This window comes from Phoxinus phoxinus (assembly GCF_949152265.1).
Source record: "Phoxinus phoxinus genome assembly, chromosome: 6".
Classification (NCBI taxonomy): Eukaryota; Metazoa; Chordata; class Actinopteri; order Cypriniformes; family Leuciscidae; genus Phoxinus; species Phoxinus phoxinus.
The window spans coordinates 33,072,794-33,203,704 of NC_136881.1; the positions used below are offsets into that span (position 1 = coordinate 33,072,794).

At 37.7% G+C, this 130,911-nt stretch overlaps 7 protein-coding genes across 13 annotated transcripts; 5 read left to right on the plus strand and 2 right to left on the minus strand.

The window, feature by feature from the left end:
* Nucleotides 1-3,353: 3,353 nt before the first annotated feature.
* serhl (serine hydrolase like) lies at nt 3,354-11,236 on the minus strand. 2 transcript variants are annotated; one of them, XM_079615209.1, is made up of 13 exons: nt 10,603-11,236; nt 10,266-10,353; nt 9,709-9,852; nt 9,458-9,571; nt 8,994-9,035; nt 7,010-7,029; nt 6,590-6,664; nt 6,379-6,488; nt 5,709-5,788; nt 5,573-5,607; nt 5,218-5,294; nt 4,020-4,101; nt 3,354-3,927 (listed from the first exon to the last, which is right to left on the minus strand). In XM_079615209.1, exons 2-13 carry the CDS (start codon nt 10,321-10,323, stop codon nt 3,781-3,783), a joined length of 984 nt encoding a protein of 327 aa, XP_079471335.1. In that variant the 5' UTR covers nt 10,324-10,353; nt 10,603-11,236; the 3' UTR covers nt 3,354-3,780. The 2 variants fall into 2 exon arrangements, with proteins under 2 accessions (XP_079471335.1, XP_079471336.1); XM_079615210.1 differs by having other exon boundaries at nt 10,266-10,372; nt 10,603-10,669.
* A 56-nt stretch (nt 11,237-11,292) lies between these two features.
* On the plus strand, nt 11,293-15,117 carry trappc5 (trafficking protein particle complex subunit 5; the record flags this gene model as incomplete). The annotated part of the gene is made up of 3 exons (XM_079615211.1): nt 11,293-11,562; nt 12,912-13,477; nt 14,335-15,117. The coding sequence occupies 2 exons, from the start codon at nt 11,293-11,295 to the stop codon at nt 13,206-13,208; spliced, it is 567 nt and encodes a 188-aa protein (XP_079471337.1). The 3' UTR covers nt 13,209-13,477; nt 14,335-15,117.
* Nucleotides 15,118-16,491: 1,374 nt separating this feature from the next.
* Nucleotides 16,492-35,542, plus strand: mcoln1a (mucolipin TRP cation channel 1a). Of its 2 annotated transcripts, XM_079616417.1 has the most exons (16): nt 16,492-16,685; nt 16,794-16,861; nt 24,267-24,508; nt 26,137-26,301; nt 26,504-26,660; nt 27,004-27,085; nt 27,174-27,270; nt 28,009-28,108; nt 28,227-28,333; nt 28,417-28,566; nt 28,707-28,808; nt 29,208-29,330; nt 30,622-30,738; nt 30,818-30,907; nt 31,211-31,341; nt 32,636-35,542. In XM_079616417.1, exons 2-16 carry the CDS (start codon nt 16,822-16,824, stop codon nt 32,670-32,672), a joined length of 1,740 nt encoding a protein of 579 aa, XP_079472543.1. In that variant the 5' UTR covers nt 16,492-16,685; nt 16,794-16,821; the 3' UTR covers nt 32,673-35,542. The 2 variants fall into 2 exon arrangements, with proteins under 2 accessions (XP_079472543.1, XP_079472542.1); XM_079616416.1 differs by having other exon boundaries at nt 16,581-16,861.
* Nucleotides 35,543-35,636: 94 nt separating this feature from the next.
* On the plus strand, nt 35,637-57,580 carry prr36a (proline rich 36a; the record flags this gene model as incomplete). The annotated part of the gene is made up of 6 exons (XM_079617343.1): nt 35,637-35,967; nt 44,810-45,526; nt 45,804-45,891; nt 51,654-51,811; nt 51,912-54,536; nt 56,556-57,580. Exons 2-6 carry the CDS (start codon nt 44,923-44,925, stop codon nt 57,578-57,580), a joined length of 4,500 nt encoding a protein of 1,499 aa, XP_079473469.1. The 5' UTR covers nt 35,637-35,967; nt 44,810-44,922.
* Nucleotides 57,581-57,656: 76 nt separating this feature from the next.
* Nucleotides 57,657-62,649, minus strand: cUnh19orf67 (chromosome Un C19orf67 homolog). 2 transcript variants are annotated; one of them, XM_079617345.1, is made up of 7 exons: nt 62,479-62,649; nt 62,195-62,378; nt 61,797-61,941; nt 61,612-61,712; nt 61,197-61,376; nt 60,564-60,725; nt 57,657-60,327 (listed from the first exon to the last, which is right to left on the minus strand). In XM_079617345.1, exons 1-7 carry the CDS (start codon nt 62,582-62,584, stop codon nt 60,183-60,185), a joined length of 1,023 nt encoding a protein of 340 aa, XP_079473471.1. In that variant the 5' UTR covers nt 62,585-62,649; the 3' UTR covers nt 57,657-60,182. The 2 variants fall into 2 exon arrangements, with proteins under 2 accessions (XP_079473471.1, XP_079473470.1); XM_079617344.1 differs by having other exon boundaries at nt 62,195-62,381; nt 62,479-62,646.
* Nucleotides 62,650-63,719: 1,070 nt separating this feature from the next.
* pkn1a (protein kinase N1a) lies at nt 63,720-104,199 on the plus strand. Of its 3 annotated transcripts, none has more exons than XM_079614724.1 (22): nt 63,720-64,485; nt 88,850-89,150; nt 89,603-89,751; nt 90,809-90,929; nt 93,429-93,574; nt 94,260-94,473; nt 94,586-94,780; nt 95,382-95,491; nt 96,452-96,595; nt 96,760-96,835; nt 97,041-97,170; nt 98,073-98,160; nt 98,248-98,324; nt 98,438-98,513; nt 98,608-98,699; nt 99,226-99,402; nt 100,065-100,127; nt 100,232-100,308; nt 100,430-100,572; nt 100,646-100,753; nt 100,873-100,953; nt 101,777-104,199. In XM_079614724.1, the coding sequence occupies exons 1-22, from the start codon at nt 64,465-64,467 to the stop codon at nt 101,978-101,980; spliced, it is 2,793 nt and encodes a 930-aa protein (XP_079470850.1). In that variant the 5' UTR covers nt 63,720-64,464; the 3' UTR covers nt 101,981-104,199. The 3 variants fall into 3 exon arrangements, with proteins under 3 accessions (XP_079470850.1, XP_079470848.1, XP_079470849.1); XM_079614722.1 differs by lacking the exon at nt 63,720-64,485 and adding an exon at nt 81,831-82,141; XM_079614723.1 differs by lacking the exon at nt 63,720-64,485 and adding an exon at nt 86,141-86,262.
* Nucleotides 104,200-106,513: 2,314 nt separating this feature from the next.
* On the plus strand, nt 106,514-119,997 carry map2k7 (mitogen-activated protein kinase kinase 7). 2 transcript variants are annotated; one of them, XM_079616060.1, is made up of 12 exons: nt 106,588-106,738; nt 109,286-109,333; nt 112,320-112,464; nt 113,669-113,735; nt 113,827-113,940; nt 115,086-115,205; nt 116,978-117,085; nt 117,209-117,388; nt 117,638-117,718; nt 118,302-118,444; nt 118,527-118,572; nt 118,680-119,997. In XM_079616060.1, exons 1-12 carry the CDS (start codon nt 106,615-106,617, stop codon nt 118,818-118,820), a joined length of 1,317 nt encoding a protein of 438 aa, XP_079472186.1. In that variant the 5' UTR covers nt 106,588-106,614; the 3' UTR covers nt 118,821-119,997. The 2 variants fall into 2 exon arrangements, with proteins under 2 accessions (XP_079472187.1, XP_079472186.1); XM_079616061.1 differs by lacking the exon at nt 109,286-109,333 and having other exon boundaries at nt 106,514-106,738.
* The last annotated feature ends 10,914 nt before the right edge of the window (nt 119,998-130,911 follow it).

Consider the following 130,911-nt stretch of genomic DNA (forward strand, 5'->3'; position numbering starts at 1 on the left):
AGTCCAGAAACATCCAAGACATTGTGTAGTCTCAAAAGTATAGAACGAGAGAAATGGATAAAATGAAAACACACCTGTGCACTGCAGTGAAACATTGCATGATCCACATGGAAATATGACAGTATCGTCACTCATTTTTCTCTGCAGTATGAAGTACATGAAGTAGCCTACACTAATAAGTACAGCATGCTATGAAACATCACCTCTACAGCACATTTGCATGTGTCTCCACATACCTGCAGTCTTTCTTTGATCGTCTGTGAACTGGCACTGTAGTTTGGGGTTTAAATTGTTAAACCCAGGCTGAGCGGATAGAATCGTCTCAGTAAAAATGCTGAATAATAAAGCCAAATGATGGCTGATGCCACTACATGGACGAATATATTAGTATTTAATTCGATGCTATGGCATGAGGGTTTCTCGCACCCTTGCTTTCGTGCTCTCCTTGTCAAAGCTGTGCCATCCAGTTGGGAAAGGGGGAGGGTAACCATGGAGACGTCTCTGACGAGGAAAGGGTCAGAGCAGAAGTTACATAATTTTTTTTTGTAACCCTTTCTTTTCAATCCTGATCTCCCGTTACTGGTCATTTCAGGGTCAAACTGGAACATGGCAGATTTTAGAGGAAGTCAGAGGTTTTAGGGAGGACGTTGTGTTGTATAAATGTTCTCAAATCCCTGAAAGGGTTCAAAATAACCCACAGCATCATTCGTCCTGCATTACTCACTCTCACGTTGTTTTAAACCCGTATGGCTTTTCCTCCGTGGAACACAAAAGGAGAAATTCAACAAAATGTTCATGCTGCTCTTTTCCATACAATGAATGGTGACCTGGTACATTACAACCGAAGCTGTAAAAATAACAAAAAAAATCATAAAAGCGGTTCATATGATGTACTATTACAGAATATATGCTATATATACACTAAAGCTCTCAAATTTCAGTTATGAGATTACAGTCATGATCTGTAATGAGACCATTCACATTCACAAGTCATACAGGTTTGGAATGATATGAGTAAATCATTTATGAATTTTCATTTTTAGTTTTTGGTCTATCCCTTAGAACATCTCCTTTATTTGGTAAGAAAATCATACAGATTTTAAGGGGAAATGATTACAGAATAAAAAATTTTGGGGGGTTAACTAATTAACATGAATGACAGTTCCCAGACTACTGTTCCTAATGTAATCCCGGTATTTCTTGTGCGCACACACACCCACGCATATGCACACACACACGTACACACACACACCTGGGAGCTGCTTCGTTACTCTTTAAGTCTAAATAGCTTGAGGTAAGCAATGCTTGGCTGAATAAACATAAAGCAGATTCTTAAACACAAGCACACACAACTATAATCTCAGCACAATAACGCCCATTACACAGTTGTTGGCTTTCAGAGTATCATGCAATTGATAGTCTCAAATGTAAGGCAAAACTGAGCAGTGTTGACCTATATATGAGCACAAGGCAAACGCAAGATGTGCAGCTTTCAGTAAAGCCTGAGGGAAATCAAACTCACATACATTTACAATAATCTGCACATTCACAATTACAACTGATGCAAACACAACAGCAGTGGCCCAAGAAAGTATATATGGACACTTAAAAATGTCACATCTAAAAGTGCCTGAATTTCAGAGACGATAAAATGTCAAACCAAGTGGCAGAATAATTTTTGTGTGTGTGTGAACTATCCCTTTAACACAGGCGTAGATCGTCAGATTTACTCACCGCAACAATGTTTGACAATAAATTCATTTTGTCTTAATTTAAAACAACAACAATCTTCTAGCGTATAATATATTTCTTAAGATTATTTTTTAAAGAAATGAATACGTATTTATCAAGGAAGCATTAAATTAAGCAAATACATTTATAACTTTCTAGTAATCAAAGAATCCTGAAAAAATTATGTATCATGGTTTTCATAAAAATAGGGCACCTATTATGGAATTTTGAAATTTACCTTTCATGTAGTGTGTAACATAGATCTAAGTGAACAAAAACATCCTGCAAACTTTGAAATATGAAAGTGCACCGTATATAAAGTTATTGTCTTTCAAAAGTAAGAGTCGACTCGGAGTCATTTTTATGAATCGTTAGAAGACCGAAGCTTTTTCTCTGACAAGATGACGTCAACTTGTCAAGTTATTTGAATACGATACGCCCACTTATTGCGCTCCAAGGCCAGGGAAAATATCATGGCGACGAGACGCTGTGTTCTGAAGTGCGGCTCAAAAGCAAACTTTTTTCAGCTGCCCAAGGAGGAGCATTTGAAGACTAAGTGGCTACAATTCATATAACTATACCACAGAAGTATAGTCCGAGCCTTCTGCTTTGTTCGCGCCATTTTGAAGACGATTGCTTTTTAAATGCAATCAAACTTGGATTCGCGAGCCGGCTGATATTGAAGGAAGGTTCACTTCTAAGTGTATTTGCATCAGCTTCCTCCTCCGTATCACAACCTGTAAGTGTTATTAATAATTGTTGCTTTTATGTTTTATGTAGCATGCTTAATAATTATTTTGTTTGTTGTGTAAGCACCGTTTAGCTTCTAGGTCTTCAATGACAATTGTATTGAGATATGCGAAGTGTTTGTCGTTGTTTTCGGAGTTGTCTTAAAGAATAGAGTAATACCTCGTAGTAACGTAAGTGCATTTTTTTTTTTTTTTGTAAAAACGTTATGTTTATGCATCGGGCTAATGCAAACAAAGACTGATTGTACTTTTACAATGTGAACTCTGGGCTATGCTCGCTAACATTAAATTCTTTATCTTATTTTTAGTTTTTTACTACAAACTACAAAGCAGTGGACTATAATCATTATTATAACACGATTTAATTGATAAAAGCATCATTGTACTCCGTGTTAAACAATAAGTATTATGTATGTAAACACTGCTGGGTCGTCTGACCAATCAACGCAGATTAGCGTCGCGCAAAGGAGGGGTTTGGAAAAACGAGTCGTTGAACGAATCATTTGGGAGTCGGTGATCAAATCATGTAAAAATAAATGCATATTATACGAAAACAAAAGTGTTTTTTGACATTGTATGCACGTAAAACTGTTGTTGGGGACTCCCTCAACAACATTAGGAACATTTTAAATGTCATAATAGGTGCCCTTTAAGCAAGAACAACTGTTTTCAAAATTGATAATAGTAATTGTTTCTTGAGCACCAAATCAGCATGTTACAATGATTTTTTGAAGGACACTGAATGCAGAACAGACTTCTACACTATTTCTATAGTAGAGCTTTGCTATGTCCCGCGCATTCACAGACAAATTTATTGTGTTAGACATATAAATATAATTAAGTCAGAATAATGGCACATAGTCAAACTAAACACTTTGTTTCCAGCTCAGCAGCTTTAATCTTTCATTTAATTTTAATGTCCACAACATACAGAAAGTCATTGATACCCTTAGTATTCATACCCTTAACCAACACCATAAAACCCTGGCCTTTATGGGAATGGGAAGGCCAAAACATTTAGCCAAAATTCAAAGCAATGCATTTTGCAAAATGAATTCTGTGAATCCGCACCTCAAAAAGCACCGTGAGGTGAGAACTGGAAGACGAATGGATGAATGGAGTGCAAAATACTGCAAATGTTCAGAAGGCTTTCTAATAAAACACCTTTTGTGATACGAGAAAATAAATCTTAAGTTTGTTCTGCTTTTAAAAAAGTATCATATTATAACACAAAATAACGAGAACTGGTTAATGATGTGAAACTTTGAATGATGTCTATACTTCATTATTTGAATCTGTGTTATAATTTCGATGTTTGGTTGTTGTCAAATTCACTTTGTGTTTTGTCAGGACGGTGTGACTGAAGAAAATCAGTGATTATGGAGGCCACAGACTCAGGTTTGTTGAGGTGAATGTGATGGTCTCCTTCTATGTCAAGAATGGTGGCCTGTAGAGGAGCGAGAAAGATGTATTTGTACATACTGCTATTCCAGACATACATTTTGCATTCATTTTGGTGTGTATGTGTATGCGTCTCACTTTTTGATCAGTCCAGCTCTTCCGAATCAAATCACTATATCCATTAGGTAGAGTATACGTTTTGAACAGACCCTCATTTGCCCTGAAGAAAGAAACAAATGCAGTCTGATAGTGTATGTATATCTGATTGTGTGTGGATAAACAGTATTTTTTAACAGTAGTCCCAGATGCTAAAAGCCTCACTAAAAGCCCGCACATTTATACATCAGCTGTTCACAGATGCCACTTGGTAGAGCCGCACGGTTCTGGAAAAATTGACAATCACAATTTTTTTTTGTTTAAAACAGAGATCACGATTCTCCCACAATTCTGAACAGACAACTAAACAAAATAACGTGTAATTTACTAGAGGTTCTGACAAAATATTTACTGCTGCAGTCTATTTAAAATGTTTAATTAATTTCAATGAGTCATAAAAAAATATATTTATACTGGTTTCAATACTGGATGAATCTGCGTTTTTTAATGAATCTCTTGAATGACTGATTCAATGACAAATAAAACCAATTTAACAGTCACTTGTCGCCACCTACTAGTGTAACTATGTAATCGATACTATCGTTATTTGAAGTGCCAAGTTACTTTTTAAAAGGTGATTCGCTCTATTTCGCTTCCATAGAGAGTTAATATCCAAACTATTTGAATATTTGCAAGATTTGCAGACTTGAATGTTACATTGTGATTTTGTCAAAGGATCAATAGATACGGGCGAATCGTTTTCATTTAGGAATGAGATTGTGTGGGTGTTTGAATCGAGATTGCGATTTTTTTAATGATTGATCGTGCAGCTCTACCACTTGGTTTAAATATCTCATTATTTAGTACAGTGACATTCAGGCACTTTGTTTGTAACTTAACTGTCTGAATACTTTTTGGGGCCACTATATTTCAAATAGCAAAATATTATTCATATTTTACATTATAATTTTGTGAGGCCTAAATTGACCTGTAGCATTTAAAATTACTTTTATTTTGAATTCACGTACACATAATAGTAAATCATTTAACATCTGCAAATTATTGGTTTCTGGCCATAACATGAAAATAATTATTATCCTATCAGTAATGGACAGAAATTTAATAGTAATGGTGCATCCCTAATTTTGAGCATTGTGCATAAATGCGTACAGTATTTCTCATGAATACTATGAAAACGTGTGCGTGTGTGTGTGTGTCTGTGTGTGTGTATTGTACTCACAGCAGTAGCATCACTCTGGCTTTAACTAGTGACAGCATGTAGAGGCACTGTGGCATATTATAATTTACAATGTTTTTCTAAAAGACAAAACCAAATATCCCCAGAAAAAGTTAGATCACATTAATCATGATGTGTATAGTGTATATTTTTTTACACATTTCTTCATAAACAAGACATCTGTACAGCAGAAAACATGATGAAAAGGTAATAAACTCTATGATAATGAGAGGTTTGAGCAGCTCTGTCACAGATAAATGTGGGTTAAACAGTAGAACAAAATCTGAAATCTTGTTTTCTGGAATACACAAACAACTGAAATTGTAAATGAACAAGTAAATATATTGAAATGGCTCACCAGGTTGATCCTGAAGTCTCTGGTAAATATAAATCCTTCAAGAGAAAGGAAGTCATTTAGAGAGCTTGATATAATAAACTGTTTTGTCTGAGCAAAATCTGTGAAAAGGTCTCGGAGTGAGTGTTGCATGTCTTACCTCCCTCAACCTCTCTGACGGCTCGCTCCAACAGGACATCTGCAGACTGATCGGACAGGGAGGGGTTTGCAACCTTCAACCTGAAAGAGAATAATAATAACTTATATAATGTATATAAATAGAATACATTAGAATTTGCTTGGGGTCAGTACAACTTTAAAAAAGGAAATACTTTTATTCGGCAAGGATGCATTAAATTGATCAAAAGTGACAGTAAAAACATTTCAAATGTTGGTATGTTACAAAAGATTAAAATTTCTATTTCAAATTCTATTTCAATTTATCAAAGAATACTGAAAAGATTTCTGAAGGATCATGTGACACTGAAGACTAGAGTGACGACGCTCAAAATTCAGCTTCGTATCACAGGAAAAATTTACATTTTAAAATATATTAAAATAGAAAACAGTTATTTTAAATTGTAATAATATTAGACAATATTACTGTACTTTGATCAAATACGTGCAGCCTTGGTGAGCGTAAGAGACTTTAATATATATCAATATGAGGTGGACAAGACAAAACTAAACTTAAAATGGCAAAAAATTAGCTAAAGAGGAATGAGAATAAGACCTTAAAAATGTGGCAAAGCTTATGTTGAACAAGAACATTCATGTTTACAATAGTTACAGACACACATATATATCACATGACATCAGGCATTCCTCACCTTTCTTTGGCTTTCTCGTACGTGTACACCTTCTCTTTCCTTTCACCCATCTTGTTGTCATAGTGGATTTGATCATTTATCCCCTTTCTCATATTTTTAAACATGTCAGTCTAGGGAAGGACAAATAAACATTTATGTGGCATGCATGTTGAACAAGGAGTCTTCTCTATGTTTACAGACAGCGACTCTAACATGCTCCATTTATTGTTACCACTTCTGTCGGGAGAAATCCATAAGTATCCAAGAGAACTACGTCTTCAACCATCTCTGGGTACAACGCGGTAAACTGGAAAACCAGAGGAAACTCATTACATTTACACAGCACAGTGACTGTCCTAATACACTGGTTCTCAACGGTTGCAAAAAACTCAAATGTATCCGTTCAAAGGCAGCCGGGAAAAGCCTTATAGTCATCATCAATGACCTCAAACTGTTAATAAATGTTAATAATATTATTACAGCTCATAGTAATATTAACACATGTAAAGACAAAATAAAATGCACATTTTTTTTTTTTACATCTCAATCTTTTACATTTTAAATGTAAAATCTGGGTCATGAAGCAAGTTGAGAACTGCTCTACTAAACAACTCATTTACATAAATAGAAAAGCACTATGATGGATACTCACTAGTCCTGCCACATTACCACCTGTTAAAGAAACAATTTAAATTAAATAGAACATCAAATTATGGTAAATGAACAAATACTTAATCCAGATAAAAAAATTTTTTTTTTGAATATCATAAATATGTGTTACTTACAAGTTATTTGTGTATGATGATAGAGCTTTACTGCTTTTTTTATAATTTAATTTAAATTTCAGTGTTATCCAGTAATCAAGATTATTAATGTGGTTATATATTTATAGGTTTGTGAATGTATTCACTCTGACTCTATTAACCCTCATGTTGTGTTGAGCCGGAAAAGATTTTCTTTTTCCAGAAAAGACTAGTTAATGTTATTGCATTGGACAGAAACTTTGTGACTTTGTTCTACTTCCCAAATGTTTTTTGATCATTTTCGTACTTTGTGGTGTGAACGAGTCTAAATATAAAAGAACAGCAGAGTCCACACCACAACTATAACGATAATGACACAATGAAACAATATTGTTGCAATCGTTTTCAGAACCATTTTTTTTCCAGCTGATGAATGATAAAAACAATAACAACAGCCAATCAGAATCCATCCTGCTCGAGCATTTAAAGTGACAGACGACAAAACTACAGGACATGCTTAGAAATAAACACAACGATGTCGTCCACTGGTGTGTCAGTATTTTGCTTGTCATGTTGTGTTTTGGCCTCTAGAGGTCCTCATGGTGCCCTCATGCCCAGCTTACTCAGCTTGTAATTAATGTTATTTCACACCGTCTCGTTCTGCTGTGTGACTCTGGCTCATAGCTTCTTTGCTTGGTGTTTAGTTGTTCTGAAGCCAGTTGCCTGAGTAAGTGCTCTCTATCTCTGACACATTGTATTGTCTTTTGCCTGTGGATTATTCCCTTCACAGTTTTATTTTTTGTGGACTTTCTCGCTTTAAGATTTTTTTGTATCTTTGGAATATCTTTTGGAATGCCCTTTAGGACTGGTTTTGTTTTTTGAGTACTACCTTTTGCTGTTTTTGCTCCAGCTGTAGACTATTGCTTGAACTTTTACTAAACCACTTTCTGCATCTCAAGTTCTCCTAAGTGCATCTTACTATTGGGTTCACCATCCTCCTGTGGCTCAAGGATTGAGAGTCTGAGACCCTGTCCCAAATGGCACCCTAAGCACTCGCGGTCTTCCTCTGAGTCCGCACTTTGGTGACGTCTGCTGCGGAGTGCGCATCAGTGCGGGCTCTGAAAAAGTGCGCATCGAGGGCGCAAATCAACCGCAGAGCGAGCGCCCTTCTGAGAGCTAAAATGGGACACCCTACGGTTTCACGGACTTACCAGGCACGTGGTAGCCATTGTAAGTCCACAAGACCGAAAGTGCATAAGAAGTGTGTAATTCGGGACAGGGCCTGACTCTCACACCGGAGACCAGCGTTCAAGTCGCGGTTCTGACAGGTGTGGATGCTAATACAGTTATCGTTCTTGGTGTGAACGGACCTGTAAATGTATTGAGCTGCTTCACTACTTAATGTTATGTAGGTAATGTTAATGATTTAAAATGAACAAACTCTCTGTTGTCCTATATCTTCCCCCATGTTTGACCCTTTACATTATTCAAAGTTTGCACTCAAAACAGACACACTTGTTTAGAATCTTACAATCTTAAAATATTTCTGGATTAATTTAAGCTCAATTTCTGGGAACTAATATGGCAGGAACTCAACAACATGGATCATCCTCTGGCATGAATAAGGATGACGTTTAGAGCACCAGCAGGGATGCTATAAATAAGTACTGTAGTGTGGCAATACGAAATCAGACTTTTGGCATTCATCCCACAGTGTCCTTAATGCCCTCTCACTGATCTACGACAATATAGTTATATCATAGAAGAGGATATAACAGCTACACAATAATGTTACTAATTTACAGTTTACATAGACCCTCCGACCTTTCACACACCAAAGAGAACTTTGACCTCTGTCAGTAGATGAAGACCGCAGTGAAAGAGTTGACTCACCCATACTATGTCCAATTATAGAGAACCTCTTCCACTGAAGAGCTATGAACAAATGGAGAAAAAATACAAATATAGTTAATTCGTATTTTCCCTTGTTTTCCAGTACAAATAACTAAGAATTCTAAGAACAAGATACATTTACTTTAGATATTAAGACTTGTTTTCATAGGTTGTATCTTGAATGCAAATGTATTGTCTTCCTGTAATAACAGTATTGATAAAATTGCTAATAATGGGTAAAAAAAGAAAAAAAAATATGCCAGTTTAGAAAGAATATACACTCTCACAATTCAGGACATCTTCTCTGAAAACAAGTTTTGCTTCTCAATTACATTTATTTTGTTTACAATGATTTTTCGATATTTTAACTGGAAAATAAGGCAAAAATACTCATTACGTTATTCTTTTTGTATTGAAGATGATTAATTAACGGTTTGTAACAAAGTTGCCAAGTAGCTTCAAACCTTCTACAACTCGCCGAACATCTGCCACATACAAAGGGAAGGTGTAAAAGCATCCATCAGGCCTATGGGACGAGAAGCCATGACCTGGAAAATCAATGGCTACGAATCTCCAGTCTGAGAGAGATGTGGAGAAAAAGTAAAACCGAGAGAATGAGAACCACTGTCACTTCATTGACGCTTGTAAATGAAGTATGTAAGAATGAATTTATTAATGTGGATCTTCATAATGTTCATGAATCCAATACTAATACCTTTAGGAAGCAATGGAATCAGTGTATTGAACGATCCGCTGTTGTCAGCCCAACCGTGCAAACACAGCACGGGACGACCATGAGAAGGACCCCAAACCTGACCTCTCATCTCTCCCCATGGGACAGTCATTCTGAACTCAGACGCTGTGTGTCACAGTAAAGAAGAGTCATAATCAGTTAAATCATAACCATGCACATTAGTGAACACATGCTCCTTAAATGTATTTAAAGGTTTATAATTATATGCAATTAACCCTGAACCTAACCCTATAGTAAGTACATGTAACATTACTCTGTACTTAAATATATAATTACACTGTAACAATGACACCTTCAAATAAAGTGTAACCCTGTATTTCAAGGCGATGTACTTACATTGTACTTACTCAAATAAGTACTACAGAGTAATGTAATTAACTACATGTACTTATAGTTACAGTTAGGGCTAGTTACTTGTAATAATGCCTAATTTACTGTTAATAAGTACGTGTAGTAACGTGTAAGTTAGTACTTCACCTTAAAATAAAGTGTTACCGTAAAAAAAGTCTGTTTCTTACCTGCTCTCCTCATCGTAGTTGTGCCAAAGTGTCTGAGACTCGTGAACGCAGGAATCATTCTCACACCTTGCAGTGCAGTTTAAACCCCCTTACATGAGAGGGAGAAGCTGATGTTTATTCGAAAAATACATTTTTTAAATGTTTGAAAGGTAACCTATATTACACCTTATTCATTTGAACATGACATGCATAAAGAAAAAAAAGTTTTCGGATGAAGAGAAAAATAATATTACATGTCTGAATAACTAATGTACCATATAAATTAGAATAAAAATACATGTATATAAAACACATTTTAATTGTAAAGTCCTGTTTTCCAAATGAATTGAAAACTTACGTCGAGAGATATAAATCGGCTGTTCTTGAAGTTTACTATTAAACACATCACGCACTGTGAGCAAAGCATCACGCACATCCTGGCCAGTGACCTTAGAGTCGTGATTTCAAAATAAAAGTCGTTTCCACTGAACGACAATTCGTGAAAAAATGCCCTAAATAAAAAATTAAATAAAAAAACGAACAATGTAACGTGTAATTGTAACGTTTTTACCACTACAAAACGCTGAGCTATATCTCGGAAATTCATTACTATTTCCCGTCCTACTTTTATTTTGAAAATATCCGGTACCAATGACATTTTTACTAATCGTGGCTTCACGCATCCGGAACTGAAACAAAACATCAGGTAAACGCTACTGAGGAACGAAATACGCTGTATTTGTTATACCTGCTTATCATTTCATATAATTTATGTACTGGCGGTGCTATGTTCTGCGTTGTACATTCAGCACCCATATAATCAGGAAAACCCATAATGTAACCAGAGGCAAACGACTAACTGTTAACGTTACATGACCAGAGCAACAATGAATGACATTCTGACAGTTCAACTCTTTCTATGCTTTCGTATACGTTACATTTACAAATTACAATGTGCTGATTTATAACACAAACTGTCATTGTATTCCAGGGCTCAGGCACTTTCATTCTTTAATTTAGATTGCAATTCAAATTCGGTGTGGACGGAATGGAGGTCCGCTTCACGCGAGGCAAATCTGCGATCCTCGAGCGCTCGATCACGCGTCCTAAAACGGAGGTGAGCGTGAGTGCGTTCGCGCTGCTGTTCTCCGAGATGGTGCAGTACTGCCAGAGCCGCGTGTACTCGGTGTCTGAGCTCCAGGCCCGGCTGGCTGACATGGGTCAAGGTGTGGGAGCCAGTCTTCTCGATGTTCTTGTGATGAGGGAGAAAAATGGGAAAAGAGAAACCAAAGTATTAAACATACTTCTCTTTATTAAGGTATTACTTTTATGTTGTTTACATATTGCAGATCATTTTGGTTTAAGTTTAGATCTATAGGGTTAAATGGATAGTTAACCCGTCATTGAAAATTCTGTTATTATTAGTTACGCACTCTCATGCCCTTTCATTCATCTTTGAAACACAAACTAACAAGTTTCTGTCCATCCGTTGAAAGTCTATTCACCCAAAACGGTCGCTTTTAAAATGAACGTAAAATAAATCCGTATGAATCCAAGTCTTCTGAAGAAAAACGATCACTTTATATGATTAACAGATTTAATTTAAGCTTTTATTCAAACATTGATCAGCAAACATACACGGAGACAGAGCCTGACATTAACTTTTTTGTTCACCAGTCACTGTGGCTAGCCACTCAGCATTTTCACTGGCCACAATTTTGACATCAATACCATGGGGGGAAAATGCCATGTATACATTTTGAATATTATCTTATAATTTGGCAGCAGGTATATTAGGCTGCTGTCACTTTAAGACCTGACGCACGGATCCACTATACTATTACACACTCGTTATCTTTCTCATCTGTTAACGTTTACTTAAAACATAACTGACTGTTTACGTGAATACTCGCCAAGACCGGCATTATTTTGTGTATATTTGACTTTAAGCACAATAAGCCGCGAAAACTAACTTAATGTAGTACTGAGGGGCGGCTTTATGTGTGCGCCCTTATGTGGAAATGAGTAAAATGATGTGCAATCCCATGGTGAAATTCAACCCCATTAACACCAACAATATTCAGAGCAAATTAAATAAGTAAGTGAGGGGAGGCGGGTTTAAACGTGTGTCAACTCACTGGCGAAGAAATGAGAGAGCGAGAAAGCGCAGCTGGTATTCTGTGGAAAATTTGTATTTGAAAAGTTTCAGATATGTATCTACATTACATTGCACTTAATATATTATTCCAGATGCCTTTTTAAAAGTTGAAAAATCTAAATAAATAAAATTCACCCCGCTAAAGTGGCTAGTAGGAGTGTCAGCGTTACACGCCACCGCTGAAATCCGTTAATGTCACTCCCTGCATAGAGCACTCAAATATGGTAAGCGTAAGCTCAAGTGTATACTTGCCTGACCCGTATGAACAAACCTCATTGGTACTGGCATGACTGGTACTGAGCTTCCGTTTACCAAATGTAAGTGCTCTATGCATGTTCGCTGACCCGTGTTTATATGTAAATTCACGGTTTCTTAATTTGTGTTCTGAAGATGAACGAAAGTTCTGGTTTTAGAACGACACAAGGGTGAGTACGGTAATTGATGAGGGACTTTTTTTTTTTTGGTTGAACCAACCCTTCAACTTTCTTTCTTTCTTTCTTTTCTCCTAGGTAAATGTGTGGAAATCTTTGTTTGGCAAGGAGGCAGACAAACTGGAACAAGCCAACGACGATGACAAAACATACTACATCATTGAAAAGGAGCCTTTGATCAATGCCTACATATCAGTACCTAAAGAGAATAGCACTTTAAACTGTGCGGCCTTCACTGGTGGCATTGTGGAGGCTATCTTAACCCACAGTGGCTTCCCAGCCAAAGTCACTGTCCACTGGCATAAGGGGACCACACTGATGATCAAGTTTGATGAGGCAGTCATTGCTCGGGATAAAGCTCTTGATGGCAGATAGCAGATTGCTTAGCACATCAGAATCAAGTTTTACCCTTGAGTCTCAATAGGATTTAAGTTGAATTGATTTATTCATTCATTTGTATATCTTTGCTAACAAATTCACTGCATCTTGCACCCATCTTAAATAACTTCAAGCCTGTATCTGGCTGTCTTGCTTTATTAATGATGTTACAGAATATAGATAAGGACAAACCACATCAGTAATCACCTCACTTGTCCAATCCAGTGAAAAAAATAACGTCTTTACTGATACATTAATGCATAAATGTATGCATGCATGCGTGCGTGCGTGCGTGCGTACTCTGTACATAAATACACACACACATATATTTACAAACTTGTGTTAGATGTGATTAATCGCAATTAATCGATTTGATTCATTGCCATTAATTACATCGAACATACAAGTTTGTAAATATATAATATGTGTCTGTAATATATGTGTGTGTATATATATATATATATATATATATATATATATATATATATATATATATACATACACACACACACACAGACACACACACACCCACACTGTACTTAAATAGACACACACATATATATTTACACATTTTTATGTTATATACAATTAATTGATTTGACAGAATTTGAATAAGAATATATGTCAAGTGTAATTTATGTTTAATCAGTTAGCAGACGCTTTTACCCAAAGTGACGTACAAATAAAGAGAACGGAGTAATTTATTGTACAGAAAGATCCACAAACACACTTTGCTATCTAAACATTTTACGCAAAGGTGTTTGTTGGGTTTGAAATGCTAGGAAAGTTCTCTGCAGAAAACTTCTACATTTGAGGTGTCAAACCCTTAATTGTAATTCAACGGCAGAACGTTGACGAGCTATCTGCACTTTTCCAGCCTGGAAGATTAAAAGATGGAGATTTGATTATTTTTATTCTAATTAGGGAGCCGGTTATAAATGTCTCTCCTGGATGAGAAGAGAAAAGGTGTGTGTTTATCAGCGAGGGATGGCTGTGATCCTGAAGGTGTTTCATTTAGCAAATGTCCTTGAAATGGAAGCAGAAGTAGTTTTGAGGATTGATGATAATATTTTCCTATTATTGTGCTCAGATGAAAAAGAAGTCTGTTGATACATTAATGCAGTGAGGGGTTATACAGTTCTCTGTATGAAGATCTTAATCTTTGGATGTCTATTTTGCATATGTACTAAAACAAAGCATGAATAAATTGTAATAAATAATCAATTAAATCAGAATTGAATAGGTTGTTAGGTTTGGATCTCATTGAGTTGTTGAGTATGAAATGTGCCGGACAGCACATTACTGCACAGATATTGTGTGGGAAAAAAAAGTCAAATGACACTTTTAACCGTTTAGTTTTCCAAAATTTTGCTTACAATGTACATATGACAAAAATGAAAAAATGTATACCTGTATGAAGTTTTATTTACAGCATAAATTACATTTGGACTTCTTGATCGTTTTTGTATTATAGAGGATTGATCTATGTATGTGTATGTTTCATTTGTTCACATGTTCTTGTCCTACAATATAATAAATTGCAAGAAGAGATCGGGAAACACTGTCCCTTGCATACATTTTCCATAATAACAACAGTTTGTGTCTAAACACTGTATATAGTTGCAATAGTTAATTGCATATTGAATTGCATGTTAATACCTCAACATGATAAATTATTATTATTATTAATACAACAGTAACATTTTTTCTGTTTGTATGTTGATGATGACTGGTGGCTAACACTAGTTACAGCAGTTTTTTTACAGTAGCAATAACTAGTAAATGGTAGTTTTTGTCAGGACCTGTCCTGGATTTAGCAGTTGTGTGTAATCATGGCCTTCGGCACTAGCTTGTGACTTGATTTCTTGTAAATGGTGTCATGTTGTAAAAATTATTGTGAACTATTCTCAATTGAGTCATATGTTTTGCCTCACATTAATGCGTGATTACTGGGACAACACTGAAAAATAACACGAATCTTTCAACCATCTTTAGAGGTATTTAAGCTATGTGTGGGTGCAGCCTCCTGCGTGCTTCAATGTTCTCAAAAACAACACAAATCCACCCACCAGTCACTCAGTATGGGTCAAATTTTTTTTATATATATACACACACACAGGTGAAACTCGAAAAATTTGAATATCGTGCAAAGTTAATTTATTTCAGTAATTCAACTAACAGGTGAAACTAATAAACTAAATAGACTCATTACATGCAAAGTGAGATATTTCAAGCCTTTATTTGTTGTAATTTTGATTATGGCTTACAGCTTATGAAAACCTTTTCACAATATTCTAATTTTGAAGCTGTAAGCTGTAATCATCAAAATTATAACTATGTAGTTAATTATAACTATGTAATAATATAGTTATAATATAATTATATTATAACTATATAATTGTGAGAGAGCCCCACTCCCTTGAATGAAAAGCAACCCCACATGTTCTCAGGATGCTTCGCTGTTGGCATGACACAGGACTCACGGTAGCATTCACCTTTCTTCTCCAGACAAAGAAGAAGTGTTTTTTTTTTTCTGGCCTTCTTGACACCAGGCCATTGTCCAAATGTCTTTGCTTCACTGTGCGTGCAGATGCATCACATCCACCTGCTGCCAATATTGAGCAAGCCCTGCACTAGCGGTGACACGATTCCAGAGCTGAGTCTTCAGGAGGAGACTGTCCTGGAGCTCGCTGGACACTCGGTTTATATCCTAGAGCCTTCTTCACTCCAGTTGAACCTCTCGCCTTGAAGAAAAAATATTCATGCAGCAATTCCCTTGCATGTGAGTCCATTTTGAAGCAACGATGGATGCATTTCTTTGGAGGTAACCATTGCTAAAACAAGAAAACAATGACCGGAAGCTATTTTACCTGACTAGTATTTGTTCACACTTTCCTAAGTGCTAAAAGATGATTACTGGAATATTGTTAGCTAGTCATTTTGCGACCAGGGTCAAAAAAATGTAAAACGTTTTTTATTTGTGAAACAAGTTAAATTTTTGTCCCATGAAACTTTTTGCAATTATTTGAACTGCATATGATCATTCTGCACAATAGTCTAGGAACGTGAATCAACACCACAACAATTGAAGTAGCAAAACACAACATTTATGTCACTGCCAATTATTTTGGTGTGTATAGCCTACATAACATTAACATATCTTGTTTAAAATAAGTTGAGAAAGAGATTCCAAACAATTGTTAAATTTTTTGTGACAGAGTTAAAATAATAAGAAGCTCAGAACTTATAAAACATAAGACATCTATACACACACACACACACACACACACACACACACACACACACACACACACACACACACACACACACACAGAGAAATTTTTATGGCACCTCAGCACAGCCATGAGCACAGCAGCGTCAGATTGTCACATGATGTTGTCACATGACCTCAAGCATCGGAAGTTCAGTGCTGCTCGCGAATCGCGCGAGTGTATGCTTGCTTGTAAACATGAGGTAACCGGAGAAGAACCCGTCAATTAATTACAGAGGAACAAAAAACGCTGTTGAACATATTCAGATCCTATTGTGCTGTGAATTAAACTGGGATTTTAATGCCGACAGACTCCGCACGTGATTTTAAAGCGCTGACATGGCCGCAGTGGACGCGAATAAAGTCAACATTTCCTCCGGTGAGTGATCGGCTGTATAATGCATGCGATGTTTCAGTGCGTGAGTGAGGTGTTATTACAGCAAGAATGGATCTAGCCCTGCATTTTTAGGGAAGCCCTGAAGTGGAGTACAAAATAGTGATTTTATTATATGTATTTGTATTGTACTGTTCATGTGTAATGTATATTCTTTGCACAGAAGTACTCAAGATGCTCAAAAAGTACTTAAGATGCACAAGAATATCAAATGTCAAAGAAACAGGAGTTTGTTTATCACCGGTCACGAGCGCAGGATGACACTGCTAGTACTGTTTTTTTGGAATATTTTGTGGTTTGGATGATTCACAAGGTCGGATAGACTGCTGTGTTAGTGGATAATTAATGTATGCGATGTATTTTCCACTTGCTTGTTTTCTTATTTTGTTCCTCATTCGTGTTTCATTATTTCTGTAGCTAGCTATTACACCATAATACAGAGGCATGATGTTGGGTTTATGGGGTCAAAAATCTACATTTGCCACCTGTTTTCATTTTCATTTCACTCACTAATGACCATAAAAATCATCTGATCTGCTCAAGACTTGTCTTGGGAGTTGTAGATTTGAGGCTTATAGATTTGAAACTATGTTTTTCGAGGGCGTAGGTTTGATTTTGAGATTGGTGGGGGGACATCAGCAGAAGCGAAGCAATCAGGAAATTAATAGGATAATGTATTAAGGTTTTTAGTCTATATTGCTCTTAACAATATGTTAATTCATTAATTCTGTAATGTTACAGGTAACTAATAAAGACAAGGAGGCAGTTAAACAGAGACTTAACTTTACTTCTTTCATAGTGCAGTGCAATAGTGCAATACTGTCTTGTTCTTTGCTTTTTGAAGAAACAAATAATTTACTTGTTTCAATCCTGTATGAATTTCTTTCTTCTGTTGAACACAATAGATGATATTTTGAAGAATGTCGGTAACCAGACAGTTGATGGACCCCATTGACTTCCATAGAAGGAAAAATGTTTTATATGGAAGTCCGTATGAAATCAACTACCATGGCTACCATCAACTGTCTGGTTACCGACATTCTTCAAAATATCTTCTTTTGTGTTCAGCAGACGAAAGAAACTGGTTTGAAACAACTTGAGAGTGAGTAATGATGACAGAATTTTTAACTACCAGTGAACTATCCCTTTAACAGAAATTAATTCTTGGCATATTTATTTCACATCGATACTGTCCAGTTTGTCTTGTTGGACGTGGTACACAGCAATACTGTCAAGTGTCACTTGTGACCATTGCTCTGAGCCATGTTTTCAGTGTCCTAAGAGAGCACTGAAACTTCTTTCAGTCCAGCTGATGCGACTGGGATGATTTGATCAAACAGGACTCTCATTTCAACAAGCCTTCAACACACCAAGCAATGTTATTTTTTCGTGTTTTATGGGGACTTTCCATAGACCTAATGATTTTTATACTGTACAAACTGTGTATTCTATATTCTACCCCCCTAGACTAACCTTACCTATCACAAAAAAACTTTCTGCATTTTTACATTTTCAAAACAACATCAGTCTGGTTTATAAGCTGTTTTCCCCGACAACAACAAAATCCCCACAAGGACAAGGATATAGCCATCTCTGTGGGGACATATTGTTCCTATAATGTAGGGTTGCTCACAATCTCTCTGTGTTGTAAACTGATCCGCAGGGTGTAGTAGCGCTCTCTCTCTCTCTCTCTCTCTCTCTCTCTCTCTCTCTCTCTCTCTCTCTCTCTCTCTCTCTCTCTCTCTCTCTCTCTCTCTCTCTCTCTCTCTCTCTCTCTCTCTCTCTCTCTCTCTCTCTCTCTCTCACACGATTATGTGTGCCACTTATCCCGCGATGGTCATATAGTAGACTATATTGTAAAAACGGTTTTGTAAAAAAGATTTGCCCGTATTCTTGAGAAACTGTTGATTTCTCCCTCGCTTACCGCATTTAGGTTTCTTTCGGATGAGTTTTGATAGGGACAAATCAGTGTCACTGGATTTTGGTAGAGACACTTCCCTACTAAATTCTACGCCCCTGATGTTTTTATACCACAGCATTGTGGAGTTCTTCATTTTGATGGGCTGACAGACGATCCAGGGTCATATTGCAAATTTTTTATCTATTAGGTATCAAACATTCTGCCACAGTATTGGTTGGCAACCAAAATTTCAGGGCCAAGAAGTAGCCTAGTTCAAGGTTTGTTGACCAAAATACTGTTCCATGTCACTTTCCAGACTAATAAAAACAGTAAATTTAAATGTTCTTACGCAAGCATAAAACCAACATTTCCATGAATTTGCTTTTATCTTCTTAATGTTCCTATTCTTGTGAAAGAGTCATCTGTGCATGTTATTCCGAAGTATTTTCTGTTGTTGTAACCATTCATTATTTATTATAGAAACTTTAAATTTAGTCTAAGTCTGTTCTGCAATGTAACACCCACTTTTCAACATCCAATCAATTCACAATGGATTAAAGCAGTTTTCCCCCCGCCAATTATGGTTTTACTCAAAATACAAAAGCAAAATTGGTTGCTATGCTAACATCAATTCACATTGACTACAATATTTATAATCAGTTGCAGAAGGGTCTGTTCACACAGATCACCTTTTTGCATCCAAACCTACTGCTTGTTCATTGTAAAACTTGAGCTAGACGGAGAAGTATGTTTTTTTTATTCCAATTCACTGCATGTTGCATTTTTCCAACACAAAAGTGCAGTCTTTGTAAATGTTCTACACACAAGAGACATATATTTTATAATTTATTGATGTTTTTTTCTAGTGATGCATTCATTTATTGTCAACTCCAAAACCGAAATGCAACGAGTCGTCTCACGATTTTTTTCTGCCAAACAAATTGAAATATTGCTATTCTAGCATAATTTTTGGTCACAGTGTCCAGACATAGCTTTTCCAAAAGTTGCTCGTCCACACTGAAACTGAAATTATCTTACTGCGCATGCGTAAAACATAATCAAAGCTCACTGAGGTGATACCGAGAGACATAATAAACAACACACTTTTTTTTTTTTTATAACAAATAGGGGTGTAACAATATATCGTGCCACAATATATCGCAATACAAAAATGCAACAATACGTATCGTGGATAGTGACAATATGTATCGTGGATAGTTCACCCAAAATAGAAATTACTGTATAAAAAAAAAATCATGTTTTCAGAGTTTTAGTGTCAGTACTACATTAAACTACTATATAATGTTGATTAAAATGTATAATAATGCAATGGTCAGCTTCAGAATCATGAATACTTTTATTCTGGTGTCACCATTGTCCTTGAATTACAAGCACCAAGTCCAAACCTGTTCATTTAAACCCACAATGTAATATCAAAGTTAGCATTTTAATCAACAGTACATTTTTTGTTAACCTTTTATCATATGTCTTGGGAGTATCGCAATAATATCGTATCGTGAGTTCAGTATCGTGATATATATCGAATCGTGAAATGAAGGTATCGTTACACCCCTAATAACAAAATATTCCACTACTTACTGGCGCGTCTAGGTCGCAATCAATCGCTTTTCCATTTATGGTCTAAAACGCAATTTCCATCATGCTTTGCCTCAGGACAGCAATTGCAAGTACATTTTCTGTCATATTTGCAGGAATTTAATATGAAGATTGTTCTGTGAAAGTGAATAGCACACATGCTGGACTAACCATAGATATCTATACAGTGTGCGACTAAACATACATCTTTGTTTTCAGATACCTCCGTTTTCACAGTCCACACTACGACACAAAAACAACCATTTTAAATGTATCCACTTCAAGGAGAATCTTCAAAATGCTCAGTTTTCTCAGGACAAAAACGCAGTTTTAGTGGACTGATGGATTCATGAATGCCTTCAATGTCACGGTTTCAATCAATGATTTCGGCCCTTCAAAACCATTAATTTCTTTTTCTGTTTTTGCCAAATATTTCCGGTTGCTGAAATTTTGCATGACTAGTTTTTTTTCATAATATTTACCATTTTTTCGATTGTGTGTTGTTGTTTAACTTCGACATATAGATATTTTATTTGGTTGCTTTGTTTTTGTGTGTAGGCACGGGTGGCCAAGGCAGAATGAAAAAAGTGTGAAAGGGTTTATTCTAACATGCTGATATTTATACTTATGACAGCAAGAGCGTGTCATTGCCACACGAGGAGCCATTGTACACGTTCTTAGAAAACATGCTGCAAAACCGGACGGATGAGATTTTTCTGTTTATTTTTCGCATTTGATTGACTCTATCGCTATTAGACAAACACCAGTGCTCGCGAGTGGCTTCAGACACTCGTGAGTGTCGCAATTTTGCTGTCACGATTCTTATCACGCCAATAGACTGCATCTAAAATCTTCCTGTTATACAGTAACAAAAATGTGATAAGACAGGATTCCAGTGACTCGGCTCCGAGAGACGCACCGACACACAGATCTGCTGCTAGATGAAGAGTTGCATAAATACTAGTCTCTCTCCATTTTTTGCTTAATCATGCAGTGATCTGCAGGTCAGATGTTCAAGAGAGTAAAGAAATAGGGAAATCTCAGTTGCTCAATGTGGATGTTACAGGAACTTGGAAATTAGAGAAATATTATGCGTGCATTTAGTCTACCTATCTGTATTTTTCTGCTATGCCGTAATAAAACGGAGCTGTATGAAATTTCCCATTTGTCAGCACTGACACGCTGCGATCACTAATCTCATTTGAGTGGCTGACCCAGTTACTTTTGTATTTCACTTTCCCTTCAGTCTAGATTAGGTGTTTTCACTCTGGATTGTGATTTATGTGGTATTTATGAGGCATGAAAAAAGGTGTTCCACCAAATTTCCGTTGCATAAATGTGTGTAGTACTGAATAAATCCGAAACTAAATAAAATAGAAATCGCATTCGCAGTACGGTGCTAAAAATTTATCAAAATTTGCTGTCAAAATTAACACTGTTGATGCACTGTAAACTTTTTTTTGGTCAAAATAGCTGTGTTTTAGTTAAACAAATATATCAACACATTTTAGAGCAAAGCAAAAGCAGCTCATAATGCTCAATGCTGAAACCGGCTGAATATTTAAGTTTTCCTTGCATTGTTTTTGCCAAAATTAAATCACTTTGGTTTGATGTTTGAAAATGAAGAAATTAAGATAGCCATAAATATTACCATTGTAATTTTACAGTTGTATTGTAAAATAAAAATGATTAGTAGATTAGTAGGAGAGCTACTGTGGAAATAACACAGGACTGAATGAATCACTTAGTATATGAATGAAATTGACAGAATTGCTCTGGAAAGTACATGCTTATATTTAAGCCACCATTTCAAAAAGTCTGTAGTTTCACACATAAAAATGCTTTTGGGAAGTGCTTAGTCAGTGATTTTTAAAAAGTGATGTGGAAAAAGAAAGAAAGGAAGGAGCAAAGCATAGACTATGTTTACAGAACAGCAGTACAGGAAGTGCATCAGCAAGATTGACATTATTGACACTTTTTCATTGTGAGAAATGAAGATAAAAAGATTTGAGGCCACACACAGAGACAAAATCCAACATTCATTCACAAACCAGCAGCCAGGCTAAAGATGTGTCCTTGACAAGCTACCTAAGCTAGCCAGCCTTAAGGCCTTTCACATGATTTGTTGCATGGGGTGAAACATGGAGATTTGCTGCCTGCAAGTCAAACGGTGTAATGCGAAGTTCTGATAAATTCAACAATTCACTTCATTACAAGGGCAGTGCACACAAGTCATAGAATAAAGTCAAGTCATACAGAAAGTAAGTTTTGGTGTTTGCTATTTTTAGTGTTTGTGTTCCCCTTTCACTTCCCTGCTACCTGGCAACCACATAAATCCTATCCATGATATTATGTGAAACGCTTTTCATATAGATGTCAAAGCAGTGCATGACGCTTGCATTGAGTGCTACGATGAAGCCTTAACACTAGTGTAGTCTGTTGTCTCAGATCAAATTCACGCCAACACAAGTCTTTGACAAACCACCCGACCACCCACCCAAGTGTTCACACGTCACTTTGAAGAAGAGAACGCGTGAGGCGTCAGATATCAAGTTTCGGATTGTGCGTGTATATGTGATCTCACACATTGAATTTGGGTCTCAAGAAGTTGCGTTATTTGTATAGACAGTATATTATTTGTTGTCTGCATGTGTGCACTAGTGATAGGTGTTAATGTGAGTATTGCAGGGAATGAAGCTGCATTTTCTAAATTCTGAGTGGCAGTTGAGAGTTTGAGGGTTACCATGACGACTGTGGCTCATCCTCAAACAACACAGAGCTTGAATAATAACACCTAACTCGAGTGTTTCTATCTTATTTAAAGCTAAAGGGTTAGTAAAAAATTATTGAGTTTCAGAGGAAAAAAACTGTTACTCAAATGCTTTTAACTTGAAATAAATGCTTTATTTCAAGTGAATGTTCATTTTATTAATGATTTTAGTATAGTTATGTCATCGAGAAGTCCGTTAGTGTATCATTTACCTGAGATACCTAACGTTACCTGAGATCAAAATGTATATTCATAAATTTATTCATAGTTAAGAATACTGTATTTTCTTCATTGTTTTTTGAATACTAATTTTAAATAGACAACACAGAGGACCAGTTGAAAAACACAGAACTCTTGTCTCTCTCACTCTCATTTAATATTAAAAGACAATTCTCATCTGTTGAGTGGACCTGCAACTTATAGGCTGTCTCTGACTTACTGAAGTAACGTTAGACTGATGTTCACGTCAAGGCTCTAGTTGAGGCCATCTTCTCTTTCAATTGTCTTTTATATTTCTCTTACTATGAATAAAGTTCACTAGTCACCACTGTGTCCTGTTGATCCAAGTACTAACTTTGATTCAAATTCAGTTAACAAGTTATTTTTTATTCACTGTATTTTTACGCAAGACACTTTTGTTCACGAAGGCTGCATTTATTTATGTTATCTAATACAATTTAAAATAAATGTTTTCTATTTGAATGTTTAATTTTTATTTATTTATTCCTTTAATGCAAAGCTGAGTTCAGTACTCCAGTTTTCAGTCACATGATCCTTCAGAAATCATTAATTTCGTATTATTATCACAGTTGAAAATAGTTGTGCGGCTTTATTTTAATTTTGTGCAAACCGTGATAAATTTCATTCAGGATTTATTTGAAATAGAAATCTTTAGTATCATTATAAATGTGTTTACGATCACTTTTGATCAATTTAATGCAGACTTGCTGCTGAAAGTATGAATTTTTATTTTTTATAATCGTATTGACCCCAAACTGTTGAGGGTCGGTAGTGTGTGTAACGTTAAATGTAATAGAAAGAATAACAGTGGTTTCAAGCAAAAAAGACCATTTACTTTGTGATTTGTCCAACTAATGCTGTCTGTCTCTCTCTTTCTTTTTCAGAAGAGGATAGGCCAATGTTTCCGGTGACTCACTGTAGTTCGAACGACTGCATGCATGAGTGTAGTAACCCCAGGCCGACTCCGCTAACAGATGGCTGGATAGGTGCTGGTGAAGAAGAGGAAGCGTTGTGCAGGAAGTTAAAATATTTCTTTATGAGTCCTTGTGAAAAGTACCAAGCCAAAGGCAGAAAACCTTTTAAACTGGTTCTGCAAATGCTGAAGGTTCTTATAGTAACTATACAGGTATTTATTTATTCTTAGATTTTCTTTCTAGTGTTGTTTTCTTTCTACAGTGTTGTAGCTCAAAGTCTCAGTTTTACCCCCAAATTATTCTTTAACCACTGTGACATTCCCTAATTAACCTTTGGGTTAATTTAAAAAGATTTAAGCCACACTTTAAAGCAGGGCTATGCAGTTTCGGGAATTTCTTCGCTGTATTCTCGCTTTTTGCTCGCACGTTTCTCTATAGAGCTCCCCCTACAGCTTCGGAATAGATATTTGACAACACAGTCGAAAAACTTGTTGGCGACTCTCAGATACCAGAGGCTATAGATCAACGACATCAAAGCAGACGGGACATTCTTTAAAACATCTTCTCTATTCGGCTTCGAACAGCGTGAGGGAGCGCAATAATTCCATAATTTTAGCAGATTTTTTTTGACGTAAAGCAATTCGTTGGCCCGCCGGCCCAAAATTGCAAGGGTGGTTTTTCCTCTCACAGGCGATAGGGGGTGCGAGACGACCACCATTCAACCCGAAAAAAGTAATATAACCATTCCAATGACTCCGAAGCTGTTCAGTTAAAGGGGTCATGACATGAGAAACCAAATTTGCCTTGATCTTTTGGTATATATGAGGTCTTTGTACCATTAAAACGTCCTGCAAGTTTCATAGCTTAAGACTTCCTCCCCATTATAAACGAATCATTTATTTAATCGAGCTCTAATTACAGCTCGTTCTGGATCCATGGTAAGAAGTGACGTCACGGGACGAAGTGACGTACCAGTGTTTGCATATGACCGCCTCCAGCGCAAGGCAACTACGCTTTAAGCGCAAGGCAACTACGCTCATTATAGCAAATGTTCTGGCTGGGGGCGTTAATAATTGCTGCATAGGCACTGACGTTAGCCAATCATAACAGGGGGCGTTAACACTAAACTCTTAAAGGGGAAACACCCCCAAAACAGACTGTTTGAATCAGAGGATGAGAAACAGGGTGGGAAAAGGTCATAAATCACTACATTTTAAAAGTTTTTTGTAAAAAAAACTATAGTAATACTATATTTGCACCTAAGGGAACATAATAATAAAATAAAAAAAACATGTCATGACCCCTTTAAGGTAAAAAAACCCTGCATAGTTCACCTTTAAAACCAAGATCTCGCCCGCTCAATGAGCATTAAGTGATATGTTGAGAAAATTTGGCCCACACATATGTGTGTGTATATATATAAAATATATATGTATATATATATATATATATACAGCTGAAACTCGAAAAATTTGAATATCGTGCTAAAGTTATCATTTTGATGATTATGGCTTACAGCTAATGAAAACAACTAATTCAAAATCTCAGAAAATTTGAATATTACATGAAATCAATAAAAAAAAGGATTTTAAATACAGAAATGTTGGCCCTCTGAAAAGTATAATCATGCATATGTACTTGGTTTGGGCCCCTTATGCATTAATAACTGCCTCAGTGCGGCAAAATAAATAAACTTTTGCATGATATTAAAATTTTTCGAGGTTTCATCTATATGTATACACACACACACGCACACACATACTATTTTTACTCACATTTGGCATTTAGCAATTGTTACTTTATACAAATTCTTCCTTTTTTGCTTTGTCATGATCTCCAGCTGGTACTTTTTGGCTTAAGCAACGAGATGGCGGTGACGTTTAAAGAGGAAAACACAGCCTCGTTTAAACACCTCTTTCTCAAAGACTACGCTGACTCAGATGACGTGCTTGCTGTTTACACACAGAGTGATGTTTATGATCATATGCATTACACAATAGAACAGGTAATGTATAATTTCGACAATGACACATACACTAACTCTCATTCATACGGTGCCTTTTTCACTGTAATTATCTCGTAATCATCATTACTATGAAACTAATGAATATATTTTGAGGGGATATATTTGGGCAGCGAGCCCAGTGAATGGTCATGTTTATTTGAAACGCCTTATTTAACGGCCTTTCTTTTCACTTGTCTTTCAGTACCTGGCTTTGCCGGAGACGACAGTGGGCCGCTATGCGTATGTGTACAATGTTGGCGTGAACGGGAGTGCTCTTTCTCTGTGTCAGCAGTATTATAAAAAAGGCCAGATTGACCCAGCTAACGACACCTTCAACATCGATCCGCATGTGGTCACAGGTGACACGTTTTCGGCCTCTTTTTTCCTCAATTGTTCAATCATTGTTTAATCTGAGAAATATACCTGTCCAGGTGTGTATAGGATCAAGGCAGATACTTAATAAACTTGCAATATTAGTTATTAGTATAACAAGCAACACTTATGGTTTGTTTATTAGTACTGATTAAAACTAAAAGACCATGTCATTTCCTCTTTTGCACATTGTTGTTACTTGCAGTTCCTTGTTACTGAGTGCACCACAGGAATCACTTTCTCATGTATTCTAAAAGAAATCATCGGATGACCCTGTCGGCCACTGAGGCTGGTTTAGGTGGTAAAGGATTTCTCTCTTCCTCTCTGTAGACTGTATCGGCGTAAACCCTTTGGCCACTCCCACAGCAGGTCTGGGCCGCGATTACAGGAACTTCACCCTTAAGTTTCACAAGTAAGTTAAAGTTAAAGTTTTTTTCTACTCAGAAATTTCTATTAATGAATGATCTAAAACTGGAATATCAACACACACTCTCTCCCAGGCTCATCAATGTCACCATACAGTTCCAGCTAAAGGCTATAAATCTTCAGACCATCATCCACAATGAAATTCCCGACTGTTACACTTTCTTGATCACAGTGAGTTTGCACATGAAATGTAATATATACTCTATGCAAGGGATAATGTATAGCGAGGCGGTTGTTATAGCGAATACAACCCCGACAGGCTGATTATGAGCCCGACGCAAAGCGGAGGGGTCTTGAATCAGCCTGAAGGGAGTTGTATTCGCTATAACAACCAACTCGCTATACATTATCCCGCTTATTACATGGCTACCTACCAAATAAATAAATCATTTGACACAAAATATTGATTTTAAAAGGAATTTATTGATTTAAAAACGATTTATATGGCTTCCGCTAAAGAAAATAGTCCGTTCCGTCTCTACGGTTAGAATCCTGCGTCCATGGCAACGCTCTGTTTTTCATGGCAACGGTCTGTTATATTTAGGATTAGCTAAGGATAACACACCGTTGCCATGAAAAACAGAGCGTTGCCATGGACACAGTGTTCATTAGCGGAAGGAATACAATCGTTTTTAAATCAATAAACTCCTTTTAAATCAATATTTTGTGTAAAATGATTGATTTATTTGGTAGGTAGCCATGTAATAAGCGGGATAATGTTATAGCGAATACAACCCCTTCAGGCTCCGCTTCGTGTCAAGGTCCTGATCAGCCTGTCGGGGTTGTATTCGCTATAACAACCGCCTCGCTCTACATTATCCCTTACACAACTAACTAATAACAAAGCTACGTTCCTATATATAGGCCTAGTTGTATTTACTGTATATAATGTTATTATTTTATGCTCAGATTCTGCTGGATAACAAAGCCCACAGTGGTAAAGTTAAGATCAGTCTTGATAATCAGGCCTCCATAAAGGAATGTAGAGACCCAAGTGTGTCTGGACACGGTACGATTCAACTACCTCATTCACTTCACTTTTCAGATCAATTTTTGGGGATTTTAATTGTTTTTTACATTGTGGATAATCACTATTATGCTTGTTCTCATGCTATCTCTGTCTCCAGCTGATAGCTATGCTCGTGTGTGGTTTGATGTGGCGGTTGCAGTGGTGTGTATTCTCTCTCTGGTCCTCTGTGGTCGCTCTATCATCAGAGGAATCATTCTTCAAAATGTAAGATATTGCATCAAACAAATCCACATTAATATGCCAAAGATCACTTTGTGTTCAATCCTGTTCTAACTTTCTCTCTTCAGGAGTTTGTAAAGTACTTTAGGAATTATCTGAAGCGTGATGTCTGTTGGGGAGACCGAATGGAGTTTATTAATGGATGGTATATTCTGCTCATCATTAGCGACATGCTCACGATCACAGGCTCCATGATTAAGATCGGCATTGAGCTAAAGGTCAGTCAGAGCTGATGAGCATCAGCTTCAGAAAACGGATATTCGGAAACCTTTATGTACATTGATGTGAACAAAGAACCATTGCATTAGGTCTCCACAATCAGCACAGATACTTCATGATACTTTGTTTCAACCCTCAGAACCTCTCATCGTACGATGAGTGTGGGATCCTTTTGGGCACCTCGACGTTATTGGTTTGGGTTGGAGTTATTCGCTACCTCACCTTCTTTCAGAAGTACAATGTGAGAGACACACACACACACACACACACACACCAATGTACATGCAGTTTACACTTAAAATGTACCTTGATGTTTACAGTAAAAAGACTATTATTTTAATATATATATATATATATCATTTATTAAATTATTTTAACAAGGTTGCTGACATATTTGGTTGAACTCTATACAATTCTGGAATAAATGCACCAGTTTTTATTTATTTAAATATATACTCCAGTTTATTCCAATATTTTTTTTTACTTTTTTTTTGTGTGTGCATTTAATGAACCCGTTTGATTCATTAAATACACCTGAAATTTATTTGACCACATCTCTTGAGAAGATGTGGTTGTGAAACAATTGAGATGTTTCTTAGGATGTGGAATTTGTTTACTATATAGTGTTTTCCTTTCTCAGATTCTCATTGTGACATTACGAGCTGCATTCCCTAATGTGATCCGTTTCTGTTGCTGTGTGGCGGTGATCTACCTCGGGTATTGCTTCTGTGGGTGGATTGTACTGGGACCCTATCATGTTAAGGTAATACAACTAAAGTCTGACAGTCTGTGATTGACACAAGCTAACTAAGCATAATTCATTCAAAATAATTGAATGTGGTATTACATGGAACATGTTCAGAAAGATGACATATTCACACATATATGTGTGTATTTTTTTATTTTGCAACAATCAGTAGTTTTGACCTTTTTGACATTATTATTTTGTTTAGTAATATGACAATTGTTTTGATTTAATTTATGCTGTAATGTTATAAAAGTCCAAAAGAAACAATGTTTTTCAGAAACCGTAAAAAGGTTTATAATGCACGCACTGTTCAAAAGTTTAGAGTCGCTGTGCGTTCACACTGCCGCTGTGCCAAAGTCGCCGTAGAAAGATTCGTGGACGCTCTGATGTAGATCGAATGCTTGGTCTTTTTTAAAACTTTATTTAAAGGGGCCACAAAGCAAACAAGCATGTTGATCGTTATTTCTGCAGACTGACCAAGTAGGGTATAAGTTAACCTCATGTGTGGCTTTTGGGTTTATGGTTAAGTGCTAATCTAATTTGCATTCCCGCTGAAAAGAAGCGTTCTAGCACAAAAATGTTGCCTATAAATAGTGTTGTGCGCCTTCTTATCAAATTCACATGATCAACCATTTTGCTTGGGAACTAATGTGGCCGGAACCAAAGTTTACAGGACTGCGTTCTCTGGAATCCTCTCAAGCGGGGGACTTCTACATTCTGATTGGTTGCCGCCGTACCGCATCATAGCTCATTATCATAAAGTTGACCTGACTTCGCCACCGGCTCACATTTAAAATGAATGACCGGCCACTTTGACACTCTCCCTGGCAGCGGTGTGAACAGTAACAGTCAGTAAAAAATGTTTGTTTGTTTTTTTATATATATATTTTTATTAATATTTTTATTCTAAGAATCCTGAAAAAATGTCACGGTTTCCACAAAAAATATTAAGCAGCACAATGTTTTCAACATTAATAATAATAATAAGTTTCTTTAGCATCAAATCAGCATATTAGAACGATTTCTGAAGGATCATGTGACACTGAAGACACTGAAAATTCAGCTTTGCATCACAAGAAGAAATTACAGTTAAAACATTAAAATTGAAAACAAACATTTAAAATTGTAAGAAAATTTCACAATATTATTGTTTTTACTGTATTTTTTATCAAATAAATGCATCGTAAGGGGAAGAAACTTTTGAATGGTAATGTATGGTGTACGTACATTAGGAAATGTACACGTGTCATCTCTCTCATTTATCTATGATATGTGGTGTTTATAGTTTTTTGTTTTGTATCCTCAGTTCCGCTCTCTCTCGCTGGTGTCAGAGTGTCTTTTCTCTCTGATTAATGGAGATGACATGTTTGTGACCTTCAGTGGCATGCAAGAGAGCAGTTTGCTAGTCTGGGTCTTCAGTCAGGTGAGTTTAATCCTCACACAAGTACATGCATTACAAATGCTACAGAATTCAGAGCACTAAAGACACTGTTCTCTTGCAGGTTTACCTTTACACATTCATCTCTCTGTTCATTTACATGGTGCTCTCTCTCTTCATCGCTCTCATCACTGGAGCTTACGAGACCATCAAGGTAAGAGTGAGAGATGAGGTTGATCAAGAGATATAAATAACTTGTTTTTGTTCCTGATATCCTCACAACACGCACATGCACAAACATGAATATCTTTTTTGGGAAACTCTCATTTTAAAACTTAGAATTCAATACGTTTCTTTTTAATCTTATATTAAATTTTTAGTTGGTTTTTAATCATATTAAAGTGTCATTTTTGACTTATCTTTCTTGTAAATTATCGTTTTTTTCCTAATTAAGGTGACACTGACAGTTATGTATGGCTTGATTATGGTAATGTGATATCCTGTCATTTCCATTCAGCATCAAACTCAGGAGCCGGTCCATATCACTGACCTGCACGCGTTCATCGCCGAGTGCACCGACACAGCCTGCTCTGGAAAGTTCCGCGGGATCGAGACCTCACCCTGCACGTTCTTCTGCTGCTGTGACAGGTGTGTCACTGTAGAAACAAAGAAAATTAAGTCTTTTCTTCCCTATTCTGACGTATATCCAAGTGAAAATGTGTGTCCATTGGGAATCGATCGGATGGTTGTGGTTAGCTATTGGTGGGTCTCATGTGAGTGACAGGTTGTCCCGCCCTCGTGCCAGTAAACATGTCATCAGAGAAGAGATGTCACTGCAAGTTATTTTAATTAAAGGGAGGATTACGAGGGCACATGAATTAAAAAAAGATATGACGTGCATGAATAAATCATTTGTAACAAATAAGGCAATATTTCATAGAAAAACAAGAATTTGTCCATTTTTATTTCATGGTTACTTTAATATCAGAAATCACGAAGTAGTGCCACTGATTATCTCAAACTGTTACATTCAAAATAATTAGAATACTGTAGAGAAGGGCAGAAATAATTACAGTTGCACACACAAATAGATTGATGCTTAAAAGAGATACTAATTCTTAAAGGTAATGTTTATAATTTCCACTTTTGTTGTTGACTGCCCCCTTTGTGGACCTGGTAATCTGTCCAACATGTTACAAAAATGATGGCTTAACTCGCAGATGCACTATGGTACAAGGTTTAAGGTTTACTTACAGGAGGTTTACCAATACACAGTGCAATCCGTATTTACACTGATGACTATTTAAAAAGGAAAAAAAAGAAAACCCGCCACCAAGTAACAAAAACTTGAAAAAAAATAAAATAATAATTTGTACAAATTTTCTTCATAATGTTTAATCGATGTCATAATTACTGGATTGTCCTGTGAAAACGACTGATGATGTATGCAGGAGTCCTCCAATCATTTAGCCAATTAAACCAGTGGATCTCAACCCGTTTGACTTCATATCCACAACATTTCTACCATATATTTAGAGCTTGGCATAACAAGAAAGCTGTATAGGCTATTCATTATAAAAAACAACCAAATGCCAAGTAGTATCTTGATTTATATATATATATATAGTTATTTTAGCTTATTTTAATTCTTGTTTTGTCTTTATTTAAACCATTTTATTTTTAAGGCATCTTGAGGCCCCCTAGTTAAGAGCCTCCACTTTTGAGTGCAACAGCCGATGCAAAGAACTGCATTTTTGCTTTTTAACAACTTGGATGTACGTCACAATATAGAAGAAAAGTTGAGTTTTATCATGACTTTACACTGGGGTATTAGATTTTATCTAAAAAAAATCTATAAGATATTTCAACCAAAAAAAATGACATGCCTCACTTTTTAATATAACTGAATGCTGTAATTGTGTCTGTTGGTGCAACCCTGCAGAACCACCACATATGAGGACGTCCTCCTTGTGAACTAGTGAAGTGACGGGTCTTGAGCCCTGACTGCACCTCCCTCTGCTGGTCAGACTGCGCTAGAGCAACAGCACACAAGCCAGTAAAAAGCTCCAGACAAAACACTCAAGTCACAGTCGCTTCACTTTGGACCCGAAGTGGAGAAGAGCATATATGATTTCTACTGAAGAATCGCTTCAGTCTGAATGAACTGTAGTTTTACCTCACCTTGTTTTTAGTTTTAACTTAATTCTGGAGGTTGCCAAATGCAGCCAAAGTACCCCTCTTAGTCTATGCTGATTAAAACGCTCAGAAGGTTTGAATCGAAAGACTATTAGACGTGCACGTGCGGGCGATATGTACAGTAATCACTCCCACATGTTGGTTCAGTGCACGTGCTGTGGTGTGCAAGTGGGTCACCAGTCGCCAATACTGAGAGACATAGTGGCGTGTGTGACGGCGGTCAATGATTCATAACTATTGAGTGATTCATATAACCTCTAGTCACGTGTAAAGTCTGCATCAGAAGATGTTTCTAAAGGAGACTGAACTGGCAGGCACGAGCGTTTAGCAGATGTTAACCCCACAAGATGAGCAGACCATGAGATTAAACATAATCAAGCTTTGGTAAAGTTGGCTCTTATTCCGCACTTAGAGCAGAAACGGCACTCTCTGGTGCTTAAAGTCACCCATGACAAAAACACATGCTCAGAATGCCTCAAAAACCTCGGCCTTAACACTCTCCTGATGTGTATAGACGGCTATAATACCTCATTATCGGATGAGATGTTGAATAGGACGATTCATTCGCTTTTTTGAATTTGAATCAGACTGAATCAGATCACTCCGTTTGCAAGTGAAATTATATTAGACAGCCTTACCCTTGCTGATCTAGTATTTTATAGAGAAAGACGGACTTTTACAGCTCCCCTCCATCAGCTTTGTTTTAAATCAGAGGCCTTCAAGAAGATATCTGTCGAGGACACAGTGTCCTGTTACCATGGCGACATATTAAAACAACATAACCCTTCCAAAATGCCCTTTTTACCTTCTCCATTATACTTTACTTATTAGAGAAGGAAGTATAAATATTTAAATTCTTGGGCCTGTGCAAGCCATTTACTCAAGTACACAATAAGTGGGACCAGTCATATGATTTTGACTTTTTGGTCATTCTACATGTTTTCCTTTTTCATGTTAATTATCCTGTATGATTTTATTTGGTAATTCAATCAATTGTGTTGGCGCTGTTGCCTTTCTGTTTTAAATTATTTTAAAGCGCACAATCTGCAAACAGAGCACACTTTCTATTACTAACATGTGAAGCTGCACCAAGTGGTGATGTTGTAGATGTGTATCTGAAGTATTTCATATTTAATTTTATCCTGCTTATTGTTTGATTATTATTATGATTTTTTTGTGATGGTTTGGAATGGACAACTTGTGCAAATACTTTGCCATTTTGCTGTCAAAAACATGCATTTTAGATACAATGATGTAGAAGAATCTACTGACCGTCAAACTGGAGGAGTTTCATTTCCTGTTTTTCAAACACTTGTATAAGTGTCATTGCACATTTTTTCCCTGAACTTTGTTCTTGACAGGGTTATACGTGTTATTTTAATGTTCATATGTATATGTTCAATACAGAGATTTTCTAAAGTCTGTTTAATATAGTCACCTTTTTCCTTTTTGTTGTTCTACATTAACTATCTAAACATCATGTATTGCTATACCACATGACCACCACTAGATGGTATAATGAGAGCATTTTCCCCCCACAAATCTGAACGCTTTCAAATTTAAGATAGTGTCTGTGGCACTTAAATTGCTCAAGTAAAATATGAGTTACTTGGGGCATGTTTAAATAGCTGGACTAAACAGGTGCATTAGCCAGTGTACATTGTTTGAGATGGCTATCTGAAACCACAGAAAGAGATTACATACACACTGTTCAAACAGAGCAAACTCCATCAGATGCTGATCTCAGACCTGTGGCCATCGACAACAAGAGAACCGTTGCTTTTTCTTTTCTGTGAATATGAGCCACACCCAGCTATTCAAACACAATGACTTAACAGGAAGAGATTTCATTTAGCCACATCAGTAAGTCCATTGTGATGATGTACAGGCAGGTCTTGCAGCAGTATAACAAGAAAGATAATCTTCTGAGACTTAAACTTAATTCGTCTAATCCAAAATCATTTCCGTGATGCTTAATGCACTCAGATGTTCACAATATCCACGTTCTCGGTTAACCGTAGGGGTGAGGATAGCAATTGCCAGACTTACACAGCAAAAACACTGTTAGGAGGTTCAGTGATGATGGTGCTATATGATTGGCTTCACCCATAGATTCAGATCAGCGGATCCTAAATAAAACCAGTTTAGACAAGAAGAGCAATGTACAGTGCACAGCTGCAGGCCTGTGAGAAGCACTCTTTTACAAAGCTTCCTTTTGGGATGCACACTATTCACACTAAAATGTGTTAGTACATTTTTTTCTCCCTTTTATGTACGTACACAAAAATCAAGTGTTGCTTGTCCATCAATGAACCTCTCTGCCTGAATGCAAATTTTTAGGCCATGAATACGCCTTTTGTTTGTAAAGAAAAATACAATTTCATAAGGGTGTGAAATTACCCGAAGGACACTTGTGCACACATTTTTAAATCTTTAATCAAACTTTAAACTACTTTATTTTTATTTATTTTTACACTTGAACAGAGATTAGAGCAAAAACAGGCTATATTAATGTTGTTCTGATTTCTGATAATTAACCCTTAAATGTTTTTGTACATATCTTGTATGTATTTTTTCCACAAACTATGAAATTGCAAATAAAAACAATATATATTTTTGTGTTGGAAAATATCAATACATTCATTTTCTCAGGTACTTGTGTTGTATGTGTTGAGTTGCTAGTCCTCAGTCATGCTGGATGCTAGATGGGCGGGGCCATAGTTTGTAAAGTGACATCACTGCCCTTTGAAGTGAATTTCGGTACTTGACCCCATTGGATGAAAACCGGGAGTCCGATGGGCTTTTTGGTAGCTTGTTCCTTTTTTGTTTCTTAATTGCCACGTTAGTAGTTGATTAACTTCCTTCACACTGGTTTCAGCTCAAGGTGAAACGCGAGAGTAAAGCAGCGGGCTGAGATAAAGGTTGTTTTTTTTTGCACGTTTGTGTATTTTAAGCAGTTTGCACAAGGAACCTCACGGCTCCCGTATCACCTTGTCGCCGGTGTGAAGTCGTGGATTGCCTGCTTTTCCAGATTGAAGCAGAGTAATAGAAACAGGACGCTTTTAAAACCATCTGAAGGTAAATCAATGGCATTATAGAGCATGTTTACTTTGCTTATCTTTCAACCTGTTTGCCTGGTTCAAATTCTCTGTTCATATTGTCACTTCATTCGGGACCAAAATCAACTTGGTTTGCATTCGGTTGTCGTTCTGAATATTTTCTCGTATCAGGTTCGGTTTCGATCGGATTTTGCATGTTTGGGCTGGGCTGGGCTTTTAAAGGATGTATCGATTTATAGGCTACACACATGGTATGAACTGAACAGCGGCCTGCGCTCCGTTTGTTACACCGATTATTATTTTTAATATACGTTTGTAGCCGTTTAATCACTGCGCGTGAAGGGCATCGTAATTACTCCAATGTTTCGCGTGGCTGCTGCGGACGGTTACATGTTACATGTGCTCGGATAAAAATGTCCTTGCAGGAATTTTTTTTCTTGAGCATAAAAGGATAATGTTTTCTACAAAATAGCCTATGAATACAACATTCATCGGTCCTAAATTCAAAGAAATCGCTGCATTTTGTGGGGGGTTTCTATTGTAGTCTATATATGCTCAGCAGTTCTTGAGAATTACAATATTTTATGTTGAGGAATTCCAATCCCTGTTTTAATCGAAACGCGCATAATGATTATTAATCGCTTGATAAACGAATCTAGTAGGCTACACGCTGGTCCACAACATAGCTAGCTGTCCTGTGTTATTCTTACCCGCCTCGCCTCTCTCTATCCGACTAAACTTCTAAGCTCAGAGAAAATCGATAGTATAAGTGGACTCTCATGGATTGCCGTTGTTTGATATGGTCATGATGTGGACCGCCTGTGGTAGGCTACTTATCCTGAGCTTGTCTGGTCAATGCCACGTTTTGACTAGAAATTATCGTTTGAATCGTGTTGATGTCGTTCTGTGTTATCACCATGCCCTTGTAACGCCAGTCAGTATGTAGATAACAGCGTGTCTATCATCACACCCTGTCTCTGTTTACATTCTAGGCTTCAGTAGAAGTTCATGACCGCTTTTAGCGCTAATGGCCCGGATATTTACGCGGCCGCTCCGGGAACTGTTGCCCATTCACCAGCGATTCTTTCATGAGCGGTCGTTTTGTGTGAAAAATTATAATTTTAAGGTGCATTCGGTGATTCCTCCCATATTAACAGGGTTGACATAAAGATATGGAAAGCACGTTTTAGAAATATCCTTAAAATGTGGTACACTAGATGAAGACATATCAGTCTTCTTCCAAAAGAGTTAATTCTACACACCATGGGCGTGGACATGTTGAGATCACGTGACCAGTGGAATTATTTAATTAACCAGTTAGCAATTGTAACAATATTAATACATTGACTTTAAGTCAGTAGCCTACTCAAAACAGTATGTGTCAGTAGCTACTTCTAAACACAGCAAGCTAGCAAAACAAGTTAACAGCATGGTCCAGATTGATAGAATAGACTGGTAGGCTGTTCGAACCGAAAAAATTCAAGTGGGGAGAAAAAATGCATCCAGGGCAATAGGTGTTACTATCAAGTCCAAAACTGGTACCACCACTGGTCGAATATGAGCCAGCTAATTGTAGCCTTTACAAAAACTTGCTGAGTGCACCTTTAAGTAACTTGCAAGAGATCAAATTCTTTACAGGGTATTTTTAAACACTCTTGTCTATGCCATTCAATGTGAATCCACTATGATGTCTTGTTTAGCCCATAATGGTCTATTGTGTTTCCCAGTTGTCTGTAATGGCAGCTGTTGTTGTGCCCCCCCCCCCCCCCCCCCTTAAAAAAAACCCCTGATTGACCTGACCAAACAATCCAGAGCTAAAACCAGTTTGATGCTAGAATAGTAGAACCGAGTACATGTGAAAATTTCATTGTAATGTCTATACTTGTCCTAGTAGTACATATGAAAGCGCTATATAAATGCCTCATTCTATTCTAAAATGTATGATAGCCCCTCTCTGTTTCAACGTGTGCCTGAGCTCAGGTCAGTCAGAATAGGGTTGAGCAGGGACAGCTGCTGTCAATGGTTGTTTTAGCCATACTTCTTTGATAGCTTTGTTTAAACAGGACATTTTTTTTACCAATCTCTCTTGCTGCTCCATTAGACTTAGGTATTTTAGCCGATAGTGTTATGTATCGATTTATTGTGCTTTCTATTGCATCCTGTGAGCTAATGATTTCATCACTTGTTGAGTCATCTTGGGCTGGAGCCAAAACAGGTTTTGTTTTTTGTGGTTTTTGTATTTTGGTGCTGCTCCTTCTCAAGTCTGTGGTCGGTGAGTGCATTGACGAATGTTTATATGTGAATAAAAGCCTAAATTCAATCTCTTCATCATAAAGCAATCGAGTCTCTTCAGAGAATTTGGACTAAAACACTCAATTCATATGGATTAGTTTTACAATTCCTTTTATGAACTTTTTTTAAGCGTCAAAGTGGTAGTTGCGTAGCTGTCAATGGAGAGACTGAAATCTCTGATTGAAAAAAATCTTGGGTTTGGAACGACATAAGGGTGAGTAAATGATGACAGAATTTATTTTTGGATTAATTAACCCTTTAAGGGTGTTTGTATGCAATATGCATATTTATCTATTGATGTCCTGGCCAATACAGCAGTCACAGATTGGACCATTTAACAGCTTTTGAGATGTCTGGTTGGCTTCAGCTTAGCCGTGACCTCATGGTGAGGTGGTCGAGTTGGACAAGCAGATGCACAGCCCCAATTCTCTGTAGTAGATTAATGAAATAAACCACGTCATCAAATCGGTTTGCTCATTCACCAGTCCACTGCCTTACTCTCATAATAACCTAGTTTTGTGTAAACTCGATTGACTCCACTTCCAGTAATGTGAATTCCAGACAATCATTAAGTCCTGGTACGCTTTCGTTTCTTGTGAAATGGCTTCCTGAGTTTTTACCATCGGGATAATCTACTTGGTGCTTGACGTCAGTTTTACATTTGGAAAGAACATTTTGAAATACCCCTTTATTATATTAAATCATTTCTGGTGGTTTTATAACCCCCAAATCTGCTGAAACCCTGCCACTGACATAAGAGCTTTTAACTGTCAGCTAACCAGTGCTAGATATCTTGGCAGAGAGTTTGTTTGTGTGTGTTTTTTAGATGGAACCGATGTCCTGTTTTAATCCTCCTGGGCTCAGTTTCTATCCATCACAGCGTCCTGCTGCGTGTCCAGTATGCAAACTACACCCAAACCACGCCACCATTCACCATCTGTTCTTTCTCTCCTTCCCTCTCTCAAAACTCCCTCCCTCTCCATAACATCTTCTGACGCTAATCTTTTTTGTCCATCTTGAACACGTGAGATGGTTCCAGCTTTCTCTTTACTCAATTTACGCTCAGAAAGTTAAGTTTCTTCAAAATGCCTTTTACACCACTTTTACTTCTGTCCCGTGTCGTTTTGCAGCCTCTTTCTGTCCAATATCTCTCATGTTGTTTTGGCAGCCCCGTTCTGGCTGTGCCCAGCCCCCGTCAGCATGGTGCGCCGCACACAATGAGGAATGTCCTCTCTTAATCCTTACATTAGGCATGGCAAAATCAAACCCTTCTGGGTCATTAAGCCCCATTCACACCCTATACTGAGACAACACAGACGGCTCGCTTGTCTGGAGTTAATCCCGTTGGATGAGTGGGAGCAGGGTCGTCACGTTTCTTCCTGTTTATCTGCATCGTTACTACCGTTTCACACTCCCTGAAGTCTGACACTTCAGCTCGACACCACACACAATACTGACCCATTGCCCTTCCCTACTACACCAATTAGTATATTACCAATGCAAATTACAGTACTAATGACGACAGGTTACTTTGGATTGACCACAATAAGAACTGAAACCTGCTAAAGGAACTTATGTTAATGGTGGAGAACATTTACAACATGCTGATTTGTATGGGTGTATTTTATCTGTAAAGGTGTGTGTTTGTGTGGAGAATCAGAAAGTTGAGAAATCACACTCACCACTGGTGACTGTTTTATTACTTTGAGCATATTAAAGACACCCCCCCCCCCCCCCCCTTCCTGCGAGGAGACTATTTCGCATGGGCAGTTTTCACTCTCACAGTTGTGGGTGTATATGAATGTTGCGACTTCCTGTCTCTTGTCCGTATTAAGGAATGTGGTGTGCTCATAAACATGCTGAGATGTAGCTCAGGGAGAAAGATGGGAATCTGGGTTTTCTAGCACTGCGCAGCATGTTCCATTTTGTTCTGGGATGTAACTGATATGCAGGCCAAGACAGAATCTGAAGAGAACCCCCCCATATTTTCCTTTGCTGATTTTGGAAAATAAGCTGCTTTATGCAGTTTATTAAATGTTTTTGCTATTTTGATTATGCTTTAAGCTACTTATAAGAGTTTAGTACTCTGTTGCACATTTGACTGTTTTTTTTAAATCCATTCTGAAGATTTTCCTTTAAAATGAACACTGAACACTGTCGGGCCTAGTTATTACTGGCTGCCGTTTTCTAAATGGGAAGTGAAAGTAAAAAGTGAACACCCACAGACTGATGCCCATGCAAATTTCAGAGGGCAGTGTGCAAATTCTGAACAGTGAGTTATCAACTTGAGACGCAGGTCAGTCTGAAAACAAGTCCGAGCTTACATGTGTATTCAAAATATTATTTGTAATAATTTGCCATTTCATTATTTGCAGATTTTCTTATATCATTCAAAAGTTTGAGGTCAGTAAGTTCGTTTCTTTTCTTTTTTCAGTAAGGATGCACTAAATTTTAAAGATTTATAATAAAAAAATATATATATTAATCAGAAAAAGTACTGAAAACTGTTTTAAACATTTAGCAGCACAACTGTTTCTGAAGGATCACGTGACACTGAAGACTTTGCATCACAGGAATAAATTCTTTAATATATTGCAAAAGTTATTTTAAATGTAAATATTTCACAATGTATATTACAAGATTACTGTTTTATTGTGCTAGCAGCCTTCTAAAACCTAAAATTACAAATGGGACCCCCTACGGTCTCATGGACACGTGCATTCAGCAACCATTGTAAGTCCACAAGATCGAAAGTGCATATGAGGTGGGCCATTTCTGACAGGGCTGTAGGTGTAGCGTAAGCTCAGGTGAGATTTAACGAGTTTAGACCAAAATTAACGAATTAGAAGTGGGAAAGAGGATTTCGATATAAGAGAAAAGGAGCTACATATACGTCGGGTCAGAGGTCACCCTTCCGCCGGAACTCGACCCTCTCGTGAACGTGATGGATGGATGGATGGATCCGCTTTTTGGAGCTTCAAAAACTCGCCCACTATTCAATGTCGTTGGGAAAAGCCAGGATATGATTTAATATAACTCAGATTGTGATTGGGTGAAAGAAGAAAGTCATATACACCTAGAATGTCTTGAGGGTGAGTAGCTAAAATATGGGATTATTTTCATTTCCTTTTAAGAAAAATTGAATTTGCTATGCGAGCTGTTTTGGACCTGCCAATTGAAATATGCACATCATTTTAGTCTTTGGTAAGAGCAGGCTCATGGAGTCAGTGTGGGAGTCCGATGACTAATTGTCTAATGTGTAGGGAGTAAAAGAGAGGGAATAGGAGGGGTGTGTGTTGCTGCACTCTTTCAGTGTTTTCATGTGTTGATCTCTTAGGAGTGCGTGTGCCAGTGGTAGCGTTGTGAGAGCACTGCCTTGTATGGGCAGATTGTATGAGGGGTATGTGTTTGTCGTTTCTGTCTGCTTTTTTACCTCTGGTGAAATCCGTTTCGTTATTCGATCCCCCATTCCGATTATTATTTTTCCGTTTTCGCCAGGTAACATCAAGTTACAGATGATAACTAATTTGTGAAATTACAAGTTATAACTAAACTTAACAATTAGAATGAGGATATAGATATATATTTGTTAAACAGAGGCCTGGGTCCTGCTGCTGGCTCTTATTACAAGAATGCAGGATGTGGCCAACTACAGCTGCATGGAAATAGCTGCATGTCTGTCTATGACAGTTGCTTATGGCTGTGCAGGAATTTGGGTTTGCAAGGTCTCGCTATTTGTTCCTTTTTCATTTTGTATCAGTTTCTCTTGCACAGATTCTCTAGATAGAATGTGACATTTGCTTTGTGCGTGTGTGTGTCTCTAGCTGTCGTCTGCAGATGTTTCTGAACTGCTTAGTGGGACGCTGTCACAGCAGTCCATCAAACCACTACACTAAGTAAAAGGACACACACTTTGGAAAGGACGTTCCCATGTGGAAAGCAGCTTTGTAAACTTAATTCAGCTTCTTTTACTTCAGATCTGATGACACCAGAAGTTTAATATAGGGCTAGGTTTAGGATTAGGGAAGCACGTTTTAAAATGTCCTCATGGCACCTTTTATAATCCTCAGTCTATACATGTAAATTCACTAATCCAAACAAATAACAGATTAAGATATTGGACAAGACAGGCATGTGGTTTAATTAGAGGCAGACACGGTTACTTTCATTGAAAAACTGCAAATAGTAATTTTTTAAAATCTGGTTCTCCAAGCCTGGAAAATCATACATTTTCCTAGTTATGCTGTGCTCTACAATATCATATAGCTATTGTTTGCTCTTAAACCATGGTCATTTAAAAAAAAAATTGAGTGACTTGTTTCTTTGAGTCAGTTCTTTTAAATTAATTGGTTGATTTGATTCATGCATGAGTCTGAAAGACTCATTAGCAGATCAGTCTTGAATCAAATAGATAAATGGCTGAAAAGGCCATGGAAAAATCACAGAAATTTGTTGGTTGAAGTTGGTTCTGTTAAAAAATAGACATTCGTTCTTGCCATCTGTGGTTCCATGAAGAACCTTTAACATCCATGGAATCTTTCCATTGCACAAAAGGGTCTTTACAGTGGATAAAGGTTCTTTTAGATGTTAAGATGTTCTTCACACTAAATTTTATTTTATTTTTATTTTAAGAACTGTTCACTGAAAGGTTATTTGGGGAATCCAAAATAGTTTTATATGGCATCGCTGTGAAACCTACTTTTGGAACTTTTATTTTTAAGTGTGAACCGATTTGGTTTGGATGATAAAGTAGGCTTTTTTTCATGAGCACCTGAATGTTCTCACAAGTGCTTTTGCTTTTGATTTCCCTGATAGTTCTCATTTCAGTTTAACTTTATGTACAAAAATAACTAAAACTGAATTTTTTTTTTTTTTAAATAACGTTATAGACATGGAAAAACAAAACAAAGATGTTCATACTATTTGGAAAATATAAACTTAAAACTAATTAAAAATATTAATAAGAGGTGAGAGAGATGGATTGATATTCATGGGAAGCTGAACTGTGATGTAAAACAGCTGGATTCATTGCTGCAGATATTCTCTTGTTTTCCAATTATCTGTGCCGTCCAACCTTTTTTTTTACTTTTTTACTCTTCTCTGACTAAATTGGATGTCTTTTTTTGAATGTCCCCTGGTTGATCTTCACATCCACATGGAGACACAGCAGCAGGGCTGCTGGGTAATTTCTGTGCTGTCCTGGACAGAACGATGACCTCCCAATTCATCATCTTGGCCTCTAGGATGACAAGTTTTTTCAAGAACTTGTCACCCATCTTTGTTTTCTGTCTCTTGAGTGACTTCCTTCAACATTTTATTCACAGTTTTTTTTTTCACTCTTCTTGATTCTGTCACACACACTTGAGCCCACTCATCTCCTGCATGATGATGATTTAAAATTAGATTTCTCTGCTTTCCCTGCTCATCATTGTTACTTCATCCCACTATTTTCCCCTTTCTTTATTTGCTTTCTGGAATGGTGGCTTGGGCTTGTTGAAGAGCCAGAACAATAGCTCAGCTGCTTGGGCCATCTGTATGGCTGCAGACGAGGAACAGATCTGATGCAGAGGAGGAGGGGAAGGAGAATGGAAGAAAGAGGGGGGTTGTGGTTATGTGGTTAAGGAGTAAGACAAGAGGATTCTGAATAAAGGAGTTTGGAGAATGGAGAGGGGTGAATGGGTGCAAAGCCCCCCTCTACACCACATTGACCCTTTATCCTTCTTTCTTAGAGCCCAAATTCCACACTTTTTTTGCTGACAAGCTTTTGCATCAGTCCCCAAAAGGATTTTTTGTTGTTGTTGCATAGACTTGCATAGTGCAGTGCTCCAGTAAAAGAGTTATATTGAAATTTTCTTTTAGAATTCTACCAAAATTTTATTTGGCTTGAAAATGGTCTACTGTCTGGGACATACCGGTAGGTGTTTCTTCACTTATGACATAATCTCTGTTTACACTTGGCAGACAGGAAATTACTAGTTTGAATGAACCAGTAGATAAAACCTACAGTCCAGATAATGGCATCATATTTATGTATACAGTAGCAGGTGGTGGTGATGATGGCTCTGTGTAAATAATCCACCCAATTTAAAGCTATAAATCATCTTAATATCCTGATATTTTTTATATATATATATTTTTTATGGAGCCATTTCTGACTGATGTATTGGTGAATGAAATGAGTGAGAAGTGAATGGCAATGTTATAAGTTGTAAAATGTACAGTGATCAATATTCCATCCTGTAATAATGCACTAAATTGTCACTATTTTTGGCAACCACAGATATTTAACTTTATATAACTATTTTAAAACTACCGTGACCTGGATGTGATCTTTTTTGTATTTTGGTTCTTTCATAATGCACCATTTCCTGTTTTTCCCAAGTCACCATTCATGAGGATGGTTCCCTTTAGAAAACACTGCTTCCCATTTAACTTAAAGTTCTCTCTCAGTGCAGTGTTTATTTTTTTCTTACTCTAAATACTTGAAAGTATTTTATTCTATTACACATAGCAAAAGCTTTTCTCTGCTAAACTGATTGTATTCGTGTCTTTTTCACACATTTTTACAGGGCAATTGTTGAGTTGGTGAACACATCTGTTATCCCTGGGTTCAGTGTGTGAGCGGCACTGAATCCAGCGAGTGTATCTAGTAGCAGCAGCCAATCGACGGGTAATATTGGAGATGAAACCTGATGGGGTGGCCACATCACCAGCTGAACCAATGGAAACTGAAGGAACAGAACCCGTAACGGATCCAGCCAGCAGTGATGGGGGATCTCCAAATGGCACATCATCACCACCTCCACAACCTGATGAACCCCAAATTGAGCAAGCAGCTCCTCTAACTGGGAAGGAAGATCCTGGGAAAGCAGTCGATGCTAAAAGCAAATCCAAATGCCCAGTCAAAGGCAAGACTACAGCAGCAGGCCCGGCTACCACTGGACCAGGGACACGACCCAAAGCAACCCAAAGCCGTGCGGCTAATGGCCTCACAAAGACTGCAGCGAGTACCCTAACCAAGAAACCCATTCCAGTGGCCACTACTGCAACAGACAAGAAAAAATCCACCACTAATGTTGGACAATCTGGTCCCAGTAAGAAACCTGTTGGCTCTTCTACTGCTGTTGCAACCTCAAGGGCCCAACCTAAAGCAACGACTGTTGGAACTAGCAGATCAATGACAACAACTGCTGCCAGTGGAACAAAGACGGGAACAGCTGTCGGCACAGCCACCAGCCTGACCAGAAGACCCGCCACTAGTGCTGCAACCAAACCCAAAGCCACAGGTAAGATGGCCTGGCATGAGTTTAGTTCTGGTACTTCTAAGTTTTGATTTGGACATGTACAAATAACTAATCGTAATTAGAAAATAATCCATTATTATCATGTGGTAGTTACAACACGCACCTCTCATGGTGTAGTGATCATTATGTGCTTTTTTTTGTAAAATAAATGTAATTTAATTGTGGTTCTTTTCATCATGGCTTTGCATGATATTTCTTTTACGATTTTCCAAAGCAGTCCCAGTGAATTTTCACTTGGAACATTATTTCTTTTCTTCAGCTCCAGCTCCAAGGCCAGCCGCTGCCCCTGCTGCCAAACCCAGCACTTCAGCCACAGCCAAAACCACTGCAGTTCCCAAAACTAACAGGTAAAGCAGCTTTTGGAAGTCTAGATGGTCATTTGAGCTTGGACATTTTACTGTATTTGAATGGAAAATTGAAATGCTGGGAACTGAACAAATATTTGACTTTTATGTGGTTTTAAGGGATCAATAAGGCAGATTTGGATGCAGTCACATTTGGGAACTGCTTTGTGTTTAGGACACCATTTAGTGGAGAAACCATACAGATATCAATGACTGCATGCTTTTTGCAGTGGAATGGTCACTATTGTGTGTCTGGCAGTTATTGGCTCAAGTTTCTGTCCCTTTGTGAGTCATTCTCCCTGAAAGACTGCTTAGTTCAAGCTTAACCAGAGTATAGGCTCAACAGTGCTCTTTTTGTTGATGATACACTCTGGGAATGATAATTGGTATCTTCACTTGAGTTAGACTGCTTTTATGATCCAAGTTAGCAACATTAGCAATTATGTCCGTCTTTTTTGTCTTTAGTCTCTTGTTTATTACTTCCATCCCAACATAAAATTTTATTTTGCAGTTTTACTTAATCTTTATCAGAATCAAATGTTTGGGACTGATCAGTTTTATTTATTTCCCCATCTCACAAACATGTCCTTCCCCAATTTATTACTATTTATTCTTTCTTTTATGATTAATAATGCCTATAACACAATGAAAACACAAACTGCATGTAAATTAATTTTTTTTATATTACATCATTTTAAATCAGTCATGGAATTTTTCTTTGTTGCTCAGATCTAAAATTCACTTTGAGTGTGCTCTTTGATAGATTTATTATTAAAAAAACTCAATTATATTAATTTAAGTAATCATAAATGACTGCATGACGTTGAAGTCATTGGCGAATAAGTTTGGGAACCTTGTTTTGAAGAGAGCTAAACTGTTTGTTGCAGATGATTACTTCCATATCCGATCTCCTCAATTGTACATAGAGTAAATGTGGTCAGCCAGTTAATGTGGATGTGATATGACTGGTCTTATCCGCTGATTACAGATTATGTGCTTAATTCGATGTATTTATGTGGTAATGTCAGTTTACAAGGCTGTTTAGACTCCCTTTTTATAGTGTGTTTTAGGCAAACTACAGGGTGTGGTTTGTGTGCACTGTGCTTCTGCGTTGACTCTGAATTCACTCTTGAATGAAATGCTCAGAGAATAGAGAAATGGATTGTGAATCGTGTGATTTATGAGTACTCATTTGATCTTTGTTTAGATGGTTATGTTTTCCTTTGATGCATGTCACACAATGGATATCCTCACTGTAGCTTCAAATGAAATGTTTGCACTGCAGAAACACAATCACGCCCCCACTGTGGGAAATGTAAACTAGTTCCATCAAAGTCTTCTCATGATTCAACTACAGCTTCTCCTCCTCCTCTTATCTTCGCTTTCACGCTTACTTTTCTTTCTGGTATACTATGTGCCAGCTAGATATTTTAAGGCATTTCTAGGAGAAGGAGATATAATTTTTTCCTGTCTATAGGAGGATCTTTGTTGACATCTTTGTACGCATGCGCCAGTGGTTGTGTGGCAACAAAACAAACAGTATGGTGGGCTGTAAAGACGCGACGAGCACTTTCAAGAGAGTTAGCGGGCGAAATCCACAATATATAAGCACTTTAACATCTTAAGGCCGGAGGAGGTTTGGAGAGAAGCTCAAAATTTGTATTGGTGACAAAATCAAAGTTATTCAAAGCCCATATGAGATCTGGGATGACAAAAAACGTTGGTCCGACTCGCCCGTGTCTTGGCCACCAATCTGCTGGGGAGACATTTATTCTTATTTAATAGAAACCCCTGGACCCTTCATTCATGAAAGATTAAAGACTTTCAAAAGTCTGTAGGCCTATGATTATTTTGTTTCTCGAAAAGTTGGGCCGATCTTTTCTGCCAAACAGAAAGCAGTGCTCGTGCTAAAAGACACCTGAATCAGAACGCGAAAACATATGACTCGGTTGATTTGACATTCAGTTTTATTTTATTTTTTTATTCAATCTTCTATAAATACATGGTTACTAATATTAATCATGAACAAATTAGCCTTTTTTATTCTATTTTTTTTATTCAATCTTCTATAAATAGTTACTAAGATTAACCATGAACAAATGAGCCTCACAAACTCGATCAGAAGCTGAAGGAACTTCTTCGGAGCGTCCAGGTTCAATCGCCTAATTGCACACAACCACTTCATTTCTTTCGTTTTTCGTGATCCTTTTCGGATGGAATTCGAAAACTTTTTATCAGGCCCCCAACGAGCCGTACAATCGACCACACAGCAAGAGTGAACCATCCTCTTGTCTAAAGCCTCCTCCAAACGTGCAAAACAATCAAATTACAGGTATCTAGCGGTGTTTCTTGCCACACGATTCCCATGATGCAACGTGACAAACATAAACAATGACGTCACAAAAGATCCGCCTATACTAGATAACATTGTGATTGTGTGGTAAAAGAGGGTTTTTGGCCAGGGTTCTGCCACTTTTATTAGACCAACCATCTTGCTCACTCAGTTTGTAGTTTCATGGGATTTGGATAAGTGCTGTTCTCACCAAATCAAATTTCCTTTTGTATTTGGAGTTTTTCTGTCTAGGTTGCAAAGTGAGCCTCTTGAATTTTTAGCCTACGGGAGTCAGAGCATTTTAATTTCCCTTGAACTGAGCTTCTGGTTAGCCTTTCTATTTGTTTTCCTTTTTCCTTTGCTGCAAAATTACTAGTAAACCAGATGGCCTTTGTCACATTATACCACACAAGACAAATGTTTAAATATGAATGAGCTTATAAATTTTAAAATGGTGCTAATGAGGTTGAAAATAAAAACATCGAAAACCCTTAAAGGTCCAGAATGAATGGTGCAGTTAAAAGTGTGTGAGTGTCAATGTTTTAAAGCAGTGTGTAACTGTGCAAAGGAAAACCACTGCCCGATGCTCTGCTGAACACTTAAAACAAAAAACAAATCCAGAACAGTACCTTCATCCTTATGGCCATTACTTAATTAAAGCTTAATTATTGATATGCAGATGTCTGTGCCAGTGGGTGTTGTGTTCTTTTCCATTGAGTTAAAGGCAGATTGCTCCTATAGGAACGTCTTTGACCTCTTAACCGAAGAAAAGCACAAACTCTACTATCATTCACAGAGCGTCGTTTTTACATTTTATTGTCATCTTAAACTTCTCGACCAATTATTTTGTTGTATAGGACTTGGAAAAATAGGTACATAATGGTCTACCATGTTATTGTCGAGTCTTGTCTTTATCAAAATTGTAGACATGGCAATTTGTGTTCTGTTTGGCCAGAAATAATGAGCCCTAATCAGGCAAAGGTTTTTGTAAATACCTAATTCTTTGAATGCCTGAGCTTTTGAGGTCAGCATGTCTGTGGAAACTGCTTGTTTCGTACTCTCCAGCTGCATAATTTGAATCGAGTTGTAGCCATATTGCGACAGAAATGAAGATAAAGATGCAAAGCTGTTTACTTTAGTTGCTATGCTACATTTATCTTATGCCTTAATGCTCTCCTGTTATATTAGTTGCCCTCTATTTATGTAATGTGATTGCAGTCCTAAGTTCTTTTCCCTATTGTTGTTTATTCTGCTTTAATTTGACCAAAGATGGTTTAATCAGTGTCCTAGAAAGTACAAATAAATGTAATGTAGGTCATGGAATTGTATTGGGAAATTCCAGTTCTTTTGTTCTCATTCTTTTTACAATTGGCCGTTGTTTCAGAATAATTTGTGGGGGAGATGTTATAGCCTTGGCATGTGGGGTCTATTGTGCACTTCTATAAGGAACGCGCTCATTGCCTGTATTGTCTTCGCGAAGAGCTGGAGTATGTCTTCTGTCATGGTTATTGGTGTGGAATTGAGCATTCCAACATGCTTCATATAGTTCTTATCTTTTGAAGTTCTGGAAGATCTGATTCTTGCTTACAAAAAGTATTTTATGATGTTTTTGATTATAAAGATGAATGCAAAGGTCATGACATTTAAACAGACGTTAATCTTTTCCGATGGCATTCCGCAGCGTTTAATGCAATTTACGCTGCATTCGTTTTTTTCCGGCCATCCTTTGGCATTACGTATGATTGATCACACTATCATTCATTCAAGTGCTAATAAACCTTTTGGACGCAATAAGAAGCAAAAAATAACTCAAATCTGCACTGCCGCATTGTGAAGCGGCTCTGTGAACAAACACCTGTGAAACCTGGGCACAGAATGCCGCTTCAGACAGCGCAGAATGGACATTCTTTTGCATTTGAACGGACAAAATTGTTGAAATGCCTGTTATTGGCGAATATCCTCGTAAGCAGAGTCTTAAACAAATAAAAAACAAAACAAAAAAAGTGTTAAACTAATGTCTAAAATAGATTGTGTCAGGTCTTAAAGTCCCCATGAAATAAAAATGGATTTTTTTGCTTTTATTTTAGCTTTACTGTTATCTATCACCTAGTGTGCTCAAACAATGACAAATCCACATTTAGAAGATGTAAGCATTCAAAAATTAATAGTCATTTTGATGACATCACTGCACTTCAGCTTCTCATCAGATTTTCTGGCCAATCAAATGCTCTCTAAATTATAAATAGACGCTGAAGTTGCTGCTAAAATCGGTCACTCTTAACAGATTTACTATTTGCTACATGGTGTAAAGATGCTTTCCATTGGGGTGAATGAAGTCTGGTTTCATGTTAGTGAAATGTGGTCAATGTGAATGTTACATTTATAAAAATATATTAACTTGTTATTAATATATTAGGTGTCGATTATTGCCTATTTTTTTTTAATCTATTGACAGCACTAAAAACTAAATATAGATGGTCTACACAACAGTTTCCCCTGCATATTACTCTGATTATTATTGTCTTACTACTTTTAGTTCTTCTGATTAGTTGCAGCCTGTTATTTAGGTTAGTAGCTTGTAACTGTTGTCTGGGATTCACTAAATGCAGTGAATACAGTGGCACTGAACTGTGACCATATAAAACGTCTAAATAAAATACCAAATAACCATGGTATGTCCAAATAAAACCGACTGTAAAGAACTTTATCAGATCCTATCAAAGTGTTAAGTCTTGGGTCCGGTTAAGGCAAATATGATTGTCGATTATCTAGCTAAGGAACCGCAAGTCTTTTTGACTAAAAAAGCATCCATTAAGTGGCAAGTAACCAAGGCATATAAAATGATGATGCAAGTGATCTTCTGATCACTAATTCTCCCCTATGTGAACATGAAAACGTGAATTAAGAAGCAACTACATTAAGGGAGTATAGGCTAGGCCGAAGGAAATTGATTATAATCTTCCTAATGTGGTCTCTTACCAAACGCTTTACCCATCCCCACTCCTATTTTATTCATCACACCATTTCTACTCCCTTTTCTAGTTTCCTACTCCAATCACTTTCTCTCAGGTTAGAGAAATGAGAGGTAGATGCATTAGTTGATTAATGGAACCTAGTGGATTGGTTTTCTGTTGCTGCTTGAAATTGCTTTTATGGTACACATGCAGACTACAGATGTACTACCCAAGACAGAAAGCTGGTTTGATAAGAACCTATTTTGTGCATATACCGGTACTGACAAAAAAAAAAAACAGTATCTTGGAAGAACTGTAATGAAACAAATGATTGTACCTTGAAACATAGCTTTTTGTACTTTTTCAATCATACAGTAAAATATCTGAATGTGTAAAACGCATCCAAAATTGAAATGGCAAACATCAAACAGACATCACCCTTTTTCTAACCTGCTCATGACTTTGTGTTCTTTCTTTAGGGCAACTGGAAGTTCTGCCCCACGACCAGCTGCTATATTTGCTACAGGAAGAACTGTAACCAGTACAACTACTTCTACTACTTCAGTTACTAGAACAAGCCGCACTGCTACACAACAGCCTGTTAAACCCTTGGTTACAGCATCAGCTGCTCGGAAAGGTGATGCACCGTTTATTGGCATAAATTACAATTTATGGTAAAGCATTGCTTACTTTTTGCTCATTTCATTTAGTTATCAAAATCTATTTGTCATTTATAGATGTTGGAAAAACGAGCACTACAGCGCCTGCAAAAAGAACAGTTGCCTCAACAATATCTCGTCCTGCTTCCAACAAGCCTTCAAATTCAGAAGCTCCAAAACCGGCTGCAGCTGCCAAACGACCTCCACCTGGCATCAAAGCACCTCAACCCAAACCAGATGACAAAAAAAGTGTACCAACACGTAAGGTGCCCCCAAGTCCACGAAACAATCCCTCACGGCCAGCATCAGGCAAGAATGCTGCAGCGTCTCCTGGTCGTAGACAAGCAGGTGGTGGGGTTGGTGTGAAGCTTCAACCATCTAAACCAACACAGTCTGTTTTGCCACTTGTCAAAGGAAAGTCAGATGATAAACAATCTGCAGCAAAGCCTGATGATAAAGAAGCTGCAGCAGAGTCCGTGCAACTTTCAGCTGCTGCAGTAGCTACTGTTGCTGTAGCAACAGCTGCTGCCATAGCCAGGGAAGAGTCTGTGTCAGGGCCTGAAGTTACTCCAACTGTTGAGAGTTCTCTGGATGCACCAACCTACTCTTTAGATGTGCAGGAAAATGTAGATGTGCAGGTCCCTAATGTAAACTCCCAAAGTGTGCTGGATGTTTCTAAAACAGAGCCTGAGGCTCAAGAGGCTTTAATAGAAACTAGTCCTGCTGAAGTGGCTTGTCCGACATCATCTGCGGTCGATCATGAATCTGAAGAGCATGTGTCTGAAAAAGTTGATGAAAAGCTTATGGCTGTGGCACCAATTGTGCAGGAAGCAACTGAGCAGGAAACTATGACTGCTTCACCAGTTAATGACTCTGTTGCTACTATAGTGTCCTCAGATGTAGAGGTGGCTGAAAAAGCTGAAGCGATTAACGGTGACTGTTATGAAGAAGAAGAGAGAGAAGGTAGTCAGCAAGTATCTTTGTCAGAAATGAGTGGCACCCAGCCTACCGAAGAGTCTCGACCTGGGTCAGCTGGACTTGCTGGGTCTGTTTGGCGGGCAGGGGCCTTGCTTTCGGAGCTTGACTCTGAGGAGGTGAGTTGCAGCCAGCAAGGAGCATCAGAGCTCAGCGCTCCAGGTGTCCTAGAGGGTACGGAAAGCTTGGATGATCTAGGTGATGCAAGCCTTAAAGGAGCTGATGGTGAAGGTGCATCTGTTGGGTCCCCTGACTTTGAGAAGGTTCCAGATATTCTTGCTAACGACGATGACGACGATGATGATCGAGTTTGTGACATGGAGGTAGGGTCAGAAAGAGCAGAGGACTCTCATAGGCAACATCATGACAATGAGGACGATGAAGAGGATGAAGATGTAGAAATGGCAAGTGAGGGCATTACTGAGAGTGGGCTTGAAAGTTATGGGAATGCAGATGAGGATGACTTGACCGAAGACTACAGATTAGACAACTTGAACCGAATCCAGCCTCCTCCCATGGTTCCCTCTGCCCCTCTGGCAACCCAGTGGAACCAGTCTAGTTACTATGCTGATGCCTGGGCCCAGCCACCACAACTTGCCTCTACTCTTCTCTCAAGTCCTTCCTCTGAATGTTGGCAAGCAGACCCAGAGACCCCAACACAAACACCTGCTCAAGCTAAACTTGATGTTAGTTCTGAAAGAGGCTCTTCCTCTCCTCTACCACCAAACCTTTATGATCCTCCAACTTGCTCACCTCAACAAGCCCCACTAAGTGCTGCAGAGGGAGATGTTAGCCCCCAACCAGACATGACACCCTCTCAAACTTGCAAATTTCAGTCTGGTACCTCCAGTCACCCTGACTTAACATCTGATAGTAACAGAGACGCAAGTATACCAGAAGAGGTGGAAGATTGCAACAAGTTCTCCGATACTGAAACCCATTCTAAAGGGGAGCTGCAGCCAGAACCGCTGGACCCTGTCCCCACTGTCCTGCCTGACATCATGCAGGACCTAGGCATCCACCTTGAACATGATGATGAGGAAGAAGAACCAGAAACTCTGCCAGCTGATGATGTACTGGGTGGTCCAGCAACTGCTCCATCATCTCCTTCATCAGCTACAGAGGATGAGGCAAGTGACACGGAAGGTGAAATGCAGATCAGTGAACCTCAAGCTGAGCTACCTGGAACTGGAAATGTCTTTGAAACTGTGCCTGTAGACCACAATGTGTCCAGTCTGGAGGAGCGTGAAGAAATGGGTGGGGAGAATGAAGCTGGTGGTGATAGTGAGACCCCTCAGTCTGCCACTTCTGCTGCATCATATGGCTTTGACTACATGACCTCTAACTCCAATGCCCAGTCATCTGCCGAGAGTTGCAGCAAGAGTCCTGGTATCTTTTCTCTTGAAAACGAAGAGCAGCTCCCAGATGAGGCAAAGGATCCATCTCTTCTTAAAGAGTTGATCCTGATACCTACTACTGCATCCGGGGAAAAGATTGATCATATCAAAAGCCAACATGGGGAGTTCCGGTCCTACCCAGAGCAACATTACATGCTGTGTGGAGAGTCCAGTGAGTTGCCTGAGCCTGATTCAGTACCAAGAGTTGTATCCTTACAGTCAGGTTTGGCTGACCCTTCATCCCCACAGCACCAAGAAGAGCAGCAAGATCTTAACACTCAGCATCCTTACTACTCCACTATATGCGAAAAGACTGATAGTCCCCTGGCAGGTAACGTATAGAGTGCACTTAGGATTTTGTCTAGCTTGGGGTTTCCCAGTTGATGTCTTTTTATTCAGTTAAGAAAACGCTCATTCAATGGTTCCACTTACACAATATGAAACGGATATTAAAATTACATTTATAAGTATATGGCTTAGAACCTGTATGTGCAATAGCTACTACCATTTACACTTGAGGTGACTTTTTCTCAACTATTCTTTTTAAAACTAATAATGGGTGTTGGTCTGAACTGGCATGAAATTGTTTGTTTGTGGAGTCTTCAAAATGACAAAAAGAAGCATTGAAGAAAAATGAACAATGTAATGGACTTTCAACATATTTTGTGTGTATTTATCCAATTCTTTTTTAACTGAACAAATGTATATTCATTGCTTTTTGTATTCTGTTGTCTGTTAACTATAAATGCCATTCTTTCATCCCTCTCCCCTCATCATTATCATATCCTGTCCTCACATGTTTCTCTCTTCTGCACTTTAGGGTTTGCTAACCCCTTCCTTTTTTATGTCTTATTTGGAGTACGTATTGTCTTAGCGTTAAATAAAGGTTAGATGTTTAACATGATTTCTTTTTACTCTGTATGTTTCTTGAGGTTTGAATTTCAAGGTAATTTGCACTGGTTTATTTTAATGCCCACTGTTCATCCATCACTATGGACTTTCAAACTGGTAACATTTGAAGTAGCCAAATGACAACAAAGATTACCTTGTTATATTCATTAGAATTTCATATTAGGGATTTAATATTATGAAACAATGTAAAATATTTAGTACATAAGGATGAGACCCATTCTTGGTATTGTTTTATTTTATTAAAGCTTCAGAGCACATTTGGGTCATAATGGAATATTTGATTTATTCACTTAAACCAGTTGGTACCGTATTTGTTGTGGCATTATAATTCAGTTACTGATACTAAATTGTAAACTTGAACATACACATTTGCACACAAATACATACGTTAAACCTTGTGTAAGTTAATTATTTACACATTTGCACACAAATACATACGTTAAACCTTGTGTAAGTTAATTATATAAAGAAAACAGGATGCTTGCAGCAGAAGAGTTTTTCTTCTATGCCAGTATGTTCCTTCTGCTTGTATTCCTCCTCCGTTCCTTGTTTGATCCCGCCTTGCTCTCAACTCCCTACCATCCAGAGGAGGAAAAACAAGATCTGACCCCATCAACCTTCTGGATCTCACCCTCTATCAAGGTGCTTTAAGTCCTCCACCTCATTTTGTTTTGTTTTTTTAATTCTCCATCTTTGTATTTTGATACTGCTGCTTCTGGAGTAGACTTTGCACACCTTCCACTTTGGGACTAACAGGGTGAAACCGCTTTAATCACTCTGATTATTAACCGCTGAAGCTATTTGAAAGGAGCTGACTTGACATATTTACCTGGACTAATTGGACTTCAGTAAATCCCTATGCTGGGTTGTTCCTAATCCCCAAACTGGACTTGCTTTGCACAATGCACTTTTCTGTAATGTTTCCTGTTTTTAAGCATGCTCACCTCACCAAAGAAATATGCTGTACACTGAGGGGGCTTATTGTGTAAAGCATGTTTTGTTTTATATGCATGGATCTATTGGTGGGTCATGTTTTCTCATTGTTTAAAAAAAAAAGAACATGTTTGCTTTCTGCTGTATTGTAATATGCATGGTGAGCACTCACTTTTGCATGTGTTCAGCTTGTCACATTAAGGGAGATGGTTTACCTCATCAGCTTTTGTTTTCTTTGTTTGCTCTTCACACTAGTTAGTGGTTACTGCATATACAGGGTATAGCCACTTTTATTGCACAAATCTCTTCACAAAATGTCACAAGGTGCACAATTAGTTTTCTTTTTCTGCTACAGTTGTTTCATCTTATACTGCAATCTCACAATTTTGTTTCTACACAATGCTTTTTTTTCTGCTTCACCAAAACCATTTTTAACATTTGTTTTATTGCATTCTGCTTAACTCTCCTATTTTAACATGCTCTGGACTCTATGCTTCATTTACAGAAAGGAACTTAAGCTTTCCGCCACAACCAAATGACTTGCTTTCCATCCAAATGACGATGTCGTCCAAACTTCGTCTCCGGCCACGTGCTGCCCATGTGACCCAACCACCACGACTTCCCACTGACCTCCCACCCAGAATACCAAATGCAGTGACAAACACACAACTTCGATGTCTAGAGCAACACCAACAGCACCTTCATGAGATCCAGCAACGACAGGAGAAACGTAATCGAGAGCAAGAGAGACAAGAAGCGAGAGAGGAAGAACAAGTGAGGAATGAAAGAGAGCAGCAGCAGGAAGAGGAACAGAGGAGAGATTTACTTGAGTTGCAACTTAAGCAGCAGGAACAAGAACTGAAGCAGCGACAGCAGATCATGCAGTGGCAACAAGAGCTTGAACAGCAGCAGCAGCAAAAACACAAGGTGCATACACCAGTCGTCCTCTCTCCTTCTTCAGGACTCTCCACCATCTATGAAACCGTGGAAGCAAGTGACACAGAAGATGAACAGGAGGAGGAGGGACAAAGAGTGCTTGAGGAAGTAGAAGATAAAAGCTCCTTTAATGTGTGTCCTGGAGAAGACATGCAGAGATGCACTGAAAAAAATGACTCTGATGATCCTTATTCACAATACTCAACACCTTCCCCAGAGTCTACTACTCAAGATCCACAGCGAGAACTTCAGGAGATGGACCCTGCATCACATCAAGACAGTCCTTCTCCCTTGGGATTTCCCGAGCAACCTCCACCTTTGGAGTTTGACTGGGGCAAGAAGGTGGACATTGTTCATCAGCTCATCCATCAGACATTACTGCTTACAGGTGATGGTTGCTCGCCCCTTTTTCTGCTCCCTGGACGAGCAGGTGGGACACTCAGCCCCCTCGAAAGCAGCCTGTGGCCCAACTTGTTGCCACCTTTGACACCCCCTTCAGCCACCGTGACGTCTGTGAGCAGCTTCTCACCTGAGGTCCCAGGCAGCTCTGCTCAAGGTGAGTGGACCGTTGTAGAGCTGGAGACACATCACTGAGGAAAGTTCAATAAAAAGCTTCCCAAATAAAGAATTTAAGATGAAGGTCCACCAATAGGGAAGTGCATGTTGTAGCATTAGATTATGATACAGTTTTACGGAGGATGTAGTCACAGATTGCTGGACAGCCTCATCTTATTTCCATTCTGCAGTATTTCAGCAAGTGTTGGAATAGAAAACTGATGAACAAGAACTGATGCTGCAGAACTGGACTATCACCATCTTGCTCTTTCTTTGATTGGTCTTCAACCTGAGAGTTATTCTAGAGCAGTGAGCTTTCATTTCAACTCTCCGCCCACTCAAAAGCAATGGAACACTTACAGTCCTACAGCCACATCTGACCTGCCCCCATGCCTAAAAGCCATTTCCTTAAGGTTTAATTGATATGTCTGGCTGGCTTGAACTACATGCATTTATCTCTTAGTCATTATTGAGCCCTCTACCTACAAGGGAGGCAGAATGCCAACTCAATGACTGAGCAAGTTTAAACAAAATGGGCTCCTTTCTTTGGCTTCTCTGAGCAAAAGATCTGTGAAAAAGATGAGGTAAAATGAAACGTGTAGGTTTTTTTTTTTTTTTTTGCTTGCTCTATGCTTATTACAAAATGACCTAAATGGTTTAATGCAGCTTTTGTGCAATTAAATAGCACAAAATGCTATTATCGAAAAACTCATTGCACAGGCATTAATTAAATCCGCTGGTTGACAAGATTTGCAGGGATTTCACTGCGTAATTCATGGAGTAATTTAGAAATGAAAACTGTAAAATAGAAGACAGTATTACAGATTTTCCAAAGAATGCACAGCTACCTGAAATTTCTAAACATCTTGAGGGTCAAAGATCATTTTTGGTCTTATAAAGAGTGACACATGGAAAATTTGTGACCTACAAAGTAATGATTTGTAGTTTTTTTGTTTTTTTTTCTGGAACTAAATGCACTGCTGTAACATTTTAGAAATAGCTGACACCAGAGCCTTTGACAGTCTAGATTTTAATGTGTTACAGACATGTTGTAACTATATGAGATGACAACTGTGCAGCTACATCAAATAATCATCTTTACTGTGAACCTTCTGAACACTGTGCCTCCCTTACCTGTCCGAATTTTGAATGACTAGTATCTATTTGAGGAACAGGTAGCAGCTCTCATAATCACACTCATGCAGTTTAAATAAACTTTTCTGGTTTGCTGTGCCTCAGATTGACTCCCACATTTAGAGGGCTGGAAGGACTTTTAGCTAAATTAGCAGTCTCATACACTGTCTCACAATAGTCTACCAAGTGTTTACAATCCCTCCTTGGGGTCTAATTGTTTTGTCTTATCTAGTATGAATGGGAAAAATGGTCTTTCACTGATCTGTCTCTGTTTCTCTGCAACTTATCTGTGCGTCTGGAAAAAAACACTTAAGAATTCCAAAGCAAAGGGAATCCAATGGGTCACATTATAAGCAGGCCTAATATGTTCACCCAAATTTAACTTGTAATTAGATGAGTCAGATGTTATTGTCTTTGTGTATCTTTTGAGTTGAGTTGTTTTGTTTCACATCTGATTGAATGAATTGATTTAACTTGGCAATTTTGATTGTCCAGAGGAATGTTAACGTACAATTTTATTATTGGAGCTCATCTCGCCTATATTATCTGTTTTGTCGTTTGTGAAAGTACATGTATATTATTTTTTTAAAGAATCATGTTTGAAGTCGGTTTACTGTATTATGAAGAGAGGTTTTAATTTAATTTGTACAATACTGGTGTACTGCCTGTTTGTCCAGTGCTGTGAACTAGTTTAGAGATTATATATATAGTACTGTTTTTGACACTGTAATTGTAGAATTGTTACTTTTTTATATATATATATATATATCAAAGGAACCACTTTGCTTTTTAATCAGGGAACACACAGGGATTCCAGGTAGATTGACTTTCACTGTATTTTGGCTGAACTACTGTTGTATATAACTTGACATATCACTTTACAAAAAATGTACAGGAAAGCTACTGCATAGAGACAAAAAACAGCAGTACTAACAATGCACTGAAAACAACTCTCTAGCTCTGACTGGGCTGAATTGCAATAAGAAAAATGAAGGAATACAACAACGTTATTCATAATGCTCTGCCCTCTACATTGTTCTTTACCATGTTTTCCAACAACTGTGCAAAGACACAACTTCATCTCAGTGGTACATTTCCCCACTTTTATTGTGTATATTTTTGTAATTTATTATTTTGAAAGGAAGGATTGTTTTATTTCTTTGTATTATAGAGAAGAGTAGGCAGTGGGCCAGGAGGACTGCCAGTAGGTTTTATTTCTGGACTTTGTAACTTGGGTGGCCACTGTATTTTAATGCTTTCATGAAAAATAAAGTTGGTTTGACATTTAATCTTGAAATTTTACTCCGCTTAATGAGCTTTTCATCATTGAACATAACAAACTGACATTGCAGAACAACATTAACAATAGCAATGAACTATAAAATAGTTATTTTGAAAGATATACAGATTTTGGATTTACAACTTCTATCTGTACTCTGTTACTCATCTGATTTCAATAAACCAAATGCTCTTTCCAGAATGGGTGAGGCCCTGAGCAAGCACAACCTCATGTTTTAACGCCAAATGTACCATCTATTTCCGGCGACAGCAGCACCCCCAGCAGGCAGTCTGTGGCAGTGCAGGATGACGGCTCTTCAAATCCCAGACATAACAGCTGCTTGTACTGACCACAAGGGACTGAACACAACACCCTACAAAACATATACACAATGAATTTAGCAGCTAGCTTAACTGTTAGTCCTAAATCACATATGATCTCAAACCAGCTGAGCGCTTGTCTAGGATTGGCTTCAGTTTTTGTTTGCGTATTGTGGAAAGTAGAAACTGTAACTGCAGTATTATAAAAGGATATATGATTAGATAGTAATGTAAGTGATTATAATGCATTTAATCATCTTTTCCTATTGAACTAAGGGCAATACATTACCATTCAGTGATGTCCTCTGGGTCAGGGTACATCTGGACCCACCGACCAATAGACCAAATCCTTGCCACTCTTTTCTCTCTCTCAGTATTTTCTCCCTCGCATGTTCCCTCTCCATCCTTTTCATCTTGTGTCTCAATGACATCCTCGCAGCACAGAAAGTAACTGTGAAGGTAGTAAGGGGTTGTTGTAAAAATTAAGATGTGGCATTATTCAGCGCCAAAATATGACTCGTTCTCTTTTTGAGAATTAACCTGAGATTTGTACTGGAATTTAGAATGTTTTTGGTGTTAAGCTTTTTTTTTTTTTTTTTTTTTTTTAAACCACACTTAACACACACAATATAATTCAATCCCATGCCAAAATGAACAAAAAACTGGATATTTGTTGAGATATTACTCCTACACTGTTATCAGTGTTTCCCTGCGCATCTAACAAAGTTGCTTTGGCTGAAAATGGATGTTTAAATGACATTATTATTAACTAATAACAAGTATTATAAAAACTGATTATAGTAATAATAAAAATTTCTATAAAAATATAAGTAAAAATGCAATAAAATTCCCCTTACTCCTTTTTACAAACAAATGGGATTGGACCTATAAATGACTGTCTCTCTGACTAAACCTCACTTACAACTCTGCACTGTCATATGTCTTTCCTTCTCCTCCCTGTATCTCTCGCTCCACATTCCAGCGCATACGCTTGTATAGCCCAGTACTGGCTGTGGCAAGAAAGGGGGTGGGGCAACAGTACCGGAAGATTGACAGCTTCATGTTGTCTATTTGACACTGGCCAATATAGAAGTGTGAGATACTGTAGAAAGAGATACTTTGTGAAAATCTGCAATGAAGGAAATAGTACTAACAGAAATAATGCAATCCCTGAGTATTTTATGACTGCACTTATTACTATACATCCAAAAAAACAGGCCTCTGACTGAGAACCTTCCTTTTGTGCTAATAAAGGATCCATATCTTCTGACGGACTCTTCCCCGTCATTGATGAGTCTTCTGCCTGTCTTTATCTATGATTTTTAACTAGTTTGTACCTCAGTGGATCAGATTCCTCCAGTGAGACGAAACTGAAGGAGGCGTATAGCAACATCAGCTGTTCCAGACGAGAACACAGTTGCTGAGAGAACTGCAAAAGCTGCGATGGATATAAACACAGAGAATATGTGAGTTATTCCCACAATGCAGAGCGTGAGATGTGCAGAATAAATCAGTCTCTCACCTGTGTGCGAATATATGTGGACAGAGGAGGGCGGAAGGGGTTGGAGTTTCTGGCTGTGGACTCCAAGTAAGTGAAGTACGACTGACAAGTTTGCAGAAACATTGGGACAATATGGACAAACTCATAATTCTGGAGGCAGTCTTGGCTATAACAACAATACATAGAAGAGCAGATTTTTTTATCAGAACACATTTGGCTGTTAAAAAAGAGACCCAATGAAATCTTTTCATGAGTACAGCTTTTTTTTTCTGTGTTGACGTATTTGCTTTTGTAGAATAAAATTTTTAAGAATTTTTTTTCGTCTCGTCTAATACCAAAACAACATACAAATCCAATAACATATGAGACATCATGTAACAGAAAACAATCAAAATCTTCTTTTCGAAATATAACCGCACCTCCACAGAAGCTGTGTTTGAAACTCATCTGCCTTGTTCAGCAAGAACTGAAGTTGGTTTTCTATGGGAGAGATTTTTTCATCAATCATTCTCTTATCCAGAGAGGATGGAGAAGTGTTTCCTGCGGCAGGACCTTCACACAAAAAGGACCTCTCATCACCAAAAGAGGGCGCCATTGTAGTGTCTTCTGTAAACAAGAGCAGTATTTTACTCATCAATGTGGCGCTGGGTTTGGGCTGGAAATGGATAAATAATTAGCAAAAAAAACATTTTTTTTCCAGTACCTTCAACAGTCTGTGTAATCATTCCTACTTCTCTCAAAGACTGGGTTCCTTCATTCTCTTTGCACAGTAAAGACTTAAACTCAACATGCTCTGAGTTTGCCATCATGGCTTAACGTTAATCAGCCAACCTGAAACCATGAAATAATGAGCTCTGTGACAAGAAACGTGTGTAAAATACTTTTAAAAGTAATTGAGGACTGTATGCTTGCTAACACAATCGATAATAGTCTGCATACACGTCAACATGCACGTGACAAAAATTAGTAAAATATGTCATACCTGCAAGGTCACAAACTTTGACGGCTAATTGTTGACTTTGCTTATTAATTTTAGTCTGTACATTGTATTGTGTCTGTGACTAAACTAATAAATACAACATTTTGAAAAATACAAATTATCGTGGCAAGGTGTCGCAGTTTAGAGGTTTGAGTGATTTCACTTACCGTTAGTTACCGTATTTGTATTTCCTCGCCCGTTGTCGTTTTACTCGCCATGACCATATTTGTATTTCCTCGACCGTTGTAAAGCCATCCGTTATGCCCATATTTGTATTTCCTTCTCTTGAACCTGCTAGGACTCCGAAACACTCCTACTTACTAGAAGTAACAAATAAATGTTTTAATTTTACAGTTTATTTAATCTGTGTGCAAACTCAAATCTTAGGTCTTAAGTGGTACGTTAGTTCTGTTGCCGCCATCTCAAGATGTTACTGATGATCCCATGCATCATGATAGGAATAGTTTTAAATTATTTTAAGGAATCGTTTTAAGTAATTTAAAGAATTAGTTCACACTTATATAAATATATAAAAACATAAAAAATCTCATGTTTTTATAACTCATTCTGCACCTGTATGCTGTTTTTTTTTCGTGGGGAAGAATTGATTGGTCAAAAATCTGTCATCAATATTTTTGGTACTTTTAGCAAGATGTGATCTTGTCAGTCAGAATTATGAGATAAAATGTCACAATTATATATATATATTTTTTCATTCTGTGGCTTTCATCTATTTAATTAGTCATTCAGAGAAAAGTAATGACAGTCGCACACAATATTAAGTATTGTATTTTGGATGTCTACAATATCTTAGTAAAAAAATGTTTAAAGTAAATTTAGTCTTAGTTGAAAGTTGCTCAGTTTAACAGCTTAAATATTTAACAAAGTAACGTACGACTTTTTATTTTAAAATACAGATTTGTTAACCGCTGTAACATTTGAGCTGGAAATGTTGTTTGCCATGAGGGAGTGATGAAACCAAATTCATTTGCTTGTGAACACAATGCGGGATCACGTGACCCGCAAGAGCGCGCAACCGGTGCACTGCCTGCGTCCACAATGCTCGCGCCCGGAGATACTAGTACACGAGCCTCATCACTGGCGCGCGAGGAACACACTGGAGAGCGGCGACAGTATCTTTTTCCAGAGGAACGGATTGTTGTATTATTCACCGGCTGTGAATGTGAACTCCTCGGGCCTCGTTTGAGAACGAGCTAGCTGTTGAACTGAATATACGCGTTGGTGTTTTCAGATGAAGAAGAAAAGCTCAACTCTTTTGACCAGTTACCCTGACCAATGCGGTACATGTATGCATCTGTAACGAGCTCCACCAGAAGAACTATTTTAGGGCGCTATCATGGAAAAATACATACGACTTAACTGCAAGCTGTGGATATGCCAGATTATATTTTAATTGAACGTTGCCATTTATATAGCTAATGCTTTTATATCATGTTTTACATGCAGTTGTTTTATTTTAAATTGAAGGAATTTTTGAAGCTTCGCTTTTGTCTAACGTTAACCGTTAGATAACCTGCATCAGGTCCGACAGTGATGAAACAGCATTTATTATATGCACAGAGTTTTAATAAGTCGTTCAACCGCTGTTGGATCTTAAACTGTTGCTTTGAGAGCTGACATTGTCGAATCTAGGAAGAGGAGGAACGACAATTTGGGTGTCCTGATACAAACGCCACTCCAGATACAACCATGGCAAATGACTCCATCCAAGTAAGTTGACAGCTTATTACAGAATAAATAAACCCCTAGAAAATTTACAGTTAGAGTATTGCACCCTTCTAGCGAGATCCTAAAAGCCCTCACGTGCTTTACTATACCAAAATAATCCCATGGATTTGGGGGGCAGACAATAGAGTTGGTTTTAAGACCCATGGATGTATTCACTTTTACTTAAAAAGCTCATCTGAATGGAAGAAGGACCGAGTTTATCTAAAGCGATGGAGTCCACCTTCATCTGAGGGGCCATTTCTCCTCCATAATGGTGTAAAGAGACATTTGTGGTGGCTAAACACAAGTCAAAATGTTTGGGTTGTACACTAAATAGACTGCAGTTCATTTGGAAAACCCTGTTGAGCTTGATGGCTTGGGTTGTTTTAGACCTGCTCTGTTTTAAACACCAATATTTATGTTTTCTCGTTGTGGTGTGGCAGAGAATTGTTCACATAAAATCTTATTGAACCGAAACAAGTAAAATATAGACTTAAGTTTAGGCCTTGTAAAGATAATATTCCCCCTTTTATGATTTCTGGAAAGTGTTCAAAGAAATGTTTTATGTGTATTTCTATTCATGGTCAATTAAATGTAAGCCAGCACTCTTGTGTTGTGTAACATGGGCACATATGCTGACCAGATTCTTTGGGAAAAATGTCAAAAGCAGTTTAAAACAAATGTTCAACAAGAGCACCATTAGTGATGGTTGAGTCTGTCTGATATATCGACTAAGTATATTTAGGAATTTTCAGCAGATTATCCGAATAACCAATTTAACCGAAGGGTTCTTTTTTTGTTTCCTTTTCACTATTTTGTCATTTTTTTTCTGTTTTCAATACATTTTTGGGAATTGTCATAAGTGACCAGATACTTGCAGACAACATGGAAAACACCAACAAAGTCATAGTCCGACTCCTACACATATTTTCCCTGTTTCATGAAGCATCTTCTATATGGTTACAACTAACAATGTGGACATAGTCTCATGCACACACTCATCTCCACACATAGGATGACTAAGCAAGAACAGTCATCAGGAATGTGAATGTGATTATGTCAGCGACTGAATGACAACAGCTGATTCACATAATGAGCATCATTTTTGTTTTGTTTTGCTGAGAGATCCCTCAAGTTTCAAATTGAGATGCAATGATCTTATCTTTCTTATCCTCACAGCAGGCGATTCTGCACACAGATGCATCTCAAGCTAACAACCTAACAGTTTATTTGCTCACTAGATTACTGGTTCACAGATGGAGCTGACAGAACTTAATGCTATGTGCTAGGCTAGCATGTTCCGCAAAGCCTTATCCCTGTGAACTCCTGTTGTGTATCTGTGTGTGGTTTTTAAAGTAAGTTCCCAGCCCTCTACACATTAGACCAGCTTAATGGGGTTTGAAGAGTAGGTTAATTCCCTTTTTGCTGTCCTGTCTTCACTTCACTGGCTTTTAACACAATTGCGTATTGTTTTTGTCAATAAGTAGGCTACTACATACCATCAGCAAATCGATGCGCCTGTATGTAGGTCTATAGAATTAGGTGTACCTGTTTGGTTTCATTTTGTGTCAATGGAAATTGGACGTTCATTTTATCTAGTAAGCAGTTTTAGTGCAATGAACACAGTTGGTTAAAGTAGCTCACCTCAAAATGGAAATTGGCATTATCCAAATAAATACATACATCCCCCACATTCAGATCTTCCCTCCTGGTAAGTTAACTCAAGTCACTCAAGAACTCCAACTCTGGTTGAGTCTGATTCACTTACACATTGTTCTGATTAGTTTTGTGAACCAAAACCAAACCAAAGTCAGACTCAAAACAACTCATGAATGAATTAACCTAGACTTCGCTTCTTTTCTTTTCTTTATTTTTGGTGTTCTTGAAAGTAAAGATTCAGAAAGTTTTTTTTTTTTTTTGCAGCAATGCCACAGAAGAACCATTTAGTGAACAGTTCTTAAAAGAGTAATTATTTTCTTACTTTAAAGAACATTTTAATAATCTGAAGAACCATCAGTGCTAAAAATCTGTGCTTTATTTTTAAGAGTGTGAAAAGAAAGAGTAAGTTGTTTTACTACAGTTAACATTTGGATTTGATTTGGCGAGGATGCTCAAAGATGAGCTTGCCAAGAAGAGCGCACTTGTCAGTATCTATCTGCATCTCTGTTGGCCAGAAAAGTTATTGCTGAGATCTGATTGGCTGTGGTGTGTTTGGCTGATTGTGCAGTTTTGGGGGGGGGGATCATGAGGGCATGAGACTGATGCTCAGGCATAATGGACTCCATTGTGTTACCACAGCTCCAGATCGTATTCACCATTGACTTCATGTTGTGCTCCACTGCCACACCCTCAGCCTATTTACTGACCCCTAGTGTGTGTGTGTGTGTGTGTACTGGGGACTCGCTGCTGTCATGTTTGTGTTGACCACCTGGATCGGACTAACTTGAATTTAGCTGTTGATGTAAATATTCATCTCTCAAACAGGGTGTCCGCGGAGTCATAAAACGTCTTAAATTTAATAATAAGAATTTTATACAGTCAGAAGGCTTTTCCGTCGACACATTCCCATAATTTACCATGGATTTACAATAACGTTAGCCTATTAATATTAACTGCACCACCATGTGGGATATACTGAATTGTATTATATTATTATTGTAGACAATGTATTAAAGGACTAATGGAATATAATTAGGCTAAAGTATTTAATAATGTATTTAGGCTACTGTTTCTCATACATTGCATGAAGATATCAAAGTCAACACAAACCTGTTTCAAGACTTGACCCCCATTAGCACATGCAGAAACTAAGAAATTAGTTTTCCAATAAAGATATTTATTTAGTTAAGGACCTAATGTCAAATGTTTGTATGTTCTACCTTAGATTTGTGAAATGTTCCCCTGTTTGGCAAGTGTTTGTCATGATATGTTCTGACAATAAAGAGTAGTTTAAAACCACAATTAACGCTCTACAACTTTCACTTAGGAGCAAAAATATGCCTTTAAACTTTAAAGAAATAAAGATTTGACATTTATCGTGATAATTATCTATATCGACTAATATAAAAGTTATTTTTCGTAATTTGTGTAGGTCATAAATTTTAATCATAATGGTCATAAAAAGGTCTTAAAAAGTCTTAAATTTGACTGACTAAACCCTGCAGAAACCCTGTCAAAGTCTCAATACTGTTGCTGAGGTGTAACATTTGCTTCTTTGTTTTTTGCCTTTTGTGTTTTTTATTTATTTAAAGGGGTCCTTGATTATGATTTCACTTTTTTTCAACTTTAATTAACTTTAGTTAGTGTGTAATGCTGCTGTTTGAGCTTAAACTAAATTTGCGAAGTCACGGCGCTCGAAGTTCAATGCAAAGGGAGATTTTCTTTTACAGAAATCACTTTTTAAGGATTGCAATAAACGGCTGGTAGGGATACAACGAGCTTCTTCCTGTGTTGGTGACATCACAAACCCTAAAATTTACATAAACCCTGTCCCCGGGAACACGCAACAAAGGGAGAGCTTTGGAGAAGAGGAAGAGTTGATGTCAGTGGAAAAAGTTTGTCCTAGGGTTAACAAACTTGGAGAGGTTGAAATTTATTTTTAACAACGTTTGTCTGTGCGCTGCACATTTTGCGGGGAACAGCTTCCAGACGAGAGTACAATGCAGGGCTATACACACAAAAGCTTCTCCTGAAAGACGTAGCCATTACCATTTTGTCCAGACAATCTGTTGTTTATGGATCAAAACTTGTATGTATTATTTGTAGTTGTGTTTTAAATTTACAGTTCCAATTATAAGCTCATAAGTTGCACATAAACGAAGAGCAAAGCTTTGCCTCTGCTAGCCTGCTAACTAACATTACAGTATTAATGTAGTGTTTACTGTAGCTTTTTTAAGCTCTTGCTTTTCTAAGACTGTTCACCAAAATAGTTTGAAATTGATGCCATCGATAATATTTACACTAGAAAAGAACTCCCAGTTATGGAGGGACATTTCCCGAACACTCACTAAGCACTGCCAATCACAACACACTAGGCCAGCTAACCAATCACAGCACATTTCGTATTTCGGAAGGAGAGGCTTCATCGAAAACACTCAACCAGAATGGGGAGTGAGGACCTGTAATAATGTAAAATATGTGAAAAAATAATGTTTTTTGAACAATCAAGCATAAAATCATATTCTGCACCCCAAAACTAAACCAAGACTTTGTGAAATGGCATAATAATGGCCCCTTTAAGTCATCATTGTCATCATGTTCACCAGTGTTCATGTTCACATGTAGCTTGAGATTTTTTATATTATCAGTATTGGTTGCTATTGGATATTTTATTGTGCATGTTTTCTTCGCCTAATTTTTACATTTATATTACCCTTGCTGTCAATTGATTCAAGTTAATTGGATTGTCATTGTTTGCGAATTGCTGCTTTCTCATGAGTGAAAGGTTGTTGGAGAAGGAGAGTGAGGATTGTCTAGCCCTCATTGCACAAGAATTTAATCTACAGTTTATTATTTATTGGTTATCGGGTATCGCCCATACCATGTAGCCTAAATAATTTATCGGCTTGTCTGTAGGCTATAACTAGAATTTTAATATCAGTGCATGATCTCCGGTGAAGAGCATACTGGTCGGGCGCATTCCTGTTTTTAGCAGGAAATCAACAGCTGGTTTAATAACTTTGATGGGTGGTTCAGAAACTCGATCGCTTCCCTCCCCAAGTGTAAAACAGCTGCATTTTCTCATGACCTCATAAAGGCAAACTCTGGCCATGTGTTCCAAAGCCTCTTTTTTTTATTTTTTATTCCAGCTCCTCCCCTTTGTGACGTCATCAGTTCCGTGCCCATGATGAGTTCTACTCATTATCCAACGTTCTGAAGCATTAGTGCAGCTTGCATAACTGTTCCATTACTAAAACCACACTTTCATTATTTCAATCCCTTGGGCTAGTCCTCCATACATTGATCTTGATGCGAAGTACTCAATCTACTGTGTAAATGCTCTCTTTCCCTTTCATTCTCTTGATCAAATTGTTCATTGCGGTTTAACTGCTTGATTTGTTATTCAGGAAGAACGAAATGTCACTAATGTACACGATTAAACTTTGTTCTCTCTCTGTGTGTTAAATTAATGCTCTATTGTTATGCTAATCTTAGATTTTTATAAAGCACTTAAAAACCACTGTTCCCTGGTTAAATGCAGGAATTTCAATTCGGCTCGCCCCGTGAAATCGTTTATTTGGAAGCCATCCTGTTAATACATCCCAGAGTGATGAATATTTAATGCTGTGAAAGCCAGCATACTCTGCAGAGAGACACATCCTCCCCTCCCATCCACACTGTCCTGTTGCTCTTTGTCTGAGAGAGCATGCAACAGTTAGGGTGTTGTAAACTGATCCGCAGGGTGTAGTAGCGCCTGTAATCTCTCTCTCTCTCTCTCTCTCTCTCTCCTCTCTCTCTCTCTCTCTCTCTCTCTCTCTCTCTCTCTCTCTCTCTCTCTCTCTCTCTCTCTCTCTCTCTCTCTCTCTCTCTCTCTCTCTCTCTCTCTCTCTCTCTCTCTCTCTTCTCTCTCTCTCTCTCTCTCTCTCTCTCTCTCTGCCTGCTTCTATCTCTTCTCTCTTCCCCCTTCCTCTTTGTGAAACACCAGCTGCTCCGCTGCTCCCCCTCCTTAACTCCAAAATTCCCCTCTCCGTGTCTGTCTCTCCCTTTATCAGACCGGTCAGCTCTCCGTCACTCCCACAGCTCTCTTGGATTTCCAGGCTCGATTCAGGGTTTCAGGCACTCTCTCTTGTGAGATCGGATTGCTCTGAGAGAATACACTAAATTTGAGCTTGAATTTGGGGGGTTTTCCCCTGTGTTATGTCCATGATAAGATTATCATTGTAGCTTTCTGAATCATTCTGTTAAGCAGAAAATATTTTTAATTAGATTTAGCTTTAGGATTTATTGTATTTTTATTTTCAAAATCTAAATTATACTTTTACTACTTTTTTTTTTTGCCTTTGAGGTCATACTCCTAATAGACTAGAATATGATCTTGAATTTTAACACACAAACTTTAGTCTTTTTATAAAATTTTACTATTTATATAGCACAGAAAGTGGGAATGGAGAAGCAACGTTTTTGAAAATACTTGTTAGTAATGATAATGTTTTTTTTTTCTTGTCTGTCACATTAGAAAGGAGGATGTGCACACTCTTTCCTGTGTTTGTACATGACCACGTGTGTGCGTGTGTGTGCGCGCGCGCATGCCTATTCATCTGTGTATTAAAGAAAGAGAGAACTTCTCCAGGTCAATGTGTCTCTGCCCAGTCCCCTGACTCTGGGTGGGTCTAGTATTTTACAGGGTACTTGGTCTATATAATACTGAATCTGTGTGAGATACACAGCGGCTACTATTCTTTCAACAATCCCATTATTCATACAATCTTAGATAACCTTTAAAATGGTGCAATAAACTACAGCCATAATGATCCACTCCAGGAAGAGATGGACTGATTTCCTCTACACACACACACACACACACACACACACACACACACACACACACACACACACACACACACACACACACACACACAGAGAGAGAGAGATAATAAAAGGGATACATTGCAGTAGAGTAACAGTGACTCTACTTTTTTATTTTTATTCACTAATAGGATCAGTTGGTTTGCACAAGGAAGCCTTGTGTTTTATGCAAATACATTATAAACATTCAGATTTGAAACATTACGGATATATTCTTTTTCCTGGTTATTTTTAGACATTTCGCCACCTTGGAATTAAAAGGTTCTATCTGCATTCTGACTGGTTTTGAGATATTGAGCTTTAAATTTTTTGCATTCCATTCGACTGTGTAGAAATAACCTTTTTATTTTCTAAATAAAAAGTTCCAAAATGTACACAACTTAAAAAACAACATCACATAATGTAAATAAGTTGTCACAGAATAAGAATATGTGAATAACTAAATTTTGACAAAAATGTCAGATAGAACCTTATAATTCCAAGGGGACGATTTATCAAACACGGGCATTTATCAAACACACACATCTACGGTTATATAGATTTGATCAGCTTGTGTTGTAATGCAAATGGGAGACATTGGGAGTGGTCACAGACAGGTGTTTGCAACCAGGTTTCCGGGACAACTGCTGCCATAGCAACTATGATTAGTGATGTCACATACTGTCTCACAGGAGGGTGGTAGAACAGGCACAAAGCGCTTTAATTAGCTCGGCCCTTTAATTTGGGGAATCTAGGTGCCGTCGTAATAATTCATTAACGAGAGATCTTAGACTTAAACTTTATGAGTGAAGACAGATAGAAATAAACTTTTAAAGTAGTTCAAATATATTAGTCATTGAAGTGTTTTTTTTTGTAATCCACTTTTGAAGTAGTTATGCACGTGTATGTTCTACTTGTAAAATTATGCTATACATAAGATCTTTTCAATAACTCCAAGAGCAGTTGTACATCTATATGCCTTCAAAACATTAGCAAACACATTATTATTATTATTATCATCTAGGATTGCCTTATTTAAAATAAAATAAAAATGCATGTACAGTTTGGAGCGACATGAGGATGAGTAAATTACAGAATCTTCATTTTGGTGAACTTGTCCTTTTATACACTTTTTTTTATATATATACATGTTTCCTGCAAAAATTATTTTGATTGGGTTCAAGAACATGTTATACTATATCCTATACTAACCTATACCTACTATTTTTCCAATAGATGCTGGAAATTTTTTTTATTTATTTATTTCAGAAATCGGTATGGCTACACGTATGTGAAATTTTTGGTGCAGAGCAGACCGAGATCGTCATATCTATATATTGTTGTGAGTAACACTAAAGATGCTCCGATCAGCCGATACCGACTACCAATTTCTTGTCATCATGAACGGCCGATCCCGATCATTCAAGCTTTATAAATAAGTGATATGTAAGCTCTCCGTTGATTGTCACTGATGATGATCTAATATTTTTTTCAATTTTATTATTAACTTGCGTTAACTTCACTCAAATCACACGCTTGGCCAGATACAGAGAAACTATCAATTGACCAATCCTGAGTGGCAATGTAGCATTTTACCAGCATGGTTGGCCAACCGTTCTGATTATTCCAGGCTGAGGGCGGTTTGTAATGGTGCCGTGTTGGTGGAAAAGCAGCTCAGCTCATCTCGGGTTCAACTGCGCATTTAAATACGGCTTTCAATTCAGAAACTTTGCAGTGTGTATTTAGCAGCATGAAAAATACTGTTAAAAAAAAGTCTGTAAAAATAGGGCACAAAGCACTGTATAAATATGAAGAAAATTTCCAAATTGTTTTTTTACTTTTTAATTACATATTTCATTACATTTTTCATTATAATAATTTAAAGCTGTCAATTACAACGCGAGGTAAACAAAGCTGCACTCTTGCGAAAACTCAATCAATGAATCTCAAGATTCTTTATTGTCACAACAATACAAAGTACAGCAAAATCAGTACAATCTTCCTTACAGTGCCATCACATATAACTAGTGCAAACTAATGTCCAATTTAAATATATATATATATATATAGTCTAAGTAAAATGACCTAAACCAGTACAATACAAAATGTCTAAAGTACAAAAGCAGTGTGGAGTATTGACTATTGCACACTTATTGCACAGTTGTGGCATAACAGAAGAGACGTACAGTAAGTGTTGCATTGTTTGCATACTATTGGCACAAGTAGTGAGCAGTCAAGTATTGCACAGATCTTTCACAGCAGATCATACAGGTTATTGCACAATAGGCTGTAAAGTACTGCATACAGGTTATTGCACACAATGGGAGAGTAGTGAGTAACTGAATGAAAACAGATACCGAGTGCTATAGGCACTGTGGGGCTGATGTCAATTATGTCTTTTTGACATCATGTTAATACTCGTGACGTGAGTGTGCAGAACTCGCGCTGAACACAAACTCAGCTGTTTTGAGCAGTGTTGAGGGGATTGTGACTAACTTAAACACATCTGATTGGCACTTGGGAGTGTTTTAAAGGCACAATATGTAAGATTTTTGTAATAAATATCCAAAAACCACTAGAACAATGTTATACATTTTGTTGACTTGTGTACACGTTATCCCAACTGTTTCCAAGAATGTTTAAATCCAGAGAAATCAGCAATTTTATCCAGGACATGGACCACATCTGTGCGTCGCCGATCAAAAACATCATTGCCCTTCTTTCTCTTGTGCATAAGGTCTATAGGCGTGTCCACAACGCATGTACTCACTGCTTATTACACACACAGGGACACGCAGCAGCACACAAACTAGCCAAATAAAAAAAATAAAAGGATAACAATGTAAAAGATTAATATTGTGTATATAAAGATATGGTGGAATCCGGCTTGTCCCGTAGATGTTCTGCTTGCACACTTTAACCTTGCGCACGAGCAGATCCATTTGCGCTCTGGAGACGCGTTCAGTTTTTCCGCTTGCAAACTCCGCCATGTAAATAGCGAGTCCGCCATGGCATGAGCGCAACTGGCTTTTAAAGGGAATGGGAGATGAGACTCTGGTTGGTTTATTTCACTTATGCCCAAAACACAACCATTAAGAGTATAGGGACAACCTTTTTAAACCATGCACCGCGTGCGCCGACCCTTTTTCCTGTCGTTAAACTAGCAAAAGTGGATTTGGACATGCCTTAAGTGCACTTGCGCCCTGTGCTTTAGACCATGCGCTGAGATCGTTAAAATAGGGCCCACAATGTTTAAATATCGTTTTCTTGATTCAACGCGGGTTCATGTTTTACCATGCCTAATATCTATCTAGCTCACTGCAATGTGCAACAAGTATCTCATAGTAGCCGCATAGTGGCGAACGCACAGAGTAGCATTATAACATAACTTTCAACACACTCAAATGTATCTAATATGATAAAAAAGTGCTGCGTTACCCCAAATACGCATGACCGAAAGAAAGCGCCGTCTGCGGTAGAATAATGTGCAGGGCTGACACCGCCGTCGGTGTATGAATGGGTGAATGTGAGGCTAAATGTAAAGCGCTTTGGTGGCCATTGGGTCTGTGAAAGCGCTATATAAATGCAGTCCATTTACCATTTACCAATAATAGCTCCATTGCATCATCAAGCTACGCCTTTGTTTTAAATAAGCAACCTCTAGCGGCAAAAATTACATATTGTGCCTTTAAAGCAGCTGGCTATCAGTGGGTACCGGTACTGAAGAATGGCAGGTATCGTCACATTAAATGATTGATTAAATATTTGGTGGGACAAAGATTCAGTTTGGTGGCCGCCAAAATATTGCCAATGCAGGAAAAACCTTGGAATAGGACCATGTTTTATCCACGACCACCCTCTCAAAAAGCGTATCACCCTGTGATAGATTTACTCACACTCTTAAGAAGAAACTGCCTCCGTGTCATCATCATCATCATCATCAAGTCAGCCCACGGTTTGGCTTATGATAGCCAAGCCTAGAGGAGCGGTGTGAAAAACACCACTCAGAACAGATGATAAGAAACACCTGGGTTTTCACCACTTCACTGTAAACATGGGCTGTGTCCGAAATCACCCCCAGGGCTCAATGCTAAGGTTAATTTCTACTGGGCCAGTCAGGCCAGTGGTTAAAATATTTACTTTACCCACCACAAAAAAATATAAATAAATAAAATAAAATAGGCCTAGTTATTTCCTTTGTTATTTTTGACCCATAACCATAAGGTTGTGTGACACCAAAAACTACTAACCAAACTTATATAAATTTCAAATATTACTAAAGACAAGTAAACTGACATCTGTCAGTAATAAAAAATAAGAACAAATAATCAAATTGTCAGCAATAGCACAAGTACAATAGAAAAAACATACTCAACATGCTTTTCATGTTTTTCAGGTAAGTCCAACTCCAACAGTAATTTTCAGGTTGAGAAGATGAGTAATCAACTGTAAAATAGCACTGCATAGTCTTCACTGTTTTAATTAAATATGATTAATCCTTATTAAAGTTACAAAAATGATTCAGTCAAGAGTGATTTTTTTTTTCTTTGTCCTTTGTTGTTGATTAACATTAAAGGAACCGTATGTAAGAAATGTATTTCAATTAATCATAAAATGGCCCCACTATGTCAGTAGACATTAAGAAATCATGTTAATTTCAAATACTTATATCACTGACAACAGTAGTCCGGCCAGGATATTGTCATTTAAAAAGTGAAGTTGCAGCCCTCAACTGATGTTGATGTTGTCATGTTGTGTTTTGGCCTGATGTGCCACCCTCCACCTATCTACCAATCACGAAGTCAGTAGTGTTTCGGCATCTGGGTTGCCAGCTCTGCTCCAGTCTTGCCATTGGAAGCTCCTTGTAGCAGCCTATACGTTCCTGCTGGATCCTGCAGCCTACCTGGCAACCTCGAGTCAGGGGGGAGGGGGTGATTTGAAAGTGATTGCAGTACCAGTTTTGGCCACAATCTTGCATACAGTTCCTTCAAAACAAAGACAGCAGCAGGTTTATTAGGCTGCTGTCACTTTAAGAGCGGCACGGATCCAATATAGCCTACTGTTAAACATGCGTTTTATTTCTCAACCGTTTATGTTCACTTAAGATATAACAGACTATGTTTATTAGTATACTCGCCGTGACTGGCATTTTTTGACGTAATTCTGTTTGAATATGTCCATTCAAGCACAAGAAGACCTGACAGAGAGCTCAATTCAGCATTCGCATGCTGTCTGAGAAGCGGCTTTCTGGGCACGCTGGGTGTACTTTCAAAAACATCTCGCACTATTAATTTAAGTTCTCTTTTTGCGCTTAAATATTTAAATTGTCAAGGCTTACAAACACTTGCAAATGATAAACTTCTATGAAAGTAAAATATTAAATTTTTTAGAAATGTCTGTTTGTTTTTTTGTCCATACAATGCAAGTCAATTGTCACCAAAATTCTAACATTCTTCAACATGTCTTCCAATGCATCAAAATGCATATAGGTTTGGATTGACATGAGGATGAGTAAATTACAGAATTAAAATTTTTAGGTCAACTATACCTTTATGACACTGTTTCCGACAAAATTTAGTTTGGTTTTGATTTGGCTCAAGAACATGTTAAAAAATAATCTTTAATCTAACCTGTTAATATACTATTTTTTGTATAGATATTGGGAAACATTTACTTTCTATTTCTTTCTAAAAAAAATTTTTTTTTTATTATTTAAAAATATTATTATTTTAATAGGTGGTGGTGTAGAAAAAAAAAAGCCCTCTGTATTGTGTACAGTGGAACTGGGCCACCTCTCACCCACTGACCCTGGACTGATCTTCCACTTTTGACCTTTCCCCCCCCACTCCTTGCAGTTCGAGGAGACCCAATGTAGTCAGGACACCCTTGATCTCACACCCACTTCCTTCACACTTCCTTTATATTATTTTTGTAAAATAAAAGCCACTGAAATGGCCGTCACTGGCAGTTAACTTTGGCCTCATATATCGACTGCAAGATAATCAGTTTCTAAAGCTATTATCTAGTTATTTAAAGTGATAGCTCAAATACAGTTGTATGAGTATTGAGTGTAATCCACTACGGCACAATGCTATCTCAGTCTGAGTTTGAGTGAGTACAATAGAGATTTAAGAAGGTCTTTTCCTCATGATGCCACAATGAAACTATTCATTTGAACTCTGTGTGCACTCACACACACACTATTCATCTCAACCCATAATGAACACACTGAAAACCCTGCATGGCAAAATTCACATTGACCTCCTAAGGAACTCCTTGCCTCCACATGTGTGCGCACACACATACACAAAATGTGTATCAAATTATATTGTTAACATAAAAAAGCCATTAGTTTGGGAAATAATCAATCAGACTTATCTTATTGTCTATACTGATAATATGATCTTGCCCCAAAATCTGCATAGATTTGGATATATCTAGATATAAGCCTGTGTATGGGCGTCAGTCTCCATTCATCAATCTGACACTAAACACTAACGTTCACCACACGAGAATGTCAAGAATGCTCCAGATGTGTCGGTGTGTGTTTATGTGTATTATGTAGTAAAGAGGCCGTGAAGCTTTTCACTAGAAATATCTCTTCTGTTTACTTTTTAATTTTTTACATATCTTCCTTTTATTTCCATCCCATTTTTTATTGTCACTGAGGTCAACCAGTTTACCTAGTTTTTATTTCTACTTTTTTTAAATAGTCGCCGTGTCTGAAATCACATACTGGTATGTAGGTACGACATTTGGTTTGAAACGTGATTCGTGACCATTAAAGTATCATTCAGTATCGTATAATGAAATTCATCCACCATGTCACTGTCATGTGACCTATGGCATCAGTTACGTTGCTTCACTTCCATTCAAAATTGTAAAAAAAAAATGTAAAAAAGTTTAGTTCATTTATTTGTACATATATTAGCCTCTCTGGAGAAAACCGTGATGTCATCATCCAGCTCACTTCAGTTCTGATATAATGGTGTCAATGCAGGCAGATCAATATTATTGTTGAATATTCAGTTAAATGTTAAATTAAATGTCCCCAACTAAGATGACAAAGGCGTTATTGTGACAAACATCTGAGTGAAAACGGATTATCGAAAGCCAAAAAAAAATGTTGGGTGGGGAACTTGGACTGGTTTGAGGCAGATCTGAAAGCAAGCTTGCTGTTGATTGTATGAAAGGCCTGTGGTTTATTGCAGAGAGAAACAAGCATGTCGTTTTCACTGGAAGGCCGAGTTACGACATTTTGGTTGAAAATTATGAGGTAAAACATTCTTTCAACTATTATATTGTCAACAATTCCTCTGCATATTTAGAAAATAGATAGGGCCAATTTTCATTTCATGCCGACTTTAAGACCGATTAGTTGAGTACTTTTTAAGGCAATACACAGACTAGTGACATTTTTGAAAATAAGCATTTTTTCCCCCTTAATTTGATCGCATGGACACTTTTATCCCAGTTTGAATATTGTCTTTTGGAATTTAGTTTTCTTCTTTAGGGTCTCCCTTTCTCTCTTTCCTTTGTTCATTCTCAGAGTATTTTGTCACAGTAACACCCCTCTCCGTTTCGGTCTCCCTTGCATACAGATTCTTTATTGCTATCCCTCTCAAGATATCTTTAATTTGTAAACGTTTTTTCGAATGTTCAGCTACAGATGAAACGAGGGTAAATGAATCCAGAGCTCATGACTGGGCAGAGAGACAAAGAGAGAGAGAGAGAGACAGAAGGAAGGACAGTCATTTGGCCTCAGGGCTTTTACTGAGCTCAGAATTGCTGGCATTCTCACGAGCCACAGCAGCTGAATAGGGCTCCCTCTGTGTGTGTGTGTTCGTTCGAGTAAGCGTGACCTGAGAATGAGCACTGCTCAGTTATATTTTGGATTGAACAGCACAAGAGCTCATTTTAGTCTCGGGTATAGCCAGACCTTCAGACTGACGGGCAGAAGGTCTGGACTCCATTCGTAGCTTTCATTTGCCATAGGGGCGTGAAAATGTCCCTATGATAACAGAACAGCGTGCATCTAATAAATAATTCATTCAAGAACATTGTGCAAGTTTACTGCAACAATGGTGCCGTGAACTTCACATACTTTTGAAAATCCAGCATTTAGATGATCCTGATAAGGGCTCATTTTCACAGTTTAAAACATGACTGCTACTACGGCTTTGTTTCCAGGCGGACCAATAATAAACACAACACACATCTCCAGGAAATCATGTAGATTTCAACCAAGTGTTTCCTATTTTGTATGCCTTGTGCATCAGACGTTTAGCCAACGGTCTGTAGGCGCGTGACGTCTGAGGCTGAGACTAGGGTTGTCTTGGCAAATTTCTACAAGTGCTGTTCAGAGGTGCACGTATGTCTGTCCTGTGTCCTCCATTATCATAAATGTTTATTCATGACACGCATTCTTCTTTGAAAAAGTGATCGTCATCTGACACTCAAAAAGTAACTTTAATGCAGGGATAGCTTTGTTGATTATACCAAACATAAAATATAAAACAAATATTTGAGTGTAAAATCTATTCATCAAAATTAATAAGTACAATATCAAGGGACATAACTAACTCTTATGATTTGTCATAAATGTGCAGCCCTTAGTATTTATTATATTATTATTACAGTGTGATATTATTTACCTATTATTATTTATTACGGATTTATTATCATCTTGTTGCTACTACATTTTAAACAGGAATTAAATAAACAGCTTTCTCTATTTACTTATAAAACGTAAAAGTTATTAATTGTTATTTTTAAATATATATATATATATATATTAAAAAAAGTGCCACATCAAGTTCATGGGATCAATTCCTGTGGAAAACACTTATGAATATGTACAATATTTCATGCACATTCAAAGCCAAATGCAAATGTAATCTATATGGACGTGGTAAGTATTTGCACAACAGTTTGCAAACAAGTTAAACATGTTTCCTTTAATGATCTAGTGTGTGTTTAGTTTTGGGAGCTAGTTTTAGGATTTTTAACGAGTGTGACTCAGAGATGGTGTGTAACACACCCTAAACAACCTCCCCGCTCCACAGAACACAGGACATTTTTTTTTTTGGCAAAATCATGCCGTTAAATCTTCATTAAACACGGGGCTTTTAGACACGCTTTGAAGACAACATGTAAAAGTGTCAGAACGACATCTGGATTCAGATCTGAAGAGAAGCGGAGTGGAATCTGATTGTTTACAGTTGTTTAACCTGTTTACAGTGAACTCTTCAGTTAGAAAAAAAATTCTTGACATCCCCCCCCACCGCTATTAGCTTTATACTTATAGACGTTTATATCTCAATTTTTTATCTCCCCTTAAAATATTTCTTCTGACTTTTAATGTCTCATTATGTATCTGCATTCTGTCTTAAACGAAGTCTGTTATCATTACAGCAACAATCTTCCAAAGTAACATCAGTGAAGGTCCCTCCCGCAAACTGATATCAAACAGACACTTTGACTCTTATTTCATTTAACAGTTCTGTTCACACCCCCTGGTGTTCAAGAATGGTAGAGCAACCTGTGTTCCACACCTGGGATTTATGTTCCTTACAAATCTCTACTGTTTGATACACCAGAGATAGGACTCGGTGTCCGAGTGAGAGTCTTCCTGCTGTCCTCCTCGTAGAACTGTCGTACACCAAATGTGGGGATGTGGGTAATAATAAACTCTCAAAATATTCTTACTGCATGTTATGATTTACATTTATGCATTTACAATGCATTCAAGGTATACGTTCCCTGGGAATTTAACCTATTACCTTGACATTGCTGGCACTGTGCTCAACCAGTTACTAGGCTATAGGAACAAACTAAATCTATTAAAAAGGAATGAGTGATTGTATCTTTGTGTTTTGTTGTTTGGTTAAAATGAATGACAGCAGCAGGATTATTAGGCTCCTGTCACTTTTTGCGCAGATCCAGTACACTGTTTCACATGAGACTTATTTCCCAACTGTTTATGTCCACTTAAGACATAACCGACAGTGTTTGAGTGAATACTCACCAAGCCGGGCATTTTGACATATTTCTCTTTGTTTTTATTTTAACCATTTAGGTGCAGACCTGAAGATCAAAGTTCACTTTGCATGTCCGTGTTCAACTCTGTCTCGGAGCGTGTGCACAAAGTTGCGAAACAGTATCTCTTTCGCGGATTTAATAACTTTTTATTATCGAGCAAATCCTGCAGTGTAGCAACAGTAGACTTTTTTTATGACATTAGAATTATGATTTAACACACAAACTGTGTTTTTTTTTACTTTTCTGGACTGTATAGGTCGGCTTTAAAAGTGACCATCCATTTGTCCATTATGCCCTTTTTTGCACTTTTTCGCAAACCTCATGCTTGTTCTCAAACTCTTTCGATTTCCCTATTCCCATAATTTTTCCGCCGTATTGCAACTCTTTATCACTAATTATTCAAATTCAGTTTTTTTGGGGGTAAAGTGTCATACGGTTATTAAAGGATTAGTTCAGATGAAAGTGTGGCAACTGACGCAAAACCTTCACTACACTAAAACCTTGACTTTTCTTTTCTTCCTGTGGCCTCAATGACTCTTGACATACTTCATGCGCTCGGTTTAGATGATGGTCTCTGTATCATGCCTTGTAAACATGTTCGTAGGTAGACTACGCTACATGCGCACGCACACACACACACACACACACACACACACACACACACACACACACACACACACACACACACACACACACACACACACACAAACATGACTGGAGAGAGTTTAGATGGACTTATGTAGAGGGTAAGGAAGTTGAGGGGTGGGGCTTAGTCATACTTTCTTTCACTGACTTGATCTGTCGCTTTGCTTTTTTTTCTCCTCCTTCTGCGTCTCACCCTCACATCGTTTCCGTTTTTTCGCCTTTCTTTAGTCAAGGGGGAAGCTGTCTGTTGTTTCATGAAGTGCAGTGGGTTTGATAAAGAGGGTCTCGGCGGGGGGGCGAGTGGGACTGACCGCCGCTCTAGAGGGAGATTTTATTAGCAGACTGTTTCACAGCGCAGGGAGATTGAGGGTGTGACATGGCTTACGAGGAGGGAAGAAACACATCCCTCACAGAGCAGCACGACGTCGACGACATCACACACCCAGAGACTTCGCTTGCACCACAAGTGGTAGGCTTGCTAAAGACGGCCCGAATCCTGCTCGTAAACTGGCTCTGAGTTTTTGTTGAAGCATAACTCTATCATAAAGTCTTAGTCGATCTTTCTCAGCGAGTTCATATTCAGTGTGCCATAGCTGATGCAGTGATGTGCAATGTGTTGTGCAAGAATGCAAATCCGCCGTGCATAAACCATTTCGTTTTTCTTCAGTTTAAATAAATGTTTTGTGACTTTAACCTAATAAATTAATATTGTATTACATAAATCTATTATTTGTATTTCAAAAGTAAAAAATATAAATACATATGCCACTTTAAAATTTTAAATGTGTAAAATGTATTATAAAATATTAATGTTATAATTATAATGTATTATAAATTAAATCATTTAAAGTTCCTTTAAAAAAATATTTACATTTTTAGTTTTGAGTTTATTGATACGAAATGCAATGCTGCAACACTTCCTCAAAATACACCATCTTTGGATTTCAAATGTTCTGTTGGTCCTGTCTATTTCTCTATTTGTTTCTCTTTTGTTCCCTAGGAGTTAAACTTTTCCTGTGTGGGCTGACATTTGTTTTCTTTGTGGACCGCGTCCTCCCTCCCTCCCCCAACATCTGATATCTTTGCGAGCCGCGTCACGTCATTTCCTCTCATCCCCCTCTTCCTCTACGACTCTCCCTTGTGCTGCTCTGTCATTGTTTATGCTTTTCCTCTGCCTGACACTCTTTATATCCTGTCTCACTCTCTCTTAGGTCTTCTTTAGTCCTTTGTGAGAATTGATGCATGTGAGCTGCTGACCCACTGAGTTGGCTTCAGATGTTGTCTCAGTTGAGATCTGATGACTTGCGTTTGGTCAAAATGGTCGAAAGGATGCTGTGGTTGTAGGCTTAAACCATTGTTGCTGAAACCGTATCGTTGTAACCACATCAATTAGCGCTGGTGTCATCATGTCACAGAAAGAGTCCAACAGAAGAGTTTTTAGGGTTGTTTTTGCAGTGATCTGGTACTTCTGTCTGCCTCTGGGTGCCAGCACTTTTGAGGTTGGAAATGTGGTAGGATTTGATGGATGTTTCAATACACTATGTCCATATGTTTCTTCTGAATATGTTCTATCTATATCCAGGACACATTTAGAAGTCTCACTAAATATGTATGTACCAGATAAACCACATATAAATTTCATGATAAATGGAAGATATTAAAAGGCTAACCTATTGTATGAATAAAAAAACACTAAAAACTAAAATCAATCATTTTAAATGCTAATATTCTGAATGCATATTTATTCTGAGATTTGTTAAAGATTGCATTTAACAGTGTTATTAAAATATTAGTGTGTTTTAAAAAAAAATAATATTAACTTTAAGTGACCATGACGGTGCCAATAGCCCCGTGGGCAGCGCGCCGACATATAGCGCAGTTGCGCTTCGGGAGTCCCGAGGTCGAGTCCCGGCCTATCCCGATCCCTTTCCCCTCTCTCTCTCTCTCTCTCTCTCTCCAACTTCGCTTCGTGTCAACTGTCCTATCATAATAAAAAGAAAAAATGCCACATACAAAAAACGCCACAAATAAACTTTAAGTGACCATTAGTTGGGTAATCTAAATATAAAAAAGATGGGAAATTAGCATGCATAATTACATTTTTTATTTGGGGTTTAAATGATCACATTTTACATTTTAGAACTTTAACATCGTAAGAAACATTCTTTCAACCACATAACATTTAGTATAATAATATTTGTATCCATTACAATATAAATTGTACAAATAAATGCAGCATAAGGGGCCGTTCACACAGAACACATTTTTCCATTCCAATGCCCTACTTTTCCATTGTTTTTCTATGAAAACACGTGCTAGATGTGCGTGTATGACCTTATCGATCGCGTCTTTTGCAGCGTCTCGCACATGATTGCCGCATTTTTAAGATGCCATGTCAAGTTAAAATAATTTAAACTTTTACACGCAGCGCCGCTCATCAATGTCAGTTCCAAAACAGTGGACCAATCAGAAGACCCTGTAGGCGGGGCAAGCACTGCAAGCTTTTGTTTACAGTAGCTAGTTTGCAACTGTTTTAATGGATGTGTCGGAGGATGTGTGTGAACCCAGACAGATCTCTGTACTGTCGTTCTCTGAGCAGTGCCAGTTTTTATCAAGGTTAAATGCTGTATAGCCAGTGAGATTATTTTCTTTTTTTCTATGTCAAAAATAGTAGCTATCTTTGCTTCTGTTGGGCTATTTCCGTTATTGCACCACATCTCAAAAGCGCATCTTGTGATCCTTGCTTTCTGCGCTGTGCTTTTTTTAAAAAAAACATTAAAAAACTTTTTTAGACACAGACACACTGTGTAAACGACCCCTTCGTGAGCATAAGAGACTTATGAAAAAAACATTACAATAATCTCACCAACCCCCAAACCTTTAAACTATAGTATAGATGTAAGCCAGATTCATTTACAAATATTACCATTTCGTTAGGATTACCTGTGTAAACTAAAGTTCCTGTAATTCTGTAAAGTCCTGTAATAAAGGGCTATTTTGATGCCACGGAGTCAAATCTTTCTCGCACTCTTTTTTTTTTTGCTTCTGTTACTGTAAATGACTCATCTGTTTTTGTGCAAACTAAACTTTACTGCGACAGTCTAGTCACCGTGATCTGCTTTATCTGTGGTAGAATCTCTGCCAGTGTTTTTGCAATTACACTCATGAGCCCCAGGCTCTCATTTGCTGTTTGATCAAATATAGCAGTTTGATCACAATAACTGAGAAAGGGTCTCTTCTTCAGTGTGTCTGCTGTAAAAAAAAAAAAAAAAATGTTCAGTTGGTTTGATTTGTGATTATGTGACCCGTTTTCGAGTTTTTTAGTTGCACAATAGCTGCAATGCTGCTATCTTGAGTTACATCAAAGACTTCAGAAAGCAGCTGCTTAAAGCTCCTCAAGTTTCAGACCAGCTATTTTGGGTACATTTCTAGTGATAATAATTAATTAGGTTGATGTCATACAGCATCACAAGGAAATGAGAAGCTGAGAATTAGAAAGCTGATGCCGTCGTCTCATAAACAATGAATTATACTCAACCGCACCGGGGGAATACCGCTACTACAGTTTAGACCGTTACTTTGCTCATCATTGGAATATTTTTCGGACATTTTACAGAACAAAGGCTACTTTTATTTTAATTAGTCTCAACTTAGTTTCAGAAAAAAGTTTTTGTAATATTGTAATATATAGCCTGTCATTTTATTTTATACTTTTATTCACCAAGGATGCATTAAATTGCTCAAATGTATTGCTCAGTAAAGACATTTACATAAGATTTCTATTTTATATAAATGCTGTTAAGAAGTCTTGTTTTCCACAAAAATATTAAGCAGCACCGCTTTTTTTTATATTGTTAAGAAAAGGATCATGTGACAATGAAGACTGGAGTAATGATGCTGAAAATTCAGCTTTACCATCACAGGAATAAATTACATTTTAAAATGTATTAAAATAGAAAACTGTAATAATATGACTATTTTTAGTGTATTTTTGATCATGTAAATACAACTTGGTTGAACACAAGACCTTATTCAAAAACAATTAACATTATACCGACTTGGTATATCTTGGTATATCGATATCTCCATCTCTCTCTCTCACACGTGCTCATGCTTTTCTCCATGTTCCTATGAAATGTTGTTTATGAAGGTCCTTCCTGCCTCGTTTTCTTAGAAGTCTTTTGTCACATTGAATGAAACCACATTTTTATAAACTGATAAATGATTGCATGTTGAATGCTAAATTTGATTGAAACATGGGTAATATTACTCGAAAGTGAAATAAAGACACACACACACACACACACACACACACACACACAATAGCCTTATTCCTCACGCTGGTGTCATCTAGTAAACCCAAGCCTCGCAGAAAACAGGAAGAGACCGTGCAGAGGTTTAACCGGATATCCTGCACAGGGAGGGCGACCCTCGACCACAGCTTTCCCTTCCCTCATCTCTTTCTTTCTCTTTTCCTCCGTCTCCTTCTGTCTCTCTGTTTCTATGCTACTGGATATTGGTGTCATTATCGGAGAGAGGAGAATGTGTTGGTCTGGTGAATGGGATCACTGGGAATATCTGGTCATACAGGTGATGACAATCTATTCGACGGGATCGTTTGTCGTCAAAATTATTTCTACAGATGAGGTTTTTCATAGGTTGTGTAAGGGAGAGCTTTGACATGGCAAACCTATAGGAGTTTATCGCCACCTTTGTATTCAGTTTCACAAATTATGACTGGATTTAAGATGGTAAAATAGATTTTAAAAATGCGTAGGCCTAGTTGTTGAAAAATGTGTTGGCTGTGGTCACTTTTCTTGATTATTTAGTGGGTTTGACTAGTGCGCAACCTTGTGTAACCTTGTTTGAGGTTTTATAAAGTGGTTTTAGGGATTTCAATGTCCTTTTGAAGTGTTTTTTTGTGTGTGGTTGTTTGTGTATTTTTACATAGGATTCCCATTGTGTCCATTTTTAGTAGAAGATCAATTCTGTTCCTGCTGCATGTGATATATTTGCTTTTTTTATCATCTCCGAAAACTCTGATTCTTTCTCATTTTTTTTAAAATAATTTACCAAAGTAAACATTTCCAGACAGTTTGCATTCAACTGTTGTAATCAATAGTGATTGCTTTTAAAAAGCTATTTTGTCTAAGAATTTATTTTCCCCTCTAGATTTGATAACAATGTTTTTTGTTTTTTTACTAATAGAAGCTGTTGTCCTGAAAATGCTAATGTTTTTAAGTAATTTGTTTCTGGTAGGCAGGGGTATCTTAGCAAGCAGTGAATAGTATGTGGAAGTCATGACTAGCAGGATGGAAAACAATAGGGCAAGTGACCCAAAATGTCTGGAATCCACTGTTAATGTTAGATGTTTCCAAGCTGTAGTTCAAAATGTGCTTATCTAATATGAGTAACTTGTAGAGGAATGTTAGAGACATTGTTGTGCTGCTCACTTTTTTAGCTTGTTTTTGGAAACGCAGTTCACAATGTTCACAAAATTCCTGAGAGATATTTAAGGATATTCTAAATTATTTTCGTGTTATGTTACTGAGAATAAGGCTGGTGTATATCGCACACAAAAGTTAGTCAAAAATCACTCCGATATGATTGGCTGACTTCCACACAGTTTACAGGAGTCAAGGTGATGTGCAATGTTTATATCAGTCCACCGGGAATCAAAGTTGTGTTTAAAGGTTTAAACCACGATAGAAGTAGGCGGTGGAATGGGAAAGTTTGCAATTTATTACGCATCTAAACTGTTTGATTGCTTGTATCATCACAAAATGTGAACTATATAATCGCCCAGTCTATTCTGCTAAATGAGACTATAGCCTAAGGCATGAAGATATTATAAAGATTGATTTGATTTTGACACTTTTATAATCCAAATTTGTTTTACAACTTGGAAACATTTGTTTTATTTTTTAGCTTTTTTTCAGATCTTGTAGATTTCAGATTAACAGCATTATCTCAATGTTTTTTTTTTTGTTTCAAATAGAGATCACGATTCTAGACAACTAAACTAAATAACATGTAATTTACTAGAGGTTCTGATCAAATTAATCTAATTTGTTTGAATTAAATGTAAAAAAAAGAAGAAATAGGTTTAAATGAATGATTCAATGACTCACTCATAAATACTTTTGTTTCTTAAATCAAATGAATGATTCAATGACAAATACATTTAACAGTCACTTGTCGCCACCTACTGGTGTAACAATATATTATTGATGCAATCTTTACTCTGAAAAGATGATTTATTCGATTTGGATCGCTACCATAAACATTAGTGTTTATATCCAAACTATAAACTTTTATACCAGTACTTCTGTGATCATTTGAATTATTATAGCACAGAAATGATGATACTGTGTGTGGTTGAAAAAGTTTCATACATTACAAGACCACTGCTCTCTCTGGGGCAGGGCCAAGGCAGATTTAAATGTTCGCTGTGATAGTACTTGTCAACATAGCAAGCAAATTGCTGTCATTTAGGATCTAGATTGTGTGGGTGTTTGAATTCGAGATCAAGATTGTTTTAAAGGCTGGGAGCACCAAGCTAATGGTCGGCTGTCAGGCGGTGTTGAGACATTTTTGAGCGTTGGTCGGCTTCTTTTTTCCAGTGTGTCCCTGTCCCGCACCGTTGGATCTAGCTGTACGCTGTCTGGTTTTTTTGAGCCGATACAGCATGTTCAATCGGCGTCGGGCCGTCGGTGAGAGCGAGAACTCTGATTGGCTGTTCAGCTTTTGATTGACAAATAGACTATTGATACCTGCTGATATAGCAGATATTTACGTGCATGCAGGCACAGAACGCATTGCCTTGAGTCCTTTTGGTGTGTTCAAGTGCAGCTTTTTGGCTGAGACAGGCAACAACACTGTCCGCTTTTGTCACCACTAGTTTTATGACGTTGACTTGGTGTTTCCCGGGCTTTACGATGAATTGTGCAGCTCTAGCCAACAGCGTGTAAATACAAGAATATTGCACTTTATTGGTCAGATGGTCTTTTACTGTTGGCACTTCTTAGCCAGATAAGCTACAATGTGGATGAGACTTCATGCCAACATTCAAAGTGATCTCAACGGAATGCATTTAGTGAAGTACTAACATCTCTTAGGATATGTAAAGCTGAATTTGATCTGCTTTATCTTTAAACTTCATCTTTCTGTTTTGCAGAGTGATCCCGGTGGGTTGTCGGTACTAGAGCAGCTAGGCTTGGACCACAGCTCTGATTTCTCTGACACGAGTGTTCAGCTGCGACTGGATGAACAGCGAGAGCGAATCCGTAGGGAAATCCGTAAGGAGCTGAAGATTAAAGAGGGGGCAGAGAATCTCCGCAGAGCCAATACAGATAAACGAAATGCTCAGCAGGTGGAGAGTCAGTTGCGGAGCTCCAATCGACGTCTGGAAACGCTCCACGATCAACTACAAGAGCTGGATGCTCACATTGTCGTCAAAGGGACGGATGATTCACGTGGTGAGTGGACGGACACTGCTGTATAAGAGGCACGATGACGACGTAGTGACGTCATGAAAGAAAAATACTTTTTAATTTTAAAAAGTCAAATTTTTGTTTTACAACAACAAAAGATTTTTACGTAAACCGCTTAAACTGTTAATGAGATTTAAGATTTTAGCATTTAAAAAAAAAAAAAAATTTAAGTTACATTTTAAATAACTTAAAGTCACAAAATGTATGTGTATTTGATTTCATGTTTTTATTTACTGAGATTATGCTCATCCATTATTCCAATACTCATAAATATTTAAATCCAACAAAAACATATGTTTAAACATAAATTATAGATGACTGCAATATTATTTATTCATGTTTTTGCATTTAAAAAAACTGATTTTACACATTGCAAGTCCCAATTTTATATCCCTCAACTAACGGCTAACTGTAATTCTTCACTTGTTGCGGTTTAGATGATGTCCCTCAGTCTCCAGGAGCAGACAGCAGATCGTCGGCACATAAGGAGAGAATCGCTGCACTGGAAAGGCAGTTAAACATCGAACTCAAAGTCAAACAGGGGGCTGAAAATATGATCCCCATTTACGCCAACGGCTCCACTAAGGTATACAAATGCACACACAAACCCTCTGTTCCAAAACGCAGTGATCTCTACTGCCGTTCAAAAGATTGGTGTCTGTAAAAGTTTTTTTTTTGAAGTCGTCGTCTCTTATGCTTACCTTACCATGCATTTATTTGATAGACAAAATACAGTTTAAAAACTGTAATATTTTGAAATATTATTACAATTTAAAATAACTGTTTTCAATTGTAAAAATGTTTTTAAATGTAATTTATTCCTGTGATGCAAAGCTGAATCATTACTACTCCAGTCTTCAGTGTCACATGATCCTTCAGAAATCATTCTATGTTGATTTGCTGCTCAAGAAACATTTATTTATTATTATCAATGTTGAAAACAGTTATGCTGCTTTTTTGTGGAAACTGGTATATATTTTTATTTGGGATTCTTAGATGAATAGGAATTTCAAAAGAAATATTATTACAATATTACATCTATTTTTATTTGAAATAGATTTTTGTTCAAGTTTTTTCTGTCAGTTTCGATCAATTTAATGCCTACTTGCTGAATCAAAGTACTTTCTTTTAAAAATGATTACTGACCCTATACTTTTGAATGGTAGTGTACCTACCGTTGGCGCGCTCACACTGTGAATGCAGTCCTTAAAAAATTGCCATCTTAATTATGTTGCTTCCTAAGGAACCTTATTTTAGCCTAAATCAAAGCCAACATCGCATATATCCTTCATGGTAAAGGCATCCCTTGAATGCAGTTTGGTAAACTCATTGAACAAATTAAGATGGTGGATGACAAGACACTTGTCTTTTTTTTCTTTTCTTCTTTTTTTTATGTCAGTACAGAAAGTTAAATAAAAGTAGTCCCAATGTAATTAAAAATTGATTATTTTGTGTTATATTTTAGCGTGCTGTATATTTTTATGAGAATTATTGTATTGTATCGTTCGCTTTGCAAAATTCGAACGGCAAACTCCAGCGCTGAATGCTGTTTGCGTGACTGAAGTTGTTCTCTATGTAGATTTTGGTACAGAGCCAGTCTGTCACAAGATGTTTACTCACTGTTTAATGATGTGGGTTGTCAGGATAAGAAGATGTTGCAGACAGCTCAGCAGATGCTACAGGACAGCAAGACAAAGATTGACATCATCCGCATGCAGATCCGGAAAACAGTGCAGGCCTTCGAACACAATGATGATACACCAGGTACGCCTGAGTGTGTGTGTGTGTGTGTGTGTGCTACTGCGTTGTTGCTTTTAGAGTCTGATTTCATAGATGAGCAGAGAAATAAACAGATCAATAACCACCAGAATCTCATGAGTGGTGTGTGTGTTTGGTCAGGTGTACAGTGTTTATGCACAAGCAGTAAGTGCAGGTCATACAGATCAATACATGTATGTTATGACCCCATTTGGCTTAGAGTAAGACAGACACACACACACACACACACACACGCACACGCACACACACACACACACACACAGGATCAAGTAACTGATGACAGTCAGTTCCCGCTCTCCATTTCCTTTACTCCTGAGAAACACACACACCTCTTGATTTAACAGTTTACACCAAAAAGCTGTAATCTGTAAAACATACAACATACAAAAATACAAACAAATAAGTTAATTAATAAATAAAAAATGATTTACCTACTTTTAATTGGTTCGTTTTCATATTAAGTAAATAGCTTTAACTTGTAAGTTAAAGTACATTTTATTTAGCACACAGTATTTTATCCATTGTCTACATACACTACCATAACACATTTTGGGGTCAGGATAATTTTTCTTTTACAATAATTTTTTGTCTTATATAGTTTTATTCAACAAGGTTGCAGTAAATTGATCAAAAGTACCCGTATAGACTTTCACAATGCTGTTCTTTTGAACTTTCTAATCATCAAATAATCCCGGTTTGCACAAAAATATTAACCAGCACAACTGTTCAATTCAACATTGATAATAGTAAATGTTTCATGAGCAGCAAATCAGCATATTAGAATGATTTCTGAAAGATCATGTGACACTGAAGACTGGAGTAATGATGCTGAAAATTCAGCTATGCAACAGGATTAAAACACATTTTAAAATGTCTTGAAATAGAAAACCGTTATTTTATAATGTAATAATATTTTTACAATATTACCGTTTTACTGTATTTTTGCTCAACTAAATGCAGCCTTGGTGAGCATTAGAGACTTTTTATTTTTCCTAAGATACATACATTCTCACAATGTCTTAATAATATCGTATGCATATTTACTTCTCAAGTAAATGGATCTTGTTTTAAGGATTTTTGTTCTGGAAAAAACAATGTTATCTTGGTTGAATTGAAAATTCCCTTGCGTTATGATAATAACACCCAAACCTAAACTTTATATGCATTTAAAGTCATTATAGCTTATGAAATCATCATCAGACATAGACCAGGGACTGTATGATATAAAACAAAATGTTTCCGGCTCATAGCGGCATCAGTTAACACAAACACACATTCTTTAATACTCCCGTATAAACATACACCTTTAATGTGTACATGTACACACATGCACTCGTCGGATGTCTGTTTATGAAATTGTCGCCTCATTCAGCTTTATGCCTTATTAGGACACAAAAACCACCGCAGTCAATCCTTTTTTACTTCTCTGTCTTATTATACCTCTTTATAAATCCACATCTTCCCTCAAAACTCATCCTTGCCTCCAAGTTTTCTTTTGTAGAATCGTGATATATCAATATATAATTTTATATATAACTAGGCGGCCCAAACACACGCACTCTGGCGTGCACACACAAGCACGCTCATCTAGTCTCAACTATATTAAAAATATATGTAAATCAGAAATAGTAAACAGCCTGTAGTCTCGTTTATATTAGAAGATTGACAATATTCCCTGTACTCAGGAATGCTTTGAACTGCTTGCTTTGCAGCCAGAACCAAACAGACACAGAGAAATGTTTATATAAAACCCGGAACAGCTTGTCAATGTTTTTTGATGGTATGACAGAATAATATAACACCATAGCATCTTAATCTTTCAGTTTATAATCTCTAATAATCCTCTTATTTCTAAAAGTCTGTAGCTGGCAGCATGGCAGACCTCTGATGATCTACAATCATCTCCCCCAGTTTGCATAAGTATAGTAATTACTATATGGAAGCTCGCCGTCCTGATCCAACATCATCCCTCGCCCTCTTCAAAGCCTGATAGATGCACATGACCTTGTGTACCTTTTAATGTATCTTAGACTTAATGTCTGTTTAAAGATCACATTCAGTTTCATTTCGGTTAATGGGTGTAACATCTCTAACAATGACACCAGCGTCCTGCAGTGTGACATATTCTTCATCTAAAACCATTTTTCAACTACTTTTTAAAATATAGTTATATATAAAAAATAAATATTTTTATTATTTTGTATTATTATACTTGAAGTTTTATGATCTTAATTGAAAAGACTACATTAAATATAGTTGCTAGACCTAAGCTAAGGATTTTAATTAAATTTTAGGAAAAAAAAAAAAGTTCATGAAAAAACCTGCTAAATAATATAATTTTACCCGTGATCAGAGTTTGTGCAGTTCAACAAACAATTTGATTTCGCGGTTACAATGGCTGTGACCCATTCAGGCTTATGTGATAGCTTGTGGAATGTGTGTGATAGTGATAGCCTAAATATGTTTGTGTGTGTTTCTCTTCAGGAAAGCCTGACCCATGTGGTATGGAGCTACGGATTGAGGAGCTCAGACACCATTACCGCGTAGAGCACGCTGTCGCTGAGGGAGCCAAAAATGTCCTCAGACTTCTCGGAGCCAGTAAAGTACAGGACAAGAAGGCCATGTCAGAGGTAAAACTATATTGTGTGGTGTTGTTGCGTTGTCATTCCAATAGCTTGGGGTCAGTACATTTAAAAAAAAAAAAAAAAAATTATACTTTTGTTCAGCAAGGATGCATTAAATAGATCATAAGTGACAGTAATGTTTTTTCACATTGTTAAAGTTTTCATCAAAGAATCCTGGGAAAACATGTATCAGTTTCCACGAAAAAATATTGAGCAGCACAACTGTTTTCAACATTGATTACAGTAAGAAATGTTTCTTGAGGAACATGTGACACTGAAGACTGGAGTGATGATGCTGAACGTTCAGCTTTGTCATCACAGGAATAAATTACTATATTACTATATATAATTTTTAAATATTTAAAAGTAGAAAACTGTTATTTTCAATTGTAATAGTATTTCATAGTATTCTTGTATTTACTGTATTTTTGTATATATAAAATAAATGCTAAATAAATTTTATAGAATTCATTATATAAAATCTTTCGAAGCCATTTAAAAAAAATCTTACGGACCCCAAACTTGAACAGTAGAGTGTATATTACATTGTATTGTATTGTATTGTAAAAATGGCATGTAGCTTTCAGTTATATCTTTATCTCCTATTATTTAGATAAACACTGTCTTTTCCAATTAAGTGTCTAATTAAGTCTAATGCCTTGAGTAATTCTTCCTCTCTCTGCTTCTTCAGGCTCAGTGTCGTCTGAGCGAGTCGTCTCAGAGGTTGGATCTGCTGAGAGATTCATTAGATCGGCGGTTGGCAGAACTTCCTGAGGATCATCCCAAAGCTGCTGTCATTAAAGAGGAGCTTGTTTTAGCCTCCTCGCCAGCATTCAGCTCCCGACACGGCGCCCCCTACCTGCACAACCAGTACAGCACCCTCTCCAAACCCTCTCCGCTCACTGGTATTCAAACATGATGTTTATTTCCTTTAGTTTAGAAGTCGTCAGCTACTGGCTTCTGAGTTCTGATTGTTTTCTTAATCTTTTTTTTGTATCTTTGTGCGTCTATGTGCAGGCAGTCTTCAGGTCACATTGCTGGGCTGTATGGGTGTGCTGGAGGTGGTTCCCGGCCGTTCCCGGGGCAGTCAGGTGTTGTTGCCGTGTTACAGTCCGGGAGAGGGGCGGTCCTTTATGCGGAGTGGAAAAGGCCTGTACGGTCGCAGTGGCAGTGTGAGCGGAAAAACCCCCCCCAAAACAGACGAACTTTCCTGTGAGTGTAGAGGATGTAACATTCACAGTGTGATTAGTCTGTGGTGATGTGTGAGTTTTGATGTAACTCAGTAATCTGATGTGTCTGTCATGTGCGATGACAGTTTTGCATCGAACAGAACAGGATGTAGTGCATCAAAGCTTATAACACTTGGGGTGATTGCCTATTGAAGACAGACCTACTGTGAGCTCTGAGGTTGCTAATCGGTGGCATTTGCTTCTGTTGATCAGCTTTTTTTTTAAATAATGTGTTTAACAGATGAATTTGTGGTGGGAAACTACATTACCCATGATGCTGTGCAAAAATTCCACCAATCAAAGACTCCAAGCACCAAGCTAGACGTGATAAACTTAAAATATATTGTTTCGATAGATATAATCAACAACTTTAAATGAGTAGTTTTATATTTCTCCATTGTTTTTGATTCGATTATATTGATCACAATGCTTCATAGGGTTGTAGCTCTTGTACTTTTGTCTTTTTGTCCGATTTTCAAATATTGTTTTGCTTTAAATAACGCTATGTAATGTTATGATTCACCTCATAGCTGGTTGGCTTGGTTCATGGCTTATAACGCTTTGTGTCTGTTGTGTGTTCACAGCGGAGGTGAGTGCAGTGCTGAAGCTGGATAACTCAGTCGTGGGCCAAACGGCATGGAAGATGGTTGGAGAACAGGGCTGGGATCAGACTTTCACCATAGAGCTGGAGAGAGTGAGTTCAGCCCTGTGTTAATAGTAGATTTACACAGATTAGAGCTTCAGTGTCTGTTATATTAATTAAAGCTCCAGGCAATCGGCTGAAATTATAATTACAAAAACAAAACCCTTTGGATATGTAACAGTGACTTTTTCCGCCAACTGGGGCATCTCAAATAACTCTTACACAAGCAATGACGCGCTATTCTTTCTATTTAGGAGGGGGGAAAGCTTACTGAACATGCAGAATGATTAACAGCATAGCAAATTAAGACATGCATGTCTTTTTTGGCCAGGATATATAATATCGGTACGATTATTTGTTAATTGAAACTACGTGCTGAACAAATGCTGTTAAATCTCTCTGGTCTCTGGTGTTATTATTATTAACTGAAGCTATTAAAAATCAAATAAAACAAATACAATTTTGTATAATTATTTTATTAAAAACGTTAAAAAAAAGAATTATAATATATATATTTATATATATATATTATATATGTATATAAACATATATTAGCTTTAGTCATTTTGTTATGTGCTTTTTGTCATTAATATATATATATATATATATATATATATATATATATATATTTATTTATTAGTTTAAGTTTTAGTACATTTATTTATTTAATCTTTTTTTTTTTTTTTTTTTTTTTATATATAAAAAAATTACAAAATGACTAAAACTTAAACTAACTATTGTTATCTAAAACTATAAAAAATCGTTCCAGTTATTTAAATAAAGCGGAATAAAATAAAATATAAAAATTTTATGAAAAACTTTTTTTAAAAGTATATATATATATATATATACAGTATATATATTATAACAAAAAAGACAAAAGCACATATCAAAAATAACTGAAACAAGCTCAAATGAACACTGGAAAAAAATTGAGATTAAAGGTAATTCAAAATATGAAATAATTTAAATAATACTCAAATATTTCATTGTGTGTCTTGATGTGTGCAGTCCAGAGAGATGGAGATGGCTGTGTACTGGAAAGACTACCGCTCTCTGTGTGCATTGAAATTTCTCAAGTTGGAGGATTTCCTGGACAACCAGAAGCACCGAGTACAACTAGAGCTAGAACCACAGGGACTGCTGTTGGCAGAGGTACGCTCACAACCGCACACTCAAAAATGTCTCTTATGTTCATAAAGGGAATCACTCTCACTACTTATTGTATAGGTTGCTTTATAAACACACTCCAACCAAATAAATGTGCTTAAGTCTTTGATACTACTGGGCACCATTAAAATGGCATCTGTCTTCCACAGGTCACCTTCTTTAACCCCGTGATCGACAGGGTTCCACGGCTAAAACGGCAGAAGAAAGTTTTCTCCAAACAACAGGGTAAGAGATACAATTTCTCTCTATTAAAAATAAATGCATTAATTTTGTGATTCATTTATCCAAATGCAGTTAAAATTGACCAGAATGGCATTTCATGTTGACTTTAATCAGTTGCATGTGAATCAAATGGTGTTGAGCTCCGCCTAGTGGTCAGAGATTAAACAAACATGTTTTCTTTTGTGTGTGTGTTTGCGGTCACATACAGGGAAGGCCTTCTTGCGAGCTCGGCAGATGAACGTTGATATCGGCACATGGGTGAGGTTACTGAGGAATGCCATACCAACCGTCAACAACACAGGAACCTACAGCCCGCACGCACACACTGTACAGCCAGGGTAAATCACACGCACATTCAGTGCACACACAATACATGTGTATTCATAGACATGTACAAATAATTAAAATGATCATCCGCCTGTACCATCAAAGGCCGTCAAAATAAAAGTTTTTAAGACTTAAAAAAAAAAAAAACATGAATATTAGTATTGTAATTTTGTAATGTAAATTGAATTCATTAATTATTATTATTTTTTTTTACAGTACTTTTACAGTATTGTACTGTACTTACAGTAGTATTATTATTATAGTGGTTTCTCGTTATTGGTTTTTAATGATAATTTAATCAAAATATTTAAAATAGAATTTTTATTTTTATTAAAATATATACAATTATTCATATTATTATTGTATAATCATTGAATGGTTCCATAAAAACAAAAGTGCGAATGTGAATTTTTTTCTTCTTTTTTTTACTTTGTAGTCTAGGGAAAGTTGTTCCTTATATCCTTATTCTAAAATCATCTATTAATCCACATTTTAAAGCTGATATCTAATACATTTTAGTGAAACTTTTTTGACTGTTTTCACCCCTGATGAGTTTTCTTCTTTGCTTAAATTTCCATAAAATGATCATAAAATTGCTTCATACAACTGTACTTCTGTTAAAGAAAGTCGATTCATTTATGTTATTATTTAATTTAAATCACATTAATTTACTTGAATGATATGGAAAAGAATGGCCGGGATATTGTATATTTTCATGGGTGAGCTATCCTTAAATCAGCACATATAAATGCTTGCCTGATACCCAAGTCTAAATCTAAACTAGAGAGCAACAAATTTACTAAGCAGTGCACACTAATATAAGTAGTATACTTGTGTAAGTGTGGATCTGATCTGACAAACAGGCAGGAATGTGGGTTTTGTTGCAGTTATACTGTACGTTTGTGTGTTACAGGGAGATATCAGTGGAGAAGTTGAGTTTAGACTACGACTCGCCGATGAAGGTGGACATCCGACGAGACTTGACTGATACAAGCACAAACGTGAGAGACTCTCCATGACTCCTCTTTCTATCTAGCCCCTCCCGCCTCTCTGTAACCTCTCTCCGCTCTCTCTGCTTCTTGGCACAGGAACGACAAGCGGCCACTGAGCCCCTCTCTGCTCCTGAACTCACCACTCCCGAGCGACAAATCAGATCACTGAGCAGGTACACTCAGGCATAGGACACAAGGATTCTCATGTAACCTTCCTTTTACACATAGCAACTCTATCTGGGTCTTTAAAGTGGTTCCTAAGTATGTGTGTGTTTGTGTGTTGCAGTAAACAGAAGAAGACCCCTTTGAGCCTGCAGGATTTCCGACTAATTGCTGTTCTTGGCAGAGGCCATTTTGGAAAGGTGATCTTCTTCACATTTAACCACTTCTTTTAACTGTCCTTTTCATCCTAGCTCTCTTTCTATCTGAAATGTTCATCACATGCGTGTCTGTTAGGTGCTGTTGGCAGAATACAAGAAGTCGGGCAGCATGTACGCCATAAAAGCCCTAAAGAAAGGAGACATTGTGGCCAGAGATGAAGTAGAAAGGTAAACAAAATAACTTTTTCTTTTGTTTTGAGTAGGGATGTCAATTTACGTACGTTCTCACAATTAATTATTGTTTAAATTAACGTGCATTTAATCGATTAATCGTTAACCTTTTAGCGCTACTAAGTTCTGACGTTACTTAACCAACACAAAATAGGTGTAGTTTTAAAAGCTTAGAAGCTTGAGAATTTGACCATCACTTAACACTTGCTTTTAAATTTGCTGACATATTAGAAGTCTATTTTCATAGCATGAGAAAATAACTGCTTTAAATTAAAATGTGATCTGTAAAATCATCGTACATAAACGATAAACCTGTCGTATATCGTTAAAAATGTCTCGATTAGCAGAATACAACAAGCATATTTGTTTCACTTAGAGACCCAACTCTAAATATGATAATCGATAAGTTTTATGGATTCAATTATTATCAGCAATTGACTGATCATCGTTAGCAATCACTAGGATCTGAGTTTTTCACATTTATTCTTGTTTCTTTCTCTCTCTCTTTCTCTCTTTCCCTCAGTTTGATGTGTGAGAAGCGCATTTTTGAGACGGTGAACAGTACGCAACACCCCTTCCTCGTGAACCTGTTTGCATGTTTCCAGACCCCAGAACATGTGTGTTTTGTCATGGAGTACACGGCAGGCGGAGACCTAATGATGCATATACACGCAGACGTCTTCACCGAGCCGCGGGCTGTGTATGTTTTCTCAGGTTTTGGCTACACTGTCTGGATCAAATGTCCCCACAAGGATCAAACAACCTGAAATCAGCTGTCAATCAAAAGATTTTTGAAGTTTTTTTGAAAGAAGTCTCTTGTGCTCACCAACGCTGCATTTATTTGACCAAAAATACAGTAAAAACTCTAATATTCTGAAATATTATTACAATTTAAAATAGCTGTTTTTTTTTTTTTAAATAATGTTTTAAAATATATTTTATTTCTGTGATGGCAAAGCTGAATTTTCAGCATCATTACTCCAGTCTTCACTGTCACATGATCCTTCAGAAATCATTCTAATATGGTGATTTGCTGCTCATGAAACATTTATCATTATTATTATTATCAATGTTGCCAATGTGCTGCTTAATACTTTTATGAAAACTGATTTTTTTTTAAAATGTTATATTTGAACTAGAAATCTAACATTATAAATGTCTGTAAATTTTTATAAATTTTAAGCATCCCCTGATGAATAAAAGTAATATATATATATATATTTTTTTAACTTTATTAATTAACTTGGTAAAAGTATTTGTGTGGTATTTAGATTTAAAGGTAGAAGATAGAAAATATGAATATATATAAAAAGGTTTCCAGATTCCAGATCCTAATTTAATTTGTGTTTGTGTTTGTTTCAGGTTCTATTCTGCTTGTGTAGTTTTAGGACTTCAATTTTTACATGACAACAAGATTGTGTACAGGTGAGTACATGTTCTGGCTGTGTCTAAATTATTATTTTTAAATACACTGTATATTGCATATATTTTTGTTTTTTGTTCAAAAATGTATTTGTTTTTTCCTCCAGAGATCTTAAATTGGACAACTTGCTGCTTGACACAGAGGGTTACGTAAAGATCGCCGACTTTGGATTGTGTAAAGAAGGTAAAGACTTTTAAAGACTTCTCTCTCTTTCACTGTTTGTTTCTGTTGATGTTCCTGGTCATGTCGATTGGGCTTGGTATGAAGCCAGGAACGTTTGTCAGACATTTAGTCTCTTTCTCAGGTATGGGTTTTGGGGACCGGACCAGTACGTTCTGTGGGACTCCAGAGTTTCTGGCTCCAGAGGTTCTAACAGACACGTCGTACACGCGGGCCGTGGACTGGTGGGGACTCGGAGTGCTTATATACGAGATGTTGGTGGGAGAGGTGAGAGATTTGAGCATGTTTTGAAACGTTCATAAAGTGTTGGCATCTGTCTGATCTAAAACTGTCTTTCTAGTCCCCATTTCCAGGTGATGATGAAGAGGAGGTCTTTGACAGCATAGTGAACGATGAAGTTCGATACCCACGGTTTCTTTCCGCTGAGGCCATTGGCATCTTGAGGAGGGTAAATAGATCTTTCTTTTATTCATTTAGAGCTGCGGAGATGCCCTGTTGAATCTCATGATTTTCTTCATTTAATTTGATGTAAGAATAAAGCTTGATTTTGCATATTGTTTTATACAGTTACTAAGGAGAAATCCAGAAAGACGACTGGGCTCCAGTGAGAAAGATGCAGAGGATGTTAAGAAACAACCTTTCTTCAGGGTGGGAAAGATTTTGAATCTTTAAAACACTGATTATTTCAAATGTGAACTTAAGCAAATCTCAAAATAAAAATCCCTCTCTTCATACTGTCCATCAGGCTTTCCCACACAAGGGTTCGTGAGTTGATTGTAATCTAATAAAAATCATATCGAATGTAAAATTAAAGTAAATAAATGAGACTGCATGATAATCGTGATATAGCTTAGTGCGATTATCAAAGCAAAGGCTGCAATTGAATGAAATAACTGTATAGTTTGATCACATTTCATTATTATAATTATTAAATATAATTTTTGTTTGTTTTACAGTATAATTGTAATTTACAACAGGTATATTTCTGTCTTTGATTTTATAACGTGGAAACTAGTTAAAACTACTACTAATACTACTAAGTAATAATAATAATTATCAATATTAGAGAACTGTGAAAATTAAAATGTGTCATTAAATTATTGAAGTATTACCTTAAAATCTCAGGGGGTACCTCAAGTAAATATATTTAAAAATATAAGTTTGAAGAAAAGTTTGGGAACCCCTGCTGTACATTTATAATGTTGTGAAGCCTAAATTCACTTGTAATATTTAAATAGCATTTTTTGTTTAATTATTTTAGTTTTAATGATTAATTCTTAAGTAATAGTATAGAATTTTAATATCAGCCATTTCTCTCTTTTTCAGCTGTAACAAGAAAAAAGTTATTGGCTTAAATTAAAGTTTATTTTAGTTTGCATTTTTTATATTCTAATTATATGCTCCTAGATACACAAAGTGCCACAATAAGAAAAATAACAAAAACATCTTGTGCTCTTCTTTTTCCCCTCAGAATATGGACTGGGAGGCTCTTCTCCTCCGTAAACTCCCTCCTCCCTTCCTTCCGTCTATCGGAGGAAAAGAAGATGTCAGCAACTTCGATGAGGAATTCACAACAGAAGCGCCGAATCTCACTCCGCCTCGTGAACCGCGGGTGCTCTCGAGGAAGGATCAGGACAGCTTCCGAGACTTTGACTATGTCTCGGATCTCTGCTGAGAGCGTCTTCACTGTGACAGTGCCGTAGAGAGACACATCTGCTCCGTGACTTAGCGACAATGAGGACAAGAGTGGCCAATTTGAGTGAATTGTGAATGAGCTGGACCTGTGAACACTGTGATGGAAGAGAGAAAGCTCTGGAAAACCATTAGGGTTTAAAGGTGCACTCAGTCTTTTTTTTTAATGTTGCGCTTCGACTCACACTGACACCTAGTGGTTTGGATGAAGCATCACACTAGTAAAAGTAAGTGTTCAGTCATCAATGCAGTTGTAGAAATGCATTATTCGCAGTCAGCCATGATTCATTTATTCCACTAGTGAAAGTGTCCAATAACAGGTGTGTTACTGAAATGAGGTCATGTGATCTCAAAATGGCGGCCCCCATCAGGGGACCCTCTTCATGTAGAATAAAACAGCTTTTATTAGGCTACTGATAAGACTAGAGTCCTCATCCCATGTGAATGGTCATCATTTTAAACATTATTCAAAAGTAATATTTATTTCTTTAGGACTAAAATGTAAAAAAAAAAAGAGTGCACCGTTAAACCTGTTGAAATTGTTGGTTTGTCTTCAAGTGTCATATCTGCTTTTGGAAAATGCATATTGTCTTATCGAAGACAATCCTATTTTAAAACTTGAAGCAAATCAATAGATGCCACACAGAAGCATCTCTGTGAACTTCTGTGAAAATACGAACAAGAGCATTTTGGAAAATGCACTCTGAACAGAATGAACATTCTGACATTTAGGGAAGAAAATGATCTTTCATGACCTCTGAGGAACTAACTGGTAACATCTACAAAAATCTTTCTCAAACAATGTCCATTCAAACAGGAAGAACTGGATCATTTTCATTGACATGACGTGGACCAGGAACTCAAAGGAACTGGTTTAAGACACTGTGACATAAGATGGAAAAAGAGCGTTACGTTGAGAGCAGGGTTTTTTAATTAGGCTAATTTAAGCTTGAACATTATTGAATGTGTACTTGCTCTTGCAGTTCTTAGTGGTTAAGGAGTTAAAGCCTCTTTACAATTGTCCATTCTGGCTATATCACACCAAAATATTCATCAAGTCAAGCATATTGAAATTTAGGAGAGCAGCACGGTTTGAAGACAGCTTGGTCCCCTTCATTAAGTGCACTTTTAAGTATGGCTACCTTTATGAATTTGTACAAAAACAAATAAACCTCTCATGTAAAGTTGATTTGAACAAAATGCCTTAACGATGTTCCTGTTAGCCCCTCCCCCCTGTTATTTTACATTTAGAGGTTATGTTTTTTTTGGTTGCCTGTTTCTTTTTTGTATTCTCAGGCTGAGAATGGATCATGTTACACACACGTGAGAATAGTCTTTTCTGAAAAATGAATTTGTCATTTACTTTACAATAGCATATGTTAAACTAGAGTACCGCTCATCAAGACAGTGTCATGTGATAAAATGACAAATCATTTATATTCAGACCTAACAAGTTCTTTGTGGACTCAAATATTTGATCTTTTGAATGTGATTATTGTACTGGAGTAAAGGAGAAAGAATGTTTGGTTGAATATTTTCACAAGCTCCAATCATTGACTTTGTCACTGAAAGTACACACTTTTTTAACATTAGTTCAATGCTATGATGAATCTTAGCAAAAGGGTATAAAACCACTTTTGTTTAAAAACTATGGACTCCGATACTTTGACAGATATTGTGTTTCTATTTCATTAATGTTTTTAAATAGATATCTGTTAAATAGAAAATGCTATATGTTGTTTATTTTAGCTATGATGCTAATGACTGGCAACTAGTGACTGTTATGTGTTAGTTCTGGTTTTACACCCTTTATTACCTCAGAGCTATTTTGATGCCTTTGAAACATTATGTGCAGTTTTTATTAGACCGTTTGTGCGAATGACACACCATGACATATCTGTTACTTGCAAGGAGCTGATGATTAAATTGTTTTTTGAAACTATTTGATTACACACACACACACACACACGGATGAAGCCAAAAACATAAAACATGCACACTGTGAAAAAAATGTGTAGCAAAACTGCAGCCCTATCATGTCAAACATATACATAAAATGTTTGCAACTGAAACACTTTTGTATCATTTAACAACATATTTCCTCCTTTGTGTCTGACTGCAGACTAATGCATGTTCTGTACAATTATACAATCCATCAAACCTATTACATAAGTTGTATTTATAAAGCTGTTGTTAAGATGATCATGTGTTTGTGTTATTGTGTTATCCACATTTTTTAAAGACTATCCTAAATTACACATGGACTTTTTAATAACTTACAATAACTTTATTGAGTGTTGCTTTTACCCACAGTGGCCACTAGGGGCAAGGTAATGTTAAAGGTAGGGTAGGCAATTTTTGGAGCGCCTAGCAATAGCAAGTTAGCTTTAAAAGCATGAGATCCCACCCTCCCTTCAGAGCGTCTCCAAAGCCACTCCTTCAAAACACAAGAACGCGCAAAGCATCACAAGCCGAGAGACGGCGTTAAACTAGGCTACCTTATGTCTCAAAACACATAACAACAATAATAACTGATGTAACTTGAAGAGCACTAGCCTGGACCTGCAGATTCATTTCGCCGTTGATAGTGTTGCCATTGAATTGCATCATTCAGGATAACGTTACATGTTTCCATCTCTTCCAAATTACAGTAGTTATGGCATGAATGCACCATAAGCTCGTTGTTTTGCTTCAGGAGGAACTGATGGTGGCTGCTGATTTGGTTGCGGACGGTGCTCAGTGACTGACGTCTGTCTAACTCTACATAGCATGAGCCGCGCTGAGGACGTGTGATGTCTGCGCGAGCAGGTGCGCGGAGGGTGTGGAAACCAAGGGAGTTATCCATCCGCTGGAAAACGAAGCTTCCCCAGGGGCCGCCATTGGCTATCAAGCATCACCTGCTTTTAGCATTCCATTGACTCCCATTCATTTTGGCGTCACTTTGACAGGGAATAACTTTACATCTGACACGTTTAAAGACTCCATTTGTCCATTATTTATTTCTAAAGAAACATGACAATGTATAAAAGGCTCCTTTACCTTGTATCTTACGTTATGGCCCCGTAGAAGCAGTTTTTGTAAAAATAGGCTAACGATTGCGTCATAACCACTCGACTCTCTGTCGCACAGTCGAAAAATTACCGTATAGACAGGCGGAGAAGCTCGTCACATCTACGTCGTCAAGCTCAGTTTGAGTCTGCGCAGTTCGCCCAGCAATCAGGAAGTGAGTGCTTCTAATTGACTTCACTTTTCTCCGTTGAAACCTATGGAGTCGCTGTGTCCAGTTTATATACTGTCTACTGTGGAAACACATATGTTGACAGGCATCGTACCATTGCATTCGGACCGTATGCGATGATTGGACGAATATTTTATGATCACATGCCTTCCACAGACAATATATAGGCCTATACATTTAAATACATTTAGACCACTTAACTTAGTGATTGCTTGCTATCAGAGGTGGACAGTAACAAAGTACAATTACTAGTACTGTACTTAAGTACACTTTTTGAGTATCTGTACTTTACTTGAGTATTCTTTTTTCTGGAAACTTAGTTGGAAATGAAAGTCTGATTGACGTCAGAACTCGACTGATGTTGGTTTCTGACGTCAACCCGATTTTCAACCACAATACAATGTCTGTCCAACGTTGGAGATGTCAATCTGACATTGGATTCTGACATCAACCTGATTTTAATTTTAAACGTTGGGTTTTGTCTTCTAAATGCGAATTTTGTCATTGTTTTAGAGCACACATAGCTTATAGATAACAGTAAGGCTAACATAATCATACTAAAAGCCAAAAAACTGGGAACAGTCATTTGGGTGTCCGAAACCATTGTGGACGTTATTAAGTAGGCCACTTAATCAATCCCACTACTGGAACTGTGTTCTAGAAATAAATGTGATATTGATATGACGGTAGGCAGGCATAGATTCAGAGGCATAAGGTAGGCTACTAAGTATTACAATCATGCAACAATAATAAAACAATACGTTGACATTTACTTTTATACTAATAAGTAGGCTACTTTTAAAAAAGTAGCCTAGTGATTTAAGAAGTACTTCTGTACTTTTACTTAAGTAAGGAAGTTGTGTAGACTGTCCACCTCTGCTTGCTATCAGTAGGCCTATGTGAAGAGACTCAACCAACATTACAAAAATAATTTTCTAGAACAAATCACCTGCCCTGCCTTTAAGCAGCTTACAAACAATATTGCCCAAACATCAATTCAATAACAAAATGTCAGGAAAAAATACCAGGAACAGTAAAAAAATATATAAAATAAAGCGTACATTTAAAAAGACGTCGATATTCTTAAGTAAGAATATTCTTCTGGATACATAAACAAATAATATGAATAGTTATTGTGTGTTTTATACTAGTCTTTGTGTTACTTCTGTTAATTTTATAGCTAATTATAATTTTATAGCTAATTTTATAAATAATTTTATAAATAAATTTATCTGGGAAATATTTAAACAATTTAGGCTCGGGTCGGTTTTCCTCATTGGCCGCTAGAAGGCCGTTGTGAAGGCGCGGTGTGTTTCCTCAACAGCGCCGCTAGAGAGCAGTGAGTCGCGGCGTTTGATGGGGCCGCTGAAGTTTTCAAGATGTCGTCGCTGGAGCAGAGACTCTCCCGAATCGAGGAGAAACTCAAGCAGGAAAATAAAGAAGCCCGCAAACGAATCGACCTGAACATCGACATGAGCCCGCAGCGGACGCGCCCGAGGCCAAGTGAGTGTTTGAGAGAGTGAACGCGCGATTGATCATAACGACGGAGAGATGAAATACGTTCTACATGATATAAACAAACCGATAAAATCCTGACACTTCACTCGCATTCACTTTTATGGTTCGCTGTTAAAGGTCTGGGGGGTTCTGTTTACCAGAGTTTCTACTCCAAATGGTTTACTACGGATTTGTTCTTTAAAATAAATAAATAAATAAAAATATCTGGCAGTCAGCTCACTAGCGTTAGCCTGGCGGCTAGTTGTTTAGCAGGCCCTGATACTCGCATATCATTCTCACTGAATGTCTGAAAGACTGTTTTGTCTTTTTATCTGTGTTTGTTTGTCTGTCAGATTCTCCTTGTCTGTTCTTCTCACACATTATCAGTGGGAAATGGGAATATCCTCATTTAGAGATGCTGTTGGTGTGTAGTGTTGTAAAGTCATCAGTCATGGCAGACTTGTTGTTGTGAATTGCTGGTTTGGTGTTTCTCTTGAGTCTGTCACTGGTCTGTATTTAGAGAATGAGAAAATACATGTTTTGTTTCTCCTTTATAATTTAATGTCTTAAGCTTTTGTTTTTTTAGAGGATTGTCTTGAAATCATGGCCACGTTGTAGTGGTTTTTATAGATATGAAGGGATCATGTTAGGAGTGTATTTCAGATAATTTAAAGTATTTTAACATTTTATGTGAAATATTTGCGTTGTTCCTGCGAGTGAAGTGATATATCTCTTCTCAAACCTCCTCAACATAGAAATATTCACCGATAGTGTGTTTAATTTGATGTGCTGATGTCCCAGTACATTACTTTCCTATACATTCACTATTGCTGTCAATTGTTGCCTTGTGCTGGCTCTTTTTTTACCCTAATCATAAACACTTTCAGATTGTCAGCTTGTGTATTTATAATATGCAGAAATAATGTAGTCTCTTCTTGATGCTGTTACATGGTCATAGACCGTAACTGAAGCGGGTAGACACAGCATGTCTGTGTGTAAACTAATTCCTTATCCAATATTTACATTTGTCATTGTAAATGTTCAGGGGGAAAAAAAATTTCACTGATGTTTTTATCAGTGAAGAGTAAATCATCTGAGAATCATGATGTTTTAATGTTTTCCTTTTCCTTCCTCGTGTCCAGATATTACTTCCTCAAACATCCATGTCACAATGTAAAATATTAGCATAATGGCATACGCAAAGAGAGAAGACGAGGCTTCAGTGAATTGTAGTGGGTATTTTTTCTTTGCATGTCGAGGAGATGCTGTGTGTTTGGAGCGAAAGCAAAACCGTTTCGTTTGGCCTTCTGAAAATGGATGAAATTAGGAATCAGACATTAATATTTATTTCTAAAGCTTTTCTTGAGCAGTACAACCCAAAAGTTTGCTTGTGCACAGCACATTTTGCAGAGGACGGTTTCCTGACCTGAACCTGGGAGAGAATACAAAGACTACTTTCCACTGTCTCCAGCCGTACTTGCAAAGTTGGTTCCTATCGATCTGCTTGATCTTCCGCTTTTTCAGAATCCGACTCGGGCTCGAAATCATATGGTAAAAACCGACGACAGTATTAATTGTGTGTTTACAATTGCTTAAAGCCTTCGAAGCTGAAGCTGGGATAGTAAAGTGTCCTGTCAATCTCAGCCGAAGAAGTAGGCCTATGTCATCCGGGGACTTTTTGCCTGTATCTTTTATTAGTACTATGAATTCTGACATACTACTTTTTTGTCTACTATATAACAGGGTAGTAGTGTTTTTCGGATGCAGCCTAAGACTAAGGGATAGTGTACAGTCAGCAGATTGTTATGCTCTTCAGGGTGAGACAAGACCCCACTGCGAAATTACCCCGCTGCATATGTGTCTACTTGCAACATAAGTAAATGAGAACAAAATATGAATTTGATACATTTTATTACCTCAAGACTTCTCACAATACCCGTTTGAGTGGCCTGTTATCGGTTGTAGCGGTTGTCGTGGAGTAACAGACAACCAGATGGCACGATTGAAGAAGTGTAGCCTATACAGTCCAATGTAGACCGTCTCAAGACAAGAGGCAATATCTTGCCCTGGGATTCACCAACGGTTCGCTTCACAAACACAAAGAGAAATTCATGTCGTTCCCGAACTGTATGACTTTCTTCTGTGGAAGAGGCAAAATATCGTCAAAATCCCAGAAAATATAGAGATACTTTTTTTTTTTTGTCTCTAGCGTACACCAGCTCTACATTAGGGTGGTAGAATATCCCTTTAATTGATCATGGTTCCAGATACCAAAAAGTGTGTAGTGCTTTCTCAGATGAAAGAAAAAGGACCATATTTAAACCCATTCGGCTTAATTGACGGATTTCCCCCTATATCAGATTCTGTCATTAGCTGGATGTGTGTGTTTTAGGTGGTGTCAGTATTAAATATGTCTTAATTAAGTCTTGGTGAAGTGTGCCCGTGTTGAAGCCGGTGAATCATAACATTTGAAGAGAGGACACAGTGATTCCTGTAGGTGTGTGTGGGCTTTTAGTAATGAGTGTGTGTGTATTTTTTCTCCTCTGTATCTAGTCATCGTGATCCAGCTCAGTCCAGCTCCAGCTCCCTCCCAGCGCGCAGGTACCATCATCATGATCATCATCATCATCATCATCATCATCACTACATCACCCTCTCTCTCCTTCTCTCTCTTTACCTTGCAGGTTACATTCACTACATCATCTCTCTTTTGCTCTCTTCTCTTTCTCTCTTCTCCATTTATTTAATATTCTGCCAACTATCATTCTTTCTTTCTCTTTCTCACTCTCTCTTTCTAAAAGTCTACATGAAATGGCATTTGCCAGCCTTTTTACTTTCATAGTGTGACGTGAAACGGTCTTCATCAATAATAAATGTAGGAAAGGACTTGATTTTATTTATCAGTAAAAAAAAAAAAAAAAAATGTAAAAGTGGTTGGAAACATCAGCTGACAAGGAAAGTTGTTTTAGAAGCAGATTCTAGTTGCTACATCTTTATGAATGACTATGAAAACTTTGTTTTGTCCTCTGGGTTATGTTGTTTTTATGTCCCATTCAGAATAAGTTTGCAATTTTGTATGGAAGCAAAATACGATATCTTAATTTAGCTAATTTTCTGTGTGCTGCGATTGAGCAGAGTTTAAGCAGATATATATTTACATTAAAAGTGGAGGTGTAAAATTAAATGCATTTAAACATGACTGAATTTACCTTTAATTAATTTCGTAATAAATTACAATAACTTCTGAAGTTTAAGAAACAAAGTCAGGTACATGTTTTTGAAAGAAGTTTAATGCTCACTAGCGCTGCATTTTATATATTAAAAAAATAATATTTTAAATATTATTACAGTTTAAAATAGCTTTGTTTCAATATATTTTAAAGGTAATTTATTCCTGTGATTAAATCAGAATTTTCAGCATCATTACCGGTACTCCAGTCTTCAGTGTCACATGATCTTTCAGAAATCAGTATAATTTGATGCTCAAGAAACATAATTTAATAATGATGTTAAATACAGTCGTGCTGCCTAATTTTTTTGTGAATTCCAGGACATATGTTCTTTGAGTAGAAAGTTCAAAAGAATAGAATTTTGAAAACTTTTTGTTTACTGTCAGTTTTGATCAATTTAATTGCTGAATAAAACTATTCATTTCTTTAAAAAAAAAAAACGACCTCACCCCAAACGTAAATCGGGTAAACTTAAATGAAAATAAATAGGGTCCATTTTTATTTCATGTTGGCTTTCTTTCATTAATCTCATTTACATAAAAAGTTTCTATAATTTCATCAAATGCATGATATTATGTTTAAAGAAAACACCATTTTTTTCTTTCAGTGCTGAAATCTCATTCTGTTTTTTTTTTTCACTCTGTCTATATTCAAATATCATCTGCCTCTCTTCCTTTCTTTAATTCCTTCTCTCATTCCCTTTTCCCACCTGAACATGAAAAGGGATCTGCGAGCGTGTGTGTGTGGTGTGAGTGTGAGACCTGTGTGTAGGATTAACTTGTTTTGTTGGAAGATCAGACATTGTGCATGTTGTTGGCTATAACTGCACGGCCCGACTGAGTGAACGCCTCCACACACACCTCCACACAGCTATGGCGGCACTCGACCGGGTGTTCTGTGTTCAGCAACTGTTGGGTTTGAGCTTGTCTGGCCTCTCCTGTCTCTCAGCTCTTTCCGGAAGAGACGTCTTCGGCTCTGTTTTCTGCACAGATGTGAATTACGGCCACGTAGTCGCCTGTGTGTGTGTGTCCAGCAGGTGTTTCTGCACTGAATTGCTTGACCTCACTGACTAACCCAAGCTAACCGATTCTCTCCCATGAACAGGTTTTTCTGAGGAGGAATCAGAAGTTCAGCGGCTTTCTCCTTTTCCTCTTTATTCACTTTATTTGTCAAGCCCTGAAAAAACCCTGCAGTGTCGTTTCTATGCTCAAACAACATATAGAAAATGTATCAATTGTTTAGTTTTGCACGGTTTGGTGAGCGAATGCCAAATGTCACCCGTTGGTGACTTCTGCTTGTCTCTCATAAGACTCTGCCCCGGTGCATGCTGGGAATGCTAACACTAACTCCAATGGCTGGTTTTCACTGTTTGGCAGCCTTTGTCACTTCTGTGTGTGAGTGTGTCTGATCTTGGCATGACATGGACAGTTATTACTGTCTTTGTGTGATTGATATTTCCTCAGGATTTTACATTGTCACACGTGTCTTTTAAGACGGTAAAACAGACTTTGACTGGTTTTCCATGGACTGTAATTAAACATTGACCCAAAATGTGCTCCACGACTCACAATCAAGATGTAGTGAATCTCACAAAACCTGTCAAGAAATGCCCAGATCATATTTCAAAAGATGATTCATATTTTTATTATAAGATTTTTTTTTTCATTTGTCAAATATTTTATTATGTTTTGGTATTATATATGATAATAAATCTAACAAATTAAATGTAGAATAATAATTATTATTATTATGAGACAGAAATCGTATGTTTGTTAGCTTTAATGACATCAACAAGAACAAATTGTTAGAAAACGAATTTTGTTTTTATATTATTATATAACAACAATAATAATTCTTTATTTTTATTAAATACTGTAACAAGTATGTTTGATTTATATTTGTATATTATAACAATCATAATTATTAGAACAAATCTATTTTATTACAATAGTGGTAATTCCAACAATAAATATTAGAAAACACATTATTTTATTTTTTATTATTTAATAATTTATATAATAATTGTATTATTGATGTTATATTTTCAATGATGAAAGCTTTTAATATATTATATTAATAAAGAAAATGAAGAATGGCGTTTAAAAATATGCATGTTGCAGTTTGCCACTTTTCATACACGTTACTACCCCCAATTCTTAGTAGTCTATGACGGGGGACAATAGACCTCGGAGTGAATCTGGATCAGCTGTCAGGTTCTGGACCCTCAGACCTGAGGCTCTTCATTTAGGGTCCTTTGTGAACATTTGCCCTTTAATGGCCATCAATTGACGGTCTCTGACTTGCTGTCTTCTGTCCATTCTCCCACTCGTTCCCAACCTTCTGGTCTGTCTTTACAGCTTTACAGTTACCATTGGCCAACGATGGAGGAAGTCGCTCATCCTCTTCAGAAAGCTCTCCTCAACACCCCTCGTACCCTAGCAGACCCCGACAAATGCTCACGCTTCCCACCCCACCCTACTGCCTACAGAAGAGCCTAGAGAAGTATGTCACACGCACAGCTGAGTGTAGTGTGCTCCGTTCTCATTTGTGACCCTGGACCAAAAAAACAGTCACATGAGCCGCGTTTCCACCGCGGGAACTTTCCCCAGGAACTAGGAACTTTGGGGTGGTACTCGGTGTGTTTACACCGCAGGAACCAGGGTCCAAATGAAGTTCCGGGTAAATATTTCCCCCTCCGAAAGTCCCTGCTCGCGAGGTAGTACTTTTTAAAAGTTCAGGAACTTTCGGGGGCGGGGCTTGTGTGCTGAACATGCTGATTGGTCGTGTTCAGGCCGCATTTTGAATGGAGGACTCCACGCAGCATTCTATTTTAACCGGCATTTTAAAAAATCTATTGCGGTTCGTTCATGCAGTAAGAGTTGTCTGTCTGCAAATATGGAATTTAATTAAAAAAAAATTAAAAAACCCAGCTGGACCGACGACGAGGTTCAGGCTTTATAAGCGTATTTGTGTAAAAGGTAATTTTCTGCTCGTTCGTCCCAGCCATCTCACGGTCAATGTCCGCAATACATCACAAACACAACTACAGCACAGTTTGAATCTCCTCCATACTTATTATAAATCTGGCGCTCAAAACTGATTACTATCCGTGCAGACTGGGAGGAGCAGTCGCGCGCAGTTTATAATCTTCCCGGTACTTTAGACCGCGGTGTAAACGCAGAAAGCAACCGGTCTGGGGCAAAAAAAGTTCCTGGGAAAAAAGTTCCTGGGACAAATTGTTCCAGGTAATTTCGGTGGAAACGCGGCTATGGTTCAATTTTTTAAAATTGAGATTTAAAAAATAATTTTTATAATCTGAAAGCTGAATAAATAAGTTTTCCATTGTCGTATGGTTTGTTAGGATAGGCAATATTTGGCCGAGATAAAATGAAAATATGGAATCTGAGGGTGCAAAAGTTGTCCATTTATGTTTGCGATTGTGCTGCATTCACTCACAAAAATAAATGTTTTATATATTTAGGGTAGGAAATTTACAAAATATCTTCATGGAACATGATCTTTACTTAATATCCTAATGATTTTTGGCATAAAAGAAAAATCAATAATTTTGACCCATACAATGTATTGTTGGCTATTGCCACAAATATACCCGTGCGACTTGTGACTGGTTTTGTGATCCAGTGTCACATTTGAAGAAAGTAAAGGTCTTGGTGTGTTAATCTGTTGCTTATGGTTTTATCTTCAGTGCTGAAATCGATCAAAAGCTTCAGGAAATCATGAAACAAACCGGATATCTGAAGATTGACGGACAGGTGAGTCACCAGTCAGACTCTGTGTTTATAGATCCTGACGGTATTGAAAGTGTGAAAAGTGCCCGACCTCTTGTGTGTGTGTTCTCTCCAGCGTTACCCTGCAGAGGTGGCGGATCTGATCAGTGAGGGGGAGATCGGCAGTGGAACCTGTGGACAGGTGTTTAAAGTTCGCTTTAAGAAGACTTGCCATGTCATCGCTGTCAAGGTCAGTTCAGCGCTCGGTTTCTCTGCTAGATCTATTGTGGCTGATGTTTAGTGATGGGCACTTTGCAAACGCTTCGTGAAGCTTCGAAACCTTTGCGGATCATTTGCTTCGAACCATTGATATGAAGCGTGTATAAAACTGCCATCGTCACGGGATTTCAGTAAACGGGGCTTTGTTACGTCATAACTGTTGAAAAAAACTGTCGAAACGTTGCAAAATGTCAATGATTCACCGCTAGGCAATGATCTCTGTGAACCCATGAACCAGTGTCTGTGATTTTACCTTATCTCGGATCAGTTTTATACATTTTTAGACACTTAATGACACATTTGTATAACAAAAAGGAAGAGTTGTAGATTAAAGTCTCTTACTGGTCTGATTAACCAAGCTCTCCAAAAAACAAACTAAATAAGCTTTACGATTTAATAAAATAACACATTATAAAGACACTTCATATTTAGTGTTATTACATGATTTGGTTTGGTAATTTCATTTAATGATCACACCTTAAATGAAACGGTTGCTAATTACTTTTTTAAATTTATTTTTTATGTGTTTTTATACATGTTTGGGTGTTTTCGCTGCATTTACACTGTTCTGACCAGCAGGCATCACCAGCATGTGGCGTTTCGAACGCTTCGAAACAGTGAATCATTTTGCGAATCAATTGGTTCAAAGTTTCGAAACGCTTTGTTTCTCACATCACTACTGATAATGCAAAGTTAGTCTTTTTCTGGATGGGATTAAACCAGGAGTTTTCAAACTTTTTGATCAAGGACCCCTAAATATGATGATGCCTTTGCTTTGCGAGGGACCTCATTCCTAAATGATAAAACATACTATCTATTTTAAGACTCAAACTTAAGATTTTTACTGAGAAAAATAGTAGGTGTGATATCAAAAATTATAATAATTGCCATTTATGTTGTCATTGTGCCAAAGCCAAAAGAAATTCCAGAAAATATTATTATTCAAATTTTTGGATGATGGAGTTTGTATATCCATGTGTTTGTCTTCTTGAACTTTCCTTGTAATTACTGAGTCATTAAAACAGCAGTTAAGGCAGGAGTAATTACTGTTTACTAATTACATCACTGGTGTTGTTCTAGTAGTGCTTGATTGTGTTCCCCTGTTTATCTGTGCAGCAAATGAGGAGGACGGGTAATAAAGACGAGAATAAGAGAATCCTCATGGACCTGGACGTTGTGTTGAAGAGTCATGACTGTCCGTACATCATTCAGTGCTATGGAGCAATTGTCACCAATGTGAGTGTCAAGTCACCTTTATTTTTATATCGCTTTATACTATACAGATCGTTTCAAAGCAGCTTTACAGTGATAAACAGGAAAATTATGCAAACAGAGTTCATTTCTGCTGCTCTTATAAGACGACCGTCATTATTCAATTGAAGTCAGTTCAGTGTTGATTCATTTTGGTTCAGTAACTGTGTAAAGTGCATCATTTATGAAATAAGTTTAATTGAGCTTTAAAGCAGCTCTGCAGAAAGCAGTGATGTCGTCGTCATCATCATCCAGCTAAGTTGAGTTTTCATCTGATAGTGTCTATGAAGTCAAATCAGTAATATTGCTGAATGTTAAGTGTCCCCAACTAAGCAAGCCAGAGGTGACAGTGGCAAGGAACCTAAAATCCATCAGGTGACAGAAATGGAGAAAGAAAACCTTGGGAGAAACCAGGGGTCAGTTCTCCTCTGGCCAACGAACGAACACGGTGTGATTATGATTCAGGCTGCATCAGAAGTCAGATTGTGGATCGGTAGCATTCAAAATATTTCATTCAGTTCCTTCTGCTTGAAGATGGGATTCATCACGCTGGTATGGAGACGAAGCTGCCCATTGGGGTCTGTGCAGAGGACTTGTCTGGTTCTTGAGGTCTTTGCTGAGGATCTGTGCCGACGGCTGTCGTGTCGACAAGGTCTTCACAGGGGATTGTTCTAGTAGACGCGGTCTCTGCTGACATTCAGGGCTGCCATGAGGTCGTGTCTAGGTGCAGGTCCACCATCTGATCTGGATACGACCCGGATCCGGCTGACTACGGTAACCTCGGGATGAGACAGACAGGCTAACATTAGCGTAGATGCCATTCTTCTCGCGATGTAACAAGAACATCTGGTGTTATAGGACGTGTTCCCGGTTGACCTAATTTATGCAGCCTAATAATCCTTAAATGGATTTGAATGATAGGAATATGATAATGTTGTTATGTGTTATGTGGTTAAAGAGATGTGTTTTTAGTCTAGATTTAAACCGACAGTGTGAGTCTGCTTCCCGAACAAGGCTAGAAAGACTGTTCCAGAGTTTGGGTGCCAATTCTTTTTCAAATATTACATTTCATGCAGTGTGTAATATAGTTGTTTGTGAATGTAAAAGGTCTTGAAAGTTTCAATCATCAAAGTGTACGACAAATAAAGTTGTCGTCTCCTAAAAGAAAGAATCGATTCTGAACTGTTGAAACAAGTCGCCAGTAATTCCGGTCTCACTTCCTGTTACATACCTACGTAACAATTTCACAAATTTGCATAATGCCTGTCTATGGTGTTCATTGGCTGCCCACAAACGACGTCTACTTTGACCCACCTTCAAACACTGTATTTGTAGCTGAGGCCTGGAAGAGTTTGGTTTGTGTTGTCGAAATGTCGAGAAGACGCTGTTTTCTGCGCCGTCAATCATCTTTCCATGCTCTTCAAAAAGATGAGGAGCAAACCATGACCATTGTTCGTATAACTGTGTATTAAGCGTTGAGGAAGCCTCCAGAGGAGAAATTCAGATATGGTAATAGGCATTTTGGTTATGACACACACTGTAAGCGGTCGACCAATCACAACAGACTGGTCCGTGTGACCAATCAGAGCAGGGTAGGCTCGTAGAAAGGAGGGGTTTAGAGAGACTGAATCTTCAAACGAACCGTTTTCAGACAACCTTTTATTACAACCTAATTACCAAATTAGGAACCTTTGAAATAGGATAATAGGGGCACTTTAAATATATAGAATTATTTAAAGGCTTCTCTTTCTCGGTAGACGGATGTGTTCATCGCCATGGAACTAATGGGGACGTGTGCAGAGAAGCTGAAGAAGAGGATCCAGGGGCCCATACCAGAGGCCATTCTGGGAAAGATGACCGTGGCCGTAAGACTTTGTTTTAAATTCACCTGATTCAGAAGGCCATCTATTATTGGTTAGATATCGGTCTGTTTGTAAGTTGAAACTCTCAGATCCTGTTTTATCTCACACTTTTTTTTTTGTATGTAGATTGTGAAGGCCCTGCTTTATCTGAAAGAGAAACACGGTGTCATTCACCGAGACGTGAAGCCATCTAATATCCTGTTGGATGACAAAGGGCAGATCAAACTGTGTGATTTTGGCATTAGTGGCCGACTTGTGGATTCTAAGGCCAAGACTCGCAGCGCCGGATGTGCTGCATACATGGCGGTGAGGGATTTCAAAGTCTTAAAGGATTTTGAAAAATATATAACAAAGTAATATTATGGGGTAAATTTTGAAATGTGTATATATAAAGTTCTGCAGTATTTGTAGGTCGCTAATCAAAAATGCACATTTATCCTGCTGTCATTAAAGTAAAAGTTTGACAAAATGGAGGAATTAATGTTTTACTCACTGGCAGCCTTTTCCATATTATGCATTGTGCATGTTTCATCTCTTGTGTTTTTTTTTTTTTAGCCTGAGAGAATAGACCCTCCAGACCCCAGTAAGCCAGACTATGACATCAGAGCTGACGTCTGGAGTCTTGGCATCTCTCTGGTGAGTTCTTCTTCCTACATTTTGTCGAGCCGACCCGACCCTCGTTTACCCCGTCAGGAAGGAATGATAGTAAAGACATTTATAATGTTGCAAAAGATTTGTATTTCAAATAAATGCGGTTCTTGTGAAGGTTCTATTCATCAAAGAATGTATCAATTTCTACAAAAAAGATTAAGCAGCAAACACTCTTTAAACACCTTTTATAATAGAGCACCAATCATAATAACGCATTAAATCAGCATTATATAATGATTTCTCATAAGAGAATGTGACACTGAAGACTAGAGTAATGATGCTGAAAATTCAACTTTGTCATCTCAGGAATATTACTTTTTAAAATACCGTTATATTAAAATGCAAAACAGTTATTTTAAAATACAATAATATTTCTCAATATTAATGTTTTATTGTAACTTTGACCAAATAAATGCAGCATTGTTGAGCATAAGAGACTTCTTGTAAAAAAACCTTACAAATCTTACCAACCCCCAAAGTTTTGTAAATGTAATTCAAGAGCTGTATTTCAAAACACAATCTACTTGAATAACTAAAAGTGATTATTTATCTTCCTCCCCGCCTGTAGGTGGAGCTAGCCACGGGACAGTTTCCTTACAAGAACTGCAAAACAGACTTTGAGGTTCTCACCAAAGTTCTGCAAGAGGACCCACCAGTCCTTCCTCTCGGCATGGGCTTTTCCCCTGACTTTCAGTCCTTCGTCAAAGACTGGTACACCCTCATACAGTCACATAAACATAAAGTATTTAGCACCCGTATGGGGCACAGATCTTAATTTTCTTTATCTCTGCAGCCTCACAAAGGATCACAGAAAAAGGCCAAAATACCACAAGCTGCTAGTAAGTCTCAATCCCCCCTGTAACTTGAGCATTAGTTGCAGTGCTCAGTTCAATTTCATGATGTGTTCTGATCATTTGTTCACACTAGTGGTCTTGTTTTTCTTTAGGAACACAGTTTTATCCGCCGTTACGAGGTGTGCGAGGTGGACGTGGCGGGCTGGTTCCAGACGGTGATGGAGCGCACAGAGTCTCCTCGCAGCAGCCAGTGCTTCAACCATCACCAGCTCCACTCTCTCTTCAGCAGGTAGCCAGGCGGAGAACGAATGGTGCGATGTTGAGAAGTAGAGACGGATGGACAGGTTTGAAATGTAAATTACGTTAAGGAAAAAGACAGGATGGAGTGGAAATGGACCGATTGAGAGGGGAGAAATGGCAGAAAACAAAAGCTAGAATGTTCATTTTGGAGTTTGACTGATCGACAGACAATCCTGGGCAGGTTTGATGTAAATCTGAGATATTTTTGTCCTTCTCATCCACCCATTGAACAGGATGGACCATTACAGGTCGCAGTCTAACACGCTCCCTGTGACACACGCGCGCACGCACATTTGCAGTAACACTGTTTCATTAAACCTCCTCACATTGACCGTCATATAAAGATTAGCCACTAGAGTAAGCGTACAGTCTATTCAGTTCACTTCCAAACCCGCACGTCATGAGGTCCTCCGTAGCCCCTTACTCAGGGACTGAACAGAGTAGTCGAACAACACTGTGCAATGGTGTGTGTGAGTGTGTGTTATCCGTTCATCAGTCCTAGTTCTTCGCTTTCCTGTACGGTTCAAGTACACCTTCTGTTCACAGCCATTAATTGAATCCAAGCGCATAGAAACTAGCGAGATAATAGCCGCGTGATATATCATAAATGATGTTTTATAGAAGTGCTCTTTTCTATGCTAGCAGAAATCGGCAGATATTTCAGTGATTGTAACACGTACTTAAAGCGTTAGTGATTCTTAGTGGTAGAACTTCTAATCCTTGATGTTTCGATTTTTATAACTAGTTTGGCCTGGACTTTCATGTATGGAAATAGATATACTGGCTAAAAAAGAAGATTGTATATTAAGAAAAAAACTAGTGGTTGACCGATAAGGGTGTTTTTAAAGGTGAAGTGTATCATTTTCTCGACGTTACAATACTTCTTAGCCCAATTTAAAATGCCAAAACATCTCTAAATGAGCAATTTGCGTTTGTTTGAGCAGCCGTACCCAGCCAATGGCAGATGGGGGGATTGTTCAGAAAAACATTATTATACCGTTTATAAATAACATCAGTATTTGTGCAATTCCGTTAATGGTAGTCATGCGCAAGCTACACACTTCACTTTTACTGGCGATGCTGATATCCAGAAAGAATTCTGTTCATCAGCCGACGGCGATAATCTCAAAATTGCCAAATTTGACACTATGTATCGGTCTATCACTAGATAAAACACAAAAAAATTAGCCCAGAGTTTGTAAAGTCATAACAATGCACACCTCAGGAAGACAAGTGTTAGAAATGGGGATTTTTTTAACAAGATTTAGCTGTGAGTGTCTTAGTGTCTGAGGATGAAACCACAATCAAAGTCACCAAAAGCAAACACGGGAGATGTTGTCAGTCACTCAGAGACTTTTTGCAGGTTGTTCCTTCACAAGAATATAAAAGGTCTCATTTTGTGAGTAAAACATCTCTGCTTTTATCACCCGACAACCGTTCGTTATTTCAATCTCTTCACCGTTCTCGCTTTCCCATGAGTATTTGAGTTCCCGCAAACCAAAGCATTTTTTTTTTTTGACACAGCACTGCTTTTTTTCCTGCCAAGCTGTTGTTCTCAGAGGATTTCAGCACCTGCTCAAGGGTCACGCTGAACATGTTCACAACCAAAGCTGTAGAGTTCGAGATTCACTGCTTTATGAAGCCAAATCACTGCTAGACTGAGTGTGAGGAGGGGAAATATGACTAAAATCAGCAAGGATTTAGAGGGCGATGGTACGTTGAGACAGGGAGTATGGTGGTATATAAGGGACTGAAGAAAGAGTAATTAATGTAGCGGAGGAAATAATGGGACGGGAGAGAAAATTAGGAGAAGGGCATTTGAAAGTATGAAGGAAAGTCTCCAGTGAAGTCTTCTAGAAAGTGTTGGCTCATTTTTGAGAGGTTTGATGGGATCACAGGGCTGACAGTAACAGGTGTTGGATGTTTTATAGACCGCTGTGTTTTGAGCTAGCTGGACGTTGCATAAAAGCTTTCAATCGTTTTGGAACCAATGTACCAATTTTTATTTTTAGGGTTATTTTTTTAAGTTTGTGTTGTTTTGGATCTTACGGTTTTGTTCATTATCCTTGAAACTTTGTTCTTATTGTCTGCTATTATTATTATTATATTTATTTATTATTTTACTGCTGCTACTGTTTACTTTAGATGCTGCTCTCAGTGATTATATTCCCCAAAGGACGATTCTTTTTTTTTTTTTTTTTTTTTCTAAACCAAATGCATAAAACACTGCAATGTCTTCTACACATTTACCAAATACGAGAATGATCACATGTAAAACGCATGATGTGATTCATTAAGAGACAAAGAGAAAGCAAGGAAGTAAATTGAGAATCTCTATTTACCTATATCTATATTTATATCTCAATAGTTTGTCTTTGAAACTATGCCAACTCACAAACGTCACGACTCACTCTGAGCTACTAATAAGAACGACTTCCAGTTATTTGTACAAAATAATAGACACCAGCTGGTAATATTTATATATATATTTGAGCTAGATTTCCCTTATTACACCATTAGCTGTGAGTCACACAAACAGATATGTTTGTAATTGTCCGTCCTGCGGTGGATGAATTCATGAGTTTTATTCATCAGATAGTTATTATTCACCTCATTAAATATTTTGGCTGCTTTGATTTATGCTAATTTGTTTGACTATGCAATAACACACATTTAGTAAAAGAATTCTGTAGATTTTGTCCCAAATTCATCACTTTGGATCTGATCATGAGTCCATTTGGAAGTTTTCCATCGAATTGGATTGACAAATTAATCAAAAGAGCCAATAAAACACTTTTTCTTTCTTTTCTTACAGTATACTTAACAATGAGCGGTAACTATTTATCTCCCAATAGTTTCTTCGCTCTTTTCACATGCCAAATATAATCTCTAACAGGACTCTTGCTGTCAACATAACACTGGTTTCCTGTCTGGTGTTGATATTCATCACAGATACTGTGGTACCTGCCTGTCTGTCTGTCCGTCATTCTCTCTTTAGACCTTATAGATATAACCGCAGCATTACACACCAAAGGTGTCATCAAGAAAACGCATTCAAACCAGTGGCGTTGTTGTCATTAGGATGATTATTGTTATTCTAGATGATACTGGATTGTTCTGAGGGATACACAGCTTCATGTATGTAATTTCCTGCGAGACTGTGGCGGGTGAGGGACTGGAAATGGCATCTTAGTGATATGTTAGTTTTCAGTCCGTCTCCCTTCTCCGTTGGGCTTTTATTTTGCTGGCACACACACCTTATGGAAGCTTGTTTAATTAAAATTGCAATTGCGAATTTATATCTCACAATTCAGACATTTTTCCTCAGAATTTCAAGAAATAAACTCGCAAATCTGACTTTTTTTCACAATTGCAGGTTTATCTGTCGAAATTCTGTGGAAAAAAAGAAATTGCGAGATTTAACTCGCAATTGCAAGAAAAAAGTTAAAATTTGCAATTCTGATGTTATGTCTCACAATTCCGAATTCTGAGAATGAGATATGATATTAGATATAAATGCAATTGCAAGAAATAGTCATAATTACGATATAAACTCGCAATTGTGAGAAAAAAGTCAGAATTATGATATAAACTCGCGATTGTGAGAACAATTTAAGAATTATAATATAAACTCGCAATTGTGAGAAAAATGTAAGAATTATGATATAAACTCGCAATTGCGAGAAAAAAAGTCAGAATTTCAGGTTTATATTTGCAATTCTGATTTTATTTAATGGAAAAAAAAGAATCATGAGTTACTTTGCAATTGCAAGAAATTAAGTCAGAATTGCGAGTTCATGTGTCACGATTTGGAAATTGTGAGATATAAACTTGCAATTGTGACTTTTGTTATAAAAATGAGCAATTACCCTTTTTTGGCAGAAACAAGCTTCCGTACACGCCTCTAAAGAAAAATGATCTCTGAGATGCTAATTTTTATGGTTTATGCTTGGTTTAAGTGTACTTCCATTCACTGTTTTCTGGCACTATTTGAATTTGTTTTTCATTGTAATTCATAATTTGTATTATTTGCTTTTAATTGATTCTGAAATCAAAGCATCAGTTATTTGTTTTATTTTTTTAAATGGGCGTTTCTGTGAATAGGACAGAGATACCGAACCCTTTTCTGCGGGCGGTAGTAGTACACATCCCTGAACACCAAACGATGTTAACTAAACCAGTGCGTGTTGCCGTTTCATTCGCATTATTGTTTATCTGTGTGTGCGTGCGTGTGTGTGGCAGCACCACTGTTATTTTTGGTGTGTGTGCGCTCAGGCATGTACTTTGCCGTCATGTCGAATGAGTCTTTATTACTTTTTTTTTTAGAATTGTTATTTTTTTAAATGCTCATAATAATGCCCCATCTGTAATTAAACCAAATACTCACTATGCAGTCACTCAAATCAAGTCCGTTTGCAGCTGTATATACACAACTACTGGAGTCTCTTTATCTCTGTGACGAGCGAGTGAATATGTTTTCCTCAGCTAGAGCGAACAATAGAGAGAGAGTTTTCTTTTGTTTTTCTTCAATGAGCTGACATATTTAAGGATTGTACCGGGGTGGGTGGGGTGTGTTTGGTAGTTCGGAGAAATAGTTTGTCAAGTGCTGTAAGTATATCAATTGCATGTTATGATCTCTGAAGTAACTGCCATTGATTTTACATTTTGTTGTGGGTTGGGGAGACAAGTATTTTCTTTTATTTATGATTTTTACATATATATTCTGTATTTTTTCCCCCCCAATGCATTGTGTTTTTAGAAAAAGACACACTTTTGCCTTTTTATGTCTCCTGACTTTTGTTGATCTTAATATGCATTATACAGTTTTTACTTTCATCATTGTTGGCTGATTTCAAGCTGTGATGATATTTTGTCTTTTGTATTGATTCTTGACCTTTGGTTTGTTTTTCTTCATGTTGTGTTTGTGTTGATCTGTGAGTTGAGTGAGTGCGAAGAGAGGTTTTAGCAAGACGTTTCGTCTTCAGCTGTTAGAAAACCAAAAGTCTATTATTTTGTATCGGTCCTTTGTAACCATTTATTTTCATACCATTCTGTTTGTTCTTATTATTATGTTATTATCTTCAGGGTTAAGATCACACCAAATTAAGATGAGAAAAGTGGAACAGATTGCAAGTTATTGTTTCGCCAATGGTTCCTGGGAATGTTGCGTCAAAGGTGTGTCTTTTTCTGTTGAAGCTAAGCAATCATTTATTGCTCTTTCTTTCTTTTTTTTTTCTTTCTTTTTTTTTGTAGCTTGTTTTCTTTCTTTCTTTCCCCTGGAGCGGTTATCACAGCTCTGTTTTGCTGTATGGTTACAATGTGTCTTTATGTGGAAATCTCACAATTTTTAGCTGCTGTTGCACTGGAGGTTTTTTTTAAATTATTGTTGTTATTATTATTAAACATTGTCATGATGGAGTTTAGAACCATGTAGTTCACCAAATTCTGTTTGACTCTCAGATGGAGTTTAGAAGTGTTTAAACCTGCTAATTCTGTTTGACGCGGCCGGTGACACGCTGTTCAAGTCAAAAAGAACAGATTTCCATAATGTACTCTATTGTTGTTGGCATCTTGATCCAGCTTGGAAAATATATTGTAAGAATTAGAAATGTTTTGTGCCAACAACAAACTTAGACAACCTTTCATGTTTTCTGGTATATGGATTTATGAAAGGTATAGAATATAGATATTATGATGCAACATTTTTACTTTTTGGGATTAGTTTGATTTAAACTAAGATATTTGATGTGGTATTTTAAAAAATAAGACTCAACAGCTTGTCTTTTGTGAATATATCTATTTTTTTTACTATTTATTATTTCCTTTTTTTTTTGGGTACCATTTTAATATTCGAATGGAGCAGAAATATCCCAAACCGTTGTATTGAGAATGAGATACAGCCATTACAGTTTTATCATTCTAATGCCCCCTTCCACACTTTTTTTTTTTTCCATTTCAAATGAAAAAATGCCATTATATTGTGAATACCTCAGGATTTTTTTTTTCTTTTGGGAAAAATTACAAAACTTTCAAAAACCTAAAACAAATAAAACTCAAAAAAAGTGTTTGTGTGGTTTATTTTATGTGCTGTAATCAGACCGAGCTGTCTCTTCTGCCACTGGCGAAATCTTCATGCTTGTGGCCTTGTGCAGTCTTTGTTGAACCATACCATAAAACAGAATGTCCCCACCAATGAAGTTCACTGAAATTATTTGCAGAAGAATTAATGGGAGCGATCACTATTTGCAAGATGTTTCACCCTCGCCTGCCATAATCAGTTGCTAGTATCTATTGAAAATGCTCAAAAAAATGTTGAATGTTCATGAGTCAAGTTCTCTGGCTATATGGTGTGTGTGTGTATATACAGTCGTGGTTAGAATTAATCATACCCCTGGTAAATATGATCAATAATGGCTGTCAAAAATATATCTGCATTGTTTATCCTTTTGATCTTTCATTTGAAAAATTTGGGAAAATCTAACCTTTCATTGAAGTAAAAGAATTGAAAGTAGGGGGGAAATCACATTATGAAATAAATGTTTTTCTCCAAAACACGTTGGCCACAATTATTAATACCCCTAGAATTTTTTATGAGTAAAATATCTCTGAAGTATATTTCCATTAATATTTACCTTTTTTTTAGCACACCAGGGTAACTAGGAACATGAAATTGTCTATATATGACTTCTTGTTTCACAGGAGTTAAAATATGAGGAAATAAAGGCCAAATTCCCTTAATCATCCATCACAATGAGTAAAACCAAAGAATATAGTTCTGATGTGCATCAAAAAAATTGTTGAGCTTCACAAAATAGAAAGTGTCTGTAAGAAAATAGCTAAAGAATTGAAAATCCCCATTTTGACCATCAGGACAATAATTAACAACTTAAGATGTTACGAATCTGCCAGGAAGAGGACGTGTGTCTATATTGCCTTAATGGACGGCGAGGAGGACGGTTTGAGTGGCCAAAGACTCCCCAATAATCACAGATGGAGAATTGCAGAGATTAGTTGAGTCTTGGGGTCAGAAAGCCTATTAAAAAATAAAATAAATAAAACAACCCGTACATCCCCACATGTTGTTTGGGAGGGTTTCAAGAAAAATGCTCATCGCTCATCCAAAAACAAACTCCAGCATATTAAAAAATAAAAAGTACCCCATGTGTACAATTTAATATACTGTTGGATCTTTGTAGTTGTGGGCATATTTTTCTGCTGGAGGTCCTGGACTTCTTGTTCAGATACATGGCATCGTGGATTCTATCAAATATCAACAGATAAAAAATCAAAACCTGACAGTTTCTGCTAGAAATCTTATAATGGACTGTGGTTTATCTTCCATCAGGACAACAATGCAGCATAAATAATGCAGATTCATTTTTTACAGCCATTTTTTATCATATTTACCAGGGGTATGATTCATTCTGAGCACGACTGTAGATATATATTATACACAAACCTGAGCTGAGTTTTCTGGATAGGTAGGCCTAATATACTATCATATAATGCTTAAAAGTTAAAACCCATTTTATTATCATTATTCTCTTTTGTAAAAATGTATTTTAAAATATGGCAATAGGCTACTGTCTTAATAGTTGTTCAAGAGTCATACCGTGGTCTGACTTTCTTTGGTGTTTCATTAGAAATACTCATTTGAAATATTGCATGCAAAAACTGTTCATTGTTAATACTGTCAAGGGTGAAACCAGAATTAACTAATTTAATAGACAAATTCTTAAATTAGTTGTAAATTAAGGAATAATTGACAAGGAGCCGCATTACCACCTCGGGTGTATACGTTCTAATAATGAAATTGCCCGTCGTCAATTCTTACTACAATTACCGCACACATCAATACATTGTTCAGATGTTGTATTTCAAGACAGTTGTCAGGTTTTTGTCCTTAAACGCTCGTGTGTAGGATTAAAGGCCTGTTCACACCTAGACGATAACGATATAGTTCTAAAAATCTTTCTCATTATTAAAGAATAGCGTTTACACTACAGCTATAACAAAAATAGTACAGAGAAAAGATATCGTCGGAATAATTTTCAGAACGACTTTATCCAGCTGATGAACGATAAAAACATAGACAGCCAATCAGAATCCATATCCTGCTGTACCGAGCTCGAGCATTTAAAGTGAATTAGCATGTACCTTGCTAGTAGTGGGAAATGTAGCTTTTTAAGTTGCAAAACAATAGGTTACTGTCGTAACCCCGGTTCTCTGAAACATCGAGTGGAGAGATCCACCTATGGGAAGGGCATCCGTACCTGACCTCTGCAGAAGCATCCAATTGCACCAAGTCTGGCTAGACAGACAGAAGCGCGCAGCCAATGCCAGGTAAGGCCCCGCCCCCTTACCTAGTGGCATATAACGCCTGCAAGCGCTGCTATTCTCCAGTAAATATATTCGCTTCTCGTGCGGCAAGCGGGGCAAAGCTGGTGGATCTCTCTACTCGATGTTTCAGAGAACCGGGGTTACGACAGTAACCTATTGTTCTCTTTCATCATCTCGTGTTCGAGATCCACCTATGGGAGAGACATGGACAGCTCCCCGATTGCCCAATACACTCACAGTGAGGTTCTGAAAGCCAGAGAAGGACGGTCGCCCCAGGGGGGCGGTGCCAGACACGTCCCATAATCATGAACCTGCAATCCTGACGCACACACATAACTGCTGTGCACATGCAGGACATGAAACATGTATGTGGTAATAACCCCAGCAACGCCAATGTGCATATATACACCCAGGAAGGATTGGAAATACGTGCTTGGTGAAAGGAATGTGCATGGCCAGCCGGCCCATTCACTCCTTATTCGTTACTTCCAACGGGGTTACAGGGAAGGGCTAAGAAGACCCCACCCCTAAAACCGAATGTGCTACCGAAATTCTGGTGACATCCAGCCGGTAGTAACGCACAAAGGTATGAGGAGAAGCCCAACTGGCAGCGGAGCAGATTTCCTGCAGTGACACTCCCCTAAACAAAGCCCAAGAGGCGGCTAAGCCCCTCGTGGAATGAGCTCTGATGCCCCCTGGGGGCTGCACTCCTTTTGATTCATAAGCCACAGCTATAGCATTCACAAGCCAATGTGAGAGGCGTTGCTTAGATATGGGACTCCCTTTGTGAGTGGGCGCCGATGAAATAAAGAGCTGGTCGCTCTTCCGGAACGCACTGGTCCTGGTCATATATGTCTGTAAAGCACGGACAGGACACAGAGCATTTAGCCTCTGATCCTCCGGGGAGGAAAACGGTGGACGATGAAAAGCGGAGAGCTCCAACACCTCCGAAGTGAACGCAGGGAAGCACTTCGGCATGAAGGCCGGATTAGGCTTAAGGGAAACCTTATCTCCACTAAGAGAGAATTTAGTGCACGAGGGATGAACCGAGAGTGCATGTAGCTCACTGACACGTTTAGCTGATGCCAAGGCCAAGAGCAAAACTGTCTTGAAGGACAGCAGCTTAAGGGAAATACTTCCCAGAGGCTCAAAAGGATGTTGAGACAGAGCCTCCAGCACCATGGAGAGGTCCCACTCAGGAACAGTTCTCCTGACGACTGGCAAAGAGCGACGGGCACCCTTCATAAATCTGCGGATTAGAGGATGCTGCCCGACTGTTGAGCCCTCAAAGCCCACATGACAGGCCGAAATCGCAGCCAGGTAGACCTTAATGGTGGAAAAAGACCTCCCTTTTTCCATGAGGTCTTGAAGGAAACACAAAATATCAGGAACTGAGCACTGATAAGATGTGAGACCACGCCCATCGCACCACCCTTCGAAAACTTGCCACTTACAGCCATATAAGGATCGTGTAGAAACGGCTCTGGCATTCTGTATAGTGGCAATCACACGCGGCGAAAGCCCCAGTGCGCTTAGGTTCGTCCTCTCACGGGCCAGGCCCAGAGAGCCACCCTGTCCGGGTGTGGGTGGTAAATCTCCCCGTTCACTTGGGACAATAGGTCCGTGCGTGGGGGGAGGCGCCACGGCTCGGCATATAACAGAGGGATTATCTCCGCCAGCCACGGTGCCTTGGGCCACCTGGGTGCAATCAGAATGAGAGACAGGCTCTGCTCTCTCACCCTGGCCAGTGTTGGAATTATCAAGCACAGGGGAGGAAAAGCATACAGCAGCACTCTGGGCCATGGGTGGGCCAGTGCATCTACCCCGAGGGGTGCGTCCACGTCCTTTAGCGAGAAGAACATAGGACAATGGTAGTTTTCGCGTGAGGCGAATAGATCTACGGTTGCCTGTCCGAATCTCATCCATAACATATCCACTATCTGGGGGTGAAGGCGCCAATCTCCGTAGATTGGATTTCCCCTTTATAGAAGATCCGCGCCTCTTTTCAGAATGCCCGGAACATGAGTCGCGCGTAACGACAGGAAAACCCGTCTGCTCCACACCAAAAGCTTGTAAGCTAGAGCGTGAAGTTTTGACGAGCGCACGCCGCCCTGACGGTTGATATAAGCCACAGCCGTGGTATTGTCGCAGCGTACGAGAACATGATGTCCCTGCAGGCGAGGCAGAAAATGATTCAGAGCTTTCCAAATGGTCAACAGCTCTAAATAATTTATGTGCGCTGAACGTAGTCTGCTCGGCCACAAACCGTTCACCGTTCTGCCCTCCTGGGTGGCACCCCAGCCTGTTAAGGACGCATCTGTCGTCACAACTTTCCGCATCATAACCGTCCCCAGAGGGGTTCCCTGTGCGTAAAAGTCTGCGCTCTTCCAGTGTCGCACGGCTGCCGAGCAGGCACGCGTCACTATTACAGAGCGGCAAAGATCGCGAATTGGGCTGAAATGTAGTGACAAAACCCATTTCATGAACGCTCTCATTCTCAGGAGTCCCAGTGGCACAACTTGGATGGATGAAGCCATAAGACCCTGCAGCCTGAGGCATGTGCGATATTGCACTCTCGCCCCCTCTCTGAACTGCGATAGACAGTTCATTAGAGAGAGAACGCGCTCTTGAGAGAGACGCGCTCGCATGGAGACTGAGTTCAACTCCAAGCCGAGGAAAATGACATTCTGACTGGGTGTAAAATTGCTCTTGCTCACATTCACTCTGAACCCGAGAGATGTGATGTGCTCGCGCACACGGCAGGTGTCCTGCAACACTTTCTCCTTCGATTCGGCTATTATGAGCCAATCGTCTATGTATGTCAGAATCCTCAGACCAGACATTCTCATGGGTGCTAAACCCGCCTCCGCACACAGACAGAAACTGCGAGGGCTTAGACTGAGCCCAAACGGCAGAACTGTGAATTCGTAACATGTGCCTTGGTAAGCGAAACGAAGAATCCTGTGTGGCGGATAAATGCTTATATGGAAGAAAGCATCTTTCAGGTCTACCGATGTGAACCAGTCGTTCTGTTTTATGGCGCGGGCGAGCGAGCCATGAGTTAGCATTCTGAAATTGTATTTCCTCAAATGTTTGTTCAACACACGAAGGTCCAAGATAGGGCGGAGAGAGCCGTCCTTCTTTGGGACCAGGAAATAACGAGAATAAAATCCCTGATTCATCAGACTGGGGGGCACCACCTGAATAGCTTCCTTGTTTAGGAGGGAGGATATTTCCTCTTTCAGAATGTGTGAAGCGTTCTCTTCCGTGTGTGAAGAGAGAACGCCGTTGAAATGCGGGGGTTTCATTGCAAACTGCAATCTGTAGCCCTGCATTATAGTGCGCATCACCCACTCGGGAGCCGAAACCGCTTGCCAAGCCCGTTCGTGACTCGCGAGTGTTCCCACCCGAGCCGCAGCGGAGCTGTGTAAGCCCAGCTGACTCATTTGTGATGCAATGGCGCCATCTAGTGGATGAACTAGGGGCGACATGCCGGGGTTTAGAAAGATGTTCTCTTTCTGCAGGGAGATGAATTCTCTCTGCGGAGAGAGATCCTCTCTCCGTAACGAATTCATTTGATTTGTTTGTTTTAATGTGTTTTTTGTTTTTTTGTGTGTTTTGTTTTGGGGGAACACTGGGGCCGAAGCCTTTAATAATTTGGTGAGGGGAAGTGAGTGTGTGCGGTGTGGTGACACTGCTTTGTGACTTTTCCTCACAACAGACCCCTCGAACGTGAGGGGGGAA

What these genes read in the sequence shown, in the direction of transcription:
- pkn1a (XM_079614722.1), top strand. Translation starts at nt 82,049, where the DNA reads ATGGCTTACGAGGAGGGAAGAAACACATCCCTCACAGAGCAGCACGAC. An exon ending in GCACACACTGTACAGCCAGG is followed by an intron (nt 97,171 to 98,072) that starts GTAAATCACACG and finishes TGTGTGTTACAG; the next exon opens with GGAGATATCAGTGGAGAAGT. An exon ending in GCCAGAGATGAAGTAGAAAG is followed by an intron (nt 98,700 to 99,225) that starts GTAAACAAAATA and finishes TCTTTCCCTCAG; the next exon opens with TTTGATGTGTGAGAAGCGCA.
- map2k7 (XM_079616060.1), top strand. Translation starts at nt 106,615, where the DNA reads ATGTCGTCGCTGGAGCAGAGACTCTCCCGAATCGAGGAGAAACTCAAG. An exon ending in GATGTGCTGCATACATGGCG is followed by an intron (nt 117,389 to 117,637) that starts GTGAGGGATTTC and finishes TTTTTTTTTTAG; the next exon opens with CCTGAGAGAATAGACCCTCC. An exon ending in GGAGTCTTGGCATCTCTCTG is followed by an intron (nt 117,719 to 118,301) that starts GTGAGTTCTTCT and finishes CCCCGCCTGTAG; the next exon opens with GTGGAGCTAGCCACGGGACA.
- mcoln1a (XM_079616417.1), top strand. Translation starts at nt 16,822, where the DNA reads ATGGCCGCAGTGGACGCGAATAAAGTCAACATTTCCTCCG. An exon ending in TAAAGTCAACATTTCCTCCG is followed by an intron (nt 16,862 to 24,266) that starts GTGAGTGATCGG and finishes TTTCTTTTTCAG; the next exon opens with AAGAGGATAGGCCAATGTTT. An exon ending in TAGTCTGGGTCTTCAGTCAG is followed by an intron (nt 30,739 to 30,817) that starts GTGAGTTTAATC and finishes GTTCTCTTGCAG; the next exon opens with GTTTACCTTTACACATTCAT.
- serhl (XM_079615209.1), bottom strand. Translation starts at nt 10,323, where the DNA reads ATGATTCCTGCGTTCACGAGTCTCAGACACTTTGGCACAACTACGATG. An exon ending in GATTTCTCCCGACAGAAGTG is followed by an intron (nt 6,489 to 6,589) that starts GTAACAATAAAT and finishes GTCCTTCCCTAG; the next exon opens with ACTGACATGTTTAAAAATAT. An exon ending in TACGAGAAAGCCAAAGAAAG is followed by an intron (nt 5,789 to 6,378) that starts GTGAGGAATGCC and finishes ATTCTCTTTCAG; the next exon opens with GTTGAAGGTTGCAAACCCCT.
- cUnh19orf67 (XM_079617344.1), bottom strand. Translation starts at nt 62,584, where the DNA reads ATGATGGCAAACTCAGAGCATGTTGAGTTTAAGTCTTTACTGTGCAAA. An exon ending in GATTACACAGACTGTTGAAG is followed by an intron (nt 62,382 to 62,478) that starts GTACTGGAAAAA and finishes TCTTGTTTACAG; the next exon opens with AAGACACTACAATGGCGCCC. An exon ending in CCACATATATTCGCACACAG is followed by an intron (nt 61,713 to 61,796) that starts GTGAGAGACTGA and finishes TATCCATCGCAG; the next exon opens with CTTTTGCAGTTCTCTCAGCA.